The 112,178-nt window shown below is 31.6% G+C and overlaps 1 protein-coding gene across 3 annotated transcripts; it reads left to right on the top strand.

Moving 5' to 3' along the window:
- The first annotated feature begins 18,187 nt into the window (after positions 1–18,187).
- LOC145328635 (uncharacterized) lies at positions 18,188–70,712 on the top strand. 3 transcript variants are annotated; one of them, XM_080172394.1, is made up of 9 exons: positions 18,188–18,552; positions 45,936–46,002; positions 46,489–46,619; positions 49,668–49,809; positions 50,243–50,390; positions 50,831–50,996; positions 52,481–52,562; positions 53,120–53,224; positions 68,585–70,712. In XM_080172394.1, exons 2-9 carry the CDS (start codon positions 45,997–45,999, stop codon positions 68,843–68,845), a joined length of 1,041 nt encoding a protein of 346 aa, XP_080028520.1. In that variant the 5' UTR covers positions 18,188–18,552; positions 45,936–45,996; the 3' UTR covers positions 68,846–70,712. The 3 variants fall into 3 exon arrangements, with proteins under 3 accessions (XP_080028520.1, XP_080028519.1, XP_080028518.1); XM_080172393.1 differs by lacking the exon at positions 18,188–18,552 and adding an exon at positions 20,067–20,342 and having other exon boundaries at positions 46,489–46,610; XM_080172392.1 differs by lacking the exon at positions 18,188–18,552 and adding an exon at positions 20,067–20,342.
- Positions 70,713–112,178: the final 41,466 nt, after the last annotated feature.

The following is a 112,178-nucleotide window of genomic DNA, read 5'->3' as shown; positions in this document are numbered from 1 at the left end:
TAGCGAGATAAATAGACAAATAGAGAGATAAAAAATTTAAGATAAAAGAGTTTAATTGTTAAGTCAAAATTAAACCTGATTTAATAATTTGGTTTATAAAATTGGCAGCAATTTTGATCCAACGAAGAAGATATTAACATAAATTTATGGGACTATTAGAATAAACAGCCCAATGTTTCCCTGATACAAATGTCCCCAGTAAATTTAATTTAGGTAGGGTTGAGATTTTGGACTGTAAATTATCCTAGTACCTAAAGTTTTATGAATATTTCTCTCACCCTCTGACTAGAAGAAATGGGCAATTTTATTAAACTTTGATTGCTTGGTACAAGCTACCATTGTCTAAACTTTTCCAACTATAATTTTAGTTTCTGTACGGGTAATTTTTATTGATCATTCATTATTTGGAGAATATTAAAATTTAACGCCAATTGTCTTATCCCTTAAGATTCCGGTTTGAATTAGCAAATTAGGGACGTTCAAGCTTTTCATTTTTAAGAGGTTAAATGAGGGTTTTAAAATTTTACCCTCACTCTTGGACGTCTATGTAGCAAATAGCCTCCTTTGTCTATAAGTAACATATCCCTCCTATTATCTCTGAAGAAAAAGATGTTATCATAATTTGACAAACCATATCCCCCCCCCTCCCCGAAGTCCATCATAATTTTTCAAATTACTTCCCCACACCCTCCCCAACCTTATTTTCAAATTAGAGTGTTTAATAAATTTCGCAAGATTTTTTCACTTATATTATTTCTTCGATGTTTCATATTAGGAAGCTAAATTGACGACAAATGTTTTCCTGTCAATATATCCACGTATATTCTTTATACATTCTTCAATCTATAGATTTAAACAAGGACAATTATATTCTTAAGTAGCACAGTTTAAACAAAGTTTTATGTATTGAGAATAGGTCGGGGGGGAGGAGACACAAAGATTTTGCGATGTTGTAATAAGTATGGGTGGAATTGATGACCCACCAGTTTATATATTTAGATATATCTTTTTACTAATCTTTTTGATAACATCTCTCTATTAGTATTAAGGGTGATTTCGCTCATAAAACCTTGTGGACCGAATACCCCCCCCCCCCCCCTTAGGACGCGAGAACATTGGGTTGTTTATGATAATAGTCCCCAAAGTCTTATAATAACATTTTCTAATTCGTTGCCCTCATAACCTTGGGGACTTTTATTAATTTTGTATTAGTTTGTCCATTAAGTTGAGTGTCCAAACGTACCAACTCTAATTGTAATCTTTAGAGGGCGTAATAGTTTTGTGTATCATCATTTAGAATGTACATCAATTTAACCTAACCTAACCTAACATAAAGATCTTTGCTTCAACAACAGCAACCACTTTATTTTTCAAAAATAAATCGGATTGAAGAAATGGAAGGGGGTTTCTTTTTAGTGGTTCACTTTATTCTTAAAAGGATATTACCGTTTTAAGAGCTATTTATTAATCAACCAAATCTTTTTATGTATTTTTTTGAAACATTAAAATTTGTTAATGATACTTTTTTTGGAGTGAATATATTTTGGTTTTATGCAACATCCTACAGCGTATTTTAACATGTTAGTCGTAGCAAACCGTTTTTTTGTTAAGATGTCGCTATCCACTAAACTGATTGATTTATTAATTCTAGTATCAAATAGTGTCTGAATGGTTATATATTTTATCCTTAAAATCAGTGGCGTGCGAACCGAAGGGGGCATTTGGGGCAATCGCCCCCCCCCTAGCAACCAAAACGCCCCCCCCTGCCCCCCCCCCTAGCGCACTTCCAAATGGTTTCTGCTTTTTATCACATGCATTGTATATTTTGTTTTTATTTCTATAAAAACATTTGTAAACAACAAATTTTTAATCAAAAAGTTATTTTATATAAAAAAGAAACAGCGTTGATATTTATCTAAGCCTTTTTCTCAACACTGTATGTCTGTCTAAATGAATAACTATATATGATGTCATATTATTTTCAGGATAAGTTTATCATTTTTTTTGTTTACATACCCTTACAAAAAGACATGTTTTTTTATGGCAATTTTCATTAAAAACCCTTAAAACTAACTACACTCTATATTCCTAACTTGATAAAATACGCCACTCTTGTTGTCTTTAATTAATTTTAGTTCAAAGGGGGAGTAAATATTTTTAGGTGCGCTTCACGCACCGCCCTTATAAATCCTTGGAAACACCACTTAATGAAAAATTAACAGAGTTTTAAAGTGCCATATAAAGAGGGTAGGATATGTTGATATAACTTTTTAGCTTCTCTATAATTCACTATGGCTGTCAGTACGTAAGGCTAAGGGGGAAATGTGATTTTTCAACTGCAATTAAAGATAGAAGGCTAAAACTTAATGTTAACATTCCCATCATTATGGAGTATAATTAACTATTAAAAATTCATGGATGTCGGACTGCTTTTCAGGACGTTTTTGGCTATTTTTGTATCTTTTAAATTTCGGGTATAGTCCCTTTTGTGACATTGCCTCTAAGGGTGCATTTCGTCGTATTTTCACAGTAGCTTTTCCCCTATTTATAGCTCCTGCGGGGCAATCACCTGACCTAACTTAACCTAGAATAACCTATTAAAAGCTACTATGAAAATACGACGAAATGCCCCTTAAGAGGCGTTGCGACAAAAGAGACTATACCCCAAAGTTTTCCATATTTCTAAGAGATTTTTATATCTGTAGATAAAAGGACAAGTATTTTTTTTATTTTTTATATAGTTCTTTATATCTTTGGTTTTTACGGTACAATAAATTTTTTTGTGGATTATAATATTCAAAAAAAAAATTCTAGAGCATCCAGTATGTAATTTACTTTGACTGTCATCACACAACATACAGGAAAAAGGATTTGTGACTTTTTCTACCTAAAATATATATTTATTTCAACAGATGCTCTTTAAATCTACTTGTCTGTATTCTTATTAATGATTTTTTGTGCTTTGCTACTTAAAGATGTTGTCATCCTTGTTGTCATACAATAAAAAAATATTTAAAATCAGTTTTACATATTAGGTTAATTTTTGGTAAATTATTTCCAAAATGAGTGTTTTTATCTCCTCCCCCCCAAAATTTTTTTAAATTGGGTTATTCATCCTTCCTGCTGAGATTTTATAACATACCCTTTTACCCATAAAAAATGTTTTGTGGTGGGGGGGGGGGAGGTTAAATTATATTCTGTACTTTTTTTTCGAAGATGCTTTCTAGCTCCCTTCCCTTCGGTCATTGCAGGGTGGGGAGAAGGGATGGGGAGAAGAGATGGGGGGGGGGGGAAGAGATAGGGGATATAAACGGGAAATAGGGATGGGAGAAGGGATGGGGAAGAAGGGATAAGGACTAGAAGGCCCATAATCAAATAATCCCACCCCTTAAAACGCCTTTATTTAAAATTAGTATATATAATCAAAATGCCCCCCCCTAAAGCAAAGTGCCCCCCCGGGGCACTTTGCTTTAGGGGGGGGCAAAATTTTACAAAATCTTCAAAATGCCCCCCCCTAGACAAAGTGCTTCGCACGCCACTGCTTAAAATATAGTCTTTACATGGTTTTAACCTATTTGACTGCCCTGTCTCCCAAAGATGTTATGGGCGCAGCTGCTTGTTAACTTATAGCCGATTATTTTTGCTGCGCTACTTATGGACATAATTTTTATTGTTTAATATACATTTTCTTTGCTAATTTCTAATTATTCAATTTTAATCTATTCAAAGATCTTTTAGTTTTTTTTCAAAGATTTTTCTTTGAAACTTATTAGGGAGATATCATATGTATAATTAATATATTATTATTCTTTAATTAAATTATTTTCAATGAATAACAAAGATGGCATCATTCTTAAAAGCGAAAATTTAATGTTAATTTGTTAAAATCATACTTTTTTTTGTAAGAGGAATCATCATTTAAAGATATCAAATTAAAAATTAAAGATGTATAGTATAACCGTTCTTATTGAGTAACTACACTTTCTATATAATACCTTATCATTAAGGGAATCTTTACACAAGGTTTCATATTGATAGACAATACTTTTTGTCTTATTCTAGAGCCTTCGCTATTTTTATCCAGGTGTGATTTCTCTTCAAAGGGTGAAAGTACCCTTTCCCAAATTTGTTATCCAGCTTCTCTGAACCATTTTGGTCCAGCGTTTGGCAAGAACCTTTGTTACAAACACACAGACAGAAATCATGTCACTTTGAGTTACGTCGCACTACTCTGCATTTTATAAAATTCTAAAATAGATATAATTATGGGTGATGGGCGCGGGTCACCTGTAACTAAACCTCCTTTTTTGAAGAAGCCACTAATATTTGTAAAAAAATATATAAATATTAAATTGAATAATGTCTGAATGATACTTCGCCCTTTGTAAATCATGGTTGGGGATTTCAATAAAAGTATTTACGAAAAAAACACTTTTTACATAAATTTAATTTAAAAAAAAAATAATGATAAGTTTTGTCTATCTGTTAATCCATTTGTATTCAATATTCATAGCCTTAATAATTCTATTCCAGAGAAGCTATATATTGATCTTATGCAGAGTAAAAGGTAAAATACAAGTTTTATTACTAAAACAGACTATATGAAGATCATTTAGAATATATTTTTATTTTTACGTATTGCATCAAAACCAAATAATATCTGCTGGATTGCTCTTGCCCACACTACACAATTTTTATTATAAGCACTGCAACTGAATTAAGATATGCAAAACCATATAAAATTGAAGAGTAAATAAATTCTGCCGCTTCACATCCCTGCTTTGTCTACACTACACAATTTTTAGTGTTAGCTCTGCAACTGAATTATGATATGTGAAACCGTATAAAAGTGTAGAGGGGGAGTCATATGAAAGGATTCCTTACACCACAAAACAGGGAATGATTTTATGTCTGATTTTATGTCTGATTTTAGAGCTTCGCTTATACGGATATTGTCATTTTTATAATCTTCCCCATACATTATGATAAATCTTTTTGAAATATTTTTATATTACAGGGTAGGCTCGTAAAATAAACCACATAAAAGAAAAAATATAATAGGAGGGATAGTTATTCTACAGAAACACAATTACCAGTATGGCTTCGAGACTGATTAATGTCCGCTGGATTAGAACCGGTTCTCAGTCAAACTGAAAAATTAGATATAGCATCTTATTACAGAAAATATTCCATGAATTTTAAATTAAAATTATAAAATTGATACCATTTTTGTTATCCCGGACATTGATGTACAACAGTACATCTTTGATTATCATGAACCAAATTTCCCTTCAGATTTGAGTAGTTTTTTGTTGAAAACTTAGTACTACCCGATTAAGATGTAATAAAGTCTTTTGGGCCAACGAATAAGCGAAAGTGTTTATACAACTTTGGGTACCTTTTTAATTTACAGTCCAATGTCCACTCACTGAGGTTTGATTATAGATATAAAAAAAAAGAACTTTTACACAAATGTATTTTTTTGCAATGTTATTTAATGTAATTATGAAGCAAAAAATATCTTTACGTACAATATCCCTGTCCCTAGAACACTATTTGACGTAAGCAACCTTTTCTCAGCTTTTCACGAACTTTTAAGTATCAAAACCTGGGTAGCATATAAAATGTATATTATTCTATTGAGAACTAATCCGAAAATGTACTCGCGGATTTTGTCACCCCATACATCCCCCCCCACCCACCCCATGGCACCCACCATTAAAAAGTTAAAAGTAGTGTGAGGGTTGGTGGATGGATGGGGGGATATACCCACCCTTGTTTATATAAAAAAAAAGCTAGAGATATTTTTTGGCTTACTAAAGTTTTATCGTGCCTAAGAAAGGTTATATTTATACAAAATATGTTGGTTTAAAGAAAACTGTTTTTTTATTGGCGAAAATGTTAGAAGCTTTTATAACATAAAAGGTTTTGATAAATTTAAACCTCAAGAGATATGACAATGGACGATAAATTGATGTAAATCTACATTTATTTTCCCCTTTGGTAGATAAAACGTATTGGTAGAAAAGTTTGGGCATTGTAATAAACATTGGGGACTTTCAGACAAAGGTCGTACAAACAAAGAATTGGTTGTCTATTCTATATTATCTATTACATCACACGACACTATGGTGGAAAACTCAGGGAGGGAGGGGACATACACTAATGATTATACTTGGTACCCAAAGTTTTTTAACTGCGTTAACCTATTTTTTGGCTTAAAACATTGGGTATTGTTATTGAACTTTGATTGATTTGTTCAACTTATAGAGTCCAGGCTTTTTAACTATAAACTTTAATCTACAGAAGGAGAATTTTTATATCATGACTGGAGATGCATATCAATTTAACATTCATTGTCTTATCCCTTAGATCCCTGTGTAAAACTAGAGAAAAGGAAAACATCAAAGATGTGTGATTTATTCATTCTGGTTTTTTTTAAGTAGCGCAGCTACTAGAAAACTTACTTAAGTTTCATGATTCAGACGTTGAATCCGCGTAATAAAGGATTTTATGGTTTATTTCAAGGTTTAAATCTCAGGCCACTACTCTGTAAGGAATAAGACAGTTGACAATAAAGTGATGTTCATTATATACTCCCAATTATGATAAACAAAATTACCCTGTCTGTGGACAAGAAATGGTTTTGTAATTCTAATCAAGTTTTATTAAAAGAAAGAATTTTAAGCTAACCAATGACAGAAATTGTTTATAAATCTTTGGTTAGCACTGTAAATTATAGTCAAATTAAAATCATCTCAGTATCATTTTAAAATTAAATTATGCAAAGGATGTTCACACCCTCCAGGCTACGTAGACACTTTCTTAACCTAACCCTAACTAAAACATCCCAACTCAGACAAACCCATCAAAGATATATCAAAGGAATCAGCGGGGCTTTATCATACCAATTTAACCTAACCTTACCTCAAAGTAGAAATGAAAAATATAAGATTATACCCCCCGGATATAACAAAACTGGTATCAATTTTATGATTTTTATTTTTATTTTCGGGGGAAATTGTCTGTAATACGATGCTACACATGATTTTTCAGCATGACCGAGAACCGGTTCGCATCCAGTTAATATTATTTGGTTTCGTAGCCAAACTGGAAAGATTTTGTTGGTGAATTTCAAAGTGGTAGTTTAAAAACCCCCCAATTTTCAAATAATGTATTATTACCAAACACTCTTTCATAAGATTAAATGAGGGGGTTTAAAGCTTTTTAAAACATCAAAATTATATTTCATTAATAAGGTAGCCTAAATTTAAATTTCATTGTAATTTAACATGATAAAATATTTCTAAAACCCGTATAAAATAACAAATATATAAATAATACATAAAACAGTCGGGACCATGAAACCATTAGATAACTCTAATAACCAGGGATCTTAAGGAACAACACAATGGACGATGATTTGTTTACATCCCTAATAATAATAAACAAAATTATTCCTTTTTAGATTTAAATGGTCCAATCATGATTTTATAAAAGTAAACTAAGTTTTCGTGTAACGAATAAGAGAACGGTCAATTATACCCTCCTTCCGTGGGTTTATTCCCTTTAAATTTGGTTTAGTGTCCCCAACTGTGAATAATATTTGTACATATGTTTAGAATCATAACATTAACAAAGAAACAAACAAGGATGAGAGCGTCCATTAAACTAACTCTTACGGACGGGTATAAGACAATGGCTGATAAATTGATGTACATCCCCAATAATAATACACAAAATTACCCCATTTGTAAATTACAATAAGTGGTTGAAACGTTTGGACACTCAACTTAATGAACAAACCAAGCAAATTTCAATAAAAGTGCCCAACGTTGTTAAGCCAACAAATAGATAAGTGAACGTTATCATAAATCTTTGGACCAGTGTGTAATAAACAGCCCAATGTCCCTTCCCTCCCTCTTGAAGCTTCTGTCTATTATAGATGAGTAACGCCCAACAGACAATCAACCCTTTAACTACACAACTTTAGTCAGGATATTCTAAATGTGCAAGGTAATGAGTTTCGCTTGTTTATGTGCCAAAGAATGACCAATAAATTTCAAATGAACAAAACTGAAAAATCGTGTATTACAGACAATTTTCAATAAATATTTTTAAAAATATAAAATTAATGATACGATTTTCTATTTTAGTATTTGCGGAAAGCTGTCTATAACACGATGCGATAATATTTTCCATATACATATCGGGATATCGGGTTTATGACATTTTATAGAAATTCATCAATCTAATATTCTTACCATATTTATAAAAGAAAAAAATTCGTTATGTAATGCAACTATTCAAGGAAAGTCCTAAACGAATAGAGCCTCTTTTTTGGCTAAGACATTTACCTTTTGCTGGCGTATGTTGTTTAAAATTTTTTTTTATTTTCCATAGACCTTGTAATTTTCCTTTCAGCATTTCTAGGTCTTTTCTTCAATATTAGCAATAATATTTTTCTGTTATAAAAACAATTTGAAAAGAAGCGTAGCAACTCTGCATTCAGTCTTTAATTTTACAACATCTTTATACTTGCCTTATGGTCTATCCAGTATGGCTTTGAAACCACTTGATATCCGCAAGATTAGAACCGGTTCCCAGCCATACTAAAAATGACTATCGATAAGACAATGTATGATAAATTGCTCTAATACAACCCCAATTATAAAACAAAAACAAATGAATCCTTATTTTGATTTGACCCAACTTACTTAAAAGACTCTAAGCCAACGAATGAGAGAGCATGTTTTTAAATCTTTGAGTTCAAGTATAATTTACAGTCCAGTGTCCCCTTCCTCCCTGGGTTTCGCTACTTTAGGATGTGGTAGTTCCTTTTTATATTTCAAAAGGAATCTATAAAAGTTTAAGAATAAGGATAAAAAATTGTTACAAAATTTTTATGGCTTTTTTTCACACGTAATTTTTAGCTTCGCAGCTACTATTAAATCTCTTTATGTTTAAGCTCTTCAATCTCTCTGTACTCGTAAATTAGACATGTTGGAATTGACCTACTGATTTGAAACTGTATAATTATATGTGAAATCAAGTTAAGTGTATTAATCAGGAGGGGACATAGGAATGTAATTTTCCAGCTTCTACCAATAACGAAATTAATTCGGGAAAAATCCGGCATTTGAAATTAGCCGGATATCCGGTATCCGGTATCCGGCCAAAAAAATATCCGGCCCAACCCTAGTTAATCTAAAAGTAAAGTATACATAAGAATAATTGTAAAATAACTTTTAGCATAATTTTAGATATAAAAATCAATTTCATTAATAAAGGGGGACGGAGAGTTTTGTGCTCGCTATGTAATTTCAGGGAAATTATCAGGAAATGAATGAGAGAACATGTTTTTAAAACTTTGGGTACCACTCCTTTGATGGGTAACTTTGGGTACCACTCCCTCGATGGGTAACTTTGGGTACCACTCCCTCGATGGGTAACTTTGGGTACCACTCCCTCGATGGGTAACTGTGCGTACCGCTCCCACGATGGGTAACTTTGGTTACCGCTCCCTCGATGGGTAACTTTGGTTACCGCTCCCTCGATGGGTAACTTTGGGTACCACTCGTTCGATGGGTAACTTTGGGTACCGCTCCCTCGATGGGTAACTTTTGTTACCGCTCCCTCGATGGGTAACTTTGGTTACCACTCCCTCGATGGGTAACTTTGGTTACCACTCCCTCGATGGGTAACTTTGGTTACCGCTCCCTTTATGGGTAACTTTGGGTACTGCTCCCTCGATGGGTAAAACAAGGATAGACAAACAAACTAAGACCGGCATCTAGGTTGTACATTCATACTAATGGTTAAACAAAACACAATCGGTTCAGTGGTTAGCGAGATCTTTACGGACAGACAAAAAAACTTTCTACTTTATTGAATATTACATATATAAACACAGGTCATTTCTTTAACTTTTCATTGATGGAATACAATTGTTTCACTATTAAATAGATAATTAGTTCCAATTAAGATGTATAAAATAAGAGTTAAAAAATATATGTCCTTGCATTTTGAATCCTTATGGAATTCAATTGTTTCACTATTAAATAGATCATCAGTTTTAATTAAGATGTATAAAATAAGAGTTAAAAAAATATATGTCCTTGTATTTTGAATCCTTATGGATTTTACACTTTTAATAAGATTATCAAGATTATTCTCTTTAACTATTCCGACACAGATATTTCTTTCATTATGTAAAGTAACAGCATGTCTGTCTGTATGTCTGTACTGAAGAATCTCGCTAACCGCTGGACTCATACCCTCATATCATCCTTTACATAGATGCTTCTCAAAGATTCTGAGAAGGTTTATAATTGCCCCCCCCCCCCCCCAACCCCCGAAAAAAAAATTATTTTCTTTTTAAAGCTAAATTTGCTTCCAGAGGCGTATAAACTAATGTATTTAGTAGGATGTTTCATTTCTTTTGTCCGTCTGTTAAGATCTTGTTAACTGCTGAACCGATTTGGTTCTCCTTTCAAGGGTAGGTTATTATAGCTCCAAAAATAGTTTTAGGCTATTTTTCAATTGATGATGATAGAATATAATACAATAACTCAAGAAAAAAACAGCAAAATAGCGGAAAAATTTCCTAATAACCTATACAAAACTTCTCTTAAAATTAAAGATCATTTCACCTGATAACTACGTCATAATGGATATACATACATACAGACGGACATCCTGTTACTTTAACATATAAAACAATTCTAGTTTTAATCCCATAGGAGTGGGAGGGGGGTGACGTAACACCCCTTTACAACAACACACATCAAGTTCAAGGTTAATTCTAAATCTGGATTTACGCTGAGAGGGGGGGGGGGAGACATAAGTACGGATTTGGAAAAGCCCTGCTTTTCTCTCTTCTTCACAGTTTAGTTCTCTATCTCTCTCTCCTTCTCTATGTAGTTCTATCCTAAATCTGTCGTAATCGGCCTAAAAGTATTTAAAGAAGTGTATTTGTCTTGCTGCATCCAAAACTGCAGGAATTACAGGCTTTCACTTTTATTCCATGGAAAAGGTATTGATAGATTGCTATTCAGGTACTTAACCATCAAGACACGAATCTTTTACAGAATTTTTTATATATATGAACCAACCATAGAATACTTGATTTGGATAGTAAACTACAGGCTGCTATAAAACAAATAAAACTATTATTCCATGCACGTATTACTCAAAGACAAATATTAGAGCTTCTAAAATAGCTACATCAAAATCCATCTAGAATAATTAAAACTATTATTTTATGGTGGTAATACTTTAGGACAAACACTAGAGTTTCTAAAATAACAATCCATCTACAGTAATTAAAAATATTATTCCATGTGCATAATACTCAAAGACAAATATTAGAGCTTCTAAATAGCTACATCGCCATCCTTCTATAATAATTAAAACTATTATTCTATGGGAGTAATACTCTAGGACAAACACTAGAGTTTCTAAAATAAGCATCAGTAGAGAGGCTGTCCCTTTAGATAGGACAAATATCCCATTAGAAATATTCCTCATTGCCCTTTGGAAGTGTAATATTTTTAGGTGTCCTCACTAAGGCAAATCATTAGATATATAGGTATAACTGTAACATTCTACTTGATTTGGATAGTAGACTACATGCTGCTATAAAACAAATAAAACTATTATTCCATGCACGTAATACTCAAAGACAAATATTAGAGCTTCTAAAATAGCTACATCACAATCCATCTAGAATAATTAAAACTATTATTCTATGGTGGTAATACTCTGGGACAAACACTAGAGTTTTTAAAATAGCTATATCACATTCACCATCCATCTAAAGTAATTAACAATATTATTCCATGTGCAAAATACTCAAAGACAAATATTAGAGCTTCTAAAATAGCTACATCACAATCCATCTATAACAATTAAAACTATTATTCTATGGTGGCAATACTTTAGGACAAACACTAGAGTTTTTAAAATAGCTATATCACCATCCATCTAAAGTAATTAAAAATATTATTTCATGTGCATAATACTCAAAGACAAATTTTAGAGCTTTTTAAATAGCTACATCACCATCCTTCTATAATAATTAAAACTATTATTCTATGGGAGTAATACTCTAGGACAAACACTAGAGTTTCTTAAATAGCTACATCACTATCCTTCTATATTAATAAAAACTATTATTCTATGGGAGTAATAATTTAGGACAATCACTATTGTTTCTAATATAGCTAAAACTATTACTCTGTGGTGGTAATAATCTAGGAGAAATATTAGAATTTATAGAATAGCTACATCACCATCCTTCTATAATAATTAAAACTATTATTCTATGGGAGTAATACTCTAGGACAAACACTAGAGTTTCTAAAATAAGCATCAGTAGAAAGGCTGAGCCTTTAGATAGGACAAATATCCCATTAAAAATATTTCTCATTGCCCTTTGGAAATATTTTTAGGTGTCCTCACTAAGGCAAATCATTAAATATATAGGTATAACTGTAACATTCTACTACCATGAGAGGCGCGTGACATCAATAGTAAGTTTAAGCCCCAAATCGAACTATGATAATTAGGAACAACAAGACAAGTGTCATACAATTAATGGGGTTGTTTAATAATGGATTTATTATTTGTTGGATCTCACACCAGATTTTCATATTAAATAAAGTAAAATACGCAGCGGGCTAAAACAACGATTAACTCCCTCCACCTTTGCCTCATCCCCTCCCCTCCTAACACTGCTAGGCTCTTCTAAACTTGACATAACTTAACCTAACCTAACATAAATATCAAAAATATATTCTTTCCAAAGAATATATATCAATTAGTTAGGAAAACCGCCAAAAACATAATCTGGTTGAATCTCATCCCTTTACATTATAATGGGTTCCATTGGAATTCAGCCCACACGGGATTCAGAATGCTATAGTTAATAGTTTTTCATTTGGAAATTTTCTATTAGGGCTTTTGTCCCCGGGAAAGCCCTTAAGTCCTTATAAGAGAAAATTTGGATTAATTCTAAAAGAGAAAGGGAAAAAAGAGAGAAAGAAAGAGAGATTAACATTATCCTATATGAAAAAAGTAGCAAGTTGCATATTTGTGTGTCTTGTAAAATCTTGCAAACGACTAGGTATTACGAATAATGGACTATTCTAATATGACGTCATTCGGGATATTTCGGCTAAAAGTTTTTTCTATAGGCACTATAAAGAGCTTCCCCTACTTTTTCTTGAAGTGAAACTACTAGAGATTATGGGCGAAGTCGCTGGTAAAGATACTAAAGTACAGAAATAATTATACAGAAAAATGTAAAATATCTTAAGATATATTTAGTAAATGTTTGAATGACAAATAGTTAAGATGAATTACTATTTACAAACCCAGAACTAATATCAAGCTTCCTAAAATTGATTTAGCCATTTATAAGATATTACTGTACACACACACACACAAACACACAACTTACTGCTTTAAAATATTGGATATTGAATATTTAAAATCCGTATTCATACATTTATTTACTGAATAAAATTACTGCATACATATTTATTTACAATATAACGAGGGTAATATTTCCATATGCAGCGCAGCAATGAATATCCAACAAGGTTAATTTGTATTAAGCACAATAAACTGTCGTACAGTATATTAATTAGATGGTGTAAAATCTTTATTTTTTACTGGTAATATATCAGTTATTGATCAAATAGTAGACAGGTTTCCGTGTATATTTAAATAAAAAATTATAAGATTAAAACCAGTTTTGTTAGTTACGAGGGGCCGAAGGCCTGGACTATACATAATAAACATGATTATAAACATTTGAAAATAATTTTTTCTTAGTTATAAACCTTTCCTGGACCTTTAGAAAGTACCTAACTGTTGGTTGAAGGAATAACCAAGTTTCAAATCGATAGGACATTTTTAATATTGTAAACGATAAGAGTTAACGTTACGGACATACAGGCCTTACCTCAATACAGAAAAGCTTTGCTTTTAAAAATTGTATTTATCCATTAAAGATGCAAAAAATGTAAAAACATATATTTTAACAGCATCCATAAAAGCGAAGCTCAATCCCATTATATAAAGTAGTAAGCTTTTTTTTGTCTGTAGCGAAAGATCTCGCTAACAACTGAACCGATAAGGTTTTTCTTACAGTGAAGCTTCTTAGAGGCCCAGGGAAGTATTATAATTATTTTGAAGAAGGATTTCTACCAAGAGAAATCTACCCTAGAGTGGTTGGCGTAGCCGCTAGTAATCCTTATAATAAAGTAACAGGATGTTTGTTTGTCTGTACCAAAGGATCTCACTGACCGCTCAACCGATCGGGTTCTCCTTAACAGGATAGCTTGTCAGAGGTCTCGGGAAGGTTTATAACTATTTAGGGGGAGGGTACCACCAGCCTCCTAAGAGAAATCCCAAAAAAATTACATAGAGACTTGAACGCAACATAGACAAATTATTTCTCAAATTAGATATTTGAATTAAAAGACAAATATTTACAATGCCGATAGAATTTTGAAGAAGGATTTCTCCACCCTACCAAGAGAAATCGACCCTAGAGTGGCTGGCGTAGCCGCTAGTAAAGTATATAAAGGAACAAACGAACATTGGCAGTTATAGAACAACAGCTCTTTCAGTATTTACGATTTTTAATATTTTTTCTCGTATTCATTCGAATCCGGTGGATAGGAACCGGTTCTTATCCATACGAAAAAACTATGTCTAGCATCGAATTATATTTAGCTTTCTACGAATATAAAAATGTACAATCATTAGATTAAAACCAGTTTTTTTAGCTGGTGCCTTCGGCACCTCGGGGCAAAAAAAACTGGTTTTAATCTCATAATTGTACATTCTATATCCGCGGAAAGCCGTTTATAATACGATGCGAGAAATAACTATTAAATCACTGAAATAATCAAAATATAAAAAGCACAATTCTTAGTTTCCACTTAAAGGGACTGTGAACGTAAATTTTTCTCATCTTAATATCAAATCTTAACATTATCTCATTCATAATATCTCACAGATAGAGCAAAACGCGCTTTTGTTTGCTTAAAAAACGGTTTTTTCCGACGATTTTTATAAGGTACGGGGAAAGGAAGAAATTTTCCGTATTATATAAAATGTGCATTAAATTGCTTTTTTCTCCCATTATAGCTAAAATTAAACTTTTTCACATAGTTCTAGATTTTTCCTAACAGTTAAGCTGACTTTTAACATAATCCTTGCTTTAATCCAATGTATAGTTACTTAGAAATTGATAAAATAAGCAATATTTTTTTATTGAAAACCAAATACAATAACAAAGCCAGAAACAGGTTTTTTATTAGTATCCAATTAACTTTAAATGACCCATCTCTCGCCCACCTTTAATTACAAAGAGGGAGGTCATTTTCTAGTAAATCCCGTAAAGGTGTGTGTTATAAGGCCTAAAAATAGTAGTAGAACGATAAGGTGCTCTATATATTTGTATTCCCTATTGAATAGAACAATAGGGAATTTTTTTTTTTTTTTTGATAACCGTACCTGGAATATCTTTAAAAAATACGAAATTTCTATCAAACGCTTTGTTTGGCTCAAACTGACAAAAATTTTAAAAAAATATAATTATAATAATAATGTTTTCTATAGGTACAAGGTAAAGGTTAAGAACAATCTATACCATTTGCGTTTGATAGAAATTTCTTATTTTTTAAAGATATTCCAGGTACGGTTATCAAAAAAAAAAAAAAAAAATTTCTTCCCTATTGTTCTATTCAATAGGGAATACAAATATATAGAGCACCTTATCGTTCTACTACTATTTTTAGGCCTTATAACACACACCTTTACGGGATTTACTAGAAAATGACCTCCCTCTTTGTAAATAATAAAGACGCAATATTTCTTTATAAACAGTCTGATAAAAGTGTAAACTAATTCTCCAAAGTGGGTTATTTATTGTTCAACACAATAAAAAAGGATATTATTATTTTATTTAACCTATGAGATTCAACCCTTTGTAGACAGTGAGGTATTTTTTTTGTCAATAATACGAATTTAAAATATGTCTTTATTACCTAATTACTACGTTATAAAAAAACGAATTGGCAATTTTATAGCATAAAATAAATCCTTAACAGTAAGTAAATTGTTTCAACTATATATGACAAGTTAAATATCCCTACAAACATTATAAGAAACAAAAACGTTCAGATTTTCCCTGTTTTTTCCATTTTCCCTCTCAAAATACCATAAAATCAAGGCATTATTTCTGGATATTTTTGTGAATAGGACATTTTTGGTTGATCAGTGTAGTGAAATGTGCTTAGTAAATGTTAAGATTTGATAATCAGATGAGAAATTTTTACGTTCACACTCCCTTTAAAGAAATGCTTTGAAATTAATAGAACGATTCTATAAAACCCGGATTTAGAACAGAGCTCTCCGTACTGCTTAGAAAGCAGACGTACGGACACAACCAAACTATAGAGTAGCTGCAATACAATTCAAAAATACTTGAAAATGTTTTTTGAAGCAAATTTTGAACGGATTAAAAAACAAGATTTTAAAAACATTCTTTTTTTGTATTTATTTTTAGAAATGTAAAATATACATTTATTTTTCAAGTAAGTTTATATAAAAGTTATCAAAAATAAGCTTATTTTTAAAGTAACTAAATGTGTGTTCTTTAAAATCTTGCAAACGGCTGAATTGATTGTTTTTTTAAGTAGAAATGTTTTTCAACCTATTTTTAATAAAAATTATTCGATTCGATTTAGCAATAATTTTCAATTCATTTTGTCTATACATGTTAAAATTGTTATCCATATATCGATATTAACCAATTTAAATATTTTGTCAACAATAACGCCTTCTTGGTTAACAGGGAGGGAAGAAATTTATACTTTTTAAAAACCAGTTTATTTCATAATTCATTCAAAAATTTTACTGTAAGTAAATCTTTCTTATTTATTAGTTGATTTTAAAAGTTCTGAGTAATCTAACAAAAAGTGTTTTATTGACAATACCCTCCAAGCATAAAATATTTTTTCATGTATATATTGTTCTTTTTTATTTTTCTACGTTTCTACGGCTTCATATCGATATTATATTCGTTAATAATTAGGGAGGGAGGGGACATTGGACTGTAAATTATACTGATACTCAAAGTTTTAAACTTTGGGTACCTTTATTATGTCTTAATTGGGTTTGTAAATGTAAAAACAACATTTCAATCTTCACAAATTTTAGTGTTTGATGTAAAAGAAAAATAGCCTAAAACCTTCCAAGACTTTTATTTCGTAAAAATAAAAGTATACAATCATCTATATGAAGCTTTCATAAAATCAAAAACTCAACCGTTCTAGTGGTAAGCGAGATCTTAAAGGACAGACAAAAATAAAATAGGATATGTACATCATTATAGAAAAGTGGCATTAGCTGACATATAATTGACATGAGGTATAAAAGACATTATAATATAGCTAGTTTGAACCATCCAATCAAGCTTTATTAAAAGTACTCAAAGTTTTAAGTCAGCGAATTAGAGAGCTTGATTATAAAACTTTGGGTACCGTAAACAAAAACTTAACTTAGATTGTTGACCAAATATTCAACTAGGATAAATTTTCAGCTGTCGTTACTATGCGGGAATGGTTATTTTTTGTTGTCAAAAAATTGCAATTTAATAATCTTTAAAAAAGATTAAATTTTAAATGAAAGTATTATAAAGAGGAATTTTCAAAGCTACACGAAATTTTGGCGGCAAAGAAATAATGAATTTACCGCCATGTAATCTGTTTGGTCAGTAGGATTTGCCGCTAAGAACTGTCATTTGTCTAGAAAGTTTTTGCCGCCACGGCACAAAATTATTTGCCCTTTATTACTAGTCGCGCTTCCTTTCTCTTTTACCCTCAGGGAGGGTTGATATGGGGGGGGGGGGGGAATGCGCTCTTTTTATAAAGCAGGTATACACAGACATACACACACCCAAACACACACACACACACACAATGATATTGTATGCGCGCTATGCTAGGCAAAGGAAAGACGAAGAAAATAAAAAAAGCTGTTTCTACCCCCCCCCCCCTCCTTCACTCGCATTCCCTTATTTTAAAATATTTCCTCTAAGGGGTAATGTTTGGGGGGGGGGGGGACATTAAAGAAGAATTAAAATAAGAGAGGGTAGGTTGAGTGATGGAGAGGAATGAAAAGGGGAAAGGATGGCAGCAGCTTTTGATCACTAACATTTAATACCTTTTGAGAAGTTCTAAGCCTACAGAGTAACAGGATTAGGACTTGTTTTTATCTTCTCTACACCTAGCCCTACCCTCTGCCCTTCCTTGCTAGCCAGCCAACCTGCCTGCTAGGTACCCGCTAGATATCTAGCTATCTTCTCTATACCTCCACTTGCTATCCTACACCACCAAGGGGAGGGGGGCGAGTTATAAAACACCCCCCAAATAAAGTGATATTACAAACATTCCCCTAAAAGGAAAAAAAATAAACAATAATCCGAAGAATTTGCTGATATTAATACACAAAATTTTACTCAAAAAAATTCAGGTAAATACTAAAATTTAGTGATTTTAAAAAGTGAACTTTTAATGCAAAAATATAATCCATAATTAACAATATAATAATGTGATTAAAAACAGTGTTGATGATTATAAATTAATAATGTTAGCCTTACCCAAATTTGGGATGGGAAAAGCTTGTTTAATTGTTTAGTAAGATTATCTTAAAATAGGATTAAATATTTCAGCCCCCCATATATACATACAGCTTCTAGCTTGGCTGCAGTTAGACATCACATTTTGAAAGTATTGCTCTATTAGATACCGTGAAACTAGTTATTTTGTTAATAATTTGGTTTAATTGGGACCGTTTCGAAAACTCTAATGGAAAACCTTAGTTTTAAAGAAATATTTCAGTGATCGTATAGGAATCAATATAATTATTACTTGGATATTGCACTACATTATCATGCACTCTAATAATGTGATGCAGATGCTTGCAGCTGGCTGAAATAACCCCTATTCACCACCTTTACCCCGTTCCCTCCCATCCTACTGGATAAACGGGCTGACCCAAAAATGAGGTCCATGTTGTTTAAAGATTTATTCATCTTAGGGAACAAATCATACATTATAAAATAATTATACATAAGAACAATTTTCATTAAAGGAATAAATCATACATTTAAATAAAAAAAAAACATGAATATTTTAAAGAATAATAAAAACATTAAACTAACTACGCATTAATGTTAAACATTTGTTAATAATTAGTAAATTGTCACATCGACATAGGACCCGGGGGGGGGGGGCTGGGGTCAGGAATGAGCTAGGCAAACTCACAGTGGGCTATAGTGTGCACTTACATATAGCATTCATCAGTATTTCTTCATTAAATACTGGAAAATAGTCCATGTTAGCATCTACATCCATTGTATAGGTTTATAATCGTAATATTTCATATATTGGTCATAAAATCCACGTAAATATGAAATTTGATACCTAATATTACGTTAGAACCTCCCCTCCCCCCCCCCAAAAAAAAAGGAGCAGCATACTAAAGCTATTCAAATACTTTCAAATACACCCAAAAAATCACACTTTAGACCAATATTATGTTTTTTTTAAGCTTTGATAATTAGGAGGGGAATAAAATGAGGGGGGGGGGAATACAAATATACCAAAATGTTACATGATTTGATTTTATTAAAATCGCCAAAACTGGTCCAATTTATCCATATAAACTAAATTAGTTTTACGGTATCAACGTTAAAAAGTTGTTAAAAGTTATATAAAAGATTTGAAGTTATAAGTTATATTAAAAAAGAATTAGCAGTGGAAGACAGGCAACGATTTAAAGCTAAAAAGTATCATTATTAAGACTTAAAGTATTGTTTTTTTTTTTGCATGTTTACAATGTAATACAATGGAGGAATTTTTACTTTAGGTTTAGGAGGCAAACTAGCATAGTATTAATGACAGCTTTCCGTAGATATTAAAATTAAAAATTTTTAGAATAAAACAAGTTTTGTTAGCTTAGAGGAGCCAAAGGCCCGGGTAACAAAACTGGTTTAAATAACGTGATTTTTATTTGATATTCGTGGAAAATTGTATGTAATACGATGCTATACACCATTTATCAGTATGGCTGGGAACCGTTTATAAGTCCAGCGGATGATGTTCGGTTTCGACTCCATACTGGAATGGTTTTTCTTTGGCTGCCCTTTGCTACTATTTGTTTTTTAAGAAACTTTTTAAGTCATAAAAATGTGACTATTAAAGAAGTGAAAAGTAATTTTAATATGAAATAAAAATGGATGCCTTATCAGAATTAGAAATGTAAGAGTTTTAATATTTTAGATAAATTTCAACATTATAAATATACTTCGATAAATGATACAAATTAGATCGTCCTATTGATTTAAAGCACTGTCCTTAATTTCATGTTTAAGTGTACATTTATGTAAAAACTATATAATATTATCAAAAAATTCGTCGGTTTTTTAACCATTTTTAGCTTTTTGGAAACCAATATATTACTGTCAGTTTTGTTGGCCCTGATGGACCCTAGGTTCGGGTGTACAAAGCAGGGATAAAACTTATCATTTTTTAAGGAAAATTCTAGATAACAAGACATTATGCATGATTTTTGAACCAGTTTTAATCCATCGGAAATTAATCGGTTTTAGTGCCTATTTCTCTTTTAAATGAAAAAAATTAATAGGATATTAATATTAAAAGGGTTAAATTAATGAAAGAATATAAAAAACCAGTTCTAATGAAGCAATAATTATCATGGTTTCGTACTAGGAAAATTGTATTCAGCAAAAAATAAGGGGATCACCCGGGCCTCCCCCCCCCCCCTTGCACACACACATTATAGATAATTCTATTTGATATTTTTCCATAACCACCGCAAAATATGATTAAACCATTAAAAATGAAAATTACACTGGTACCCAAAATTTTAAAACCACTCATGAGTTAGCTTTCAACCAATAATCTTAATCTATCCAAGGAGTAATTTTGTTTATGTTACTTTGGGATTTACACCAATTATTGTACTATTTTTTCCTTAAGATCCCTAACAAAAACAAATGTAAAAAGAAAGGCACCAGTATTGCTCATAACAGCCAAAATTTAAATTCCAATTACTAGCTATCAATAAAGGTACTAAGAAAGAGAGGGAATGTCTGATTGAGCCAATAAATGAATCGCATCGGAGCATACATGAAATCTCATTGGTTGAATTAAACTGAAGTTTTCTAGATTTTTTATTGGAGTTAATTAGAGCTATTCTTTCAACTTTTACTCGAATCAAGTCCATCACATGAAGTACTGCCTTCATATTGTTGTTTCACATCTATGTTTTATCTGTGCATTAATAATAAATATGCTTCATCTATTGCAATTATTGTAAAATATAAAAATCCCTTTATGAATTTAAGTTCATAAAATCATATTTTTTTCTTGAGTTTCTATTAAAACAAAAAAAATAATATCTCGGACTTCAAATGTACATGATTCATAATCTTTAATTCGTAATTCGTATCTATTATAAACATTTAAAATACATAAATTCATATGTTTGTTTCATGTTTACCTCGAAATTAATTATATAAAAATAAAATAACAACAAATAGCAATACAACAGTACGTTCGTTACGTTTTCAACAGGACCTAGCGTTGTACTGTGTATACACTGTACACATATGGGAAAGGGAAAGGGCATATTTTTTTTCATTTTGTTCATATAAAGAGTCAGCTGTAAATAGTCGCATTTCTTAAGATAAAGCTTTTTCACGTAAATTATATCGTGTTAAAATTTATTTTCTAGTATAGTGTAAACCATATTACAAATCCTTTAATAAGTTAGCTATGAATTGTTGAATTCCTTAATATAAAGTTAGCTTTCTAGAAATTATATACTCGAAAAATTTTAAAGTTTTTTGTCAGCTGGAGGAGTTCCTTTGTCAGATTTACGAAAAAGGGGTTCACACTATAGTTCTTCTCTCCTATTTCTATTTAGCTATCAATTACTGTATGGTCGTGTTTTAATATTTTTTTTGTTTTCTCCTTACAACAATTAAATTCATAAAAATGCTTTCGTTTCATTTGTATTTCGTATTATCCTTAAGACTTTAAAAATGTTTCTGTTTGAATGTTTTACTTTGTTTTTATAAAATTCAACAATTTTGTTTTATTTTAGCCAATATTATTTAGGGGAATTGATAGTTTACCCTTAACACCTTTCCTGGTAATAAAACCATATAGAAATTAATAAGAAATTAGGATAGCCCCCGTTAGAAAAATATTTCTTGTGAAGTGGTAATAGAAAAAGCTTTTATTGATATTAAAATCGTTTAAAAGAAGTTGTAGTAAAAAGACAAATGACGTCTTTAAATAGCGTAGCATAAATTTTAAAAGAAATTAAAACATACGGTCATAGTGAGTTATAGAAGATGCCCCTTGGTCAGAGAAATCTTTGAAATATATATAAAAAAGTAACAGGATATCTGACTGTCTGTATGTCTCAAAAATACTTTTGGGTGGAGTGGGGAGAAGGGGGGGGGGGGAATGAACCACGAGAAGATAAGCAGTGAGGGAGCAGACATTGGACTGTAAATTATACTGAAACCCAGCAATATGTATGTACAAATTCTTTTCTTCGTTGGCTAAAAATTTTGGATACTCTTTAAAAATTTTGATTGGTTGGTAACTACAAACTCGAAGTGTCCAAAACTATTCCATCACAGAAGGATAATTTTGTTCATCCTAATTGAATGTATTACATCAATTTATCGTCCATTGTCTTATCCCTTAAGATCCCTGCATATCAGGGACTTTGTTATTAAATTTTAATTTTATCATCAAAATTACAATTTCAACAATACCAAATTAAGATCAATTTATTTTAATTTTATCATGAAAAATGTTTTATAAAAAATACAAAATAATCTATATAAAAATAGCTAAATAATTAGAATAATTTAATAATAATGTAACTATAGAATGATATAGAATACGTGAATATATTGCCAGGGGAAAATTTGTTGTCAATTTAGGGTGCTACTATGGACCTCATTTATTGGCCACTTTGTTCATCCAGTGGGAGGGGAGGGGATAGGGTAAACGGAGTGGATGGGAGTTCATTATTTTAGTTTCATCATTAATATAGCGTTAGATAATTTTATTAATAATTCTAATGTCATAAATAGGCACTTCTATGTGGATCGGGAATCTTAAGGGATAAGACATTCAAAAAAAATGTATGTACTGTACACCCCCAATAAGATGCTGTACGTATTGGTGCAAAAAATGGGGACAATCTTTAAATTGATTTGACGGGGCTGTTTATTTACGTCACAAGTGAGGGGAAAGAAAAGGGAAGGAGGAAAGAAACCCTCTAGAAAAGAGATGGGGGTATGACGTCACACGCCAAAACAATTTGAAATTTGTCCCCATTTTTTGCACCATTACGTACAGCATCCCCCAATAATGATGAACAAAATTACCAATACTGTATATCAAAACCATTGGTGTAAAAGTTTGGAAAAGAAATAATTTAAATCTGAAAGGATTGTAAACCAACGATTGAAACAACGTGTTTTATAAAATTTTGGGGACCAGTATTCGAGTATTCGAAATAAAATTTAATTGTTAGTCGTTATAATTAAAATAATAACAAATAAGGTTCCTGCCTCACTTTTTTTTACTTCTCCGTTTAAACATTTTTAAATTTATAAATTTTAAATTATTAAATAGCCCCACCCTTGCTAATTAGAGATAGAAAAAGAGATGTGGCACCTGCAAAATAACTTTTTTACAATCAACTTTTTCCAAAGATAAAAGGAATATTGAAATTATTAAAATGAAGATTTTAGATATTCTAATTTCATGTGAACATCTCTTACTAAGCTGAACTGATCGTTCGACACAATGGCAGGAAATTTCTCCATTGGTCTTTTCAATAAAAAAATCAAATTTGATAAATTAATGTTTTTCTAATTATTCAAATTCGTGCATTGCTTATATTTTATCTTGAGTTGGGCAGAACGTGTCAGGGGGTTTCAAGATTCGTAAGGGTTGTGTCAAAATTTTTGAGGGAGCTTTGCGCACGCCCCTGGCAAAATCTTTACACGTAAATAATTCTACAGTGGGCTATAAATTATAAAAATTTGTTGGCTTAAAACATTGGAGATTTTTAAAACTTATTCATGACTTCATTATTCAAACTTAAAGTTTCCAAACTTTTACACTAATAATTTTAATCACTAAAGGGGTAATTTTGTTAATCATACTTTTTATTCATTGTCCATGGACTTATACCTTAAGTTCTCGGATAAATATAAATAGAATTGTTGGTTGAAAAGTTTGAACATTGCTGGATAGTACAACCTAATTAACAGAATTAATAAAAGCCAACAAAAGTAACACTTTTATATTGTAATATTTTTTAACGTTTATGTTGTGATGACATTTGGATGTAAAAACGTACTAGTTACCGTAATTATAGAGATGTTACGCTTGTAATACCGATGTTCATTATACTAATTGGCCCTTGTTTAAGGAATATTTAGATTTTAATACTCTCTCTATTAGGTAAATATTATAAAAAGGACACTATGATAGTTTTAAAAAGATAGGAAAATTCTTACAAAATGTTGAGTATTACTTTTAAACCCCCATTTATTTTCGATTTCAAGGGATAAAAACAATGGAGATAAACTAATGTACACCTACAAGTTCAGTTCAGTTCAGGCGCGTCTCTCTTTTGGACTGTGGAGTCCAGAGAATACGGCCACCCTGCTCCTCCATGAATTCCTTTTTTTGGCAAGTGCTTCAGCTTCTCCCCATGTTAATTCCAAATTAAAGAGGTCCTTTTCAGTGCTCCGACGCCAGGTCATTTTTGGTTGTCCCCGTTTACGTTTACCAGTGGTGGGGTTCCATTGTAAGCACTTTTTTGGAAACCTATTTTGTTCCATTCTAAGCACATGTCCTAGCCACCTTAGTCTTTTAAATTTCACTTCTGCTTCAATACTATTGCACTTGGTCTTAGCATACAGCTCAATGTTTGATATTTTGTTTGGCCAGAATATTTTGCAAATTCTTCTTAGGCAGCTATTGTGAAATGCATTAAGTTGATTTGATTCAGTTTTCACAGTTCTCCAGCATTCAGCTCCATAAAGAAGAACTGATTTCACATTACTGTTGTAAAGTCTGATTTTTGTTTTCAGAGCAAGTTTCTTTGAATTCCAAACGTTGTGTAGACTGTTGAAAGCAACCCTAGCCTTATCAATCCTGGTTTTAACATCAGCTTTTGAGCCATTTTCACTGCTGATAACACTCCCCAAATAGGTGAATTTGTTGCTTTGTTTCAATTGTTCACCATTTATTGTTATAGTTTGATCAGGGTTTGTAGGTATATTCATAATTTCAGTCTTCTTGACATTAACAAAGAGCCCGACTTGTCCTGCGTATTTGACTAGTCTATCTGTCTTAGCTTGTAGATGTTTAATTGTTTCTGAAATCAGTGCCAGGTCATCAGCAAAGTCCAGATCTTCTAGGTGTCCTAGTATGCCCAGCTGGAGACCACGTTTTTTGTCCTCTGTGGTTTTCTTCATCACCCAGTCAATGACCAATATAAATAGAATAGGTGATAAAATGCATCCCTGTCTAACTCCAGTGCTTATTTTAAAGAAATCAGATGTCTTATTGTTTCCAACTGAAACACAGGCTTGGAAGTTGTCATAAAATTTAGTTATCATAATTATCATCTTTTCAGGTATACCATAACTTCTTAGTATTTTCCAGAGTGTTTGTCTGTGTATGGAGTCAAAGGCCTTAGAGAAATCAACAAAATTTACATGTAGTGGCTTGTTAAATTCAACACATTGTTCAATAACTGTCCTAAGGGTGAAAATTTGGTCAACACAGCCTCTTCCAGCACGGAATCCAGCTTGTTCTTCTCTTAGTTTATTGTCAATTTTCTCATCAATTCTGTTTAAAATAACTTTACATAGGACCTTGCTTGGGATAGAAAGCAGCATAATTCCTCTCCAATTATCACAATTGTTCAAATCTCCCTTCTTAGGTAGTTTTATGATAATACCTTTAGACCAGTCAGTTGGTATCTTTTCTTGTCTCCAAATTTTATCAAAGAGATCAGTCAGAGTCCTAGCAGAAAGATCTATGTCTGCCTTAAGCATTTCGGCAGTTATCAAGTCAGGTCCAGGTGCTTTGTCATTCTTTAGACTATGTATAGCAGCTTTAACTTCTTGAATAGTTGGTGGTCTTGTGTCTATGTCTATTTCATGTCCTGGTTCTGGTTCAGCAGTAATTTCAGGTTCAGGTCTGTTCAACACTTCTTCAAAATGCGATTTCCACCTTTCAGCAACTTCTTTTTCTGTAGTGAGTAATTTACCATCTTTAGCCTTGATAGTTTCACCACTCTTTTTGTTATATTTGCCACTTAATTGCTTGGTTATGTTGTATACTGTTTTCATGTTACCGAAGTCAGCTGCTCTCTGGGCCTTTTCAGCCATATTGTCAATGTAATCTCTCTTGTCTTTCCTTGTGCGCTTTTTGACTTCTTTGTCTTTAGCAGTATATTCAGCTCTTAAATTGCCCATGTCAGCCAAATGTTGAGCATTATGAATTTTGTTTTTAAGCTTCTTTCTCTCTTCTATTTTGTTCCATGTTTCTTCAGAGATCCAGTCCTTTTTCTCTGGTTTCTTGTGTCCTAGGATTTCCTTAGCAGTAGATTGAAAGTTTTCTTTAATTGAAGTCCATGTGATCTCAGTCTCGTCATTTAGGTCCTCTAAGACTTGAAATCTATTTCTGAGTTTTAAGACAAATTCATTCTTTATCACTGGGTCCTTTAATCTTGAAGAATCATATTGTCTACCAATCTCACTCTTTTTATCATGGCCAGTACGCTTCAGCTTTAATTTAATCTTACTGACAACTAGTTCATGGTCACTGAATATGTCGGCTCCTCTATAGCTCCTACAGTCTTGCATTGACTTGACCCATTTTCTATTGATCATAATATGGTCAATCATGTTTCTTGTTTGTCCATCAGGTGTTGTCCAGGTATATTTGTGAATGTTTTTGTGTTGGAATAATGTACCTCCTACGACCATATCATTATTTAAACAGAATTCAAGTAAAAGTTCTCCATTTTCATTTCTTGTACCTATGCCAAAGTGTCCCATTGCATTTTCCACTCCAGTCCTGTCAGTTCCTACTTTAGCATTCATATCTCCAAGAACTAGACACATGTCATGTTTGGGTACTGAGTTTCTGATTGATTGCAGTTGATCATAAAACTCTTGTTTTACTTCTTCACTTTTGTCATTTGTTGGGGCATAGCATTGGATAAGGGTCAACTTGCAGTGCCTTGATTGGAATCTAGCCTTAATTATTCTGTCTGATATAGGTTTCCAGTCTATTAGTGAATTGACATGTCGTTTTTGAATAATTATAGCAACCCCATACATATGTTGACTTTCATGACCAGAATAAAGTATTAGGTGGCCATCTTTGGTTGTGGTTTGTCCTTGTCCTGTCCATCTACATTCTGCAATTCCAAGTATTCCGATATTGTAACTTGTCATTTCTTTAACTACTTGGGCTGTTTTAGTTGACTCATACATTGTTCTAACATTCCAGGTCTTACAGCTTTGCTTAGAACTTATACAAGTATTATAAACAAAATTACCCCTTGAATAGAATAAAAATAATAGTAGAAAAGTGAAGGTTTGTACTATAAAATCAAGATATAACAAAAGTCTCAAAAGTTTTTTAAGCTAAGAAATGAGTATAAAATTTTTTTCCTGCCCAATATGATTTACAGTTCAATGTTATCTCCCTCCCATTACATGTGCACAGACAGAAGAGAGAACATAAAGCTATTATAAGGAAAGTTGAAATTGAACACTGAATTGAAAACTTTGTGTACTTTTCTTAAATCTTGATTGGTTGGCTCAAACTAGAAGTGTCCCAACTTTTCAACCTTTAACTTTAATCTACAGAATGTATAATTTTGGTTAACATAATTGGCCACAATTAACAAATATCAATTTATCATTCATTGTCTTATCCCTTATCCAAACATAACGGACCAAAAGACGTATGGACATATCTAAATTAAAGGGAAGCTGCGCTTCTCCTAAAAAAATATTAAGGATGAATTTTTAAAAAATAAACGCAAGGACTATCCTTTTTATATTTATATTAGTTAGAAAACGAAAAGTAAGGATTTACTTTTTAAATCCGAGGATTTTTTATCATGACTCCTTTTCTTCATATCGATTTAGTTGGCGCAATAGACCGGGCATTTTATTAATTTATAATACGCCATAGACTGGTTATTTAATACTTAAAGATTTTTCAGTTTCGGCATGTAAGAAATGTCCTCTCTATGTAAAACTTTTAATAATGATTTCTAAAGCGATTGGGAAAAATTTAAATAACAACCCTATAATCATTTCTTAAACGCCTATAGTCCATTTGAAACGTCTTAATTTCTTAGCTTTTTATTATCCAATTTTCTTGCTTTTTTGAAGATGGATTGATACCTTGGACGACTAGGCATAATGTTATTTACAAAGCTTTTGTGTATACATTTAGAACCATGAGGAGTTTTATTAAACAAGTTTTATCATTCGTTGGCTTAAAACCTTTCCGGACTTTTATTAAATATTGATTGATTGGTTCAAAAATGCAGTATCTAAACCATTTAACTAATGATTTTAATCTACAGATGGGGTGATAGTAATACTATTAGTGTACGTCAAATTACCATTCACTATTAGATCCGTGGTTTTTTATTAAAAATTCCGGTTTATGGCGTATTTAGTTATTATTATTGAATATGTACCTCGTTAGAAAGCCATGAGTAAAGATTTAATAATAATTATTTCAGTTTATTTTCATACGGCTTTTTGATAACAACATTTATCTGTAAACTTTTATTTTCATCAAAAAAGGTATTTTTTCTTGAAATATAATAAATACAGATTTATATGTACTAGAAATCATAAGGGATTGGACAATGAAACATTAATTGTTATACAACCCTACTGATAAGAAACAAAATTATCCCTTTAATTTTTGTTGATAAAATGTATTGCTTGAAATATTCGGACACTTCTAGTTTGGAACCAAATAATGTAGTAAACGTTTTTGAGTCAGCAATTTTGAGAACGTGTTTATTAAACTCTCTTATATGGAATTAAATTTAAAAGGATAATCATATCATTGAAAATTTGTATCAATAAAGCTAAAAAAATAATATGTTTAATATGGACTTTCTGGTAATGATTATAGAGTTGCTAATGCTATGCTTTTAAACCATTCCACATTATCACAAGAATCACCACAAAATGAGCTATCCTTTTCAGTCGAACCGACGGAAGGACCAATCCTAATTGTAGAAAAGCTTCGCCTTTATATGTAATCAAATGCTTTAAAGATATCAAAAATACAGTATTTTAGATATTTTTCCAATTGCACTTGAAATATTACTAAATTATATAACAATTTATTTTTTGAAAAATTACATTTTTAAACAATAATTTTTTACCAAGTTAAATTTTTTTGTCTAAATCACATATTTCTTCTATATCTATGTAAATTTAGCCTTGAAAATTTTACAGGATTTGGTTCAATACCATTATTAGAACTGCCTTATAGAGTCTTTGTAATTCTAGTAGTATTGCAAGGGAGTAGTGAATATTATCAGACACTAAATTATTCTGGTGCCCAAAGTTTTATTAACACGTTCTCTCATTCGTTGGCTCACAAACTTTACGTAATTCAATCAAATTTTGATTGGGATATCTACAAAATACGTATCAATTTTGTTTGTCGTAAATGGGGTTTACAAAAATATATTGCCAATTGTCTTATCCCTTAAATCCTAAATTTAGTAGCAGTTAGAATAATCCTTAAAACCGAAACCTATGGGGTTAATATGCCTTATTCCAGGGGCAAAATTTCCTAGGGGCTAGGAGCGTAGCAACTTGTTTCAAAATAAAGTTTTTAAAATAATTATTTTGTTAAAACCTTAACATAAACAAAAAAAACGATATTACACTAAGTGACTAAATTTACATTAAAATTATTAAATTACTTTTTATAACACAAGATTCATGATTTTTTTACCATAATGATTCTTAGTTTGAAAACAATCAAACAATTTCACTATGATTAACTCCTAAAGAGGCTGATTATAGACTAACAAGTAGTAATAGATATTTATCGCATCGCATTATAGACAGCTTTTAGTTGATATTCAAATGAAAAATTATAAGATTAGATCCAGTTTTGTTTGACCCTAGGGGCCGTAGGCCAGGGCTAACGAAATTGGTATCATTTATCATTGTCTATCTATCTGTATGTAATATCTGTCTGTCTGAAACATTTTTGGGTGGACAGCTGAAACTTTTTGTGAAGATTCCTTAAATACAAGCAACTATTAAGCTTTTCTATAATTAGGGTCGGTCCGCCCGTCCGTCCGTACGTCCGTCTGTACGTCTGTAACGGATAGCTGGTAATATTCTCTTAGAGTTTTTTTTTATTTTGAAAATTTGAGTACCCCCCCCCCCCTTCCCGACAGCGAACTATGAAAATGTAAGTATGTCCATAACCATTATCCTGTATCTAGCAGTTTTTCAACAAATTTACTTATTATTTTGCTTCGACTCTTATATATTTATATTCTGATCATTCAGTTCTGACACTATACTAGTGTTAATGTCCGTTTGTCCTACCGTTTCAGTGCTTCGCTTTTATGGATTTTGTCATCCTTGTTTACTTAATTATGCTACAAAAAAAACATAATTATATGTATTTCCATATGAAGGTTTTGTGATTTTATATTTATGCTGTGTCTTTTCTATTTGTATATGACCACTGAACATCTAATCTAAATTTCACTTTTTCATTTGTTCGTTTTTCCAGCAATGAATTTTTGTTTTTCGCTTCTTATGTATGTTGTCATCCTTGTTATTCAGGGATAAGGGATAGGAAACCTGGCCATTAATTAGGTCCCGGCCTAGATTCTAAAGGGATATTGCAACTATTACAAATTACTATCAAACTGGCGGACGCTCCCAAGTAGCTATAGCTCTAAACCAATAAGAATCGGCCTGTTTTTAACAACCAATCACCAATTGGCGAAAATTTTAGAAGCAGACAATTCTTGAAAAAATAATGATTTCGTCTGCTACTAAAAAATAAATATAAATGGTGCACAGTGAGCCCAGGAATCCAACTTTGTGGAAAAAATTATTTATGCCCAAAATCGAACTTTAGAAAATTAATTATTTTAGAAGTCCATGTTAAAATTCATCATATTAGAGGAGGTTTGCCATTTTAAATTAATGAAAAATTTAAAAAAATAAAGTTTTTATGGCCTTCTGAAGTTGTTACCCTGGAATTCACGAAATTTAGATACAAAAATCTCCCCAAAAAAATATTTTTAAATTTTTTTTTGTTTTACTTGCCATTTAATCAAATATTAACTTAGGACGTAATGTAATAACATTTTAGAAAGGTTGTGTAATTATCTAACGCTGGATAACAAGAAACTAAATAGTTTTGTATAAAAAAAAACCTCTTGAATCCATATTAAAGAAAGTTGGTGAAAATGCAAAAAAAAGCACGTTGAATATTTTTTTAAGCTCTGATTCAAATACCTTGATCTTTTTAGCAACGAGGTGAAAATTTTTAGGATGAAGTTCTAGCATTAATTAGGCAATATATAAGAGGATCCCATTGGTCTTATCAACTTTCACTTAGTTGCTTAACCTCTATAGATATTTTTGTAAAGGTCGTTTTAAGCTATTTTTAGTGTATAATCCTTATATAATTTGTTGCTGGATTTCATTATAGAGAAAAATCCTTTTACAGGGTAAAAATCTGGCAAAATGCCTTTCCGAAAAATCATGGCATAAAATTTTCCCACCAGTGGTGGAAAAGTTAGAGCACCTCAAAATAAAATTTTACTATGCCCTTGTGTATTGGACCCTGAGGGCCTCCTGGAGGGGCTACCAGAAATCTGAAGGTATCTTTAGAACCACAATGGCCGGCTCTAACTGCACTCAGAAGAAGTCAGAGATAATTGCCGGCCGCCTTCCGTCCTTTAATTGGCGGCAAAGTTAGCACACCAAAAAAATGACAATTTTTTGTTGTGTTTTTTGCACACAGGGCGGCGTGTGTTTGTGGCGCAGCCACGTGTATTACCACTTTTTTGTAGGTCATTCCAAGCCGGATTGGCGGGTGTGCGGCCAGAGGTGGTCTGACTGGCCGTTTGGCCGACAGCCGCAGTTAAAGGTCGCAAAAATTGTCAAAAATTGAAGTTTTTGAGGATTTTTGGCATGCCAGTGCAGCCAGACTGCTTGGCTGACAGGCCTGGGACACATGTCACCTGACACACTGGGCCATTGCCCATCTTTGCTATTTTTTCCACAAAATTGGATTCCTGGGCTCACTGTGTGGTGTTAGATCACATTAGCTTAATTATTAAATCTGCTTAGAGTTAAACATTAAAAAAGGGCCATATAGAAAAAACAAAAATAACGGGATTATTTTTTGGAAAGGAGGTAGCTACGAATTTTCATTTGGTAGTTTATAAATTAGATGTTGTATTTTGAATTTTAAAAATTTAATACGGAATTGATACAACACTTTAACCCTAATATATGTACAATACACAATACAACACAGTACAAATATATCACTACATATAGTATCCAAAGAATACTTGATAGAATGTTACCCAAGTGCATATTAATTTATTTATTTTGAATTTTAATTAGCAATGAAATTTTCAAATAAAATTTTTACTCATTAATAAAAATGCAAATAATACAAACTAAAATCTGTCTGAGGGAAACCCAACGATAGCTTTCTGACAATTCAATTTACCAAAGTAAAAGATAAAAAAAATTTGGGAGAAAAAAAACTTCATTTTAACAAAAGCCATTAATATATAGGTTTATAAAAAGTTATGTTTTTTACTTTAAACTAGCTACCTGAATTTGATTCTATACTTTATCTACACACTCACACACAGCTTTTTTATTAGCGTTTTATACGAAGCACTGCGCCATCCCAAAACTGGTTTATTAGGCTAGAAATAGGCCTAGGCTTGAAATAGGCCTGAAATAATATTTTCCTACGTTTCCCATCCCTTATCCCTGTTGTTATTAGATATTAAGCGGGGTGTTTTAGGGTCCTTCTCTTTCAGTTTTTAACACCATCTTATCTTATCCCAATTAATGTATAAAAATAGATGGATAACCCAGACAACTAGTTACAGTGGTGAGGATCATTTTCTTCTACTAGCAAATTGCTTTCTGCTTTTCTTTAGCGACATGGCTGTGTTAATATATTGGCTGATATATTCAATTAAGAGTCCATTAAGTTTTTAAAGCAACAAATGAGAGAACTTGCTTTTAAAACATTGGGTAGTAGTGTAATTTACAGCTTAATGTCTCCTTCCCTTCCGAATCAAAAGCAGAATCAAATGGATATAGATTAATTTATCCTCCATTGTCCTATAAATACCTGTCTTAAATGCAGACTCATTACCTTGTACAGTTAAGACTTATAAACAAAGGTTATTATATCAAAGGGTTGGTTGTCTGTATGGATATTGTGTAAGGATGGGGGAAAAATGGTTCTAGAAACTAATTTTAGTTTAGGCAAATTATTGATGGATTCAAGCTAAGTGTTTTCTCAAAAATGTTAAAATGTTATAATAATTTAAAATAAAAGTTTCAGAACTTATAGATAAGAATCGTGCAATCAAAGGTATCTCTGCTTAACCCTGAAAAAATCCTACCTTAATTTTATAAGAGAAGCTTTTCTGAAAATCACAACTAAACTCATTTACTTGGTTTCAGTCCGTCGGTTATGCTGTTATTTACTCATTATGTCAGTTTGTCCATCCATAATTTTTTGCTTCCCAATCTATTGTCATTGTCATCATAGTTTAAAATAATTTTGTTCTTGCTAAAAACAATATTTTAGTTGTATTTCTAGAAATAATAAAACCTTGTTTGGGGGGAGATGAATTAAGTTAAAAAGGGGAAAAATGTGACAGAGAAAGTTTGTATCGGAGGGTGGAGGGGGGGGGGAGGTTTATGCCCCAACAGGAAAAGAGTAGCAAATTGGTTTGTTAAGGGGGGGGGGGGGATTGGGAACCCCCACCCCTCCCTCTCTCTTTCCCTGCGGATTATCGAAGTCTATTGAACCAAATAATGAACAAATGATTAATCCCTTGTTTGCCGAGTTTCTCTTTTCCATCACCCCCCCCCCCCCCTATACTTTTATATCATCCCCAAAAATTACGCTTCCATTTAAAAATACCCCCCCTTCCCTCCATTAGAAATTTTTTACACTCTACCTCCCCCCTCCATCACGCCCAAATATTGCGTGGAAAATAGGCAGATGCCCCTTAGACTCAATTTTTTAAAGCGAAGCTTTTCTACAATTGTCTGTATAATTGAATAGGTCTATTTGTAATTCCTTGTACAATAAGGCAACATTTTATAAATAAAATTGTCAAAAATCAAAATATTCAGCATTTTCAACAATTTTTAAAGCGCTATCATTTGTTTGATTGTCTAATTTATTAAGATTTGCTTTTAAAATGTTTTCATCCTTGTTTTATAATCCTTCGTTTACCCCCTTTTTATATATATTGCTTCCCTCCTATATATTGTGAGAAAAGGGGGGTAGGGGGACATACATACACCCCCCCCCCCCGGAATAAACAGGGTACATTAATTGTCATACTGAGAGAAAAAGAAATGCGACATGCTATGGAGAAAGAAATCGACAAAATTTTACATTCTTGTTTTTTAAAAAATATTTCTATTCCATGATTGGTAATCAAACCCTGTGGAGCCTTATTTTATCCATTTGGGGCTAGTATAACCTCTTAACCTTACCTAACCTAACCTTAACCTTAAATAAGTTATTCAAATTTTTTCTGATTAAATTAAATTTAAAAATTAATAATGCATTTTTGCAAAGATTGTTTTAAATGATTCACTTTGCGTTTTAAAAATTCCAGAAAGTGTTGTTCAATCAAATGATTGGTTGTCTGTTTTGCTCCTTCCAGTGATTGCTTTTTTTAATTATTGATTAAAATTTAGGGACTACTAGAAAAAGTCTTGCAATAAAATGCATAATTAGGAAGAGAGGGAGGGGACATTAGACTGTAAATTATACTGTCCCAAAAGTACTCATTCTTTGGTTTAAAAACTTTAAAGTCATATAGCAAATTTTGATTGGAATGAACAAACTAGAAGTGTCTTACGTTTTCTACCAATGTTTAATTGAGGGTGTACATCAATTTATAATAAATTGTCTTATCACTTTAGATTCCTGATATTTATAACATACAAATAAACTTTGTGTAATCAAAGGGCCTAACAAATAACATTTTTATCCCTTTATCCCCCCCCCCCCTCCCCCTATTATCCGCGGTACCCTTTGCTGTATTATTATTTTATTGACAAATTTTGATATACAGACTCATAATAACAATAATACAAGGATGAGAACATTCATAAGTAGCGAAGCTTAATTTCCTGTGGTTGAAAACCGGTTCTGAGCCATACAGAAAGACCAATTTGGTATCATTTTGTACAAAATAAAATAAAATTCCTAGAAAATTGTCTATAATACGATGAAATAGATTATAAATTTGATTTTAGTGTAAATCTTCAAAGACAAAAAATCAGACGTCAAACTTTAATAATAGGTCAAAAATCTTATTTCTCAATTAAAAAGTGATTCGTAAGAATCACCAATAAAAAGGTTAACTATCTGAAACAGTAACCGAGGAAATATATTTTTATAAATAATTTTCTCATCCTCAATGAGTCTTTTATTTTTCTGTTTATCAAAAGTTTTTTTCCAATCTCTTTCTTTATAAAGTTAGATCCATAAACGATTTTCTGTATTGTCCCTCGATGAAGAGATAATAATATGATTTTGTTCATGCGGAAAGCTCTATTCCTTCTAAGTAAGTTATCATCTTTTTTTAAGGGAACATTAGTGAGAAATTAACGGACGATAAATTGATTTACACCTTAATTATGATGAATAAATTAACCCCTATTAATTAACTTTATTGTTAGATTGTACCAACCAATTAAAATTTAATAAAACTTGGGGAATCAGTTTAATCTTATTAAAATTCTTTTTCAATTACTAAAAAATGTAAATTTAAGTTGCTTTCCCTCAAAGAGCCTATTGAACACTGAATCCCCCAAGAGTGAATATTGTATTTATAAATTTGTTAAAGTAGCAAACAATAACACTTTCGTGGATTTAACTATTTGATTTTGTCAATTGTTATCTTATTTTCATAGGCTTTTAACAAATAGAATTATTTTCAAAAAGCTTTATATTAACATATGCTATTGGTAAAAGACGAGGCAATATATTTTGAAAACAATCTTACGAGCATCTCCATTTTATAAATTAGATGATAAATATATAATTTAAAAGTCGGAGTCGAAATAGTTTAAATATACATGTTCAAATTAGACGTAGTTTGAAATCAATAGGACAACTCAAACATCAAAATAGTTGAAATATTCATTTTCAAATTCATTGTAGTTTGAAATCAATAGGACAATTCAAACATCAAAATAGTTAAACTATACATGTTAAAATTCGACATTGTTTAAAATCAATAGGACAATTCAAACATCAAAATAGTTTAAATATAAATGTTCAAAGTTTGAAATCAATAGGATAACTTAAACATGCTTCAATAATGAGAGCTATTAAAAGGATGAAAATATCCATGAAAGTAAATATCAGATAAAAGACAGATAAAATTAGATATATAATGGGTTTTGCAAACCAGTAGTAACCAAACTTTTTCACTAACATTTCTTACCTACAGATGAAGAAACTTTGTTTATCATAATAATCTATTTATCTTCCATTATCATATCTTTTAAGATCCCTGTTAAAATCAAAGTGAACATTATTTGTGCACTCTCAGAAAATTATCATTATAAGACTAAATTTAGATTTCTAAAATAAACATGTATATTTTTTAACATACTAGCGGCTTCGCCCCTAGCCTCTAGGGGCTTCGCCCTATATAGTTTTGGGAAGTCTACCCTCCTTAATAGAAATATTCAAAAAAATATTCTTTGTTTAATTACTCTGTGGTAAAATTAAACCCAGGTTGTGCCTTTAAGCACAAAAATTTTAATTTGTACAAATTAAACCCATGTTGTTTGCCGTATACACAAAAATTTCAATTCGTAAAAATCAGGCCTAGGTTGTTCGCATACACAAAAATTAAAATTTAAAAAAAAATATTTTGATTTTTTTTTTCGTGGGGGGGGGATTCATGGGGGCTTTGCCCCATGTTGCAGTGGGGTTCCCCCACCCCAATTACTGTTTTTTGTTTTAAAAAAATAAAAAAAAAATTTTGGAAATGGGGATTTTTTTATTTTTTGGGGGGTTGGGGTGTCCCACCCCCCAAGAAAATAGCTTAAAACCACCAGAGGACCAGTAGGTATATTCCCAGAAGGGTAGAGCCCAATTTGATCAGCAGTTACTGAGATTTTACAAAAAAGTGTAAAAAAAAAAATTTGGGGGGGTTGGTTTTTTTATTTTTGGGGGGGTTGGGGGTGTCCCACCCCCCAAGAAAATAGCCTAAAACCACCACAGGACCAGTAGGTATATTCCCTGAAGAGTAGAATCCGATCGGTTCAGTGGTTACCGAGATCTTAAGGGACAGACAGACAGACGGACAGACAGACGGACAGACGGTCAGACGGACAGACATCAAGCTACTTTGTATTATAGATTGAAAAAAATAAAAATAAGGGCAGGAGCTTGTATCTCGTTTGTTTGTTTGCTACTTTATGTCAGGTTAGGTTAGGCTATGTTAGATACTGGGTAGTCCCGCAAGAACCCAAGGCACCGAAGACATAGGCCCCACAGGGTTAGGACCTCAGCATAAGTTAGGAAAAGTAAAATTCCACTTCTCCCTTATTTTTCATCTATTTCTCTACAGGCACTTTGAACGGAAAGCATCTTAAACTTCTTAAAAGTAATAATGATTTTTTTTCTCGCAATTTACTAGTCTAAAATATCTCAATAATTCTCCCTCGAAAAGTTGAAAATCTTATAAAGTTTTGCGGTAGAATAATTTTCTTCTCTTAAAGATTTTATATTTAAAGATAAGTGTTTTCTCCAAGTTTTAATCTGTCTGGTAAAAATACCTAATAGGAGAGTATTGTAGGTTTGGGAGAGGGGTATATATATAATGGCACACAAAGCAGGCTCAAATTTTTGTACAATTTTTAAGGTAAAATTTACATTGGTGTGTAGGTATTTTTTTTTTTTAAGCGAGTGGGGGGCAAATTTTAGTGTTACCATATGTAACGGAGAATATTTTCCTGGAGATTTTTGGCGACCTTTGAAACATTAGATTGAGGTTGGGGCATATCAAATCTTTTGGGGTTTTGAAAAAATTCTTAAGGATACACCCCCTTAGTTTTTCCAAAGTGGTGGTCAACACGTCCACTGAGTCAGGATGGAGAGGACATTGGGCTGTTAATTGCACTAGTCCCCAAAATTTTATATTTATATTAACGTTTTCTAATTTGTTGACTTAACAACTTCTGGGACTTTTATTGAATTTTGATTGGTTGGTTCTTTAAGTTGAGTGTCCAAACGTTTCAACCACTCATTTTAATTTACAGAAGGAGTAATTTTGTCTACCATCATTGCGGAAGTGCATCAATTTATCGGCCATTATCTTATCCCTTTAGATCACTGCAAAATAACACTAATAGAGGGGGGGAAATGTCAATGTTCCAACCCCTCCCAGGAAATGTAACAGATTGTTAGTAAAAACAAACCACACCACCTCTTTAAACTTTTATCTCAAAGACAAACAAAATAAAATAAAATAATTGGACGTGAGGAGGGGGAATTTTCGTAAGTCATTTGAAAATTATAATAAGTAATATTCAGAAATATTTATTTGGAAATAGGAGCCAGCTCAGAATATGATATGCCTAGATGTATATTCCAAAAAATCAAAGATCTTAAGCTTCAGACAGATAGACAAATGGATAGACATACAGACATCATTCTACTTTGTATAGTAGCTGAAAGAATAGATAGACAAGAGGTTGGGTTTTAAAAATTAAGATTTGTGTGACATAAAACTTCATATTTTTGCTGCGCTATATTTAAAAATTGTTGTCCTTTTTACAATTTAATTAGTTAAATATAATTTTTTAATACTTTTGAACTTTTAAAGTACCCTTTTAGGATTATTAAGAATATAACGTTATTTTGTCATTAGAATAATCAATTTTCGAGAAATTTAATAAAACAAATGATTTTCGGTTAAATTAAATTATTTATCTGTATCTCTTTATGATGTTTATAAGTATAAAATCTACTCTATAATTTAAACTGTCCTCCAGAAAACAATTCATGGAAACAGTGGTGGGTTTTCTTAACTGCTGTCAAAGATAAATGTCAAGTATACTAATGTGCATCTACTTTATAACTTACTTAGTCCATATGTTTGTTTTTAGTATCTTTTATATCTAGAAGCTTCGCTTTTTTTTAGATGTTGTCATCCTTGTTTTTATTCCATTTCGTTATTAAAATATTATTTAAGTAATATAGTTTAAATTTTAATTTATTAAAAGTTTTTAAAATGTACCCTATTTTAAAATTGATTAAATTACTGCATATATTCAAATAAAATAATTATACAATTGTTAAGTAAATTATAATATTATCTAAAAGTGAGTAATTGTTTTGTTTTTTATTTGAGGAGGGGAGACTTTAAAAATCTATTTAACGAAAAAGTTACGACAAATTAATTGATTTCTATTTAAAAGTTGTATGTAGATATCAACAAATAAAAAAAGCAAGAGCAGTTTTGTTAGCCTCAAGGGGCTTATTTCTATTTGATATCCGTGGCAAATTGTCATTGTTTTTCAGTATGGTTGAGAACCAGTTATTATCCTGCAGATATTAATCGATTTCAAAGCCATACTGGAAAAACATTATTGCTACGGATTCTAGGGATAAGACAATGGACAATTAATTGATATACATCCCAATGGTGATATACAAAATTACCATTTCTGTAGCTCAATATTATTGGTTTGATTCTTTCTTTTGTGAACTAATCAATCAAGTTGGGATGAAAATACAAAAAAATATGCTAAGGCATGAGAGAGCGATTTAATAAAACTTTGGGTACCTACATTATTATTTACCTCCAATGTCCCCTCCCTACCTGGTTTTTGCCCTTTATACGGATTAAATAAAAAAAAACAATAGAATAATATATTTGTCAAATTATATTTTAATAATTTTAAGAAGATTAAAAAAGATTAAAAACATTAGTAAATTAAAAATAATATATCGATGTCAGCGATTTCGGAAAAAAATATTAGACTATAAGTTATAGTTAATGTACACAAATTATAATAATCACACTCTTTTATTTACTAACTTAAACTTAAAACTTTGGGTACTTGTATTAAAGTTTTATTGAGTGGTACACTACATAAGTGTCTACATTTTTGCACTAATAATTTTAATCTATTGTGTGTTTTTGTTTATCATAATTGAGGAAATCAATTATTTACATTTTTATCAAGAAGGGAGGGGACATTGGACTGTAAATTTCACTGGTACCCAAAACATTATAAATACGCTATCTTCTTTATTGGCTAAAACTTTTGGTAATTTTATTGAATTTTTATTAGTGTGCCAATACTTTTGCACCAATAATTAAAATCCTTTGACGGGTTGTTTTTGTTTATTATCATTGAGAATACAAATTTATAGTCTATTGCCTTATACCTTAGAATCCTTGAAAATTCGAGATAACATGGACAATTAGGTCCGAAACTACCCTAACACAAACTATCCCGCTGTTTTGGTTATATTAAGACCTTGTAATGTACGGGTGGGGCAAATAAGACCGGACAAACTTTAAACGGCCATAGCGCCAAAACTACTTGACCAATCAGGACGTTTGACCCCACTATAAAAAGCTTAGGTAATTACCTTTTAGCATAAAAAAATCTTTGGACGAAGATGGGCTCGTACTCCGATCTGGCCGCGCTTATGTTCAACAAGGCAGATTCGAAATGCGCCGGTTGAATAATCTGGATGCTCGACTAGGGCCCATTGAATCGGATCTCAGCCCATCTGTAGATGAGGTAGAGTTATGCAACTTGCTGGGGATACTGTTAGATACACAAATAAGACACTAGAAAAGACTAGAGCTCTCTATCTAAAGTGGCTTGGCTGTATAAGTACTCCGGCAAAGTGAAACGTGGCAGATTTTAAGATGTCAAAAATTGTGTGAAATTATGAAAATTTCTCGGTTCGCGACGTTAGAGACCCATATGGAACTTAAAAACTCATTTTAGACTATGGATTGCGTTGACAACCCTAGCTGAATCTTCATACCATTTCTAAAAAGGTATAGAACGTCGTTCCAGCTCAACTGTGGTCCAAATAAGAGCCTCCGTGTCAAAGGCTAGCGTTAAAGTTAGGTGAATTTGGATCCTGCGGTTACTCATTTTCCTAAGGAAATGTGGCCTCCCAGCAGCCCGATCTTAATTCAATGGACTTTTGGGCCTGGGGCTACTTTGAAGCATGCACCAATAGACATGCCTATAAAACAAAGACCTCTCTCATTGCCACCAACAAGGAGAACTACGCCAGCTTGGATAGAGACATGGTGACCAGGGCCTGCGGGCGGTTCCGGGGGCGGGTGAAGGCGGTGATTGAAGCTGGCGGCGATTTTATTGAATAATCTATTAGATATATACCTTTTTTGCTTGCCAGTTTTTAAAATTCAATAAAATCTTTAAAATTAACGATTTTATGTTCATTTGTTTAGAAGTTAGAATTTGTCCGGTCTTATTTGCCCCACCCTGTATATAATTTTTAAAAACCTGTTAAAAAAACTAAAAACAGCTTGAATTGATAAAATCTATATTAGATTATTAATATGTTCTCAAAAAACAACTACTGGAAATATAATAAACAATCTTACTAAATATAGGGATCTTAAGAGATAAGACAATAAATGATAAATTTATATATACCCCCAATTATGATGAACAAAAGTATACCTTCTAGAGATTTGGATTATTGGTAGAAAAGTTAGATCATGATTTTATAATTAGTGTCAAAAGTTTAAGCCATCGCATGAGCTTTGGGGAGCATGAAAAGAAATAAGAAATATATGAGGGAATTTTTGATTACGGTAACATTAATTTATCTACCATTATTATATCCAAAAACAAGCTTCAGATATATTTTCAAGTTTTAAATCAAAAGAACAATTCCAAACTACATGAATATACAATAATAGCATATATATGTTCCAACAAACAAACTGCAAAATAGCTGCAATAATTTTTAACTAATTTGAGAAAACATTTATAATCTTTCATAGTTTTTTTTCTATAATTCTCCCTTTGAGGAATTAATTTTACTATACCTATTTGAAATGTTCATTAGATTTTTTAGAAATTAAAGATATAAGGATAACAAAATCCATAAGTATCGAAGCACAAACAGGATGGTCAAACTCGTTATGAGTTATTAAGCAGATGTTCACCTTAAAAATCAGTAGTAATTAATATTTAGCAAACAAAAAAATTACATTTTCCATTAGGGACTGATAGGGTGACAAACTGACGGACAGACAGAGAAGTAAATTATAGAGCAGTTTCGCTACAAAAAAACAAGGTATTAAACAATTTACATTGATAAAAATTATTGTTCACAAATGATATTATAAAAAGTTTGAATCATATTACAAATTATAATTAGATAAATTTCACATAATTTTAAGCATAGTTTGCTACTTTTATGACCTGGGTTGGCTGTTGCAAAATCTGAAAATACCAATTTAAGACAAACACAAATTCAATTTAAGGTTTTAAGGTTTCTATCTACATTGAATTAAAATAAGATAAAAAAACTTCCCTGGACCAATGAGAACCTTTACTGCAAAGTAGAACTATTTTCGGTTTTGCTTCACACATATACACTAATACTAATGTACTAATCTTTTAGAAACTTTTAATTTAAAGTTGGATGATATTTTTCCTAAAATACAAAATGCTATTTCTCCATATAGTAGTACAAAGGAGTTTCTAAAAGTCATAAAATCTCTTAAAGATCGTAGTAGCCCTGGACCAACATCACAGCCAAAAAGTTTATTTATGTTTCTTTTTCAAAATGTCCCTAAGTTTGCAACTAATGCATTTAATCAAATGTACGACATGGATTTAGATAATTCAGATTTTTCATTTATTAAGATCAAAAATGTTTGTTTTCTTCCAAAAAAAGATTTAGATTCATCAAATCCGGATAATTTAAGGCCAATTTATTTATCTGAAAACAGCCAAAAAATTTTGGACAAAGCATTAAACAATAAAATTGCTCCTTTCATGAGTAAAATTGTACATTCTGATCAATTTGGCTTTATTAAGAAACGGCACATGGCTACTGCTACAATATCTATCACTGCTATAATGAACTATATAAAGTCTAAAGAAATAGATTCCCAATTAGTTTTCTTTGATTTAAAAAAAGCATATGATCAAACGTTATATGAAGTATCTGATAAGATACTAAACCACATTTTTTCACCACAATTTGCCAAAGTTTGGGCATCTATTTCTAATGGAGGCAAATTTAGGGTGGTTGTAAATAATCATATATCAAAACAATATGAAATTAAGTTGGGATTTCCACAGGGTGCCCCTAGTAGTGCAAATAAATTTGTTATTTATAATCACTTATTTTATTCTTGCTTAAACAGTAAATTAATGTCACAAAAACACAATTTGCCAGCCATATTTTTTGCCGATGACGGCTTTAAAGCTTTAACTCTAAAAACTGAAAAAGATGTGACCCCTTTATCTGATTTACTTAAAAAACTAAAGTCAACAGTAAATATAGAAATTAACTTCAAAAAAACAAAAATTTTAACATATGGCAACTGTCCAGTAAATTTAAGTTCTTTGGGAACACCCTGTAATATTGTTAAACATTTAGGAGTTTACTTGTCTTTTCATTTTGCAACTTCTCTAAATTTAACATATAAAGAATTATTGAATAAACTTAATAATCGTTCTAAAAATATGCATTTTAACCATGGAACAAATATTTTTAAGAGAAGAAATCTGTGCCTTTCATTCATGAATTCCTGTGCTTTGCACATATATAGAATTTACTCACCAAATAATGTGATATGCAAAAAAAATATGGAAAAGTACTTCTAAATTTCTTTGGTCAAATGGATCAAGTCACAGATACAAAGTAGCTAAAAAGAGAATTGAATCAGAGTTTCACGATGGCGGTTTAAATATGCTTTTACCAGAACAGCAAAGTTTTTCTATTTGGATAACAAGCTTTTTTAATATCCTTAAACATGCCAACGAATACCCTAATTCAAATCTAGCTATAATTCTAAAACAAAAGCATGTACCTATTTCTTCTATTCTTAAGAACTTTGGCTCTAATATGTTGAAAAAATACAGTAATAAATTTATGTCTTTATACCCACCTCAGGGGAAAACAATGTTTAAAAAATCTAAAATTTTTCTAGAAGAGTTAGAAAAAAATCCAAAGACATTTTTGCAATCGCCCATTACTTCATCCTATTGGTCTAAAGACATTAAATTTAGCAGTAGAGAAAGTATAATCCTTGATAGATGTAATTTAAAGACTATTGCTTCTATATTAAAAAGTATAACAATTCAGCAAAAATATCTTTATATTCCTGTTATTAAAGAAAATTTGATAGAAAATTTAGCCAATCACCAGGAAATTTATGCAAAACTAAAAGAGGTGGTTATAAACATTTCAAATGAGTTTGAGTTTAGTTCCTTACAATGTTTATCTTTGCATAAGAATAAAAATGCAGAAAAACCTCTTTTTTATCTTACATATGAGACACCATCAATTTTTTCGCTTTTTTTCAAACAAATGCATAAGAAAAAAATTGCTAGTATTCATCCTTCAATAGAAACTAGAAAGGTAGATAAAAAATGGTTCCCAGATATTGAAAGTTTTCAAAATAGTTTTAAGATTGTTCTTGATCTACCTATAACTTTATATTATAAAGGATTCCTTTTTGAACAATACATACGCACACTGGTAAGTTGTACAAAATTATTCAAATGGAATCTAATAGATAGTGATATTTGTACTAAATGTTATGTAAAAAATGATTCAGATCATGCAATTTTTTTCTGCAAATTCCCGAAATACTTCGCCCATTGTCTTGCTATTTTTCTAGATGAAATTTATTTCCAAGGTTGCCCTGAGTTCATTTTCCTTAAAGAAAATTTCTTTCTTTTTAACATCTATTATGAATGCTTTAAAGGTGACGATTTTGCTCAAATTTCGATGCTCATTTTAGCAGCTAAAGACAGGGCGCTAAAAATTAGTAAAGACCCTTGTCTATCAAGATGGAATGAAAACAATTATTTTTCTCAAACATTGCTTTTAGCTCAATTCTGTTCAAAATTATTAGATAAAGGTGGTATATCAACATATCTCATTGAAAAATTTATTAATTTTGTTTTGAAATATAAAGACAACACAAAATATTTTAGTATTTGATTTTCAAACTGTCTCCAAATATAACTAGATAATTTTTTTACAATATATTATAATATCGCTTGTTATTATCAATTTATGTGCTATTTTATAAACTGTATATATTAATAATTCAAGACTATGTGATTTAATTATGTATAGTTTGTTCTTAAAGGAATAAATTATTAAATAAGAGAAATCCTGTTACTTTTATATGAAAAAGTAAGCAAAGAAACTCCATAATTATGATATATATTTCAGGCTGTACGACTACAAGCTGGCGTTCCCACCTTTCACCACGGGGTGCTCCCCCCAGTCTGCTATGCAGGTAAGCCATCCCCTCCTCCCTCATGGATATCAAAATCGTAGCTTTTTATAGTGCCTCATAAATAACGTCATACTGCCCTACTATTGGTCAATTAAAATGTATACTGGCTTGCCATTGGTAATTTAGTCTTTGTATTGGCCTATCATTGGTAAATTGTTTTGAAAGACATCATTTAATTATTGGCACTATGAAGAGCTTCATTCAAATCTCATACAAAGAATACTAAAAAAAACCTCAGTAAGTTCTATAAAGTATTTTTGTATTATAAAGCGATTTCACTCAAACTTAATTTTATACAAATCCCCCAACTCCTAATTTTATTTTAATATTGGTAAAAAAAATTGCAGGGAGTCTATCTCTTATCTAGGGGCACTATCCCTACGGTGCTCTTTTAACCTTTAATCAATCTAACCTAACCTATACATATAAAAAGCATCAAAAATATGTTTTTTTTCTTCTTCAAAAATTATAATATAATGTTTGCAGGCGTATTTCAAGACTGGATATGGTGTGAACGGGCTGCACCTGCCCATGAGCAGTATGGACCCCACGGGGCTCCATCACTCCATGGGCTACTCAGACCCCTACCTAACTGGCTCTACAAACAGGTATACAGGGTGAGTCACTGGAAAGTTGTTTCAAAATTTTGAGCATTTTTACAAAAACAAATTTCTACTGACATTTTTGGGTGTAATCTTTTTTTTCAAAGCATAATAATCTTTTCTGAAAATTTTGGACAGATCGGTCCAATGGTTTTTGAGATTATAGTGAACATACAAAAATATCCAGCTACTTTACTATAAAGTTTCTTTAAAGGGGTTCTTTTGAAATCAATTCTATCATATATAAAAATACATAAGTTTTTGGACACAAATTTTCAAGTGTTAATTATTGCTGAAACAACTTTTCCACTCACCCTGTATAATTAACGGAATAGAACAGGGATAGGGCACTTAAAGAACATTAGAAAAATAATCCTTATTTTTACCTACAGCATTAATTTTTCTCTTCATTTTATTATACATTGTATGGGCAAATTAATTTTCTTCGAATGCCATATCCCAGTGCATGTTTAGACAAGACAGGGATGGTTGTGCGAATGGGGCGCTTGTCCAAAATCTGTGATATGGAGATCGATCTTCTATGAGTACTACTTAAATCCTACTTTTACTGCAATACACATAGACATTCTCAAAGTCGGCTTGTCAGTGAAGAATGATTTTCCTTTTATTCCCACAAGTATAATACGAATTTGGTTGAACCTGTGGCTGTTCAACAAATACCCATGCACGGTATTATATTGCTTTAAATTAAGAATAAATGGCTAGTTATGATGTCCGATCTATATCATATAAGTATATCAAGTACATAAGAAGGAAGATGGTTTTATAAAGTGTATTTATATTACAAGTGAATCAATTAAGTATGAAAGATACAGGATAGGAGATAATAAATATAAGTAGTGTAGGACAGGAGATTGCCTTGAGTCCAAAGCATCTAATTGTGCATAGTGTTAGGCCTCTAACATAAGACCTAGGCACAATTCATGCTAAGTACTAAGGAACCTAAATTTAAACTACAATGCATGCTAAATTAACTAAGATCATTACCTTTAAGCCACGAGAGAAGAAAGAACATAATAGTTCAAGAGATAGTAAATAACTGACTGATTTTAAGATTTTATAACATTGGTCAATCACATATAGATTACAATGGATAGGCTAGTATTACCCATATATAGTGTTATATTGGTAATAATAGGCCTGAAATTGCATAAAAAATACATTAAAACTGCCTGAGGGCTGACCATATTATCTGTGTCTTATGCCCTGAAGTGCGCGAGATAATTACTATAAACTGTCAATCAATATTTAGACTAAAGTCTTATATTGTGCTAATTTATAGAGGGTATAAATAAAGTGATCTAGATGCGAAGCATTTCTATAAAGTCTTGTCTGTACGTTCAAAGAATTTTGAAATTTAGATGTCGCATCTCCAGGGAAAATCATGTCCAGAAGTAGCACAGCAATAACAAGCTAACAATTACATGCTTACTTGTCAAAGGAATATTCACAAGAAATATAATATAATCTAGAAATGAAATTTTAGAAAAATCTGCAACATAGTCATGCACGGATAGACAGACAAAGTGAGTTATAGAGTAGTTTCTAATTGTTTGAAAGGGATCTTATTATCATCCATTTATTTTAATCGTGACTTTTATTACCTAATGCTTAATTGTTTAGTACAAATCTAATTCAGTGTCCAAATTTTTCCACAAATAATTTAAGCTCCTGAAAGGGTATTAGACTATCATTACTCATTGTTTATATAATTTTATCTTCCATTGTCTTGTACCTTAAGATCCCATTGTTTTTTTAAAAGTTACTGTGTACTTCAAATAGCAGCCAAGTAACTTCAATTTTCCAAAAACTATATTCATAGAGATGCCTCTACAAAAAAAATAATTGAGTATTAAGCATGAAATTAATATTCATTTTATTTTAAAAAGTATTTTATGACTTTTATTAAAAAATCAGGAAGCCCTTATTGATAATATTAGCTATATTCCTTCTTTATTCATAAGTTTTTTTTGAGAAAAATATATTATCAAAAAATAATCCTTTAAGAAGTTATTTTTGGATATAAAATAGGCTTCTTTTTAATATTCTAGGGTGACATCTCAGTTTTTAAAAAGTTTGGCATCATAATGACTACCCCCATATGGCTGACCGTTTAACAATTTTTAGATACATATAATTATTTTTATTTAGATAATAACACAAAACTTCGGTAGAACCCTTTTTTTGTAGGGAAGATACTCTATAATTCAGTCAGTAACGCTATGGGGGAAAGTGTTTTTCTCGTCTAATATCAAAGATAAATAGTTGAAATTTTTAGTCAAGATTCCTAAGACATGTGTACATCTATTTTAAAAATTGTTTTGTCCGTCTGTCTTTCGTTTATGCATCAAATAACATGAACCTTATTTTTTAAGGTTTAGTGTTTTCTTTGAGTTTTTACACATTTTCTCTCTTAACCCACTTAACCATGCATTGGGTGAAAATTTTTTGTGTTTGCAATTTTGGAACCAAATCAAGATTTGAAAAAGTACTCAAGGTTTTAAGCGACGAATAAGATACTTGTTTGTTTATAAAACATAAAATAAGAAGTCAGGGTGCTTTAAGTTTTGACAGGGAGGGGGGGGGGGGTATTCGGCCAAAATAATTGCAATAAAGGTATTTTATACATCTGACTAGCAACTAATCTTATCTTAAAGTATATTGTTCCGCAACTTGCTGGAGTTAGCTGTTTCTATCCAAAAAAAATAGCTTAGTACCTGTTTTGAAAAGCACAAACAAATTTAGCTATTTAGAAGTCTCTATAAAAAAACCATATGACAGGGAGTGAGGGGAAATTTGATTGCAAATTTTTCTGTTACCCAAAGTTTTATAATCGTTCTGTTATTCGTTGAATTACAAACTGTATATAACTTTAATCAAATTTATATTGGGTGCTACAAAATAGCAGTGTCAACCATTTTCCTATTATTATTTTAAACTACATGATGATTTTCACATTACATAATTGGGATAGTACATCAATTTATCATCCAATGTCTTATCCATTAAAATCCCTGAATTGATTTAACTTTTTTATTTTAGAAAACAGAGGAGAGAACGAACCACATTCACACGGGCACAGCTTGATGTGCTAGAATCCCTGTTCCAGAAAACCAGATATCCAGATATTTTTATGCGCGAAGAAGTTGCGTTGAAGATAAATCTCCCAGAATCTAGAGTCCAGGTAAGGGATAGATATCCTGTCAAATAAGTTAGGAAAAATATTCACGAAACCTTTTGCGAGTAACATAAGTACAAGCAAGGGATAGCTATCCTGTCCAATTGATAAGGGAAAAAGATCACTAAACCTTTTGGATAAAATCATCTGCTAGTACAATATTCATTGGAAACACAGTGTGAGATCCACATTATTGGTTATAACTTGTACACTTTTTGGTGCAAAAGAACTATTTTTTTAGTTCATTGAAATAATCAGTCAGCTATAAAGATTTTGATTGATTAGTTTAACCCTTTCTTGGATAATTAGTTTGGTCCAAAAAAAATAATAATAAAATAAATCATATGTGACTGGATGTAAACATTCTGCTAAATCCTTTTAAGATTGGACGGATTATTGCTTTGGATAGAACATCTAGGTAATAAATTAATTGATTCAGGTATGGTTTAAAAATCGGCGAGCCAAATGTCGACAGCAGGCGAAACAGAATCAGTCCTCAGAGAAGACCCGCCTTTTAAAGTCAAAATCCTCAAAATCTCCGCCCCCTTCGCGCCTACCCGCCTCACCTTCGCCTTCCCCAATCTCAGGTAATCTACTACCCTTTCTTCAGCATTACCTAGCTAATTACATCGTTGGGGCGGGAGGGATTGTCCTTCGACTTCTTCAAGACATCATAGATAGAAGCCAAGGGCATCATCAGCTTGTAATTCGGGGATACGAAGCTCTATTGCCCACTAGGTAACATTCAAATGACAACCAACTCTTTGATTTTTGACCAAATAAGTAGTAAGAAGAAATATAGGCACATTAGCATAATTCCGCTTGATGATTCCTGTAACAGTCAGGTACAATTATAACTTTATTGTCATTGCCAGAACGTCCTTATGTCTATTTCAAACATGCTGATTTTTTCCTTTTTTAATTGTGACCTTTTTTATGTTATATTATAATTATCTTATCACTTTATTTTTGAAATGTTGATTCTAGGACGATAAGGTACAATGCTATAGGTAAACTTACTGTTTAGGGATACGTGACTCCCCCTTCAAGATGGAGCGCGGGTCCCCCCCATCCAGCAGCACCGATCCCCTGAGTATTGGGGGCCACGGAGGTGGGTTGGGGGGTGGGGGCGGTGGTGGCCCCACCTCAAGTTCCAACTCTGCCCTGTACAATCCTATTTGGAGTCCGGCCAAGTAAGTTATAGAGTAGCACTACTCATGGGGTGGGTTCTTAAAAGCATATCGATGAATCGGAGAGCAAAATTATAAGAATTATTTTGTAAAAAAATCTTCTTTATACAACCCATTTATAATTTAAGAATACTCTTTTAATTTATAATAACTAGCGGCTTTGCCCCAAGAGGTTTGATCAAACCAATTTTTCGTATTTTAAATTTAAATGAAAAATTTTTAAAAATTTTTGGATGGAGAATTTTTTTTTTTTGAGAGGGGGGTAGTCGACCCCACAATTTTAATTTCAGTTTTAAAAAGAAAAAAAAAATTATTTTTTGGGGGGTTAAGAAAATCGTTATAAACCTTCCCGGGACCTATAAGAAGCTACCCTGTAAAGGAGAACCCGATCGGTTCAGCGGTTAGCGAAATCCTTCGCTACAAACAAACAGACAGACATCGTTCTACTTTGTATTATAGATTAGAACCCAACTTTGATTGGATAATTAAAGTATGTTCTTTTGATATATGTATGATTATGAATTTCAAGGATCTTAAGGGACAAGAATATGGACGATAAATATACATCCCCAGTGATGATTAACAAAATTACCCTTTCTGTAGATTATTGGTTAAAAAGTTTGGAACCAGTGCAATCAAATTCAATAAAAGTAACAAAAAAAGAAATTTGAAAGTTTTTTTTGAGCTTGGGTACTTTTGTTAAATTTTAATTAGTTGTTTCTTAACTTTGTTGGTATCCAAATATTCGCGCAATATGCTTAATCTACAAAAATGGTAATTGTAATCATTATGGAATTGTAAACTAATTTATCGTTCATTGTCTTATCTCTCTAAATCTCTGAGTTGCTAAACTATTTATACGGTATTTATTTATTGCATCGTATTGTTTACAGCTTTCCACGGGTATTGAAATGAATAAGTAAAAGATAAAAACCAGTTTTGTTAGCCCCGACGAGAGGCCGAAGAAAAATTGCTTGTAATTTGAAATTATAAATGATTTTTCAGTATGGCTGAGAACTGTTTCTAATCCAGCGGATATCAATCGGTTTGAAGCCATACTGGAAATATTAATTACAGTATATTCTATTTTAATTAATAGAATGTTCAAATATTAATATTTTGCATTAAATTAGAATATATTTTGAAAGAGTATCATAAAAGAAGCCAAAAAAAATTATTTATTTTAATTTACATGTTATTGACAAGTATGTCCATAAGTAGCGAAGCCAGCGAATTTTATTATTGTTTAATTTTTTATTGATAAAAAGAATAGTATATTATAATACAAATATAATAGGGCCCAGTAAAAAAATAAGTATACAGGTATATCCTAAGAGTCAGCCATGGTCATTATTTATTAAAGCCATAAAGTCGTCCCTTGGAATTGGATATTGCAAGAATGCCAAATGAAAGCCTGGTACTAAGTTTATATTAATTATGTATCAATTCAATTGTATCTAGTCAATATTGTAATCGTCTCTTTTTAGTATTAGCCCTGCGGGGGGAGGAGACCTGCTCTCTAGCTCATCTTCATACCTTCAGGATAAACATTCTTACTTAACTGATAAGGTAACCAAAGAGATACATATATAGACCTACATCATACAGACAGACAGAAAGACAGATGGATAGATATATAGATAAGTTGGTAGACATGCAGACAGAAAGACAGAGACCAGTTAGACACACAGACAATCAGATAGACAGACAGAAAGACATACAGATAGACACACATATAGACACATAGAAAGACTGACAGAAAGACACACGGAAAGACAGACAGATACACAGACAGACAGACAGAAAGACAGACAAAAACAGACAGAAAGACAGACAAAAAGACAGACAAAAAGACAGACAGAAAGACAGACAGAAAGACAGACAGAACAACAGACAGAAAGACAGACAGATAGATAGACAGGCAGATATACAGGCAGATAGACAGACAAATAGACAGACAGACACACAAACAGACAAAGAACAGAAACGCATATAGACAAATACAAAAAGACAGACAGACAGACAATAATAGAAGATAGATAAAATAATAGAGTTATTTAAATTAACAGACAATAGACAAATGAAATAGAGTGCTATTAAGACCCATGTATCTTTTTTCTTTACAGGGAGGTTCTGTTGGTTATCTGGGAGGAGAAAAATCTTATTATTCCAACTATGGCTGCTACTACACAAATATGGACTACCTTCCCTCCATGGGTCACCATCTACCAGTAAGTATCTATGGCTTTTAGTAAATAACATAGAAGGATTTTTTTATATAAATGTGCTTACTTAACCCAGGCCTTGTTGCTAACGTCTATGGAAATTAATAACGTTTTATTATCCCCATAGGCCCACCATCTACCAGTAAGTATCTCTTGCTTTTAGTAAATAACATAGAAGGATTTTTTTAAATAAATGTGCTTACTTAACCCAGTCCATGTTGCTAACGTCTATGGAAAATAATAACGTTATATTATCCCCATATGGCCCACCATCTACCAGTAAGAAACTATGGCTTTTTCATAAATTGTGAAATTTTCTTTTGAAAATTATTACTAACCTCTCTATGTAAATAATAAATAACGTTATTCTATATTAGACATCATCTACCAGTAAGTTACAAGTGTTTTTGGCTGTTTGTAAATTGAGACAATTTCTTTTTTAAAAATATTACTAACAACTATGGAAATAAATAATGTTATTCTGTCTCTATATGGGACATCATCTACCAGTAAGTAATTATGGCTTTTAGTAAACAACATAAAAGAAATATTATATAAATATGCTTACTTAATCCAGGCCTTGGGACACCATCTAACCATTAAGTGTCAATGGCTTTTAGTGAATAAGGGCATTTGGTACATAAAAGTGCGTTATTTATAAGAAAGTTTATGTGGCTTTTAGTAAATTTGAACATTTTCAAAAAATACCAAACACAAAAATAATAAAAACACATTTGAATACCAAAAACAAAATACTAATGTCCCTCTTTTGAATACTAAATAGAAATGTTTATGAAATAAGACAAATTAAAACCAATTGATAAAGAACCCTATTAAAAAAGTAAATTGAATAATACACAGCAACGTTTTTGAAAAGAGACTATCTAGGGAAAAACACACAGCTCAATTTGTAAAATATATTTCGATTAAATCACATCTAATCCTTGTCAACATGCACAAAATTAACCATATTTCATATATAACTGAGCAATTTAACCGCTGGTTTTGGTGTAAAGGGAAGGGGTAGAAGGGATGGGGGTTTAAAAGAATCAAAGTTCAAAAGAATCAAAGTTGTGTACTTTATAACTTTTATTTTTAAAAAAGTAAAATCAATCTTTCTTTTTAGAAATCTTTTCAAAAAGAAAACATTCTGCTTAATCCTTAATGTTTAAAATTGAAATATTAATATTTTTCAAAAAATAGTGACATTTCAATAAAGTTTTAAGGTTTCTGTAGAGTTTTAGATTTCCAGAAATATAATATTCTTATAAATACTACTGCGCCCCCAGCGTATAGGGGTTCCTTTTTAGAAAAGATAGGTGGAGACGCAAGCAAAGTATTAAATTATTTCGAAACTAAAAATAGCCTAAATCAACCCAGGACCTATAAAGGTAACTCAATGGATTCAGAAAGTAGCGGGATCTTAACGGATAGATAGTTTTAAAAAAATAGGCCTTAAAATATGTAGAAATTATTTAATGTCTGCGTTTTACAAACAACGCACTTTCAATCTCCAAAGGAATACGGATATAATAACATTTTAAGACTTGATTATAAAGATTTAAAGCTTACAAAATTATGCTTATATGAATCACCATTATAAAATATCATGAAACTGTGCAAGCAAAATTACTTTAATTTAGTATTTCATGAAGGAATGGATCTACAGATGGATATGTCCTAATTAAAGAGTAGCTGCACTACTAATAACTAACATGTTTTTGTGTGTGTATGTGTATGTGTATGTATGTGTGTGTATGTGTATGTATGTGTATGTATGTGTGTGGGTATGTGTATGTATGTGTATGTATGTGTGTGTATGTGTATGTATGTGTAAGTCCTTGTGACGAATGACTTTAAACGAAATGACTTTGTGCGATCTTTTGATTGTTTATTTCAGATTATAACTAAAACAGAGTGTCCATTAAAAAAATATTTATATTTATAAAAAGGGGTGGGGGTGGAAATATTGTCTATGGACCAAATTGCCATATAATAGCCTTAAACCTTTATTGAACCAATGTGAAACTTACATAAAAATTGTTAAATGATCGGTTCATTAAGATTGAAAAAAATGGGCGGGTGGGGGGTTATGACTCCCAAAGTGGTTACGCATTGTAAAAAATCCACCCAACTCCCCATTACTTTAAAAAAAAAAGGGAATAGGGCCGAGTTTCCAGTGCAGGTACATTTAGGGAAAGCAATGTAAACATTTTTTTTGTTCCCTTGTCACCCTGTATAGATTTGACCCACAAGGACAATAACAAAACTTAGCCAAGTCATAATTCTACTATTTACTCATCAAGGTTATCAATGCAGGAAGAAAAAATGTGTCAAAGGTAATAAATCTACAAGTAAATAATGTGGTTATATCAATAAATGTTAAGTATAGATGTAAAATCCAGACAATTACCTAGCCATAGTGAAGCCCTTTCGTTTGCTAGCAAATTGATTTCTGTTCTTTGTAGGAACCTTGTGTTTATATTTCCGACGTTATCGGCTGATTTCAAAGACCCAATGCAAAATCGGAACAGGGTCCCCGCCCTGTGGGCAATTTGACATATCGCTCCTGCTCCTCTATTCTTTTAATTTAATGTTATATCACACCCAAATACCTTTATATTGTTCTGGGATATGACAAATATAAATTAATATACAGTGTCCAAACTTTTGCACTAAATTTTTAATTTTTATCTACATAAGGGATAGTTTTGTTTGTCAAAATTGGAGGTGTACGACGTACGTACATTAATTTATTTTCCATTTTCTTCTTCCTTATCTCTGAGGACAACATAGGGCCAAACCTAATATCTTAATCAGACATCCTCTCATTTGATAATAAGACCTTTGTCTAGAACAAATAGATTGTGCCTCTTCTCAAACATTGCATTCCTCTACTCTTACTGTCGCGCATCTGACATAGCAGCAGTAAGAACAACTTTTAACGTCTTTAGTTATGATGTAAATAAGACCAACATTGGAACACATCACCTCCATGACAACATGCTTTAAGCTACAGTCTTATCCCTTAAGATCCCTGTAAAAGAAAATGCAACCTGTATTTATAACCTTGATCATACGTGCCTGATTATGATGAAACACAGTGATAACGCCTCAATATTGAATAATCAAGTGATTAGTTCACACATGTCTGTGTGTGTGTGTGTCTGTGTGTGAAGATCTTTATGCTGATTATCCAGGGATCCTAAGGGATAAGACAATGGAAATAAATGTCCCCAATGATATTGATTACCCCTGCTGTAAATAAAATTTACTGGTTTGAAAGATTGGTCAGTGTTATAACCCAAATCAAGATTTAATAAAAAGTACCCAACGTTCTTAAGTCACCAAATCAAAAAAGTATTCATAAAAGTTTTGGTAACCAGCATAATTTTGATACCTACTTCCCTGTGATTAACTGACACATTACATGGCAGGTTAGCCTGACAAAATTTTGGTGTTTCAACCATGAAGTCAATATGATCATTGTCTATAAAAGTATTGTGTCGACATTTAAATAATCTAAAAGTGGTAATGTCTGATAGATAATTCCAATGTCGGTTTAATCAGGGAGGGATGTGAAATAAGACCCTAAGTTGTATTAGTTCTCAAAGTTTTATAATTATGATATCTCATTCGTTTAAGTACTATAATTAGCCCTTGATTGGTTAGTAAATCTAATAGTCTCCAAAATTTTAATTCAAAGAGGGGAAGTTTCTTTATAAATGATTATGGATATATGTACATAAATTTTTGGGACATTGTTTTATCCTGATCCCTAGATATTTCTAATTTTAATGGAACTACATAGTACCTTTGTCTTGGAGTTCTAAAAGTCTATGTTTTTACTTTTATTTTAGCTATTTTGAAGGCGTTTTCAGCCATATTGAACGGACATGTTTAAAGCCATTTTAGACCACACAAAACGCAAAAAGTTAAGTTTAAGTCTTAAAAATATACAAAGGAGAAAATTAATTGACAAAAAGTGAATAAGCAACGTACGGACAGATATTCAGAAGATTTTATTTTTCCCAGGGAGGGAGGGGACATTGGATTGTAAATTAAACTCATACCCAAAGTCTTTTGTTAAAACTATCTCATTTATTACAGGCTTTGAAACTTAAGATACTACTTGTAACAAATTTTGATTTTTCCAAGGGAGGGATTGAATATTCGCATTATTTTTCTTATAGTCACGGAGGGATAGGACATTGGACTGTAAATTTCACTGATACCCAAAACTTGAAAGCACGGCTTCTTATTCGTAGGCTCAAAAACTTAGGACACTTTTATTTGACTTTGAATAGTTAGTTTGAAACTAGTAGTGTCCAAATATTTCAACCAATATGTTTTTTTATTTATTGACATATAATAGGGATGAATTTAAAATTTATAATCCAATGTCTTATCCCTTAAGATCCCTGCCCAATTTTGGAACGTTTTATTTTTCGTGAGATTTTTTCAATTGTTCCGCTGCTTATGGACTAACTTTAAACTTGTACAAAAAATTGTTTGCTAAAATTTGAATAAAACATCCATATAATTAATATTTGACATATAAAAAGCTCCACCTATTAATTGTTTTATTTTTAAATAGCAGCGCATCTACTCTAGAATTTACTTACTGCTGCGCCCTTATCATCTCGGGGCTCTGTATTCAAAACGGTGAAAGAAGGCAGGAAAACATCCTAATATCAGTTAAGGACCTTATGAAGCTTCCATATAAAGGAGAACTTCATCATTTTATTAGTTATTGAAATCTCAGGCTGCAGAAAAAAAAAACCTAAGTAACTAATATAATAGAATAAATGATCAATAAAAAATAATAAAGAAATACTTGAAATTAGTTCAATATAGCAGAATAAAGCTAAAGAAATATGTACTACATATATCTAGATAATAGCAGTTTTTTCTGTGTTATCTTTAGGGAGGCAGTGGATATTGGATTGTTTATTTTACTGGTACCCAAAGTTTTATTAATGCGACCTATTATTTGTTGGCTTCAAAACTTTGAGTAGAAAATTTGGTTTGAACCTCATTTGTCTTATTCCGTGGTTGCTGCGCTACTTATGTAGATAATTATGATCCTTGTTATTAAGTTAATTGTTCTACATTTCATTTTCTTATCAGATACATGAAGGGAAGGAGGGGCAGTGGTCTGTAAATTACACTGGTACCCAAAGTTTCATAATCACCTTTTCTTGTACGTTAGATCAAAAGTTTTTTTTTTGTCTGTTTGTATATTTCTTGTGGTCAGGTTAGATCAGGTTATTTTTGATACTTTGTAGCCAATCTGTTTGTGGGCACTACAGTCAAGGACCCGAAGGGGTTAGGCATCAGGAAAAAATAGCCTTTTCCTTACCTTTTATTTTAAATTATTTCAAAAATAAGTGTTTGGTTCGGTGCACTTTAAGGAAAGCACCAAAATGACTAACAAATTTTGAGATGCTTCGCATTTAAAATTATTTTTATTTAAAAACAATCAAAGCCAAAAAAATAATAGGCGTTTTTCTTTTATTAAATGCATTTTAATTTTCCTAATTTATCCAAATGTTTTCAAAATATTTTATGTATATTAAATATGTAAAAATACAGGGATATATAAATGGATGATAATTTAATCGTCCTATAAAAATTTAGATAAAGCTATGGAATTATTTACTGACATATTATTGATATGCCTCGATAGTTTGTCAGCTATGAAAACTTTTATATAATCAGAGAGGCAAGGGAAATTAGACTGTAAAACACTGTAAAATGCCTCTTAAACTTTGGGTACTGGTATAATTTTTAGTCCAATGTTCACTCCCTACCTACAGTTATGATAACAATAAATTACAAACAATCAAAACATAATTAAATATAATTATTAGAATCGATATATTATTACTTGGATGTAGCACCAGATTTTTGTATACTCTAATAAAGTGATACTCCCTCCCAGCTGGCTGAAATAAGGATACCCCCTATCCACCCCCTTTACATCATCCTCTCTCCTCTTACTTGATAAACTAACTGACCAATACATGAGGTTCATATTAGCAACGACAAATTATACCCTGTAAATATATCATTATCCACATATAATATATCCATTATTAGAAGAGCGGAACACCGTAATAGTGTCTGACTGATTATGACGTAACAAAAAAAAATTAGCCAATGAGAGGCCGTTATTGACCAATGGTAAAATTTATAGTGGCCTCTCATTGGCTAATTTTTTGTTACGTCATAATCAGTCAGACACTATTACTGTGTTCAGAAGAGCGCTGTGATAGTATAACCACTTCGGCAGATGTTTCTTAAGTATCTTAACAATTTTTACCCGCGACTGTGGCTCAACACGTAGAGCATCCGCTCGTCGTCGAGGGAAGGTGATAGGTTTGAATTTGGCTAAACTTTTCTAATATGAAATACAGAAGGGGAACTTTTGTTTATCAAAATTAGATATATAAATCCATTTAACGTCCATTGTCTTATCCCTTTATATCCCGGTTAAGTTAGGAGCTGTGCTTCTAGACTTAATGTATGAAAGTCGACATAAACAATTGAAATTTTAAATTCTTTTTTGTCAGAAGGGCAAAAATCTTATCATGAATGAAAAAAAAATAATAAAAAAAGTCATATAATTTTTTTGTAAAAGAAAAAGTATAAAAAAATATTAAATATTTTGTCTAGTGATAGATTTATGGATAGATATTAAACCAACCACCCCTCCTCTCCCACAAACCCCCCACAAAAATAAATTCAAGTAAAAAAAAGGCTTTCAACCCTTTTCTTATCCTAAAAAGATATGGATCCTAAAAACCACGATACAATAAAAGAAGTAAACTCGCACCAGTAAAAAAGGGTTAAACAAGTAAGTTGAAAAATAATAAGGAAAAAAAGCAAAGTTTTATCAATGCCATATTTCATTCGTTGGCTTAAAAGCTATAAGTACATTAAGTGAATCTTGGTAAGTGTATAAAATGTACCAAAGAGGGGGTAATTTTGTTCATCAGAATTGGTTTGCACATCAATTTATAATTACTCATAATCAGATGAACATTTCACTGGATCTTAATGGATATGAGAATGAAAGATAAACTAATGTGCAACCTCAATTGCGATAATCCAAGTCCAATGTTCCTTCCTATAATTATATACAAAACTATTCTTGGTCTAACTTACTTTTCTTTAAAGCTCTGAAACTTTTTGAAATTTTATCAAAAAATTGATCTGATCGCATTTAACACTCAATGTATCATAGTGAAGCAAGGACAAGTATGTCCATAATAGCGTAGCAATAAAAAGATAACACTTTTTTTTGTAAAAATGTCTCTCTGTCTGACTGTCTATGTGTATGTCTATATATATGTGTATATCTTTAAGTCTGTCTAACTATATAAATATCTGTTGGTATGTCTAACTGTATGTCTGTCTGTATGTGTGTCTGTATCTAAATATGTCTGTCTGTAAATGTGTCTGTGTGTTTGTCTGTATCTAAATATGTCTGTCTGTATGTGTGTCTGTGTGTTTGTCTGTATCTAAATATGTCTGTCTGTATGTGTGTCTGTGTGTTTGTCTGTATCTAAATATGTCTGTCTGTATGTGTGTCTATGTGTTTGTCTGTGTCTAAATATGTCTGTCTGTATGTGTGTCTATGTGTTTGTCTGTATCTAAATATGTCTGTCTGTATGTGTGTCTATGTGTTTGTCTGTATCTAAATATGTCTGTCTGTATGTGTGTCTATGTGTTTGTCTGTATCTAAATATGTCTGTCTGTATGTGTGTCTATGTGTTTGTCTGTATCTAAATATGTCTGTCTGTATGTGTGTCTATGTGTTTGTCTGTGTCTAAATATGTCTGTCTGTATGTGTGTCTATGTGTTTGTCTGTATCTAAATATGTCTGTCTGTATGTGTGTCTATGTGTTTGTCTGTATCAAAATTGTCTGTCTGTATGTGTGTCTATGTGTTTGTCTGTATCTAAATATGTCTGTATATTTATATGTCAATTTGTCTGTCTCTATCTGTCTATCTGTGTCTATCTATCTATATGTGTGTCTGTCTGTATTGTATATATTTCAACTTCTTGACAATGCAAGTGACAAATTTAACCCAAAAAGTTTGGGAGGTGTTTTTACATGCCCAACAAACTTTTGAAATTACAAAAATGTCGGAGAAGTATGAGTTTAAGTAAAAATCCATGAACGGAGACCATTTTAAAACATTAAGATAGCAGTTTCCTAGATCTGAAGGAACACATAACCACGCAATTAAGTTAAGCTATTTAATTAGTAGGTAGGGCAGGAAAGAAGGGACAAAAAACTTTAAATGTAACTAGAACCCAAAGTTGTTTAAACAGGTAATCTTATTAGTTGGCTTTAAATTGCTAGGAACTTATAAAATCTTAATTTGTTGGTACAATCTGGTAGTATCTAATTCAGCAATAAATCTAATCTACAGTAGGGAAAATAATGTGTGTATTTATTGAGGATGTACATATAATTTTATAGTTCATTGTCTCTTCCCTTAAGATCCATGATAAAAATAGTATATTTTTCAATTTTTGCAAAAATGTAAAACAACCTCTACAAATAATTTTAGCGTCTCCATTCACTTACTTCAACATTCCCACGCAGGTGAACTCTAGATGGGCGGGGAGGGGGGGGGGGATGGTTAGTCAGGGCCCTACTTCATACAGTACATATTTTGTACTTTTTCTTGAGTTCCACAAATATTTTTAAAAAGGTTTATTGCTTCTTTCGCAGAAATACATTGAAAAAAAGGCTAGTTTTCATCTTAGCCCCTACCTACCTATACCTGCGTCCTGAAGTGCCCAATACTGCGGTGCAATCCAGCACTTAATATAACCTAACCTAGCCTGATCTAAACCAACAAACTACCACCCACCCTTAAGTTCAATTTATTTCGAATATGGAGGGTGGGAGGTTATTAGTCTTTACTAGGTTACTTTATAGGAAAGCACTAATTTATTACAAAACTTTTTTTTTACATCTAAGTAATTCTTTAATCCAAATACATAGTGAGTCAATTTAAAATGATTTAAATTGACTTATCTTCCCCTTGACTGACTGTCTTTGAAATGACTTTTCTTGACTTTTATTTGGTCAGCTGAACTACTTATTAGCTTGTAATTGCTGCACTAATTATGAACATAACTTTCCTTGTCTGTGTGTGTGTGTGTGTGTGTGTGTGAGTGGGTGGTTTGTGGGTTTTGTGTATTGTGTGGAAACTATGTGTATTATGTTTGTGTGTGTATTTGTCCGGGAGGGAGGGGACATTGGACTGTTGATTACTCTAGTACCCAAAGTTTTTTAACGGCGTTTTCTTCTTCGTTGGATAAAAATTTGTGTTTCCTTTGTTAAATTTTGATTGTATGGTTCATTGACTAGACCAAATATTTTCATCAACATTAGGGTCAATATTGTTTATCATCATTGGGATTGTACATTGATTTATCTTACAGATCCCTGGTATTTGTATACATTTTTCAATGTATTCATACTTATAGAAGGGTTTTTTAAAGGGAGGGAGGGGACACTAGACCATACATTACACTGGTTACCAACATTTATTATAACCACGTTATCTTATTCGTTGTCTCAGGGCAAATAATTTTAATTCACTGAATGTGTAATTTTGTTTCTTATCGTTTGTATGGAGCCTCTGGGACCTCTAAAACAACGTTCACCAAAGAGTATTTTTGTATGTTTGTCTGCTTTTTTGGCTAACAACATTTGAAAATAAATTTCCAGGAGTTTTATATCGTAATATAATGTCTATCTAGTTGTAGGATGTTAGTTTGTCCAGTTTTCTTTCAAAATTTCAAAAATGCTTTTTTTAAACCTATCTTGTAAAAATATTTTAGAACACAGTAATAGTGTCTGACTAATTATGACGTAACAAAAAAAATTAGCCAATGAGAGGCCGTTATTGACCAATGGTAAAATTTATATTGGCCTCTCATTGGCTAATTTTTTTGTTACGTCATAATCAGTCAGACACTATTACTGTGTTTGCTGTATGGTCCACATTCCTATTTTCGGGAAACTACCAAAAGAAATATTGTGTGTAAAATATTTTGAATGGCTTCAAATTTAGCTGCTTGACTTGGTTACAATTGAACACAAAATTTTCTCAAGCCGGTAGCGAAGCACTTTCATGATAAGGTCTGTTCGTTCATCTGTCTTTGTCTCTGCAATGTGTACTATTCTATACAGGTGTCTGTGGGGCAAAGCGGTGTGTGAAGTAGAAAGCAATGTACTTTGTAAAGATATATTTATAAAACGAATAGGTACAATAATATAAGTCCATTCTAAGTATCCTGAGCTGGATCTTTAAATCATTTCAAAGGTGCGCTGTGATTGGCTGAAATTCTGCACGGGGTGATTTAGCGCACCATTGAAATGATTTAAAGATCCAGCTCTGTATTTATGTAATTTTTGGATATTTCAAATTAAATTTTCGTTGAAACTTCCATTTTATGGATGTCGTAATCCTTGTTTTAAAATATTAATAAAACCATTGAAAATATTACATTGAACTTTTTATTGAAAAAAGGTCAGCTTTATTTTAAAGCAAGGATGACAACATCCTAGCCTCATATTAGGAGGGACCACAAAATTTTGGTGGGGGTAGCCTCTAAGACAAAATAAGATAGAGTTAACATAACCTGGGAGAAAGTTGACATTGAATTGTATATTACATTGGTAACCAAAGTTTTAAAAACATGTTCTATCATTTGTAGATTAAAAAAACTCTGGACATTCTTTTTGAATTTTGATTGGTTGATACCAAAGATCTTAATGGATAAGACAATTGATGATGAACAAAATTATCCCTTATGTAGATAAGTATTATTTGGACACTACTAGTTTAGAACCAACCAATGAAAATTCACCAAAACAACTTTAAAGTAAACGAATAAGTTAAATAAAACTTTGGGTACTAATGTAATTCAAAATAGCAGTGTTCAAACTTTTCCACCAATATTTTAATTTATATATCAAAACTGAATTTGATTGTATATGTATATATTTTGTTTATTATTTTGATAATGTAAAAATTATCAAATTTTCATCAACATATTTGCGTTTATAAATCTTAGCCGCAAGTCAAATCAATTTCAATTTCTTGGCCATGATGATTTTTTTCAAAATTTGGTAAGTCTGTACTATTCATCTAAGATTCAAAGTAGAACGATGTCTGTCCGTCTATCTGTTTGTGTTATGCAAAGAATTAGGCTAAACTGTGGACCACTATGGTTTTCCTTCTTATAGGTCCAGATAAGGGTTAAGGGGTTTAGGTTGAGGAGAAGAAAGGAACCTCCAACCTCCTAAGAGAAATCACCCTGAGAAAAAATCCCCCCCTACTCTTTTACTTTTCCTTTTAGAACTAAAATGTAAATTGATGGACAACATACCCCAAAGTGCCCCTAGAGACCTGTAGGGGCGTATTCACTAGTCTTATTATAAAAATTAGTGTGATTTTTTTGGTTCTGTCTGTTAAGATCTTCCAAACCACTTAACTGAATGAAATCTTCATACATATAAGGGAAGCTACATAGGTACCGGGATGGTTTTAGTCTATTTGTAGCCGCTAGTTATATTCTAATGAAGCATTTATAAGCATATTCAAAGGGTAACATTGTTTATCATCATCAAAATGTGTACACATTAATTTATCGCCTGTTGTCTTATCCCTTAAGATCCCTGGAATAACCCATTACATAACAATTAGTTATTGTTTATGTTTGTATGTGTATGTATGTGTGTGTGTGATTTGAAAATAAGTGGTTGAACTATTTTATCTTTGATAGATCAGATGTTATTAGATACCCAAGTGTCAGTTTAAATACAAGTATTAAGATATATTTCAAGATTTTCAATGTGAGCGTGGCTCAATAACTGCACAATTTTCTTGTTTTAGCAATTTTTTTTATATTTTTAAGATTTTAAAGATAGTATAAACAAGGATGACAACATCCATAAAAGCGAAGCACTGAAACATTAGGACAAACGGGCATTAACACTTGTATAGCGTCAGAACTGAATAATCAGAATAAGAGTAGAAGCAAAATTGTAAGTAAATTTGTTGAAAAAAAACATGATACAGAATAATGTTTATGAACATACTCACATTAGGACTTGATTTTAGAGATGTTTCGCTTATAATATTGTACTTTGTTGTCTCAGGAATCTGTATACCAAAAATCACATCAATCGGATTATTAGATCACAAAAAAATTTGTTGTTAAAAAAGTAAAAAAAATCATCATGTTTAAAATGGACGTACGGACATTCTGGTAATGATTATAGAGTTGCTACGCTTTCTAAATCGTACCTAACTACTACAGGAATCACCATGCAAAGTTTTAAATTGATAGGACAATTCTAACATGCCTAAATTAACGAAAAATCTATCCGTTACGGACGGACGTTCTGACCGACCCTAATTATAGAAAAGCTTCGCTTTTAAAAAGAGGTATCTTGGGGAATGAGACACTAAATTACCCCTATTGTAGATTAAAATGTAAAAGTTTTGACCAACCAACTAAGAGTTTATTAAAGATAGTATCTAAAGATTTTGATTTAACAAATGAGAGAATGTGTTTATCTAGATTCGGGTACCAACATAATATAGAGTCCAATGTTTCCTCCCTCAGTGCAAAATTCACAAAGAGTTTTTAACTTTCAATGCTATTTTGTGTAAACGTTTGTACTCCACCGCTAAAAATATGTATATATTAGCTGACTTAACCGAACACCCTAAGTTGTAGTGTTGAATAAATATGCCATTAGTTGGTTCACTGATAAACAACCCCTGTCAAGAATATTGGGATAATGGACGATAAAATGATATATATCCACAATGATAATAAACATAATTTCTCCACAATCAGTTTTACTTACAATCAAACTTCAGTACAAACTGGGTACCAGTGAAATTAACAGCACAATGTCCCCTCCCTCTCTTTCTAACCGCTGAACCTGTAAGGTTCTGCTATGAAGTGAAGCTTTTAAAAGGTCCAGGTAAAATTTTAAACTATTTTGGGTATAAATTGCCCCTAAATCCTCCCCACTTCCCAAAAGTTGCCTTTGAGAACTCTAGGGGAGTTGCCTTTAGTTTATATTATTTTACTTAAAATAAATTGAAATTTATTATTATCAAATAGTTAGGAAAATATTGATATTTTGCAACCTAAAAATATTTCAAATATTTTATTTAAGATTTTGATACAAATTTTCAAGCATTATACATCATAATATTATGATTTAATTCATAACTATAAGATCTAATATGAATTCTTTGAAAGGTTTCGTGTTTTTTGGTTAGAAATACTATTCAATAAAGTATTAAGGTTTTTTTGCCTGAAGCTTAAGATCTCAATAACTACAGAACCAATTAGGTTATCTTTTTAGGCAAGATTCCCCTATGTCCTGTGATAGTTTTAGGCTAATTTATTTTCAGATTTAGGCCTCTGGATGATTTTAAGATACTTTTCTAATTCCTTTCTTCACCTTTGAAAACAGAGCCTGAAGATGCTAGGGGTGTTTCCGCTATTTATCTAATTTTAAACCATCTCTAGGCAAAATAGTTTTTTCTTCGAGATTCTCTTTTCTATAACATTATAAGTGTATCTTTTAAAGGTTCATGAAAGTAAAAAATTCTGTTTCATAAAAAAAATTTGCTTAGTAGGCAAAAAAATTATTTTTGCATTTTAAAAATTGCTCTATCAGCCATTTTCCTCTCTTATTTCCTAGAAGTGAAGCAAATCTAGAATTTTGTTTATTTAGCCTTTCTCATTAAAAGGGGGAAATGTGATTTGCTCGGCTGCTGATAGAGATAAATGGCTAATTTTATTGTGAATTCCCACTTTTTAACCAATAATCTTAATTTACTGATGGGGTAATTATTTGTCATCATTGGGTATGTGTATCAATTGATATACCATTATCCTATCCCTTAAGATCCCTGATTATTTCCCAAAATTGGTCATCAAAAATAATAAGCAGAAAGATATCAAGTTTCAATTTGTTCATCCTTTTCATCCCAGGGATTCTAAGGGATAAGACAATAGCCGATAAAATTATGTACACCCTTCATTACAATAAACAAAAGTAACCCTATTAAAGTTGTGGACTCTAAAGGTTTTTACAATTCAACCAAGATTTTATAAATGTATCCCATTTTTGTTAAAGCAAAGTATGAGAGAACGTGCTCATAAAACTTTATAATCCAATGTTTCCTCCCTGATTTCATTCAGAAAACCATCCCCCAGAAAATTTAGTCTCTTGGGATTATTAGATGAAGATAAAAGGTACCCAAACATTAAATAAAGAATGAAGCTTCATGTATGTCTTTTTTTCGACCGTTTGGTCCTCAAAATTTTATGAAAGTTTTTATTGGTCTCTAAAATGTAAAAAAAATATTTTAAGTATTTTTAAATACCCCAACCCCCTTTTATTTTTGTGTCCCAAGGGTAATAGGTAAGCTAAACTGTTTGTTTTCCCAGGGGGGGGGGGGGGATTTTAAGAACATCGCCCCTCAGGGATAAGTGGTTAGTTAAAAGCTCTTTTTAACAAACTCAAACTAATGAGAGAACGTTGTTATAAGACATTTACAGTCCAATGTCATCTCCATCCAGCGATATGACAAGTAGTAAGGACTTATGTTTCTTCGTTAAGATATCTCTAACCACTGAGTGCTTGATTACAGATAAGAATCGCCTCCTGGTATAGTTTTCAGATGTTTTTTTTTAAAGTAAAACAGTTTCAGGCTAGTTTTATATATATCGAGCAGGTCCTCTTTTTAGATAAATATGAAAAGTGTAAAGGGCGCAACCGCTAGTTTATATTAATTTATACAATATTTTTTTCGTGCTTTATGTTTCTTTTTCTCTGAAGATATTAAAATACCATTATTTGTTTTTAACATGTTGTCAGGGAACTTACTTTAGTAGCTGAGATACTCTACAGGTTTTATGTGTTATTTTGTTTTTATTTCAATTTCAGGGAATAGGTAACTTTTTTATCATTTCTATACACCACTTTATCGTCTATAGTCTTATCCCAAGTAAGACCCTTATTTTTTTTCTCTAGGTTTCGTGATTTTAGAAATAAAAGAAGGTTTCGTGAGAATATTTAAATTATTTAAAATTTACATTGTCTGTCAAAAGTTTAATGTTGTCCTTTCGTTAGTTTTTAGGGGGGAGCTGAAATATTCTACACCCACTTTGCACGCTTCAGCGCCTATTCGTCCTCCTGTCTGTCTTTGTACACTAGATCTTTAAAAAGTCACTAAACATTTAATTTAAACTTTGTTGTTTATGATCATAATTAACCCAGTTTTCGTTTGTTTCAGGTTTCCGGCGTCGGCGGCAGCGGTTCCGGCAGCGGTCTGATGCCCAGCTACTCCGGATCCCCGGGCCTGCCGCCGCTCAAGGGCGGCGATATTGGCGGTGGACTGGTGCCGCAAGGCTCGCCAAGTGCTGGCTCAGTCGGCGGAGGCGGCGGTCAGCCGCAAGACTTGGACTGTACGTCGGCGGTTGATCCCGGCGCTAACGGCGGCGGCTACGATAAGTCGCCGAATCCGTGGAAATATCAGAGTTTTCAAGTTCTTTAGTTAAAAATGTAAAAATTGATAACTTTTTGGTGACGCCAAAATGTATAAATTTTCCTAGACAATTAATGGAAATCAAATAGTTATATTCTTGTTTTAGGTTGGAATTTTTAATCTAAAGATAAACTTTTTTGCCTCCAATTTTATTAACAAAATTATTTTTTACTGCATATTCATAAATAGGGTGTGCGGTTTTTTATAAAAAAAATTAAAGTTTGGAGACAGAAAATTTTCTTCAGATAAATTATTCTTCCTAATCTGCTTTATGTATGGTAAAAAGTGATCAATAAATAAACAAAAATGTTATTTAGTTTATAAAAAGCACCAAATTATAGTTAATCTATATGTAACAGTTGAAGTGAGGTTTTTCTATTATTTAAGTTTGTCTGCCTATTTTTTAAAAGATTAATTTTAGATTCAGCTGCTTAAATTGAAAAAAGGGCATAGAATAAGGGAAAGTGTTTTTTTTTCCCTATGCCTAGTTGAGTTATTTAAATTCATTAAATTTAAGGGATAAGACAATGAACGATAAATTGAAAAGTTGTAAAGTTTGGACATAAATAGTTTGGAACTAACCAATCAAAACTTGATACAAATTATCCAAAGTTTTTAAGCCAACCGCATAACGATAACGTGTTTCTAAAACTTTGGTTACCAGTCTAATCTAAAGTCCAATGTCCCTCCCTCCCTGTTTAAATTACCTAAAGGCTTCGCTTTTATCATAATTATTAAATGCTGTACTTCTTGATTTAATGTATGTTGTCATCCTTGTTATTTAAAAATTTTATTTATTTTTCTCAATAATGCATTTTTTTAAAAAAAAATTTTTAAAGGATTATTTAAAGTAAATGGGAATTTAGTTTATCATAATTGGGGGTTTACATCGTTTTATCTTTCAAACAACAATGCTCTTTTTCCACATTTTTAATGCAAGTTTCTTATCAGTCCTGTGTATGTTTTTGGCTATTTTGTGATGTTTTTAACTCTTAAACCCAGGTTTCTTCATGGATAAGATAATGTACTCCCTAATAAGATAAACAAATTTACCCATTCTGGTAAAGTTTTTTTTAGTTTGTATCAACCATCAAGATTTAATAAAAGGATCCAAAGTTTAAGGCCCACAACTTTAGGGTCCAGTATAATTTTCAGTCCAATATCTCCTCCATTCTTACTTACACCCCCCTCCGTACTCAACAAATATGTCTATTAATTTATTGATTACATTTACAGTATTTTTTTTAACGGTTTCGTGCCAAAACTGTTCTACTTTTATTATTTTTATTATGTATAATTTTATCATAAAAAAAAACATTTTTTCATCAATTTCAAACAAACTGAACACATTTTTCATTTGTATAATAATCATCTGATTTTGATGTAAAAACATGTCATGCCATTAATTAGATATAATTGATTATTAATTACCACAAAAAACATATCAGTATTGAAAACATTTTTTAAGTTGGAAAGCTTTTTTATAACTCACTTTGTCTGTTCGTAAGTAAGATTATACAATTATATTTAAATCAGGGATTTTAAGGGATAAGACCATGGAGATGAATATGTGGACACTGCAGTCTGTATTATTAAATCAAGATTTATTAGAAGTCCCCAATGTTTGCAATCCGACGATCGAGAGGACTTGTTTATTTTACAGTCCCCTCCTGAGATTAATGTAAAAACCGTAATTGATTCTAAGCTCTGCTTTTTATGAATGTTGTCATCCTTGTTTTATGTGATTTAATTCATACATTTTTATAAATATAATAACAATGATGATAGGGTTCATTCGTAGCGAATAAAATTTTATTTATAAAATTCTTTACAAAATCTAATAAAATAGAAAATAAAGAAAATTAAATTTGATTCAAAATACATTTTTTTATTATTTAATTATCAGTGGCGTGCGAACCGAAGGGGGCATTTGGGGCAATCGCCCCCCCCCCCCTAGCGACCAAAACGCCCCCCCTGCCCCCCCCCCTAAATGTTGAAAAATGCCCCACTTTGCCCCCCCCTGGTCAACAAAAATGCCCCTTTTTGCCCCCTACCCTACAAAAAGCAAAACTATCCCAGTTTCCAAAAAAAAGATCAAGAAATACTTCCAAAAAAATTTTTGGCGCTTCGCGCCAAACAGACAGTACTATTCATTTAACCTTACCAAATTTTTTAATTAGTGTAGAAATTAGGTTATAATCTTTTTTCACTGAACATAACAAACCAGGTAATAGGAAGTGTTTTATTTGGTATAATATAAACTTTTTACCAAAGAAATTTTGTACATCCCCAATGATGATACACAAAATTACCCCTTATATAGATTACAATTAGTGGATGAAATGTATGGAAACTCAACTTAATTAACCAACCAATCAAAATTCCATTAAAGTCCCCAAAGTTGTTGAGCCAACGAATAAGAAAATCTTATATGAATTATTTGGGATTAGTGTAATAAATAGCCCAAAAACCCCTCCTTCCCTGCATATTTGAAGAAAAAAAATTGCGCTTCGCTCACTTCCAAATGGTTTCTGCTTTTTATCACATGCATTGTATATTTTGTTTTTATTTCTATAAAAAACACTTGTAAACAACAAATATTTAATCAAAAAGTTATTTTATATAAAAAAGAAACAGCGTTGATATTTATCTAAGCCTTTTTCTCAACACTGTATGTCTGTCTAAATGAATAACTATATATGATGTCATATTATTTTCAGGATAAGTTTATCATTTTTTTTGTTTACATACCCTTACAAAAATACATGTTTTTTTATGGCAATTTTCATTAAAAACCCTTAAAACTAACTACACTCTATATTCCTAACTTGATAAAATACGCCACTCTTGTTGTCTTTAATTGATTTTAGTTCAAAGGGGGAGTAAATATTTTTGGGTGCGCTTCACGCACCGCCCTTATGAATCCTTGGAAACACCACTTAATGAAAAATTAACAGAGTTTTAAAGTGCCATTTAAAGAGGGTAGGATATGTTGATATAACTTTTTAGCTTCTCTATAATTCACTATGGCTGTCACTACGTAATGCTAAGGGGGAAATGTGATTTTTTCAACTGCAATTAAAGATAGAAGGCTAAAACTTAATGTTAACATTCCCATCATTATGGAGTATAATTAACTATTAAAAATTCATTGATGTCGGACTGCTTTTCAGAACGTTTTTGGCTATTTTTGTATCTTTTAAATTTCGGGTATAGTCCCTTTTGTGACATTGCCTCTTAAGGTGCATTTCGTCGTATTTTCACAGTAGCTTTTCCCCTATTTATAGCTCCTGCGGGGCCAATTGCCTAACCCTGCGGGGAAATCACCTGACCTAACTTAACCTAGAATAACCTATTAAAAGCTACTATGAAAATACGACGAAATGCCCCTTAAGAGGCATTGCCACAAAAGAGACTATACCCCAAAGTTTTCCATATTTCTAAGAGATTTTTATATCTGTAGATGAAAGGACAAGTAATTTTTTTTTTTTTTTACATAGTTCTTTATATCTTTGGTTTTTATGGTACGATAAATTTTTTTGTGGATTATAATATTAAAAAAATTAAATTTCTCGCTGTTTTGAGCATCCAGTATGTAATTTACTTTGACTGTCATCACACAATATGCAGGAAAAAGGATTTGTGACTTTTTCTACCTAAAATATATATTTATTTCAACAGATGCTCTTTAAATCTACTTGTCTGTATTCTTATTGATTATTTTTTGTGCTTTGCTACTTAAAGATGTTGTCATCCTTGTTGTCATACAAATAGAGAAATATTTAAAATCACTTTAACATATTAGGTTAATTTTTGGTAAATTATTTCCAAAATGAGTGTTTTTATCTCCTCCCCCCCCAAATTTTTTTTAATGGGGTTTTTCATCCTTCCTGCTGAGATTTTATAACATCCCCTTCCACCCATAAAAAATGTTTTGTGGTGGGGGGGATGGGGAGGTTAAATTATATTCTGTACTTTTTTTTCGAAGATGCTTTCTAGCTCCCTTCCCTTCGGTCATTGCAGGGTGGGGAGAAGGGATGGGGGAGAAGAGATGGGGGGGGGGGAAGAGATAGGGGATATAAACGGGAAATAGGGATGAGGGAAGGGATGGGGAAGAAGGGATAAGGACTAGAAGGCCCATAATCAAATAATCCCACCCCTTAAAACGCCCTTATTTAAAATTAGTATATATAATCAAAATGCCCCCCCCTAAAGCAAAGTGCCCCCCCGGGGCACTTTGATTTAGGGGGGGGCAAAATTTTACAAAATCTTCAAAATGCCCCCCCCTAGACAAAGTGCTTCGCACGCCACTGTTAATTATGTATGTGCAATGCAATTGTTTTAATAAATAAAAAATATTTTAAGCGATACAGAGATATTTTTTTTGGAAGACAAATTATAATTTATATTCACCCTAATAATTAAAGAGACCCAAGTCAATATTTCTAAACAATTTACTTGGTCGCTTTAATTTGATATTTTTCCAATAGATTGTCCACTTTCCAGTGCAATTTTTGTGTAAAAAGTTACCTTTATATACCAATTTTAATTCATTTAAAACTATAAGATTTACTTTTTTGTAGTGAAGCTACTCTTAAATACTAAATGTCCGTTCTTACTCTTATTTTCTCGGCTGATTACAAATAGATAACTAAAACTCAGTCTTCAGTCTGTTTATATATTATTCTCTGATGGAGATAGAAATATAATCATATTGGCTTCTATATGAGATAGATGTCTGAAAGATTCTACTTGACCAATGATGCACTTTAAAACTTTGTTTGTCTGTCTTTCTATTTTTTTATTTATATTTATGAGCTTCCTGCTTAGCTAATTATAAATGTTGCATCCTTGTTTTAAATTTAACACATCTTTTTAAGTTAAAATTCTTTTAAAAATGATAATTTTATGTTTTTATTCAAATAAAATAATAACTAATTGTTGTTATGATAATTTAATAAATTAATCTGTATATGAAAAGATTTTATTTTATATTTTAGTAGCAGACCTTTTCTGTATCTTAGACATGTTCGTACGTCCAAGAGTCCGCCTTATCATATATCAAAGAAAGATGATAAATCTCAAGTTTCCCTGAAAGTGCGTAATCGATCACAGAACCCATATCCCCTTTATTTTAAAATAAAATGAAAGTAAAATAGGGTAAAATTTTTCGTGAGTTAGTGCTTTCCTTCAGGTTATGTTGGGTTATATTTAGTACAGGGTAGACTGGCAGGGTTAGGGTATCCCGCAGGTGTTAAGCAACATGAAAAAAGCAACCCCTTCCACTTTTTGCAATCTATTTCAAAAATAAGGGTGTGGGGTTTCTTGCTCCCTAGAAACTTTGAGAGAAACTATTGCTATTTTTTACATTTAATGGATTAGACGACAAAAGAACGATAACCCCAAATTATGATAAACAAAATTTATGAAGATAAAATTATTGATGGAAAAAGTTGAACACTGTTGCTTTTTAGTAAAAGGGGCGGTATTTATTTACAGTCCAATATTCCCTCCCTCACGGCATTTTTCATATACATCTTTTAACTTGATTCATTCGGTTAATTTTTTAGACGTCAAATTCTATTTCCATAAAACACCTTAATTAAATTATATTACAAATATCCAAAACTGAATCATTAAATTAAAAAATATTGTTCAGCTACTATATAACTAGAGTATATCTATGGATCGGAAGGGATAAGACAATAAGAATTGTTATTAATATGCATGCACCCCCTGTTCAGTAGATAACAATCATTAGTTAAGACATTGCTAGTTACAGAGTAGTTCGGTAATAAAAAGCAGGGCTAAGCAGCCGCGAGTCAGCTGCTTGTGAGCCTCGCCCTCAAGGAAATCAGCTGAAAGGGTAAACCTGACACAAATATTGCAAACCCTCTTTTTTCTAAATTGTTTTAATTGGAGACTTATTCACGGCTGATGCGCGGCTGCCGAGCCCTGTTAAAAAGGCCGAATGTGCCCATTATAAGAATTTAACAATAACCCAATATTTATAGTTAATAGATTTATACATGATTATATTTCCAATATTGATATTTCTATAATTGGGGTCGGTACTTCCTTCTGTCTGTCATTAACGGAAAGCTTTTAACGTTTATTTATATATTTTATAATCGTCCAATTGATATTAAACTTTGCAAGATAATTCCTCCAAAGGTTACGTGCAGTTTAGAAAGCATATTAACTCTTTAATCGTTACCAGAAAGTCCAATAGAAATATGCTGATATATATTAGACAACTATTTTTAAATGATAATCATTCTGTTTAGAATTTGAAATACTGATTCATAGGACAACAAGGAACTAATTTTAAGCAAAGTATTTATAAAATCAAGACCTAAAAATGTAAGTATGTCCTTAAACAGTATTAAACAATTTTGTTTAGACATACAAATTACTATTCTGCTTAAGTTATGACACTTTACAAAAGTTTATGTTTGTTTGTCCTACAGTTTGAAATGAGAGCTTCGCGTTATGAATGTTGTCATCCTTGTTTTATCAACATTTAATTTTAGTTCAAGATGACGCAAATACCTTACCTTATAAAAACGATTCATAATTGATTTTTATTATTTATACCATAAACTAAAATTGGCGGTTTCCCTACAAGTGCCTAGTTAGAAAATAAGAATGGAGGGTTGATATTGGAAAGCAATTTGAAATTAATGACATTTTTACAAACATAATAAATATTGTAATTTTAATATTTCCCAAATTTTATAACATGTTAATATTTATAACAAGGATGACAAAAACCATGAATGCGAAGGTCTAAAATCAAACGGTAGAACTTTGGGTACTATTAATTAACCTACTTTCCTAAAATGGATATCTCAATCGGTTCAGTAGTTATCAAAATCTTAAGCTACGGACAATAAAAACTTACTATTTTATGAATTAAGCCATACTGATGAGCCCTAATTGTGCGAAACACTGTGTCTATGGATACTTTATGTAATAGGAAAAGTGCATTGTCAATTGTCTTATCCCTCAAGATATCTGTAAAAAGGATATAATTACTTTTATTGTTGAACGCTTTACTAAAGTCTTATTTTCATTAAAAGCAAGTATGTTTTTCAGAGCTAGTTTAGAGCATATTTTTTAAATAGGAAGGTTTTATAGTGCCTTAAAAATGGTGATTTAGTCTATCATCTAATTTGGCCTATCATTTGTCATTTGTATTGTATTACGTCATTTTTTTATAGGTACTATAAGCAGCTTCTTACTGAAATGATATAGAATCAAATGCATTTTAAGCTATATGTACATCAGAAATATCATCAAATCTTACAATTTATTTTATTACACAAATGTACAATTTATTAAGTCAAGTATTTATTCATTTCAAAATTTGTTGTAAAGACTATAAATTTATAGCAAATATGTATATCCAGTTAAGGACCCTTTTCGTCTGCTAACAAATTGCTTTCTGCTCTTTGTTTCATCTTGGCTGTGTTAATATTCCCGGCGCTATTGGTTGATTTTTAAAGACCAAATTGCAAGTCGGCACAGGGTCCTTTTAGACTTAGAGGAAGGTACAGAACCTTCTTCAGATACACTTAGAGAACCTATTAACTATAAAAAAAAAATCAAACAGGCTTTTTATAATAATAGATTTCTATTGAGAATATGTGATTTCCTTGGTTGCTATGTACGATAGACGGCTGAATTTTTATGCACAGATCTAATAAATGTTAAGTATCTTGTCTATTTTATGTCTGTCCGTCTCTGATTCTATAGCAGAGACATGATTTATGTTTTTTCGCTACTTATGACTTGTCATCCTTGTTAATATTTCGGCTTTTGAACTACTTTTACTTGCGTCATTAGAAACTTTCCTTATAGTGCCTTATAGAGCACAGACCCCCCCCCCCCCTCATCTATTTTTTTTGTTTGTCTCTTTATTATTTTAGTTATTTTGGGTACTGTGTACTGTAGCCCCGAAGTGTTAGGGCACCAGTTATATGGCATTGGAAAAATGCTATCATCCCTTCCGTGTTTGTAATTATTTTAAAAATAAGGGTGGGGGGTTTTGTGCTCGGAAATTGAGGGAAAGCACCCGTCATTAAAATAGATTATATAAAAATATCAATATTGGCAATGTAATCAAGTAAAATTTATTTCAATATTTTATATAAATATTGAGTTGATCGTTAAATTTTGGGTTGAGTCCTCCTTACCACTTTTTATCTTGCACCAAGAGCAAAAGAATCAAATTATCAACATGCTTCAAAATAGGTTTGACATTAATAAAATCTATAATAGAAAGGATAAAATGTTTTTTTTTTTTCATTAGTGAACTAGTTCATAAGATCATTCATTAAAACACAGACAGACTCATTCCTCCTCTTTTACAAATTAATGTTCATAGTTAATACCCTATAAGTATACAACCTTATATCATACTGTTTTTTAAAATTATTTAAATTATAGTCTTTTGCTGGGATCTGTGGTGGAAGTGGGTACATAATCCCCCTACCTGAAAATGCCTAGTTGAGCACGGACCCCCCCCCCCCCCCCCCAATCCCTCTCCACTCCTTTTTTGAATAAAGCTAAAATAAGGGTGAGATAATTTTTTTGTTTACTTGTTTTATTAATTTTGGTTATATTGTGTACTATGTAGCTCTTTAGGGTTAGGGACCCGCAGTGGTTAGCCATAGGAAAAAAAATACCACACTCCATATTTCATATGATATAAAATAAGGAGGGGAGGGTTTTGTGTTTGATAGACACTTTGAGGGAAAGCTCCATATGCCCCAACTGCCCTTTAGTGGCTGCCAGCCCATTGCTCGCCCTTTAGATGTTGTATGGCACCATATTCATTATTGATTTTATTCCAATAAATTATAATTTTCTTTATACATATATTATTGATAATAAACTGTAAAGTTGTCCAGACATGGCTGACCCTCCAGAGAGGAAGGTTTCCAGACCTTCACAATCCTGGTACAACATTTTAAGGTAGATTTTAACTCTCTCATTCTTGATCAGCGACTGTGTCGTAACACATAGCACATCTGCTCGTTGTCGGAAAGGCGATATGTTCCAATCTTTCCCAACACCGCCGCTCCACAACCAAAGGAGGTAAAAGTGGTTTCTTTTGCTGATATGTCAGGTGCTAAAGTTTAGGGTTGGACCGGATAATTTTTTGGCCGGATACCGGATATCCGGATGATTTCAAATGACGGATATCCCGGCAAATCACCGGAGATCCGGCCAAATTACCGGATATACGGCCAGATAACCGACCAAATTACCAGATATTGAAGTATCCAAAAAAAAAATTTCATAATTTGGGGTTTTATCAAGGTTTTATAAAATTAAGGTCAAAACTTAAAAAGTAAGTAACTATTAAATGATCTTTCTTCTATGCAAATAATCTTTTGAACTATTAATACCCTCAATCTGTAACGGTTTAAGGATGGGCGGGGAGGTGGCGTTGAAAACACGCTCCAACCCCCTTCTGTTTTTTAATCTCATTTTCTGTGTATGAAAGGTAGAGGGCTATATCTGAGTGACTTTTGAAATATGGGTATCACACATCAGGAATAGGTATAACCAACAAGTGAAAAAAATCTAAAATAATATTTGAGGGGCAAAAGGAGAGGTCGTCAACTTTACGATGTGTTGCCCCCCAACAACAGCTGAAAAACACGTATAGGTTTCGTGTTATTTTCCGAATTAATTTCGTTATTGGTATAAGTTGATCACACATATCTGAGAGTTGGAATTTTTCTTCCTTGAGGGCACAGGATGCCTGCCAGTAAACATGGCAAGGTCATTAGGTAAAATGTAAAAATATTTTTTTTTCTTAAACAAAGCTTACTTTTTTTACTTAAATTTCATATTATCACGTACTAAAATATCCTATAGTCGTACATCCTCATATGAAATAGGTGTTCAAGAGACCAAAATTTTTGACTTCGAGAACCCAAATTTTAAACTTAGGTTTTTTTATATGTCTTAATGACATATTACAATTTCATAAAATCCGTTGCCGTTTACCTGCCGATCGCCGATTTGCGGCTGGCAGCTTGCTTCACTACCCGGTTCCCGGAACAGTCGCGTCCTTCTGTCACACTACTATGGCCAAGGCGCTGCGCTCTCACCTCCTCTCCCGGTCCAAGCTCAATTCAGCGAAACACTAATATCTGTCTGTTTAGAAATACCATCCAATGAAATGACTATTTATATTTAAAAACCAAATCACTAGATAATAGATTACTAATCAGTAGATATATAATTTGTCTTAAAACCCTATTCCGAAAATAACGTGTTATCAGCGGTTTCAGGAATGTATATCGACGATCATACGTCTATTGGAAATCAATCTTTTAAGTTATTGATGCCCTATATGAATTTTGATTAAATATTTTAGACCAAGATCTATAGATTAAGTTATCACCGACTTACACGATATATGGGGCGGTCTCACTCACCAACCTGCAGCCACGATAATTTGGCCGGCTTACGGTGTTATCTTAAAGTCTTGGCGTCAAATATACAAAAATATACCAGATTTCCTAATATTTTATACTAAGGTTCGTCGAACAAGCTAGATCTATTTACCTTCGAAAAGATAATCACGAGAGTGCAGATCCGGCTGACCAGCCTCAACAATCTGAGGTGTTATGTCAGAAACTTAATACAAACTATTGAGAAGTAAAATTCCGTCCAACCTCAGAGTAAGATCCCCGCTAGGGTTCACTAACCAGCCTTTAGACCACTATATGTTAGCCTTTGGTGTTATCTTATGGTATAGGAATTTTATACTGCTAAAGAAACAAAATCTGTCAGAGTCTCAGAAACCATCAGGCGATCCCGAAATATGGAATCTATTGTGGTATCTTAAGGTCCGAACAAATATTATTCTTTTTACTTAATCTTAATAGCTACCTATTAATATTAGCCCACAGGGGCTTAAACCCTATTATTTCCCCCCTATACCTAAAGTATAAACAAAGTTTTGTAATATCTCAGATCTTTATTTTTAAGGAAATTTTAAATAATTCTATTTAACAAAATCTATTTTATTTTAGGTATGTTATGGCCAAAGATCTCAGAGAGAAGTTTCACTCAAGTTAAGTTCTAGTCAAAGATTTAACCCGACCTATCCCTTTAAGAAATTCGACTGGTGATTTGTCTTGCTATATCACCACTGACTGTATAGCCCGAATGGGCCACCTGAGACGTGTTAACTTGCTACTCGAGTCTCACCAGAGTTAACAACCTCATTTATCTCTGAAAATGGAGTTAGAAAAAAGGGAAAACCCCTTAAATCCCCTTGTTAAACTATAAATCCCCTAACTAACTCCTAATAAAATACACCTTTCAAAAAATAATGTGCCTAATTTAATTCCCCTAAGTATTTTGAATTTGAAATATTAAAACTTAGTATTGGCAGACAAACATCCTGTTACTTTAGTGAAATGCAAATAAAGGCTTACAGCTTAAAAAACGAGCGAATAAAAAAAGGTATTTTTAGCAAGGAAATGTAATTTTATTGATAAGGAAAAATAAAGTTTAATAAAAAATAGTACTAAGACATAAATTGATTTTTATTTTAGGATTTGCAACAAAGAATGGAAAGAATTTTATGCTGTAAGAAAAGGGACTAGAGAACTAAAGAAAAAGATGTATGCTCCAAATGAGCCTTGGTGTCCGACTGCCAGCTAAATTCCACCAGCAGCTCCCATATCAGTTATATTATTGCCAAAAAGAACCTTGACTTAGGCCCCGTGCGCAAATATTCTTACACGCTCCTTTGTTGCAAAACTCTTACATTGTACTCATATAATGTAACAGAACTTTTAATAATCACAATTTCATTATTTATTAATACAATTAATTCAAAATAAAGATTTATTCTAATACATAATATAGTTTTAAAACCTAATTTGAAATAAACGAGTCCGGAAAAAAGTCCAAATTTGGTTACACTGGAGTGTTTTAATCTATTTGACCATATTCATGCGATATATGTGAAAAAGTATTTGCGCGGATTTGTGCTAAAACAGACTTATTAATATTCATTGAATAATTTTTGTTCTATTGTATAAAAAATGTTATTTAAATACAAAATGTCTAAAAAGTGTTATATTTTACTGATTTATTTTATTTAATTGTTAAAATTCATACTGTTTTTGCATGAAAAATGATAAAATTATCAAAAAAGTAGTACCTTTTACTACATGGAGTCGGATGTTTAAACTCATGGAAACTGACGTTTCCTTGGACCTTTCCCCGAAACCGAATCTTCCCCTTCAAGTATTAAAACTTCGTTTTTACTATTTCCACTAGTATTTTTTAAGAAAATTGGTAAATTATGAATTTTTTGACTGTTATGAGTGGCCAATTTCTGCAATATTGTATGTCTTATTATGTACTCAAAGTTTTAGCATTCTAATAGCTTGAATGCCCTTGCTACAGGCCTGCGCGGCCTGACATTTATCTTTTAGGCGCGCCTTTAAAATAGGCAATCGTTTGATTACTTCAAGAATATTCTAGAAAGAAAATATACTCATACAGAAGCTAGGCCACTCTATAATTATCTAAATTAAATTGTCTATTTTAAAGAAAATGCATTATAATTTATGGATAAAAAGGGTTCTGTAAATAGAAAAACCATGAATTATAATGCATGCTCCCCCCAAATAAAATGAGAAACACAATTCCCCATAAATTGTGTTTTTGTTTTTGCCACCTATCTCTTGCTAAAAAAAATTTTTTAAGGATTGACATATCAAAATACTAACTTCAATTGCAACAATTTTTTGTTCTTTTTTATTTTGTGGCTTTTTTTGTTGTTTTTCTATAATTTTAATCTTTTTTTGTTTGCTCTCTTTAATAATTTTCTTTTGAACTAATAATATATATATATATGTTTTACTATAAGATTGCAATTGAAAATCAAGAATAATAAAAATATGTAAAAGTATTCCTTATACGAAAAAATGTCGTCTTTTTTAAAGTTTGCGCTTGAATGCCGCGCAACATATTTTACGTTAAAATTTACGTATCACATGAAATGAAGCTTAAGAGAAAATTTTCTTTTTATTTTATAAGTAAAAATTGATCATTTTGTGATAAAAACTATCTCTGAACGTATATTGAATACTTTTCCTTATTAACTAGTGATAATGAATAATATAGGACATGTTATAATATATTGATAATATAGTTTTTCTTCTTTTTTTCAACTTTTGTGCTTTTTTTAATGTTCTAAAATTTTTTTTTTTTTCAGATTATTTTACGGACTTATTGTTTTTTCGAGACCATGGCAGTTGCGAGGGTCGCCGCTAGTGTAGGGTTAACAATGCAGGAAATTAACCTCCTTAATTTGTTTAACCCTTCCCTAGTAGCGGACCTCGCAGCTGACAGAGACGGGGAGGGCGTTCGGCTTATGGTTCAGGTTGTTTTTTAAGACAATTTTAACTTTTTACTATTGATGTGGTTTCCTTTTAGGAGCACAGAGTTCTTTATAGATTTTAGACTGAGGTAGGTTCTCTTGTAAACACTGCAGTTTCTTGGGCTCCATGTTGATGATATAATGTAGGTTTTTTGTTGCTGCTGGCGCAACTGCTTCCTAGGAGTCTGAGGTAAAGTAGGTAGGTTTTTATGCCTACTTGTGCAGCGAATTCTCAGAAAAACCAAGGTAATGAAGTATGTGATACTCTGCTCCAGGTGGTAACCATCAATGGCAATGAAGACAAAAATGCCATTTTGTTGAAAATTGTCTGTATCACACTTGTAAACCATCCAGGTATAGTATGTGGTGGCAGCTGTGTGTAAGATATCCAGGTATCATTTGAGGTGGCAACTGTGTATAGGATATCTAGGTATCATATGTGGTGGCAACTGTATGTAGGATATTCAGGTATGATTTTCGATGACACCAGTGTGTTGCTAACCAATATCCGCGGCCTAAGTCCATGCCCGAATCCTCCATCTGCTTGTCAGCCTATTTTGAGGACCGCTACTCTTCAGGACCAGCTAGCACCCCTCTTATGCCATAGTCACGTATCCGTCCGGTCTCACATCACTGCAATGTTTAGAATTAGAATCATATAATTTTAATCATAACAAAAACCCTAATTAGTACATAAAAACTAAATCATAATTTTAATCATATTAGGATCTTAACTAAAACATAAAATTTTAATTTCTAAAACTAATAATGGACTTATTTCAGAGGCAACTGCGGGAGTACCATCGCCTTGGACTGCGTTTTCCTTCCCTTGACCCGTCCTATGATTGTCCGTCCTGCGAGTGTAGTTCCCCCATCCCTAATGATACCCTTTTCTCTATCTTAGGTTTGGGGGTACTCACTTTGGTCCTGGCAGTGTTAAAAATAGGTAATCTTAAAAAAAATTTACTTTTTATCTTTTATTCTTTTTTTCTGGTTTTTAAGGACTTTTAATGTTTTTTTTTTTTTCTCATTTTTTCTGATTTATATACCTTATTTAGCTACAATATTCTTACTTTCTAAGTGACGATTACTACATATATATAAGAAGTGACAAAATGTAATTAAAATGGTGACAAAAATATAATTAGAAAAGTGACTTAATCTTAGTTAATTAAAATTAAAAAATGTTACTTACTTTATTTTTTATAACACTAGCCTTCTCTGTTTCTTTTTTATGGGGAAAAATTAACAGAGGAAGGTTTGTTTGAATCAACACATAAAATTCCCAGAGCGTAATTGACTTTTTATTTGTTGTTTCAAACATTTCTCTTTTGCATAATGCAAAAAAAATTGCTTATTAAAGTTTATTTTCGCTTTTACCGATGTTGTTATAGAAAATAGTTGTATTTTAACCTATTTGATTAAATTAAACCTTAATGGTTTTGTGTACACAACTATTCCCTATTTCACATGCATAGTAATGATAAATAGTTTATTCATTAAATTGTCGCTTTTATAGAGGTTGTAACTAAAAAATAGTTATTTAGTTAATTTTTTAACCTTTGTGGTTAACTTTTTGTTCAATAACTACTTTTTATTTCGATCTAATTAAGGAAACTATATTTCTTTATAGTTATATAGGCTTTTTGCTACTTATTGATGTTGTCTTTAGATTAGTTACCTAAAAAAAATGTTATTTTAGGCACTTATTCTTTTGGTATTCTTTTTCTTTACATTTTGCTTGTTATTGTTGGGCTACTTATATTTTGGAACATATAATTTGGATTTTCTGATGACTGAGTCTTGTTTGATACCCATCCTTGACCAGTCGGGGAAAGAAGGCAAGATTATCCCCCTACCATTATTAATGATAGGGTCCGCAAGGCGGTATTATTCAGGATCAGCCAATAGTTTTTTCTAAATTATTTGTTTCAAAAACTCTAGTAATAGTAGTTCTATTTTTTATATAAATCTAGTATGATTAGAAATTATACCTGCCGTGATTCTATTCTATTTTTAATAGGTACTTACTTATAAAATTTTATGGATCTAAGCTTAGGATTATTTTTAATAGTTGAATAATTGAAATATGTTTAGTCGCAAAAAAAAAAATAATTAGTTAGTTAGTCTTTTGTCGTGTCAGCAGTAGTTTTAATTATCATAATTAGTCATTATTTGTAAGAATTGTCATATTGTCATTTTACTAACTTGTAATTAGTCATCTTGTGTGACTACTACCTGGTTGGGTCTTACTGGTATCAATTCATATTGCGCCGGCAAAGGATCTTGTTTGCGGCAGCATATGCACTTAACTAAGTTTGTTAAATCTTTTTTACTCATAGGAAACCAGCGGAATTCTCTTGTAGCCCCTTTAAAGAAAAAATTTACTAGGCAGGAATATATTATGATAAATGAGTTGAAACCAGTAAAACTAAGCCAGGCTAATATTGTCCAAGACCACGTTTTAAAAAATGTCAAAATCGTGGCCCATACATCCCCAATTCTTGGCACATGAAAATACTCTTTTATTATTTCATTATTGATTATAAATTTTGTTATAAGACCACCTGACTGTCCTATAATTTCACAATCTTCGTTACAAATATATTTTAGACCAGCAATCAGTTTTCTATTTGCCCCTGTTCTGAAGTCAAAAATATAGTCACATATATGTTTGGTATCAAAAGCACATGTTAAATCTTCAAATTTTGTTTCCTTTTCTGTACAATAAATGGACTTTCCTATTATTATGACTCTATTGCAAATTTTGTTTGGTGGAAAATCTGGTGAATAAACTGAATCCTTGTCTAATTTATACTTTGGCGTAAGACCGAAAAAAACTGGCTCATACTTGTACCCCTTATCATGACTATTTTTGTAATATTGTATAGTTTCGTCCTGATATACTATGGCTAGGGGAGGATTTTGGGCATTTAAAACAGTGCAAGTGCTAAAAATAAGAGGATTGATGATCTTGGGTTTTTCATCGGTTGGGACCACATATTCCAAAAATGATTTTACTAATAAAATTTCATGCATAATTCTACTATGTACTTTTTCGGTTAAATCTGAATCTTTTCCTTTTAAAGCGTCAATTATTTTTTGGACCCTAACTGCCCTACTTGTAACTGGTATATCAGATTTCTCTTGGAATACTATGGTACCATCCGATGGGAGATCCCTGGGCATCCTCCTTTCTAGCTTAGATATAGTTAGCCTATTTGTCCTTAAGTCATCAGATAGTGTCTTAAATTTGTCATTAATATTGTCCAAAATATTTTGTTTAATTTTCTCGGGCAAAGTTTCTATCTTATTAGACAGTTCTTTGTATACATCGTCGGAAAAATTGTCAATAAGCATGTCAGATTCCTGGTCTGATCCTACCGTTCTAGTTATATCATGATTTTTAGGATCCATAATTGCAGATAATTCTTCACCTTCACTTCTCTTATTTAATCTTAATTGCCTATTCTCCTCTTTTAAACCATTAATAATCTCTTTGTCTTGTCTTTCTGTCCAACTTCTTTCCGCTTTTAAAAAGTCAATAGTATATCTAGATTCTTCAATTAATTGTATCTGTTGTGACCTAATATCAAAAATGTTGCCCACTAATTTTTTAATTTCATTATCTTTTGACCGAATATCCCGTTCCTTTTCACTGATTATTTCCCTTTTTTCAAGAATTTTACCCTCAAGGATTGACTTTTCATTTAATAATCTCTCATATTCTAATTGTTTGTTTTCAAGTTTACTGTCGCTTAACTTTATTTTATCCGTTAAATCCTGGTTGTTTAAACTTAATATGGCTATTGTCCTATCCTTTTCACCCAAATTGTTAGACTTAGTCTTAGTTTCTTCATCTCTCCTATCTATCCCTTCCTGTAATATATTATTTTCTCTACTTAAAACGCCCTTTTCTGCTAAACACCCTTCCTTCTCCTTTTTTTCTCTCTCCTTCTCTTCCTTCTCGTTTGCTAATAATGTTTGAAAATTATCCCTTTGCATAGTAATAGTACTTAACTCTTCAGTTAACCTATCTTTTTCTTTAATCAACTCACTTTTCTCATTTTCTAAACAAGTTTTCTCTCTAGTCGTGTCTATCAATAGTTTTTCTTTCCCCTGTAATTTTAGATTAATCTGTTCAATTTTTTCTTTACTTTCATTTTGAACTTGTTGTAATTGCTTATTAAACATTTTAATTGAATTGCCATTGTCAAAATTAAAATTATTAGTAATGTCCGTCTGTACTTCTTGGTCTTTTTTATTTAAAGTGCCAGTTGTGATTCTGGAACTATCCCTTAGATTATTACTAGAACCTAGATTATTTTCTTCACTATCCATAATCAAATTATCCTCTGGAACTGGTATTAAATTATGTTTATTTTTGTCTGTCCAGTCCATCCTTCCAGGATTATCTTGACTACCATCAGAGGTACTCTCACCGTCAGTCAAATCCATGTCAGAACTATCTAGACTATTTATTATTTCATCTGATACTTTCCTGCTAGGATCCTCTCTATCTATCATAACTTCCATCCCCTTTTCTTCAATGTCGTCTGTATCTCCTATACTCTCTATTTCCTCTAAGAACTTATTGTCAGAGTGATCTAACTCTAAACTATCTATTTTTTCGTCTGTCTGTTGGTTAGTCTGTTTATTATTATCTGTGCTGGCTATGTTATTTGCAAAATTATCACCTACTTGTTGTGGAGTTATACCTGTATTTAATGGAGTTTTATCATATAACTTACTGTCGTCAGATGTTTCGATAGGTATTAATAACTTACTGTCATCAGTTGTTTCTATAGGTACAAATAACTTACTGTCATCAGATGTTTCTATAGGTACAAATAACTTACTGTCATCAGATGTTTCTATAGGTACAAATAACTTACTGTCGTCAGATGTTTCGATAGGTATAATATTGTTTGTACTATCTGTTTCTTGAAATGATATATCACCTGTTTCTGGAACTTTATCTACTGATGGTATATTTAAAGTAGGTTCTATTTCACCTGAACTAGGAGTTTGATCTTTAGTTACCTGATTCCTAATAATGTTTTTGTTCCTAATGGGTGAGTTATCAATTACAAAATTGTCTTTTCGATCTGTTGGACCGGTTCTGTGATCGATTTTTATAATGACCTTTTCATGAGGTTGTGCATTACCTGAAACATCTGATTCTTCGTCTAGTGTACCCTCCATATCATCATCAGAATCAATAGTGGGCACATTATCAAAAGAATTGTCAATATTGATAGGTATATCGTCCTCATTATCAACATGTGTATTGTCAATCTGTTCGTCAGTTTTAACATTATTGGCTATGTTGTATTGATTAATTTCCTGGTCAATTAGATCCTGATTATTTCTGCTCCTCTTTTTATTTTTTTCAACCCAATCCCTCCATATTTGTCCAGGAAAATAATCAATACCTAGCTTTTGTGCCAAATGTACCCGATATCTTATTCTTAATTTCTTTTCTGAATCAAGTTCTGAATATTCCCAATTTGCCTTTTTAAATATTTTAATTAACATGTTTCTCCTGTTTTTCTGCCCAAAATAAAGTGCAGTATTGATAATGTAATTCTTTTTTTCTTGTTCAGAAAGGTCATTAAAAATAAGATTTCCTTGGAAAATTTTATTATAGCTAGTCTCATAACTCCAAGCTTGATAATTAACTACTGCTTTAGTCCTTGGCCGTTTTCCTCTTTTATTCCTAACTAATGGTTTTGGGGATGTATCCTGTGCAGCATGATCTTTAATAATATTTTCTATTTCTATAAGTAGTGCATCAAAATTTGCTATTTTACAACTCAGTGCTTCTTGAGGCCTATTTAATCTTTTTAGGTGATTTGTTAGGTCACTTAATGCATAGGATATTTCCCCCAAACCTTTTGATTGGAAATCAAGCCCCAGAAACTCAGTGATTTTTTGTAGTATAGTTGATCCTGCATATTTTCTGGATATTGATTTCCAATCTGACTCATCCAATATTTCAATAGATAAAGCTTGCGGGTTATAGTAATATTCAGAATAAGCTGTGGTGGGTAAAAAATGACTACGTCCTAGAAAATCTACCTCTTTTGGGTCTAGGCTTCTTGTTAGTTGTAGATGGAATATTATTAAAACCAGCAACTTCATTCTAAAGAAATAATAAAGTTTTAGCAATAAAAGATTTATGATTTTTCTTGACCATAATTTGTCTTAAAGTGTTATTAGGAATATCTTGTTTTAAGAAGGAAGTAAAAAAAAATTTGATAACAAAAATTAAAAACTATTGTATTTCATAAAAACTTGCAAAAAAACTTAAATGGCATATTAATTTGGGTATCTTAAAAATGAATATATTTCTTGAGGTTGTAACTTTCTGCCTATGGACATTTGGTATAAACAACAGTGTATCCCTATAGTCCACCCCATGACCATAGATTCATGTTGTATCAAATGATGACCGTTGAGCAATGTCCTTTCAAAACCCCACACTTGGTTAGGCTTATCCTTGATCCACTTACAACTTCTCGTGTATCCACAGGAAGCTAATGTATTCATTTTAGCTACCTTAAAAATAAGCTGCCAATCTAAAACTCTATCTTCAAAGTGCGCATAGAATTCCTGTACTGCTAAGTCTATGTCTGACATGGGGTATGAAAAGATAGGGGGGTTCAGGTATATTATGGTTTCAAGATTTTTTTCTGTCCTTTCCTTGACATCTAGATGTCTTATAAAACCTTGGATAACTACTCCTGATGCAAAGGGTGATACAATCTGCCCTATTTTAAGGAATTCTATATGCTCTCTGACTATAGATTGGATATCTAGTATGTAGCACACGTCTGTTTCAAGATTTCCTATATCTTTAATTGCTTTCCCCAAGTCTAAAAAGTCTCTTGTAATAATTTTCTGTATTTTAAACCCATATGTCTCATTCACTGGTCGTCCGTTATATGAAGTCAAAATGTACGTGGGTAACTTGCTTGGGAAAGACATTCTTTATGGTCTGAAAAAATCATATGTTTGGTTAATCTTTATTCTAGCCTTGGGCATTGGGTTAGCATTTGGTGTTAGATATGATTCAATGTATTTCCTCCATGCTTGAGTGTAATCGGGTGCAATATGAAGGCCATTGTCCTGGCTCGCCATAATTTCCTTCAGAATTAACCTTACAAAACCATGGTGTTTCAAAACCCTTTTTCTGGCAAATGTTGTTTTTTTCTTCAAAAACCATTTTTTGATGCCATCACTTTTTTCAAGAATTTCCACTAGGTTTAATTCTGGTAAAACGAAAGCGAGCCAGTCCGATAGCGGCTTCTGTACTATGATGTTAACCCCCTCCTTTTGCCAATGCTCAATCTCTGTTCTGATAAGATTCTTAACCTTTTCATCATTCTTTTTGTGATCAGCCCTTGGGTGTTTTTTGCAACATTCAAAAACAAATCTTGGATGATTTGGGAGAAAAACAATTCTTTCTCCCAATTCATCAACTTTGACATCATTTCTTTTCAATAGCCTTATCAGAAAGGTCAAGAATCTTCTCAGCAAGAGCGGAAAAGTGTCAAGCTTTTGAGGGTCAAATGGAATTTCTGCTACTGGGTTATGGTTTTTTGGGTTAGCAATATATTGGTTGAAGTAAAGACTGTTGTTAGTCACATTTAGTAGGAATTTTGTTTTGTTAGTCACATGCTTGGGCATATCATATAGAATGTTTTGTAGTAAGTCTCTCCTCCTACCGTCATATAGTTCCTGGAGGTTTGTTACCCTATAATACCTAATATTTGGAGCACCACCCTCCTTTGGAAATATCTTTTTTAAGAAAGATCCACCGAAAGCTATAACGTTACATTTTCCTTTACCTCCCATTTTATCTGTAATTTTATTCATTTAAATAATCCTTTTTTTTTCTATTTTAGTTTTATCCAGGGAGCAGTTTAATGGCTTTTGGGCCATTGCTGCTTCCTGGTTCCTCGGGAGGAGGAGGAGTCAGGCGGCAGAAGGAGGAGTGGAGAGAGACGTGGAGGAGAATGGGAGTGGGAGTGAGAATGTGAGCGGGAGTGAGAGAGTGTCAGGGGAGCTAGCCCCTGTACAAAATGATTCTTACTGCGTGATATCATAATAAGGTAATTATTTTATTTTTCTCAAATTTTCTTAACTAGACTTTTTGTTCAATATTTATCCCTACATTCCTGAATCATAAAATGCATTTTATTCAAAAGAAATATGGCTAATTTGTTCAAAATATTATGACTTCTAGACAGCGCAAATTTATCTAATGTTTTATTCAACTCATTCATCTTATTTCATTCTAAACACTCATATTTTACTTGACTCATTTACTCATAAAAAAAATGTATTCACACAGTCTATTTTTACTCATTTAATATATCGCACTAAAACTTTCTAATTCACACAAAAATTGCATACAATATACTGTAAAAAAAAATCCATACAATCATATCACTGTAAAAAAAATCTGCCTTATATTATTTTTGCTTTTTTCTACACATAAAAATCATATTCACACATTCTCTCACTCTTTTTTATACTTAATGTTTCTCATTCATACTAGAAAAAATGCTTTCACACTTTTTGGCGCACACTTTCTTAAAGTATAATATCTTTAGTCGTTAATTTTAATTAATTAGCATCAAAAACTGTTTACTCATTTAAATTTATTCTTGATTTTATTCTGAGCAAAATCCATATATCTCTCAAGTTAAATGATTTAATATGTTTTTTCAAAATCGCGGAGAAAATTATTGTTTGCTGTAAAAAAACTTATGATAAAAAGAATCGTTTTTTCGCTATATTTGCTATACCAATTTCAATGTTTGTCTTTAGTTACTTTGTCATATGTCTTTTTGTTTACTAAAATAAATTGCTAATGATTAAATTTTGCTGTTTTTTAGGAATATAACTGTTATTATGATTGGATAATTTTATGAGGTTAGTTTTATTCAAGTTTTAGTACTGTTTTATTCTATAACTCATTTCCGTTAAAAGTAATATAACCATAAAAAAATATGAGTGAAAATAGTTTAGTGGAACAGTGTGATAACTTTTTTGTGAGGAATATTATTTGTGACTGCGAGTAAGTTTTTTTTGCTTATATTTCTTAGATTAGAAGTTTTAAAACTAAGCTTAGATCACATAATGGTAACAAAAAAAAAATGTTTTATATCTTTGACTAGTTAATATAATGGCAATAAACTTCTTTACTTTTAATAGTTAGGATAGTGCTTGAATAATGGCAAAAAAAACTTCTTTACTTTTGATAATTAGGATAATGCTTATAACATATTTAGTCCTGGGTTTAGATTTTTAAGAACGATTAGAAGCAAACTTATTTTTTATTTTTGTATTACAAGAAACTAATTGTTAATATATATTTTTAGGAATTCATCTGAATATGAGTTCTACTATGGTTTGGAAGATCTCATGTCCGAAGACAACTTTTCGACTTTTGGTTCGATTCCGGGCTACGATCTTGGTTTCTGCTCTATTTCTTTGATAGTTAGTCTATCTTTAAAGGTAAATTCTGCTTTTTAATGGGAAGGAAATATTTATTTTGATATCAGTTATTTTATTTTCTTAATTTTCTTTAAATTTTTTGTTCTACCATGGATTTTTTATATATACTATTTTTAGGCCTTATGCTAGGTTCAAATTCGATACCCGCTTGACTGATATTAGAATTTATATTCATTTATACCTCTCCCCTTTTAAAAAGCAAAACAAAAGTTTTTTCTTTATTATTATTTGCATTTCAACACTTATTTTAAATATTTGACATGATAGTATTTACATAGAGATTTTTTAATACATAATACATTTTTTTTCACTAAAGATTATTTATTACATTTAATCACTTTCCATATCTATTTGTTTTTGGCTGTCTTTTTCATACGGGCCTTGCTTGTTATGAGGCTGTATAGCCCGAGTAATTAAACCCATACCTTTATTATAAAGGTGCACTTCTTGCTGAAAGGATATATAAAGTTTATCAATGTCCTCAATTTTTTCAGCAAGGTATAAAGAATATCTTGTTCTTTCACAAGCTGTCAGTATCACTTTATCTATCAGTCTGTCGTAAAATGTATGCATTTGTTCACTATGATATTTAAAACGTGGTATTAAGTCTATGATACCCCTAAGATCTCTTCTTGTAAAGGTCTCCATTGTCCTTAAATCCAGGCAAATAGTTTTCAATTGTGATTTTAGTTGGAAAACCTTTGAAAAAATTTCAGGGGTATCTAGGACTTTAACTTTTCCGTTTTTATCAAAAATTGGATAATTAAGTTGATTCTCAAAAAATTGTTCATTTGTTTGATGGTAAACAGTGCTCAATACATACATATGATGCATATTTATTTTAGTTTTTATTCTGAAAATTTGATATATCCCTTTTAATTGTCGTCATAAATTAGTATTTAAATATATGTTATAGCAATGCAATTAGTTTTAAAACATAGGTTTTTATTTCATAAATGATTAAAAGAAGAAAAATCACGAAACCTAGCACTTATACTTGTTTGATTCAAATATTGAAAAATTCACCCAACCTTTATATTAAAATGCAAATTAACAACACATCATATTTATTAGCAGAAAAGAACAAATTAGTTTATAATCATATTAGCATAAAATTCTTCACGCAGTTGAAAGTATTCATCCAAAATAGGTCTAGTACTAGCGACAAAAATTTGGCGTTCATCACCATACTTTGGTTGTAGGGCAAGAAATCTATCATACAGAGTATCCAAACGCTCAAAGAACCTAGTAACCCAGAATCCTTCCCTAACTCTCCTAGGTAACGTTGGATCATTAAACCTAGTAAAACTTTCATAACGTGCTTCATCTTGAAACTTCTCCAATAGGAAAATAAAATTCAACCTCATACTCTCAAACTGGCTATTATTCAGCTCAAAAGCTTCTGCTTTTTCCTCCTCTGTTAATGACATCTTTCAACCAGAAAACAGAAGTGATAAAATCATACCGATTGCAAACTATTTTATACCAAAAAACCGAGCATATAAACAGAATAAGCGCATTGCTCACAAACAACACCTCTTTAACCTGTCCTAATTTGCGCGTGAATTGGTTTATCTTTATATTTTATCGAAAATACTTCTGATCTATTTTATTTTCGTTCTATGGATGGTTTATTTATCCTTGCGCGCGCGTATCCTCATCTGGCGTGCTCACAGAGTTTTAATGTTTTCTGGATTTGGTTTTATTTTTAGTTTGTTAGCAAATATTTAAAAAGAATGGCTGTAAGCGAAACTGTTAGATTAATTTGGGAGGATTTGACTAACGTCATGAGGAATGCACATAGATATCTACAAATGAGGGTTGAAACCTCTGACCCTACCGTTGATAGACAGGAGGTGGTTAGACTAATGGGTGTTCAAGAAACTTTAGTCGCAAGGGTCTTGCTCTGTCGGCCTTTGCCAGGAGAAAATGAGGCTGTTCAACTTGCTAAGTTGAGATCTGTAGAAAATGATGTAGAGATTCACCAGCTCCGAGTTTTTCATGTTTAAACAAATTATTTGTGTTTCAAATATACATTAATAAATGTGAAAATTATTTTATCTATTTTGTTTTATATGATATTTTCTAGGATTTGTTTTGTTTTAATAATTTTGCCGCCTTTTTTATTGTCTAGCTGCCCGCAGCTGTTATGTAGATTAGTTATTATTTTAATCGGTTTAAAAAGGGGTGTTTTTTATTTCTCCAGGTGTGGTAGCTATTAAACCTTTGTTATTTGGCGCGTTTAATTTGCGCGTGAATTGGTTTATCTTTGTATTTTAATTGATGTTTGCTTGGTTTGTTAGATCTGATTTTAGTTGTGTTTGGTTGCTTATTGTGAAAATGTCTACATTTGCTAGTCGCGAGGCTCTAAAAGTTATTTATGGCGATTTCACTAGAAATATAGCCAAACTTGTGGTGGGTTTACAAAACGGCGAATTCGGAGATTTAGCTTCTCAAACTGATCGCGATAATTTTAGAAGAGAGTTGCTGGATCTGGAATTTGAGTGGGTCAGCCGTTTCACACCAGATGATTCTAAACCTGATACTTTTGGGGATGATTTTATCGAATATTCGAATGATTACATTGCGTATATCCGTCGAAGATTCGATTCAATTTCCAACAGGATCTGTGAGAAAACCAGCGGCAGCTTTCCTTGATTTTGAAATATTGTTCTTAATGTTTCTAAATTAATTTTTCAATAAATGTTGGAAAATTGTTTTTTATTTGTTTTTAAACGGCGTAATAATTTATTAATAATTGTTATTAAAAGGTTAGTTTTATTTTATATTGTAAGATTTGTATTGGAAAGAGTTTTTAATGTTAGGCTTGCCGCTGTAATTTAGCGCATTATTATGCAGCATTTTGTTATCCAATAGAAATTAGTTAATGACAGGTTACTGAGGTTTACTCGTGAGCTTGATTCACATCCCTAGCTTTACGCACCTGGTTATTTTGGTATAAAATGAATGGTTATTATGGTGTTTGAATCATTTATTGGACAACCAAGTTTCAAGCAAAGAGGAACAATAAATAGCAATTAACCAATGTCCGAATAAAACAGTAAATAATATAAACAGAAATTATATTGGTGATCGCTTTTTTGTTTTTGGATTTTTAAACTAATATGTTCTTTTATTTATCTGATATTATGATTAGAACTAAAATGTTAGGAGAATTTTCAATATTAGAGTCCCAATTTTGTGTACTTTTATGACTAGAATATTACTCTATGATATCTTAAAAAAATTTCCATGATATTGAATAAGAAAAAAAATATCCATGATAGTAAAACACTTTTAGTTGCTATTTGTTTGATTGAAAATGAGAAAGAAAGTATTAAGGGAAAGAAAATGTTCAACTTATTTAGGTTCTAAATACAGAGCCGTTTTTTTGTTTAGATCTAGGACTGTTTTTTTGAAAAGTTTTATAATTTCTAATAGTATGATCTGTCTATGAGGCCTAATTATTGTTTGTGAACTGATTCTTATATATTTGCTAAATTTTAAGGCAGCTTTGTATGAAGACCTTATTATATTGAACACTTTTTCCTCGTATTTACGTTTACATTTGCATTTTTTTCGTCTTTCCCCTATTTGCTGTTCACTTTCTATTCTGGATATATTATTTTGCAGGAATCTCAGAGTTTGATTTATTAATAGTCGAAGATTAATCAAATGCAAGTTTTGCTGAATAATGTTAATTTCTATTTCAATTTTATTGGCATTTGTAAAAACATGAGAATTTCTTGGGATACACATTATAAAACTACTTAAGATTTGTTAAAAAATGCCCACTTATAATATATTATTTGTCTATCAAAATCTTCATACGCTTTTCTTATTAATTTTGTAGTAGTTGCGCTCCAGGAAAATATTACTTGAAAGGCTATATTTATGTTGTCAGGTGTTTTTACCTTCCTACACAATGTAATAAGATTGTTTATTTTAGAATTTACGTGTTTAAATTGTTCTTTATGATAATTTAGTCTAGAATCACTTTCGATATTACATACTAATAATATACATTCCCACAAGTTTAAAAAAGAGTCAAAATTATTGAGTATCAGTTTTAAAATTGCAAAATGTTCCCTAATTTCTTGTGTTGCTAATTTTATGTACATTTATCTTTTTTGAGACCTAGTTTTGTAATGACAGGAATCGCTTACATGCGCTTTATTTCTTACCCCACTACTGCCGAACCCCTTGTTTCCCCTAACTGTCTCTTTGCTTTGTCTGACTGTCCTTGGTATTTCATCTATACTAACAAAACCTTTATTTTTCTTATTGGGTTCTCTATTTTGTCTGACCGTCTGTGGTACTTCGTCTATTACCTCTATTTTAGGATGGCAAATCTTTTCTATAACTAACTGGCCTATTCTGTCATGTACTCTAACTTGAAAAGCTTTATTCCCATTATTTATAAGTAAAACCCCAATGTTACCCCTAAAATCTTCATCAATTACCCCTGCCCCTATATCAATGTTGTGAAAATATGATAATCCTGATCTAGGTGCTATCCTTCCATAAGTGTTTTTAGGTAATTGTATTGCAATATCTGTCAAAATTAGCTGTCTCTGATGTGGTTTAATTGTTAAATTTTCGGCAGAAAACAAATCAAACCCAGCGCTTTTTTGGTAAGCTTTATATGGGGCTTTTGCTTTGTCAGATATTAATCTAATTTTTAGTACGTCAGACATTGGTTTAGTTATGTAGTGGCTTTGTTTTAAATGAATATTAATTCAGATTTAGGAGTTGGAGATATTTAAAACCAATTATTATGATAATGTTGGAAAGCTATAATTAGGGTGCTCAATTAGAAACTTTGATTTACTTTGTTTGATGTATTTAATAATCAATGAATTTGCAAATATAATTATACCATAGAGTTTTATTTTACAGTTGTCACTTTTGATTTGTTTATTAAAGATAAATATAGTTTTAAAAATCTTCTGAAAAAAGTCAAGGTGTTCTAATTCTTTGAAAAGAAATTCAGATGAAATTACTTTTTTACGCCTATTTATTGCCTTCCAAATATGCAAGAATTTATTGTATATCTTAAGAGTGGTTTTGAGTACTTCCAACTCCTTATTAATAAATGAAATCAACATTGGGTTAGTGTTTTTGTTAATAACATATTTGAAAATATTTATATGATTCACTAGCTTTTCTATTATTCACTTGCTTATTACTAAAGGTGTATCGCTAATATTTAGGCTTACCTCCCCTCTATTTGCTAGCCCCAAAATTTACCTAGAGAAAAAGGATAAGATTTGAATAAATATCTTTAAAAATTATTATAGTTTATATTAGTCTCTATTCTCTCATTTGTCTCTATTTCCTTAATTTTCTATAGTATTTTTATAGTATTCTTAGTAAGTAGTATTACGCAGCTTAACTCTTAATAGTATTTTTTATTTGATTGGTTGGTGTAAGGTATCATAAACTGTTGTTTTTTTGTTTAATTTTAAATATTTTATCTAACAGTTTTTTTGTTAGGACTCAAAAAGTTATTTTTAGAAAACTATTCTCTATCCTATTTGTGTATAAAAAGATACTTTAAAAGGGTTGTAAAAAGTTGAATGGTTCGTTACGGGCCTTACAATAGCGAGGCAGCGTAGCATCTCTTATTTAATTTATCTGTCAGTCTCAAACTTTTTAATTTTTTGACAATAAATATCTGCTATTACTTAATGTTATATCTAAACTTATTCAAATATGTCCAAATGTCAAAATGTTTTAAATCTTTCTAAGAGAAAACATTTTAATATGAATTGTTGCATTAATCATTTTTAGTCTTATTTCATTTTGTTTTACTTAAGAAAATAATCTAAATTGTAACTAATGCACCTAATTTTAGTATGAAAGTACTCAAAGATTTATCTAAAAAAAAAACCAGAAATAATGTTGTCATTTAGATGGCATTTATTCGATTAAGTTTTAATTTTATTTTTCGGCGCTAAACTTCAAAAGAAATACTTGAGAAAAACATTTAAATGTGATATTTGTAGTAATTCATTCGAATTTAATAGTTTTCGCTCATAGCGATGAAGATTTAATGTTTTAGAGTCATTTACTTGCGATTTACGTAATAATTCCTTTAATCTTTACGCCGCTACGGCTAGACAGTAAAAGTTTAATATTTAAAACCATTTACGTGCGTTTTATGTATAAATTCTTTTAATCTTTACGTCGCTACAACTAAACAGTAAGAGTTCAATATTTAAAACTATTTACGTGTGATTTATGCGTAAATCTTTTTAATCTTTACGCCGCTACAACTAAACAGTAAATGTTTAATTTTTAAGGCCTTTTACATGCAATTTATGCATAAATTCTTTTAGTCTTAACGTCGCTAGAACTAAACAATAAAAGCTTAATATTTAAAATCATTTACATGCAATTTATGCATAAAATCTTTTAGTCTTAACAGTGTTATAACTAAACCGTAGCTGTTTAATGCTCAAGTTATTCTCATGTGCTTTATGCTTAAATTTATTTTGGCTTAACAGTGCTAGAACTGAACAGTAAAAGTTTAATATTGAAATTATTCACATGGATTTTAGTATTAATTTATTAATGCTAGATAGTAATAACTATTATTCAATTATGTTAGTTTATTTCATTTCTTTTTAAGATTAATTTGTACTAGTTTTTGACAATTTTCTGAGGATATATCATATTTTCAATGTTTTATTTTTATGATTATTGAAATGTTATTTGCTAATTATTTTATTTTATTTTAGGCATGCTTCCTGACTATTTGCATGATTCTGTGTTACTACAACCGACTTTTGAAGAAACGATTGGAAATAGCGACTGATAGAATTGGTGAGCTCGAGAAGAAATCTTCATTGAAAAAAACTTACATAACGGGCCTGCGAAATCATTTCTACAAACTAAGCCCCCACGATGGGTGGGCCAGCATGGAAAACCTTGAAAACAAAGCGACCTCCAGGCCTGTGGCCACTGAGCCAGGAGATAACACTATTTCGCCTCCAGAAGATTTTTCTGATTCGACCCTACCTGCATGTGTTGCTGACGTTCACGTTTCAGCTGTTAAGAGCGATTCTGACCTTCCTTACTCCGTTGGCAACCCGCCACCTGTGGATCCTACTGTACTAGCTAAAGGTGTGGGGATGGATAGTGAGATGGGGAAGGTAAGAATTTGCAAGTTGGTTACTTTAGAAAAACTAGTTTTATCCGTATACGTCTACACGGTGAAGCTACTCTGTAATTTATGTATTATTTATTTGTCTTTTGTTAAACTACTTTATGATTTAATTTGTCTGTTATTATTTGAAATGTGTTGTTTTATTATTTTTTATGCTTATTTAGAGATATCATTGCCAAGATCATATGATTCTGAAGTTTCAGTATGAGTTATTTGACTATCAGTTGGGGGGTCGGGGAGGGGGCGAAGTTTAGTTATTTCATTACTTATTCTTCGCCACTCTCTCAGATCCTCCAAAGTTATTAAATTAAAATGCCTACAGATTGTTTTTGGAAGCTTATATTTCCCTACATAACCTTCGTCGATCTTTTTAAGTTGCTGCGGCGATAATTTTGCTTTCTCAGTAGTAAATATATTAACAATATCAATTAAAAATTTGCTTACTTCTTGCACTACCCAGACTTCTAAGTCATAAACATTTTTATTTTTGTGATACAGTTCTTTTTTCTTTCTGTCGTTCCGAATCAAGCAAAGATCACCTATTTTGAAATTGTGTGGATATCTATGTTTATTTAGTTTTCGTAGTTCTCTTTCATGTTTTTGTATAATCTTATTCTTGTTTCTTTCATATATCTTCAAGAATGGTGTTTTTGCCAAATCGAAACGTTCAGATAGAGATAGCTTATCAAATGTAAAATTAGGTCTGAATAATTCATCATATTTATTTATTTTTCCATCAAAATTATATAAGGATAAGTGGTGTAAGTTATTAGGTGATAAGTCTAAACCCATGAGCTTAAAATTATTAACTTGGTTTACTGTAGCACATATTGCCTGTTTTATACGAACACTATTTTTATGGGCTGAGTAGTACCTTATCAGATTTTGAATGAGCTTAACACGGCGCTCAATATTCCCCCTGCTGGCAGAACGGTAGGGGGCACTATTTATAAAACGTGAGCCAATGGAATTTAAAAATTCTTCATTTTCTGCATTTCTTATATTTTTTCCATTATCGCTGTGGAATTTTTCCACCTGTCCATTAATAGCTACGTAATGTGCAAAACCTAATTGAATGTCTGATTTTTTTGTTTCTTCTAACATAAAAACTGTCAAATACTGGGTAGCTACATCACAGAAAATAAGTACTGCTTTTATTCTATCCACCCTTTCTTCTTTTCTCAGGGATGAAGGGAATTCCAACAAATCTACTTGGACTAAATAATTTCTTCTAAAATTATGGGCAGTAATGCTTGTACCTTTTTCTAATCTGTAGTTATTAGTTTTAGTTTGTTCACAAGTAGCACAAGACTTAATAATTTTTTTAATTGCTTCTAATAGAACTGACTTTACTTTTACATAATAAGTCCTTTTCATAAGATTATAAAGTCTATTTATCCCCGGATGAATTAAGTCAGCGTGGTGTGCTGCTGCAAAATAATCATATAACTCCTCTGGCAAGATAATTAAGTTATTTTTATAATGTATTTTAGTTGGACTCACATTTTTTGTTAAACCCGTCATTATTTGACGTTGTATAAAATAACTTTTTCTAAGAAAATGACCATTACCCAAAGATAGATTTAGGGTAGGTCTAAGTATAGTATCTTCATTCAGAGTAGAGTCTGAATTCTCAGAATCAGTTTCAGAATCAGTTTTGTTACTACTTTCCTGTTTTGTAGAATTATTTGAATAAAATTTTCTTAAATCTGATCTTATTTTAGCCCTTTCATATCTATTTGCTTTTTTATTAAATTCTTTTTGAAGTTTTGCTTGTCTTTTATTTAATATTGACTTATTTTTTGATGAAAATAATGATCTTTCATATTGATTGCTAATCTGATCTGATTCTGGTTCCGAAAATTCAGGGTGTTCTAAACTAAATTCCCTAGAGACACTTGCATATGAAGGTAGGGGGTTTTTTTCCTCCTTATTGTTTGAAACAGTATCTACGTTTGGACTTAAACCCATTCCTACTGAAGAATTATTTAATGTTGGGGGGAGGGGGTGTGATTCTCCTCCCCTTTCTGCCTTATTACTGTGAGGGTTTGACATTATATCTATGTTATTTTTAGTTTTTTCAAGAGTGAGGGGGTTTGTTTCCCCTTCCGAAATTGGAAAAATGTCATTTTGTGGGTTTAAACTTAAATCCAAGCTAATAGTAGGTTGGGGGAGGGGGTGTGTTACCCCTCCCTTATCAGCATCCTTATCATTATTTTGTTTTGCTTCTAGAGGCAAATTTTTATTTAATTTTTGCGAGGGGAGGGGGTGTGATACCCTTCCCTTATTTGATACGCTATTTTCTTGGGATTTTTGCCCTGAATCTATATTTATTTTTGGTTGTGATGTGGGGAGGGGGTGTGATACCCCTTCCCTATCTGAAGTCTCATTTTGTGGACTAGCCTTATTATTTGAAGGTAAAACCCCATCATAATTAGATTTTTGAGGGGGGAGGGGGTGTGATACCCCTCCCATACTTGGGGTCTCGTTACTTTTGGAGTTTATATTTACTGAAATAGGTGCTGGCGGGGGGAGAGCTTTAGGTTTATTTTTTCCCCTTCTCCTAGTACCCATTGCTTCTTCATACCTTTTTAATAATTCAGGACCTTTACCCCTGGTAATTACTTTAATGTTAGTTTCATTTTTAGGGTTTTTAAAATTTTCTTTATCCCTGGGAATAGGGTTAGGTTCAAAAATTTTAAATAAATCACATTCATAAACCGGTTTTATCCTATCTGTTCCAAAATTTAATTGGTAATGTCTCTCCGGGATAAGCCTGGAGAGAAAATCCGCTAGTTGTTCATTTGTTGGAATTGCCATAAAAATTATTCTATCTGTTGTTGTAAATATAATTTTTTGAGAAAGTGTGTCAAGCATAGATTTACTATTTTCAATTTTTGTATTTTGTAAGATTTTCATTACTGCAATATTGTCTGTAAGGACAATTGTTTTACAACCCAGTTTTGTTTCTGGGTAAAAATATTGAATAGAGTCAAAAACGGCTATAATTTCTAAATAAGCTATACCGGTGCCTCTTAAAATAGATGGTCCAAAAGTTCTAGAGTAAAATCCTAATATTTTTCCTCTGCCTCTAATTGAATCATCGTTTGTCCTTAGAAGCTTTGCTACCATATTATATAAATTTTTATCTGGTACACTAATATCTTTTACTGTTTTTCTATAATAATGACATCCAATTTGGAAACTATCTTTTACACCATAATAATGATAATTATGATTATCATAACTTAATATTATTTCAGTATCTGCGCGACGATTCCATCCACTGCTGATTACTGCCTGTTTAACTGTGCCATCCTGTTGAGACAGGTAAGCTAATTTTAAATTTCTCTTGCAGTATTTAGAGAAAGACATTAGGAGAAAAGTCTCAATATTAGGGTCGTTAAGATTTTGAGTCCCTGCCCTCAACGCATTCATTGTCAATATGTATTTTTTATTTATTTCTTCCCTACTAAATATGGTTTCTGTGGATTCATCCATTACACTTAAATATGCATAAAGTTCTATGTTTAAACAACAAAAACTAAAAAAATATAAACACCATCTGGTATAATCCTTGATCCCATCAATGTTTAAAAATAAACTAATTTTATGAAGTAATTTTAAAAGATGGTTTTCTTTGAAAATGACACCTATATTATCACTATAAATTTCATTGAATAATGGAGAAAATTTTTCTGGTATGGGTTCAAGATTAGGAAATTCAACTGGAAGTAAATCCCTTATTTTTAGCCCAATTAGACATGCCCCTAGAGCCCTACCGGAAGCATCGGTGTACAGGAATTGTACATCGGTGTCTTCCCGGCTATCGTTATTGCATTCTTCTGATCCCATTGCTTTTGTAATTGCATAGAAATGATCGTTAGATTCTTTATCCCAGTCAAAGTTTTTAACCTGTTTATATAAACAATTCATATGATATTGTGTAGTCATAGATATTAGAGGTCTATAGTAGGTTAAATTTCCTAAAAATGATTGCAATTCTTTTAAATTTCTTGGTGGTCTCATTTGACTTATTGCTAAAGATTTTTTATCTGGTATTTTTACCTTGCCTTGCCCCACCGTGTAACCTAATATATCAACAGATTCTTCTACTAAATTTACACAAAAACGACATTTGTCAAGATTAAGTTTTAAATTTAATCTATTTACACGACCTAAGAATTTGTCCAAATTAGCTAGGTGATCGTCAATAGTGTCAGTTTTTGCATTAAATAGTGACAAATCATCAAACCATATCAAAACATGACTAATTAAGTCGTGTAGTCCATTATCATCTAAATGTATATTATCTAATATATAACTTAGTAAAAGGCTAGGGGTACCCGCATATCCTGTCAGGGCTCTTTTAAAACGGAATACCCCAAATGAAGTGGTAATGTTTGTAATTCCTGATTCTAAAACTTTGTCTGATAATTGTAAATTATAAAAAGCATTTCGAATATCCATAAAACTAGAGTATCCTACTTCAGGGAGGAGGGATTTTAGGGTCCGGAGTGGGTCCATAGTAATCGAACTGACGTTATAGGGGATTGTGCTATTTATTCCACGTGCATCTATGATGATGCGGGGACTTGCTTGCTTGTCTTTACGGGTTGTTATGAAAACAGGACTTCCAAATTGTTGATGGCTAGGGGCAGGTTCTATTATATTAAAATTAATACAAGTGTCAATGAAATATCTAAGGTGTTGTGTGTCATTCATTGAGAGGCTATACACCTTAGTGTTTCTTTTAAAATTTTCTGGTACTTCAAAATCAAAATAATCTTTACTTGCCCCAATATCAAAGCTATGACAAGCACCCGAATTGTACTTTAATAATATATCTGCTACCCTATCCCTTATGCTTAAGTCTTTTATATAATGCAATTTTTCCTTTATTTGTTCTAAAGTAAGGGGTGGGGGGGGTAATGGTGAATCCAAAGTTAACCCCTCTTTCGGCTCCAACAAAAGTTTTTGAACCTCTTCATAACTAATCTCTTTAGGGATATTTACATAATTTTCCTCAATTTCTTGACAATGTATGCTATTTACTATCTGTATGTTCTCATGGGGCAGGGACGATATTCGTTTTTTGGATTATTTATTATAAAATTCCCTGTTACATTTCTAATAAAATATTTTGCTGTTTCTTTAAAATTTTTCCAACTTAATTGTCCTTCCATTCCTGACGAAAATGCTGAAATAAATGTGTCACAGATTATTTTACAACTAGATTGGAAATCTATTATTTCTACAGCTTTTATAGGCTTTAACTTAGAGTTTCTAAAACCAGTGATATTTATTTCTTTATCTTTTTCAGGAATGTATGGAAGTACGAGAGCGACTAGTCCCCCAGCCTCAAGGTGCAAGGGCTGATGTCCTACATTAGTTATAATTAGTCCTATTTTATTTCTTTCTTTGTTTAAATTATATACTTTATACTCATTTACTACATTAGGATTATTTGTTTGGAAAGGAATAATTCTTTCTGTTTCTTGTTGTAATGTTTTCAAGTTTTTTACATTAAAAATAGTTTTACTTTTTTGCCCTGGTATTAAATCTATTTTATCTATGTTTTTAATAAATGGTGGGCTATATACCTTGTTCCTTCTAGGGTGCAGCGAAATTTTTATTTTGTTTCCTGTCACTTTCATTACTAAATTGGTTTGAACTAAAAAGGGTCTGCCTAGTAAACTTACTTTTTCTGTTTTAATAATATGAAATGGAATATTAATTACACCTATCCCTGAAAAGTCGCAAGGTATATAATATGCCCCTATTGTTGGTATTTGTGAACCATCTACTGTTGAAAGCCTATACTTTTTTGCTTTTCTTTCATTTTTATAATTTGGATTTACTGCTAAGATAATGGACTCAGAGAGAACATTTACGGCTGCGCCCGAATCCAATTCAGCTATTACTTTATTGCTTTTTATTTTAAAAGGAATTAGAATCCTATCTGTAACTGAAATATCGCCATTTAATATTTTAAGCTGTACTTCATTTTTTATTTTGTGACTAATATTTTCTTCCATTATTGTACCCCCGCTTACTTTCATGCCAACGATGGTGTCTTTTCCTTGGATAAGAATTTTGTTCAGCAAAAAAATCAAACAAAAGACCCAAGGCGCAAAAGCAAACCCAATTAGCATTAGTATCAGGAGTAATATAATGCAAAAAATAGTCTTGTTATTAGATGGAAAATCTAGTAAATATTGTATAATTTTTAATACTTTTTCTTCTATAGTAATTTGTTCATTATATTGGCTCTGTAGTATATCATATTTTGAATAGACGTCCCAACTTGTATCAGAAAAATCTGAAATCTCAATTTTATTATGTTTATCCATGTCCCCATAACCTTTTTCTATTTCAGAGTATAATGGCTCTCCAGTATTGTGTTGTTGTTGTTGTATTGGACCTTGAGGGTGTTCCCCTAAAACATCCAGGTGAACTTCCCCTTCATGTAATGTAAAAATATCAGAATTTATGCTTTCTTCATTATTAGAAGCTTGATCAATAACAATGTTTCCAATGGTATTAAGATAATCCATGTTTTTAAAAGTTTTTTTGCTTTTTTCATAATCTTTACTACAAACTTTATTTAAATATTTTGAATAAGTTGATTCATTAAAATCAGAATTTTCACTCTCCAATGTTATACTGCTTTCATTATCGCTATTTTCATTATCCGTAGAATTTTGTAATGTACTGCCTGTACAAATGGACGTTTCAGATTGTCCGTCTGTGCTTATGTCCGTCATGTTCTGTGAGTTTAAGAAAAGTTCCATTATTTGTTGCTTGGCTGAAACGTTACTATATGTAGATACGGACTCAGATAACATAGGCTCGTTACCTTTTATTAGAGTTTTACTAGAGTTTTCACTAGAGGAATCTTCCAAAAAAGAAGTAGAATAATTGCTAATCCCATCACCATTAAGCATATTATCTATTTTATTACTTATTTCTAATACACTACCTACTACTTTATCGTTACTTACATTATTCTTATCTATCTTACAATCTAATACTTTATTATCTATTACTTTATTTACATTAGCTATATCAGTATTCATTACACTATTTTCATTACTTAAAACTGACTTACTGACTAACATTTCATTAATATTCTGATTAGTTACATTATTGGACATATTAACATTAGGATCTATACAGATATCTTTATTGGAAATTTCCTCTATTTCATTTTCTCTAGTTACCTCTATTGTTTCGCTTTTATGGGTGCTATTATTCTCTTTATATTCTGATTTTTTTAGTGTGCTTGGAAACGTGTTACTGGATGGAGAGACGATTTTAGAATCATTTTCTGCTTGAGATATTATATTTGCAGGTGAATCTATTATAATTGTTATTTTACTATTATTACTCTGAACTGAATGTAAGTATGGGGACGCTTCTAGTTTTTTATATCTTTTGGTTGGGGCAATAAGCAATTCTTTATAGGATGGTATTTTCTTGGCAAGCCATATTGTAAACACCTTGAACATTGCTCTTGGGAGGGGGCCACATTTGGATAGACTAGACATGAAGCACTAGAATGTGTGCTTTCATTGCACTTAAGACACATAGCCTGTTTCCTTAAATCTCTAATACCTTTATTATCTTCCAACCATTTAATGTTTTTCTTCCTAATTTCTGGGTCTGTATGGTTGGCGCAATATCGAGAATTGTGGTTAGTTTTGCCACAATATTCGCAAGGTGTTCTTTGTCTTTGAGTTCCAGGGTTTGTCCCTGATACTATTGGTGTCTTTCCTTCTGTCATTTCTTGTTTGTTTACTACTTTTATTGGCTGTGCACTCACTTTATTTTCCTTATATCTGTCTTTTTTTCTCTTAAACTCAAATTCATTTTGTAGATACGGTCTAAATTCTCGAAACCAGTTGATGAATACATTTACATTTGCTGCTGCCGATGTGGCATGTAAAAAATTACTTTTTAAGTTTGCTGGCACAAAGTAATTTGCAAATTTCATACGAATTTTTTCTAATTTATGCTTTGTTTCCATGGCTGTTTTTTCTAGCCATGAATGTAGCTTAACTATGCATTGTGCAGGCTTTAGTTCGTCATCTATATTAAATCTGTATTTGTTAAACTTATCTTCATACTCTGCGGCACTTAATGTTTCTTGTGCTATTGTTGTCATTATACACGTGACGAATTCTTTGCTAGTCATTTCGTTAGGATTTATGTCTAGTTTATCTAATGACAAACGGGCCTCATTTGAAAAATAATGTATTAAAAGAGCATTGTATGTAGCATATGTCCATGGTGTTTTAAATCTTTCAATATACCTAAAGTTAAGCAAAAAACTCCTAAGATTGCTAGATTCTCCAAAAGATGTTGGCACCTTGCCAAGTAACTTAATTTCTTTGACAAGTCGTTTATGATCGCATGGGCCAGTTACTAGGTTACTGGGAATCAACTCTAAAATTCTTTGCATACTTAAGTCCGTCCCTGCTAGTCTCTCTCTCTCTAGGAGTCTATCAAGTAATTCATTTCTCTCTATTTTTTTACTTTTAGGTTTATCCTGCTGTTTTGGAACTTCATCGACCATGTCTCTGTCCTCATCATTTGAATCTGAAGAGCTAGAGGTAGCGTCTTCAAATCTATTTTTCTTTTTCTTTTTGCTTATTTTTTTGACTTTGACCTTTTCAATTTTATCTTTTTTGTCTTTATGTCCGTTTTTCTCTTTGTCACTGTCAATTGGTTGACTCTCTTCTTTCTGTTTTTTCTCTGAATGGTCATAATCTGACGTCTCATACTCATTATCTGTCTGTTTGTCTTTCTTTTCTGTCTCTTTTGTATTTTCTGAATGTACTTGAACTGGTACTAGAATTTTATTTGTTTTGTCTGTACTTTGTTGTATCATATGTGCCCCTGTAACATTAACCTGTTTGGGTAAATTTTTTGACCCCCCATTTAATGGTTGTCTATTGTCTGTATCACTGTCTATGTCCGTGTCTCTGACTATATCTTTAGGAGGTAATTTAGATTCATCCATTTCATAGATTTATTTTATTTTAGCTTGTTTTGCTGCAGAAACTTATTGGACTTGTTATTACTTGTTAGTATTGGTTATGACTAGTGTTTAAAGGTAATTTTAAAATGAATATTTCATAATTTTGCTATGTCAAAAAAAAAAACATTTGTTTTGTATGTTCTCTGTTTTTTAAATGGACTAGTGGTTTGTCTACTTTTTATCTTTTATTTGGGAGTAGGGAGATGTTTATTGATAGGAAAAAAAAATATTACTGCTTTTTATAAAAAGCCCTCTCCCTGTTTGAAAAAAAATTTTTTTATGATATAGCAAAAAATATGAAAAAATTAAAAAAAAACCTCTTACCTTGGATTACGGAACCACATGAGACGTGTTAACTTGCTACTCGAGTCTCACCAGAGTTAACAACCTCATTTATCTCTGAAAATGGAGTTAGAAAAAAGGGAAAACCCCTTAAATCCCCTTGTTAAACTATAAATCCCCTAACTAACTCCTAATAAAATACACCTTTCAAAAAATAATGTGCCTAATTTAATTCCCCTAAGTATTTTGAATTTGAAATATTAAAACTTAGTATTGGCAGACAAACATCCTGTTACTTTAGTGAAATGCAAATAAAGGCTTACAGCTTAAAAAACGAGCGAATAAAAAAAGGTATTTTTAGCAAGGAAATGTAATTTTATTGATAAGGAAAAATAAAGTTTAATAAAAAATAGTACTAAGACATAAATTGATTTTTATTTTAGGATTTGCAACAAAGAATGGAAAGAATTTTATGCTGTAAGAAAAGGGACTAGAGAACTAAAGAAAAAGATGTATGCTCCAAATGAGCCTTGGTGTCCGACTGCCAGCTAAATTCCACCAGCAGCTCCCATATCAGTTATATTATTGCCAAAAAGAACCTTGACTTAGGCCCCGTGCGCAAATATTCTTACACGCTCCTTTGTTGCAAAACTCTTACATTGTACTCATATAATGTAACAGAACTTTTAATAATCACAATTTCATTATTTATTAATACAATTAATTCAAAATAAAGATTTATTCTAATACATAATATAGTTTTAAAACCTAATTTGAAATAAACGAGTCCGGAAAAAAGTCCAAATTTGGTTACACTGGAGTGTTTTAATCTATTTGACCATATTCATGCGATATATGTGAAAAAGTATTTGCGCGGATTTGTGCTAAAACAGACTTATTAATATTCATTGAATAATTTTTGTTCTATTGTATAAAAAATGTTATTTAAATACAAAATGTCTAAAAAGTGTTATATTTTACTGATTTATTTTATTTAATTGTTAAAATTCATACTGTTTTTGCATGAAAAATGATAAAATGATCAAAAAAGTAGTACCTTTTACTACATGGAGTCGGATGTTTAAACTCATGGAAACTGACGTTTCCTTGGACCTTTCCCCGAAACCGAATCTTCCCCTTCAAGTATTAAAACTTCGTTTTTACTATTTCCACTAGTATTTTTTAAGAAAATTGGTAAATTATGAATTTTTTGACTGTTATGAGTGGCCAATTTCTGCAATATTGTATGTCTTATTATGTACTCAAAGTTTTAGCATTCTAATAGCTTGAATGCCCTTGCTACAGGCCTGCGCGGCCTGACATTTATCTTTTAGGCGCGCCTTTAAAATAGGCAATCGTTTGATTACTTCAAGAATATTCTAGAAAGAAAATATACTCATACAGAAGCTAGGCCACTCTATAATTATCTAAATTAAATTGTCTATTTTAAAGAAAATGCATTATAATTTATGGATAAAAAGGGTTCTGTAAATAGAAAAACCATGAATTATAATGCACACCTTTTATAGGCCTTACTTCCCAGCTAACTGGGCAGAGCCTAGAGAGTATCACCAAAATGCTTCTCTTTTAACTTCTCTTTGGCAGAGCCTAGAGAGTATCACCAAAATGCTTCTCTTTTAACTTCTCTTTGAGACATTTGAAAAATCATTGAGTGTTTATACAAAGTGATAAGATAACAAATTAAAGATTGCAAAGTGATCACATTGTATTTTTGCACATGTTAAACATGAAAATATGGAATCAGTGATTTCAACGAGTCCTATGCTTGAGAGATTTAAGCCAATAACTGTTCTCGTGGTCTTAAAGAACTATTAAATTTATATAATATCACAAGCAAAACTCTCTGAAACCAGAAAATCCACACCATTGTTATTGTTATACTAGAAAATATTTGACTATTGATTTTACTATTTTCGTGGTTTTGTATGAATTACCATAAAAAGGATTAAGTTTTGATTCAACGAGTAAATGCATAAGGGAGAGATCTTTAAAGGGAAGTGTTAATTTGCACATATGTGGGTAAAATAATGACATGGGGGAAGGCTTATTTTTTCATGTGTTAACTCGTGGAAAACTCTTATGGTGCCTTTCAGCTTATTGAATTCGTACTTTACCAGATGTTTTTATAAATCTTTATTTTTGAAAGAATTATTTTTGTTCTAAATATAATTTCATCATAAATAAGAAGGCAAGTTAATAAGCATATTCTATTGGTGGAAAAGTTATAGGCACATAATTATTAATCATTTTAAACATAACTAGATTTATCTGGATTATCTATTTATTTGATGTTTCTTTGAAAAATAATATAGAAGTTAAATTAGGATCTACTTTTCTCCCTTGCGAGGCTACTCTACAATTTTCTGTATGTTGTAAAATGACTAAGAGGGTGAAATGTTGATCCAAGCTTCCAAGTACTGCTGCAGCACCTAAAATTTATGTTCTGAGATTTATAATATAAAATTTACATAAAGATGAACATATTCAGAAAAAAAATGTTCTTCTAGCTTCAATAATAAGAAAATTACAGCCATTTAAAATTTTAAATAGCAGAGATTTTTGTTGAAAAAATAAATGATTATATTGCCGGATATCCGGCCGGATAGTTTCAATAACCGGTGTCCGGCCGGATATTGAAAATGGCCGGTTATCCGGCCACACCGGATATCCGGCCCAACCATATGCTAAACACTAATAGTTTAAGTAGGGGAAATGCCTTATCCAAAAAATAGGCGCAACTCATTACCATGCACAGTTAGGACATACAGACAAAGATCGTCTAATCAAAGGGTTGATTGTCTAAAGGGTATGTGACCATATAATCATGCACAGAAATTAAGATTTGGTTCAGAGATACAACAAAACAAGATCTCATGGTTTATCCCGTCCTGAATCTTTAGACTTTAAACTACTTACTTATCTTTATGCTTTAAGTTTATCATGTTTAAGAGCAATTTTAATTTGTAAATATAATTATTTTACCATTGTCGGCTGGGGTTATTTTTAAGTGCAATTTACCTCACAACTGAGAATTGGATTTTTACATATGACCATAGGATGCTACCTGGGTCATCCAGGTACAAACAAATTTTTTTTGTCTAACAAAGCATTAAAAGTTGATTAACTACTGAAATACTCCATAATGGTAAAGTTTAGCTTTGTTCCTGCAGATCCTGACCTTACAAGTTTACTTTTTGCTGCAATTTTTATAAAATTCAAATATAAACTTCAGTAAATCTTACATAAATGAAATATTTAAATTTATTAAAAATTCTGTGTCATTTTTAAGATCAACCTGTTAAGTTCTTAATTCAGGCCTTAACAATTCTAAATTCAATCTTCTCCAAAAATAAACATTTTATTTTAAAATTATCACTTTAGCTTTATCAAGAAGTAAACAAATGACAACCGTGCAAAGTTCTAAAAAACAAGGATGACAACATCCATTAAGCGTTGCTCTGAAACGGTAGGACAAACGAAAATTAACATTTGTAGAGTGTCAGAACTAAATAATCAGAACATATATGTATAAAAGTCGAGAAAAAATTGTGAGTAAATTTGTTGAAAAACTGAATAAATACAGAGCTTGATCTTTAAATCATTTTAGTAGTGATTTAAAGATCAAGCTCAGGTTAATGGTTAAGGACATACTTACATTTTTAGGACTTGATTATAGAGATGATTTACTTATAACATTAAACATTGTACTTTGTTGTTCTAGGAATCATATTAAAAAAATCAGATCAATCGGATAATTGTTGTTAAAAACTTGTTGTTAAAAAAGTTAAAAATCATCGTGTTCAAAATTGACGTATGGACATTCTGGTAATGATTAAAGAGTTGCTACGCTTTCTAAATCGTACCTAACTAC

Source organism: Acartia tonsa, chromosome 9, assembly GCF_053477335.1.
Source record: "Acartia tonsa isolate MP-2025a chromosome 9, ASM5347733v1, whole genome shotgun sequence".
Lineage (NCBI taxonomy): Eukaryota > Metazoa > Arthropoda > Copepoda > Calanoida > Acartiidae > Acartia > Acartia tonsa.
Note: the sequence above shows the minus strand (reverse complement) of the source record. Positions and strands in the feature narration are given on the sequence as shown.

What these genes read in the sequence shown, in the direction of transcription:
- LOC145328635 (XM_080172392.1), top strand. Translation starts at nt 20,317, where the DNA reads ATGGATGCCTTATCAGAATTAGAAAT. An exon ending in TCCCAGAATCTAGAGTCCAG is followed by an intron (nt 49,810 to 50,242) that starts GTAAGGGATAGA and finishes TAATTGATTCAG; the next exon opens with GTATGGTTTAAAAATCGGCG. An exon ending in CCTATTTGGAGTCCGGCCAA is followed by an intron (nt 50,997 to 52,480) that starts GTAAGTTATAGA and finishes GTCTCTTTTTAG; the next exon opens with TATTAGCCCTGCGGGGGGAG.